Source organism: Calliphora vicina, chromosome 4 (assembly GCF_958450345.1).
Source record: "Calliphora vicina chromosome 4, idCalVici1.1, whole genome shotgun sequence".
Taxonomy (NCBI): domain Eukaryota; kingdom Metazoa; phylum Arthropoda; class Insecta; order Diptera; family Calliphoridae; genus Calliphora; species Calliphora vicina.
Genome location: NC_088783.1, coordinates 69,744,722 through 69,853,894, shown reverse-complemented (window position 1 = coordinate 69,853,894; position 109,173 = coordinate 69,744,722). Strand labels below are relative to the sequence as shown.

At 31.6% G+C, this 109,173-nt stretch overlaps 1 protein-coding gene across 5 annotated transcripts; it reads left to right on the top strand.

Annotated features, from left to right (window-relative positions):
- The first annotated feature begins 1,776 nt into the window (after positions 1–1,776).
- LOC135957257 (uncharacterized) lies at positions 1,777–101,386 on the top strand. 5 transcript variants are annotated; one of them, XM_065507973.1, is made up of 8 exons: positions 1,777–1,932; positions 39,813–39,901; positions 89,588–91,161; positions 93,493–93,668; positions 94,218–94,337; positions 94,441–95,221; positions 95,680–96,920; positions 97,335–101,386. In XM_065507973.1, the coding sequence occupies exons 4-8, from the start codon at positions 93,495–93,497 to the stop codon at positions 100,308–100,310; spliced, it is 5,292 nt and encodes a 1,763-aa protein (XP_065364045.1). In that variant the 5' UTR covers positions 1,777–1,932; positions 39,813–39,901; positions 89,588–91,161; positions 93,493–93,494; the 3' UTR covers positions 100,311–101,386. The 5 variants fall into 5 exon arrangements, with proteins under 5 accessions (XP_065364045.1, XP_065364046.1, XP_065364048.1 ...); XM_065507974.1 differs by lacking the exon at positions 1,777–1,932 and adding an exon at positions 18,342–18,490; XM_065507972.1 differs by lacking the exons at positions 1,777–1,932; positions 39,813–39,901 and adding exons at positions 77,661–77,977; positions 78,264–78,512.
- The last annotated feature ends 7,787 nt before the right edge of the window (positions 101,387–109,173 follow it).

Below are 109,173 nucleotides of genomic sequence, written 5' to 3'. Positions count from 1 at the left end.
CAAGGTAAACTGATTGAAAACTCTCCCTAATAATTGTACCTGGTTGATTCTGCCATGGTACCAAATATATACATACATTTTTAGTTATTTTGTTGGTTTTGGGTTGTTTGTGTATATGATAAAAATAAAGTGGTGAACAACAACACACTTATCTAATTCAACAACCATCGTAAAAAACTAAAAAAAATCACATTGCCTACTTTTAGGATGACAATTTGTAATGACCTTGAAAATTTTGACATAATGGTATTTTGTGGTGAATTTCTAAAAAATTCATCACGATTTTTTTATTCACCACAAACTTTATTTACCACCGAGCGTTTATTTATGCGAACTTTAAAAAAAATTGGAATTCGTTCGTTCGTAATTTTTTTTGTGTCACCCTATTTATTTATTCCAGCAGTTTTTTTCGTACTAACAAAAATTTGTTTCAAAATATATCTGGCAACACTGAACATATTATAAGGAGTACGAATTATTTCAACTCTGTGAATCGACATTTACAGTGTTTCTATAAAATCTAGCGATTTTTATGTGAATGTTGGAATTTTTAAAATAATGTATTAATTAAATTTTGTTTTTTTAAGTCAAAAAAAAATATGAAAAAAATGTATTATTGAAAAATTCATATCAATTTCATTGTTTATAACAAAAAATAATTGAAATTATATACAAAAAATTCCACATAAAATCACTAATTTGATGGAAAAAACGTTCTTATTTTTTTTTAAAAAAATAAATTTATATCGATTATAAAAATAATAAAGACTTTTTTAACAGCGTTTTTTATTAAATATGTTATTATATTAGTTTATATTAAGACTAATTTAATATTGAAAACAATAAAAAAAATCATATTTATATTTATTTGTTGTTTTCAATATAAATAAAATAAGAAAGAAATAATGTTCGTTCGCATTTAGTGATCCATGCCCTAAATATATTATATAGAGATAAGATTTATTTATTTTAACATTTTTTTAATTAAGTTTTTAAAAATGTTGTTTATTCGCGTACTTTTTGTTTTGATTTTTTTTTTAAAAAATTGATTATTATTTTGTAATTTTTACTCGAAAAGTACGTAAGCAAAAAACTAAACTTTGGTTATGTGTGTTAAATATCAGATTTACTTACAGCTGATTAGTGAATGGTATTTCTATTTTTATAGTCGATTAATCGAACCCAATAATTGATTTAGGAACTATAGCAAATACGCTATAATTACGGATTAAAATCATATTTTGAAAGAGTATTATAAATGACTCCTTTGTATTGAGATGCTCATTGTAAAACCGTAACGGCAACAATATTATGGAAAAAATGTCTTTGTATAAAAGCCAAAGACAAAAATCGGAGTATATAATCGATCGATCACGAAAAAATCGTTTTTAGACCCTGAAAATTGATTTTCGACCATAATCGTAGTAATCGATTTACCATTCACTACAGCTGATGGATGATTTACATACATTGAAAAATGTTCCTGTCAAAACAAGCAAATATTAAAAACTAAACAACCACCAAAAAAATTTGATTTGACGATGTAAAAGCAGAATAACAAAAAAATACACAAACAAAAATATTAGTAGGTATTTATTTATTGATTGACTGTATGTTTTTAAACAATCAAAATTCTTTTAACGGGTATTTTAATAATAATAACGTCAAAAATCTTACCAGACTCGTTATTTCCTGCAACGTTGCAAATTGACCTCACAAACCAATCTGGCCACATTCAACTTTTTTCTCGTTCTCTTTCTTATCGGCAGTTCGTTAGAAAAAAAACAGACAGAAAATATACAAAAAAAAGTTTGTTATTTCCAATTCGACTCATTCGTTATAATTTGCTCGACTGCCATGTTTTACAATCGCGATTCAGTGAAATCAATCGCGTATAATTAAAGAAAACTTTTAATTTTTTTTGTTTAAAAGGTAATTATTAATTTGAAAACTCTAATAAAATGTGAAAATTTAAATGACTGTCAATAGATGTAACCAATAATTTAAATAAATATGAAAATAATTTGCAAGAAAAACAACGAAAATGAAAGCAAGGTTTCTGTGGTATGTGAAAAAATTAGGTGGAAAAAAATTTTCACCTTTTTGTATTGTACGTACAAAAAAATGTACAACATGCATACACATACAGAGTTTTTTTTGCAAGTTTGTGATGAAGTTTTAGAATAGAAAAAAATGTGAAAGAAGTATAAAGTAACAAATTAAAATGGAAAATATGGTGTTTAGTGTTATAATAAATTAATTTGTATAAGATTTATTTGTTTATGAAGTTGTATATTTTGCTTATTTTTGGTATTTTTTTGTGTGTTATAAGTACAAGGTTATTGCACGGTGGCCGCTTTTGTATTTTTTTCTCTCTGGCTCTCTCGGTGTTTTTGGGTGTTATTCGTTGCTCTCTCTCAAAGAAGAGCGAGTACAAAATGAATAAAGTCAAACAAGCGATTTGCGATAAAAACCAACAAATATTCAAAAAGCACTAAAACAGTTCTTAAAGCACTGCGTTGTCAATATACAGTTTTCTGCATTATGTTTTGGTACCCTCTTCGTACAAAGTTGTATTTTGTACTGCTTTTCCACGACTGGAAGAGTGAATCGGACGCGCAAGGAAATTCATGTTTGATCAAACACCCCTATCTAAATTACATGGCGTGTTTGACAAACACTATTAAGCAGGGATTTTTACTCGTCGGACAGGTAAGGATTACACATGACTCGTTGTTCGACGGTTTGAAGATGTTTTCTGCGACAGAATTTGTTTCACAAAAATCAAAAAAAGCAGCGAAACGCCTCTTTAATAAAAAAGAGGATGAAGAAGATAAAACAAAAAATTGAAATAGAAAATGAAATGAAGTTATATTTGAAATATGCAAAGTGTGGAAAAAAACAAATGAAAATAAACTTTAATTAAATATTTTAATAAATTTGAAAAATAAGTTCAAATATAAATTTATGTATTTAATTTTGTTGGTTTGCTCTTTGTATTAAAAAAAGCTTTTTTATTATATTTTAAAGGTGTCTCTTGTTGATATTTAATGATGATGATGATGTTTGTGGTATGTTTGGAATTTCATGAAATTCCATTAAAAAGTCGTCAGCTGCATTAGCAATAAAATATTTCAAGCTTCTTTTTATGTTGTTGCTTTCGTGTGCGTGCCCATTTGACCGCCTCCCTCCCCCCGTTCGCCGATAAACCCTTCCATCGAAATAGTTGAAATTTATTAAAACGTCTGATTTGCTGTCATCTTTTATTAAAAACTAGTTTTTTTTAAGCAAATCATTAAAAAATCTTGAATTTTTAAAGATTTCTTTTAAATAAATATTAACAATATATTTATACACACACAGTGATACAAGAATAATGTTTTGGAAGAGTGGAAGTTATGACAGGTTGGCAGTATTGCATATTAAGGTTTTAAGATTCGATTTTTAAATGTATTATATAGAATATAGTAACCTAAAAATTGCCCATAATACCAATATTCCTTTTTAGGATTTAGTTTCTTTTTAATATAAGTTCTTTGGGTTTGTATGGCAAGACAAAATCTTAAAATTTATAATCCATTTCAGAACATACGTCTACCAAATTTCATAGTTAAAAATAGTATTTAACCCGCCAGATTCAAATTACGTTGATCATATTATTGAAGACATTTGGTCAATTCACAAGGTCTCCTATCATGTCATACTTCAAAGTAGTTTTAAATACCTTTCAAGCAAAAAATGTCCTAAAATAATATTACTCTGTATGATATGTTTATTGTGTTATCGTAATCAACCAGCAGAGACCGAGCTGTGCCGCCGAGTCTTGAAATAATAGGATATTATGTCAGTATGACTGATAGGAGACCTTGTGAATTGACCAATTATGTCTTAAAAAATTATAGATTTCCTGAAAATGAATCTCTGTCCTGCTTTGGTTTAATTAACCAATTTCTTATCAGCCTCCTCCTAGAATTGTTCTGTGAATTGTAAAAACATGTTCTGAAAAATATTAGGAAGATAGGATTAACTGGCGCCGTAACTTGAAAAAAATATTTTTTTTTAAATTTACCTTAAATGATTATTTTTACATTTTTACATAAAAGACAATCATTTCAAAATAGGGAAAATTACACTCTGATTTTTTTACATTTTAAAAAACAAACAAGAAAAAAAATTCAAAAAAAAGTTGTATTTTTTTGTGGAATTTTGTTCATGTTTTTGTTGTGTAAAAGTGTAAAAAAATCAGAGTGTAATTTTCCTTTTTTTTGAAATGAATAACCATAGAGAAAACACATAGAGCTGAAACTCTCCTGTCAAAGGCCTAACTCAGTTGTCAAAAACCTAAGTGGTTAGAATGTATTAGTAAAAAAACTATGTGAAAACAAAAACAACACTCGTATTTGTAACTTTTTTGAGTAATTTGTTTGTTTGATTTTTTTTCGAGTTTCCGCTCTATGTTCTCTATATGAATAACCTTAATAATAATTTATTAAAAACTTTCAAAGTTATTTCAGACCATAAACCCCAATAAGCATTTTTACTGAAATTCAAGTATAAAACAAGTGTAATTCCAGCCTTGAGAAAAGTGTCAAGAAATTGAATTAATACCATCCTCCAGTGAAAAGGAAACAAAAAATATATTTTTTAAAATATGTATGTTTCAAGTTTAAAACGTAATTGCACTTGTATTCAGGGAAAATTCCAATATAATATTCAAGCGCTTGAATTTTTAGGTCTTTAATGCTTATTGGGACTGGTCTCAGACCACTTAAATAAGAAATTTATGAACAAAATTAACAAATTTTGAGAAATATACTAACTAATGTATATTTTTACTTAAATATATCCGTAATTACTGGAATATGACAAAAGTCTTCATTGGATAACTTTAACCTATTCGCAGATACTCAATAAGCATTTCTACTGGAATTCAAGTTGAAAACAAGTGTAATTCAAGTCTTGAATTACAGTATCAAGCAATTGAATTAAAGTTGTATTACCCTTTGTAGGTATCAATAGTATTCTTCAGTAAAAAGGTAATATAAATTCAAGCCATATGTTTTTGTTTGAAAAATATTTAATTTTTTCAAATATTTTTCAAGTTTAAAACAAGATTACATTTGCATTCAATTCAAATTCCAACAAAATGTTCAAGTGCTTGATTTTTTGGGGGTTTGGTGCTTATTCTGATGTTTTTTGTTTGAAAAATATTTAATTTCATTCATGTCAAATTCCAAAAAAAATTTCAAGTGCATGCATTTTTGTGGCATTGCTGCTTATTGGATTCAAATTCCTTTAACCCCAATAAGCATTTTGGCTGATCTTAGTTAAAAACAAGTGTAATTCCCGCCTTGAGAACAGTGTCAAGCAATTGAATTATAGTTGTATTAAACTTTATATCAATAGTATTCTCCAGTGAAAAGGAAACACAAAATCAAGCGACATGTTTTTTGTTTGAAAAATATAAATTTTTTAAAAATTTTTTCGCGTTTAAAACGTAATTTCACTTGTATTCAGGGAAAATTCCACCATAATTACTGGAATATGATAAAAGTCTTCATTGGATAACTTTAACCTATTCGCAGATATGCTCAAACGATTTTTCAACATATTCAAAATTCTAATTTTAAAAATTTGTTAAACAAAGTTGAAATTTCGCAGCTGTCTAAAAATTTGAGTGATCGTGTAGTTTGATAAAAAGAACCATAATTGATCAAAAACTATAATAGTAGATGCCTATAATAATATTTATTGAGAAAGGAACATTAGGTAAATAGCTTTCATATTTTGAATTCTGATGAATGAAATTTATGTTTCCATGAAATACTCATTTCGGTCGAAGGGAAAATTGCTATCGTGATATTCCCATGATATTTTCATTCACAATAGTTGATTTTGGTCGTAACAGCTGTTTATTGTTTACAAAATTCCATCTAAAAATTGCAAAACATGGGGAATTTTATCACATGAACAAAGTGCATGAACGAAAAATGCGAAAAGGGAACATATTCCATGTGAAATATTGATTCGCGATAGTGGTGAATATTTTGATATATGTATTTATCCTATTTTAATACAAATGCCGTTTTAAGACTGACCTACACTGAGTAAATGAGCAAAACTATTTTTCTTTTAAAATTTAAAAAAAAAAAATAATTTTCGTGAGTGATTTTCGGCCCATATATGGGAGCTATGAGCAATTATGGATCCATCGCCATGAGATTAGGCCATGTGATTTATTTCTATATAAAACTTATTATTGTTAAATTATATTTGGATTCCAACATATTTAAGAGATTTATGTTCGTTAAAGTGATTTTAGGAAGTCGGCTTTATATGGGATCTATGCCATTTTTGGGCGTTACAAAGATCAGCACATCAAACAATCGTTCGTGTTATCAGCCGTCTTGACGATGTCAATTGGCTGCCTCGGAGCTGCGATTTGACCCCCGATGCTAGCCAATAATCCCTTAAGGCTAATATCGTCCAAGCCATTCTTGCGATAGAATCAGAAAAGTCTTGGAAAATTGGACTGGCAGTAGAGTATTCAAAACCGAAACTGAAAACCGGTCAACCGGTTTTTTCATCTTTGTAAACTCCACCGGTTTCGGTTTTTTTAACTTATCGATTTTTTGACAAATCGGTTTTTGTAAGACGGTTAACCGGTTTTAATGAAATATATTTTCTAAAACATATTTATGAAAAACTTTGATACCATTTTTAAAAATATTGATTTATTTTATAGAAAATTCTACCATTTGACAAAATTTCGTAATATACGCTAAAAACGATAAATTTCCATTAAATAAAAATTTAATATAAACACGTTAACCGGCTTTTTTGAAGACAAAAACCGAAACCGCTTAACTGGTTTTTTTAAAAGACAATGATCGAAACCGGTTTTTTTAAAAACATACTATTTCGGTTAAACCGGAAACCGGTTTTTTTAAATTTGACGGTTTTTTTGGACACTCTAACTGGCAGGCAAAGCTACTGTATGCTTTATGCAATATTCGGTCAAAGTATTCTTTAAGATAAATATTTAAAAAAATTATACTTCAAAATAAAAATTTTAAATATTTTTAGGGAAACAAAATTAATTTTCTTTTATCCAGTTGTTTTTTCCATTTTTAGGAAAAAAATTTTTTTTTTCGAATTGTTTTTTAAAACTTTTTTTTTAAATTTTTAATTTTTTTCTTTTTTAAATTTGAAATTTTTTTTTTTTTAATAGGTTTTTAGCGAAAAAAACTTGGTAAAAAAAATCGGTTTGAAAAATTTCGATTTTGACCCATTGTCCAATTTACTATGGTCTTATATACGTCGTTGGAAAGATTTTTGAAATGTCTATCACTAGATATCAATATTGTTTATGCCAAAGTAATCAAGATATAGATACAAATTGAGTTAGTTATGATTATATCTCAGTCATTTGCGAGCCGATTTTAAAAATCATCTAGGTGATATATTGATGTACCAATCATGTATGTAAGTTATTTGGGGTCATCGGAAAGTTGATTTCAATAGACAGACTGACCTGGCTATATCCACTCCGCTATCTATAACGATCCAGAAAATATAGGTATATAGGGTAATTACATTTTTAATTCGACCCAGGTTGAATTTTTTCCAACCTTAATTTTATTTAAATTCAAGGTATACTACATTATAATCATAAATGCGGATTTTATGGCTTATAAACCAGACCCATATCGTATATGATTCATATTTTAAAGACCTCTAAACTTGGACATCTCCGAAATTTTTTTTGAAAAATTAGCAATGTTCAGGTTAGATTTAACTTTGGATCGCGTCATTCGAATTTAACGAATTTTGTGTATATGCTACACACAGGCTAAACTTAAGACTCATACTCAACTCAGATACTTCTTAACAGCAGATCCCTTAAATGTACAAAGCACCTTAACAATTACTCGAAATTTATTAATTTTATTACCCATTTAAAATTACTCTTAGTACCTATTTTAGTTACAAATATTAATCAATGGTAAAAATATTTCTTTACTTTGATTGCGATTGGCATACTTCCCCTATTATTATAACAACTTCTTTCAAGTAATAATTTTAACCCAATTTTCTGCTATTCTCTCTCATTCTTAATTCTTATACATAATTTATACTTTCATGATTTTTTGGGTTTATTATTTGATTGTGTATATTTGTACATGCACACATAAATTTTGTTTCTTGCTTAATTCGCTATTATCTTTTATGTTTTTATTTTGTTGACATTTCTAAAATTCCTTTCAAGGTCTTTTACCTCTTATGCTATTTTGTCTTTTAGCTATTTGTGTTCTTCTTTTTCGTAATTTTCATCTTTCTTTTACAACTAATCCGAAATTAATATTAGAAACAAAAACTCTCTCTTCATGCATTTTCCTTTTTTTTACATACAATCGGTTTGAGTGTGTGTTCGTTCAGTGATCTGACATCTGGATTTTCCCTTTTGATGCATTCTTTTTGTTATTGTTTTGGATTTGTTTTGTTGTTGTTTTTTTTTGGCACACGTCATTATGCTATTAAAATAGGAAATTTATACTTTTTGGCAGATGTCATCATCATCTTGTATGTTGTTGTTGTCACTTTTTACAGTTTTCTTGTAAGTACCATGTTGTTTTTCTAAACACACAAGTAAGCAAAGACACCTTATAGCGCCTGTGTTTTCTATGTATTTTTTATTTTTGTAATTTTTGTCACTAATCGGGTTTACAAGACAAAATGTTACGCTTGTGAGCTCTAATTTCAGGGGACATGCCTTCGTGATTAAGAATTGCATTTTATGGCATAATAAATATTATTTTTTGTGTGTAAAATTATATGTATTGGCATTTTCTAATTTGCATTTGCAAAGTACCTATAAGTAGACTCGTTCTATATATTTTATTTAGAAATTTGTTTTAATGAATCGTTTTTGTATTATTTTATTGAGTGTATGACTTAAAAATGCGGGATTTTATCAAATTTTGAAACATTTGTACAATATAAATTTATTGAAAGTATTGGCCATGAGCTTTTCCCATTTTTCTGGCAACATTTGGATTCCGCGCCAAAATAGCTGCTCATCTTTTGAGGCTAATAACGAATCAAACAAATTTCGGATACTCAGTTCTCAAGTAACGCGTATCCGGGAGAGAGTGTTCTGCAAGGTCTTGACTATAAGGCGTGTGAAACTAAATTTTCCAACCACTTTTTTCTAAATAGTTTTTAACAGGTATTGCAACATGTGACCGAGCGTTGTCATGATATATTACGATTTCATGTCTGGCCGCATATTCTGGGCCGATACAGGGGGTTACTGCGTAACTCAATCCGAAAACGGAAATGTTTGAAATTGTGTACTAAATACATTGTAATTCGAAACAATTTCCTTTCGAATCGAATTAGGGAGTAACCCTCCAGGTTTCCTGTAATTTTCTGACCAGATTTTAGCAACTTATAATAGATAGTCCCTCTTTGGTCCCACCAAATAGAGAGCATTACCTTAGCGCCATGCATATTTGACTTTGGTGTCGATTCGGCCGGGCTTCTTGCTATTTTTGAGATAAAAACTAGGTAAATCTGGCGCTTTTGTTCCTGCCAGTCCAAAAATCCCGGCTTTTCTGTAGGTTTGAATGTCACGTCATCTCATTAAGACACAGTCGGCTTTCATGAACCAATCTAGATGTCGAGTATACACCAGAAAGAGATTTAATCGCAAGTTTACTGTCGGTAGATATCCTGATATTCTCACCGCATATCCTGCAGTACCTCAGCCAGTAGAGGAATACTGAGTCCCACTTATTCTGTCATTGTCCGGCCTGGGCCAACATGAGACAGTGTAAACTTGAAACCCCTTCCTTTCATGCCTAGATGAGCTGTCGAGGGCGAATCTTAGATACATTAATTCGTTTATCAGATATTCTGATTGGTTTAATAAGGAAACAACGAGTGTATATTGAGAGATCTGATGTTTACTTAGTGGGTATCATAATGGGATTTTGGGTGGACATACGTGAGCTGTTTGAAGATTGGTTGCCCGTGGAACCTCACCTAACCTAGATCCAGCTGTAGAGATCTGGAGCTCCTATCACCTATCCGACTGTGCCCGATAAAGAAAATCTCCTGCATTGGGTGTGATTTGTCTGTGCAGTAATCAATATTCACAGAAATGTTAGTGACACACTCAAAATGATCGGATGGCAAGTATCCTGTCGTATAGTTATTTTGTGTTCCTTGTGTTAATATTCCAGGTCCTGCCTATTGTCCTTCTTTATGCTGCCTTTGGTGTATTCGCTTGGTTGTATGGGATTTACGACTGTTTCGAGACCAGAAAACTTCTATCCTCTGAGTTTCATCCATTAACATGTACTTTTTAAAGACTTCACACAAAGAAAATTGGAAACAGGCACAGCAATATTATACCCTTACGCAACAGTTTTACACATCCAGAATCAAATTCCACAAGCAAGAAACGGCATGGTGCCAAAGGAGTGGCCATCGAACCTCTCTTTGCGAAGTGCCTCGATTCGATGCTCTTATGGGGGCTTCTACTCTTAAAAGAGCCCACATAAAACTTAGGTGGCGGATTTTCATGCATTTATTATTGGAAATATGCGCCTAAAATATGCTTCAAAAAAATCAGAATATGACCTAAAAATTTAAAAAATATGCACTTATATTTTTGTGCAGAAACATATAATAATTAAGTATGGATTTCGAAATGTCCAAAAAATACACAACACTGTTGCCAGCAGTTAGAAGTCTTTAAATTATACCAGGAATTAAACAATTAAAGTTTTAAAACTATTTTTAAAATAACTTTTCTTCTGAAAAAACGATTTATATTTATATTAATTGTAATATCTTGGTATGCATACTTGTTTAAAGCCATAGCTTCTATATTGTGACTTTCCTTTTACAATCATCAATATTTTGATCGTACTGTAAAGTAGCATCCAACCTTAATTTTTATCTCGTAATAAAACAGCAATTAAGCAATTAGTAAATGTATCCCTTATAGACGGAAATTGTTAATAATGTCTGATCACTTGGCTGACTCCAATTTATATATTTTGGGTCATTTGACGTGCTATTTGTAATGCAGAGAGAAGTCAATTGGTTACTTTATACATCCCATGTAATCTAGCATTAAGACAATTGTCACTTAAGTGTCTCTATGTAATCTATAGTGTAGGGACTTTAAACGTTAATTGTGTAGTGCATTTGTCTCTAAGTTATCCAAAATCACTAGTTTACGACAGTATCGTAGAACTGCTTGGAAATGACTGTCAGGAGCGTTTACTGTGTGAAGTTACAAAATCTTTCGATAACGAAATCTCTTATAAATCGAATTATAATAAACAGTATCGTAGAACTGCTTGGAAATGACTGTCAGGAGCGTTTACTGTGTGAAGTTACAAAATCTTTCGATAACGAAATCTCTTATAAATCGAATTTGCAATGAAAACAAATATGAATGTTTTCGACACTTTTAATGAATTTTTGATACTTAAAAAACTAAACTTTTTTGAAGAAAAATGTTTTGAAATTATAATTTTCAATTACTGATAGATAAATGAAGAACTTAATGCCAGTTTCTCGATGTCGAAAGAAGTTAGTCGATAAAATTTACTGCTATTTCTATAACAAATTCGACAAAAAAAATTTTGTCGAACAATGTATTGCCCATTAACGACAAAAAAAATTATATTTTTATTAAAAATTGGCATAATATGCATATAAATATGCATTTTCAAATAAAATATAACAAAATATGCATTATCAATAAAATATGCAAAAACATGCACTAACAAATCGATGCCATTTTGCAGCAAAATGTGCGATTCGGATAGATAATTAGTCTACACTGTATTTGGACGTTCGAGAAAAAACATGCATTTTCATATAAATCCGCCCCTAGTAATGGCTCTATTCGTCAAAAGTCTCTCTAACCTCCATTAACACGAAGTCTGGTTATGCCTTAACTAATAGTTATGTCGGTTAAAATTATTTTTTATGAAAACTGTTAGTTAAAACATAAGCATACTTCGTGTTACTGGGGGTAAGAAGTTAACGATTGACTGGTTAATATACAGTATCTACAAAACCATAAAGATTGGCCTTGAATTCATGCCCTCTGTGCTCAAATGAATTTTCCACGTATCATATAAGCGAATGTAGCGCAGTCTCAACTGATTTTACCCAAACAATTCTATAACTTTAAACATCATGTTTTCGATTTTTTTTTAAATAATTGGACTGCTGCCAATTAATTTATTTAATTTACATCGAGTAACAGTTCTAATATCAGATGTCGTAATTTAGACATATGTAGGGTGGCTTACGTACTATGCAACTGATAATCCGGAGTATATCCCATATGTATCAAGGTTGCTGGTAGTATTAACCTGGCACTGGGCGTTAGGTAAGCATGCGAATCTCCTGGGACTCCCTTTTAACGACCATTGCCGTAGCTGTAAGTATATGGGAAAAAGGGGAAACGATTTTCCACATTCTCTGTGAATGCCCAGCCCTGAGTACAACTACATATTGACCAACATTGGTGAGGTAGCCGTGTCTAAACTTAATGACCTACTGAGATATCTCACGGCTACATGTTGGGTCTAGCAAACTCAACATCGTTTACGATGAAAACGACATTACATCTTACGAGTGGTGTGGTCTTGTCAAAACGGATTCCCTCTACTTGATTGTTCGCACGCAGTGAACTACCATGTAAACCAACAAACCAATCAGTTCGATGATATAGTTGTAATATTTACACAGCAGTCAACAGTTCTTTCACGGGAAAACAAATTTCGATTGATACCGATGTCGCTGTGTATATCCAGTTGTTGTGGGAACTAGGACCAGTTCGTAGAGCCCGACGCAATATTCTGTTTCGAAACCGACTACACCTCGACTACATTTCTACGATCTGTATAAACGAGTTAACCCTAATGTTCATCTACATATGTTTATCTTTGAAACAACCCTCGTAATTTCACCGTTTAATAATTTTCTTTCTCAATATTTTGATTTGAAAACAAAACCTACTCTCTCTTCCTACAGAATGCTGTGAATGTTGTTGTAATCATTAATATTTTTTTTTTCAAATTACCATAAACTAATAATACAGGTGTAGTTGATAATTTTGTATCCCCTCTTTACTACAATTTCACAATACAAGACAAACTTTAATAAGAAAAAATTGAAAAACAACACTAAATTTACTATTATACCAAAGATTACAGATATGTTGATAGTTCATCATGGTGGAGAAGATGAATCAGAAGAAGAAAAAGACAAAATAAAAAATAGTTACAACAAATATCTACTATATAAATTAAATTTGTATTTGTAGGTTTAACTTTATATGAAGTTTTGAGTTGTTGTTATCTTAGCATGTTTTCTCTTCCCAAAAAAACAAAAACAATAAACTACAATTATTCAGCAACAACGACGAGTACTTCCTATAGACGACACAGCCAACCATCACATCAATATTTGTGAACGGAGCGATTGTATGTGATGATAAATGTGGCGGTCTTTTGTTTTGGTATCATTTTATAATTTTACTTTTTTTTAGTGCGCTTTGATTTTATTCTTCTTCCAACCATGTTTTTTATACTCTTGGTCTTCTTCTTTTCACCTACTTCGTTCGTGTATTGGTTGTTGGGTCGGTCGTTCGTCTTGGTTTCTGATTACTTTTGTATGTGGTAAGAAGAAGAAGAAGCAAAGATACTTCTCTTTTATTACGGTTTGTTTTGATTTTTGTTTTTGTGGAGATGTGCAATATTGCGCGCGCATTTTTGTTGTGTTGTTTTATCTCAGCACAAAGAAATGTGGACACGGAGAGACCACAAGAAGAAGTAAAATAAAAAAAAACATGTAGGATGATGTATAAATATTTAAGTACGTGTACATACTCGTATATTTACTATATTGCAGGCAGAGTAATTTAATAATTTAACTGCACATGTAAATATGAACAGTGCATACATTTTTTAGGGTTAGTAGAGTGGCCATATACTGTAGTAGGAACAGAGATCTAGGGTTGTTATTAGAATTTAGTTTGTGTCAAAACAGATTCAAATTGTTAAAAGAAATATAAAAACTAAATGTTCCTCAACAAGCTAATAAAAAGGTTAGGTTAACAATATGAACGTAAAATGAAGAAATATTTACACAATTTTCTTTATTCCTTAGCTATTCCTCATCATTAAAGATTCTACTTTTTCCATCTCTTGAGTTTTTTTTATCTAAATTCCTTTGCACATTACTGGCAACTTTTTGCAATACTACTAATATTTTTCACAGTTTTGAAATATTTTGTCTTGTGTTTGCAATTTTTTTTTATATTTTCGCTTTCGACTTTATGATGCAACTTGTAAAGAAAAAATAAAACATTCATGTAAAATATGACTACTACTGGTAGTAGTAGTTGGCAGTCAAACAACTGACAAGGCAAGTGAGTCTCTCTCTTGTTGCACTGCTCCCTTGTTATTTGCAAACAAACTCGTGTACATTTGCTTCCTCTAAAAAAATGTGATTTTGAAAATATTTATGATTTTTTTTGTTGTTTGTTTTTCATTGCAAACTCATAGATAAATGTGACATCTTAGAGATTGCATGCATTTTCATTTTGCTCTTCTCTTACTTCCATGTTAATGCTCGTATAAAGATGCCAGACTCGTGTAATTTGTGGTTTTAAAGGGATGTGGATTACAAGTTGTAACAAAATCCTCAAAAAATTTTGCAATTTAAATTTAGTTGCTAGAACTTTTTCAACTTCAGCAATTGGGAGCCTGCAAACCATTTTTTTTGGGTTATTAATAAAATAGGGAAAGGCTGAATTTATGACTTACCATTAGTTCCCTACTTTATATTTACATTTAGTCGGTAAGGTTTAATTTGCAGCCGTCGAAGCATAGCTCTTTAGGGTCCAATCATAGGTCCTGTTGTGATACGTTGTGTCCAGCGCTCCAATTTTCTAATGTTTCATGGTCGCCCACATTCTCTAGCGATACAGTCATTCTGATAAAAGTGTGTTTCTAATCTTAATCACCAATAGACAAGAAGAGAGAACATATATTTCCCCATCATTACAGCTTCTACAGAAGTCGTAAGGGATTCTCAATATTTTTGAGCATGTAAACGTAGAAGCCAGTAATAAAGTTTCTTAGACACTAGGCAGATTTATCGCAAATCGTGTCCTCTTTATATCCATAATGGACCAGATTTGTCTGATATTGCAATTGCGCTTGTGTGTAATCAGTTGTTATTACCTCAAGAGAGGAATGTCAATTTCACGTCTGAATTCGTTTGAATTTATGAAATTTACGAAAGTAACCTATTAACGTATCGCTATCTCCTCTAGGGTCATTCGGCATTCATGTACAATTTTCGGTGTAATGTACACATTCTCTAGGGATCAAGTGATCGCTTTGATATCGGTAAATATCTGGATATCCCCGTTTAATGTCCTTTTCATGTAAAGTATTAGCATAAAATATCTTCATCAAAAATGCTCAAATATAGATTCTCACTACAAATAAATAAAAAAAATCGCAAAATTGCCACCTGGCGAACCTGGTGTGGGTTGTCGTCCCATATACCACAATGTTGCTTGTTAAAATAGTCATTCATCCAAAAATGTGCCTCGCTAAAAATGCAAAATGCAGGCAACGTTTCGTTTAACTTGAAGCCGTGATTTTGACAGTGACTGAACATTGTCGCCACAGGCTGTCAAAACAGCCTTTTATTGGTAAACCCTTTATAAACTTTGGATTTGTAGTGGTCTCCAAAATTTATCTTAAACACCAGGATAAATAATGAAGTATAGGAATTCATTTAAATAAAACAGTTATTTGCAGATCGTTTAAATGCGGCAGTAACGCGATGTTCCTTAGGTTAGGTTGTCAGGCAGCCGCATAGTGGAGACAGGAAAGAGAGCAGATTACCTGAAATTGTGCACATGAGAATATTAAACACCAGTCAATTGATGTATATTAGGTCTCTCCGTGGAGATTTCCGTGTCTGGCCTGATTAGCCAATTGCTATTCCTGATAAAGGGTCCCTTTGTGTTACCTGAAATTGTGCAGAGGAGAATATTAACCACTAATTGATCGATATTATGTCTCTCCGTGGAGATTCCAGTGTCTGGCTTGATTAGCCAATTGCTATTCCTGATAAAGGGACCCTTTGTGTCACCTGAAAATGTGGAGAGGAGAATATTAAGCACCAGTCAATTGAGGGTTATTAGGTCTCTCCGTGGAGATTTCCGTGTCTGGCCTGATTAGCCAATTGCTATTCCTGATAAAGGGTCCCTTTGTGTTACCTGAAATTGTGCAGAGAATATTAACCACTAGTCAATTGATCGATATTATGTCTCTCCGTGGAGATTCCAGTGTCTGGCTTGATTAGCCAATTGCTATTCCTGATAAAGGGACCCTTTGTGTCACCTGAAAATGTGGAGAGGAGAATATTAAGCACCAGTCAATTGAGGGTTATTAGGTTTCTCCGTGGAGATTCCCGTGGCTGGCCTGATTGAAAATTGCTATTCCTGATAAAGGGTCCCTTTGTGTTACCTGAAATTGTGCAGAGGAGAATATTAAACTCTAGACAATTGACGGATATTAGGTCTCTCCGTGAAGATTCCCGTGGCTGGCCTGATTAGGCAATTGCTATTTCTGATAAAGGGACCCTTTTTGTCACCTGAAAATGTGGAGATGAGAATATTAAGCACCAGTCAATTGACGGATATTAGGTATCTCAGTGCTGGAGATTCCCGTGGCTGGCCTGTTTAGACAATTGCTATTCCTGATAAAGGCATTGATGTACTCTAACTTCATGTCCGAAAACTCAGAAAGACTATTTAGGGAACGATGTCCTACAAACCTTGTGCGTAGATCTCCTAATGCCGGAAATGACAAAGAAGATGAAAAATGGTCTCTTCCTCCTTTTCATCTTGATAACTTCTACAGAAGTCGTTATAGTGCAAGCCAAGCCACCTCGCTTGGTTGCCAAATGTGCAGTGTCCGGTTATCACCGCCACTACATAACTGAATTGTGAACGTGACAGGCCAAGAAGATAGTATGTTGCCCGCCCACGGTTTAGTCGGGGCCATATCATTCTGGTTATCGTACAGGTGTGTTCACATCCTCATGTTGTTTGCTGAAGCTCATAATAAAAGTTACTAATTTATAGTTTGCAATTAGATAACGGAAACCCGCATTGGAAGTCTATATCTCCGTCAGGTATCATGGCGGCTTTTTCGCCAAAACATAAGCAACACAGTTTTCCGTAATATCTCCGTGTCACCATCCTGTTTAAGGATGCCCGGCATTCCTAGACTAAGTTTGATGTTGTGCACACACCTGTCAGAGATTTTATTGCGGTCTGACTGTTAGTATATATACGAATATCCCTGCCTGATATCCTGTTATAACAGAGCAAGTTAGGCGCCCCTTTAATGGCCCATATTTAAGCTTGAATAATGCTACATTCATTCGGAATTCTAAAAGATAGCTTGATTTCGAATTCCTGAAAATAGACATCGACGTCTCGATCTCCCTTCCCTAATTTAAAATCCCTATTTTCTAGCACAAGAACATTAATAAGTTACAGTTATTGGTACTTTATTGTCACTAATATAAATATGTAAATATAAACAAGGTATTCCAAATAATTTACCCTCATAGAATCGGCGAAATATTTTAAAATATCGCCAAGAAAAATCCATGTCCCCAAACGCCTCAAAAAACTTATTAAATTTCCAACTTTGGGGACAAATCCCCAAGTCTGGCAATTCTCAAACACACAAACTGCACTCTCTTTCTCACACTCAAAACTAAACGGCCTTTATTAGAGCAGCAACAATCGCTACTAACACCCAGTAAACAACACAAAACGAAAACTACCGACCGACCGAGCAACCAACCAACCCACTGTACTCGTTGTTGTATGTTGGCCTTTGAATTTTGTTGTTGTCTTTATGATTTTTGTTGCATCGTTGATGGTGTTTCCTTTCTTCTGCTACAACTCGGTGTCGCCGACAACAACAGGGACTTTCCAGTTTTGAGCAAAAGTTTTGATTTTTTACTCATGATGTTGTGTTATTTTTTCCTCTTTAGCTTTTAATTTTTTGCATTGTATCTTTATTATTGTTTTCTGTTGTTGTTGGCAAAATTCGTGCGTTGTTGTATTGTTTTTGTTTTTTGTTTTATTTTACGAGGGATTTAAAGTTTCTCTTATTTGTGTATTTTGTTTTTAAATTTCATTAAATCGCAGTTGTGTTAAGACGTTGTCAAATGCTTAAAAATAAATAACAAGAAATAAACAATAATAAATAATTTGCAAATTGTGTAGTGATTAACATTTTATTTTAGCAAACAACGTTTAAATAAACAAATATTTAAATAAAATAACTATTTTTCTAAAATCTACCTATAAAAAACAAACTACTATTTTTCTCCTTCAGTTACCAAAAAGGTGAAAATTTAAATAAAATAAATAAATTAATAAATTATGTATCTATTTACATTTTTTAATTATTTACTAAACTCTTGGAATTTTTGTGTGATTATTTACGTTTTGTTTGTTTATTTTATTTTCAACAGCAGTTTTTTATTTTTTGCAAAAAAAATTGTGAAATTAATTTCATTCATGGCCAGTTAAATTGCTTTGTTTATGTCGTTGTTTTTGTGTCATATGTTTTGGTTTTTGTTTTTTTTGTTTGTGTACATATTACTAATTTTTCTATTTTGTTTATTACATTTCAAATATTTGCGTTGTTTATATATTTGTTTTGCAAAATATATAAGTTTTGTTTCCATTTAGTTGAAAAATAAATAAAGAAAGAAAGAAATAAATGCAAGAAATACGCAGCAACAACAAAATAAGTTGCCAGATTTACATAAGAAGTATTTAGAGAAAAACGGATGATAGGAAAATTATTAAATAAAAGGTTTAATATGGATGTTGTTTAACATCAAGATGGAAATTGAATAATATACGGGTTTCAAATAATGCTCTCAGTTAGCGAAAATCATCAAATACATTGTATATTGTGTGTATGACTTAAAAATGTATGATTTTTTCAAATTTTTGGCTTTTATTTTGAAACATTTCTGCAATATAAATTTATTCACAGCATTGGCCATTGTTAGCTAAGAAAGATGGGAATCGTTCTGGCAATATATGGATTCCGCGTCAAAAGAACTGCTCGTTTTTGAAGACCAAGAACGAATCGAGCCAATTTCGGATACTCTCATCTAGTGAGAGATCGTTCTGCATCGATTGAAACGTATAGAAGTCGAGCGGGACACGGTCTGGACTATAAAGCGGATGAGGCAAAACTTCCCAACCACTTCATTCTAAATACTTTTTAACAGGTATTGCAACATGTGGCTGAGCGTTGTCATAATGGAATAATACAGTTTCATTACTGGCCTCTTTCGGTCAATGTTCGCTTTAAACAGATCAGTTGCGTTCGGTACAGGATTCAAAATAGATAGGACCGCTTTTGCTCCCACCAAATACAGAGAATTACCTTAGCGCCATGGATATTTGACTTTGGTCGGGCTTCACATACGATCTCTTACGCTTTGGGTTATTGTAATGAATCCATTTTTATCGCAAGTAATGCTTCGGTGTAAAAATGATTTTCTTTTATAGCGTACAAGCATTATTTCGGACATGCAAACTCGTCTTTCAAGGTATCTCGGCTTCAATTCGTGTGGTATCCAATTTCCATGCCTTTGGATGAATGCTGGTCGCAAATATTTGGAAATTGCTGCTTGAGTAGCTTCCAATGATTTTGCAAGCTCTTGTTTAGTTTTACAACAATCTTCATGAAGTATTGCCTCCAATTCTTTGTCTTTTATACTTTTTTGGCTGGCCTAGTATCAAAATCACCACTTCTGAATTACACAAACCATCTCTCGTACGTTGAAATCGATGGAACACGTTCACCATAAGCTTTGGTGTGCAATCGGTGTCCTTTTTCGGCACTTTTTTTTTTCAAATTAAAGAAGTAAAGTAAAACTTCTCGCATATGACGATTCGTTGGTACAAAATTCCACATTTTTGAAGCAAAAAATAAAACGTTTACACTAGTTTCAATAACTAATGGAGAATAAATGACAAAGGAGTTAGGACTATTAATCCTTCGGCAAAAAATCCACACCAAACATAACGTCCTGCTGAAACTAAATGTCTTCTGCGACAATATCGTTCAATTCTGGTCAGAAGAAATTAGTTCATATCTTTAAGGGGCAGAAAATTCAGTGTACTTTAATTTGCGAAGCTACTGACCGTTCATGACCGTAAGTCTCACAAACGTGTTTATAGTGTACGTCGCGCATCCAGCATTTTGTAGCCTAAGCACAGGTGCATTAGAATTGGAAAAATGTCCGTAACTGCTTTCTGTTGGAAGTAGGTCGAAACATCGGACCCTATACATTTGATAACCCTCATTGGGGTCATGTAGAGCAAGGCTGGAGGAGACATAGATGTCTTCTTAACCCAGATATGCCGACGGCTTGAGCTTGATGATTTTAAAAGTACTTTTATATTATTTTGGAAGTAAATGAGAAATAAAAAACAGTACAATTAAAGTTTTTTAAAAATTTATTGAAAAAAGTGTTTTTTTAAGTCGTCCTATATATAGGACTTTGGGGTCACAACAAAAAAACTAAAACGCAATAATGAAACATTCATGCATATAACAATCAAGCTACTCTTCATAAATATAAATTCCAAAAAAATATAGTATTTATTAAATTGTAAATGTACAAAATTTTGATAAACGTGACGTATCCTGTAAACAAGAACAGTCGGCATATCTGGGTTAAGCTTTGTGTAAACAACTTGTTGAGGTGAACTGAAGGGCTGCACAAAATATCCTTCGGGTAACGCTGTTTTTTTTTTATTTTCGAATAATTTGATAACCTTTAAAGTTGTACGGAATATAATGGGAAGAAGCACAGACCTCTACTTGTTAATAATGGCTATATTTTGTTTTTAAACACTTTTCATGAAATTTAATACACTTTTGTATTCCTTTGAAATTTTTTTTTATGAAAAATCCTCTTTTGTAGGTGTGAAAAACTATTGAGTTGAATAGTAGGAATGATATAAAGTCATTGTGTGATGTTTATGTTGTCTTTGGAGTCTTCAAAAAGTCACTTCCTTGTGCCGATATATGAGAGCTCGCATTATCGAATAATTTTATTTTAAGCTTCAACTTCTGCTGCTAAACAATTGTAAGTAATCTGAATAATATCTTAATGTTAAGTGTTCACACAATGTTCGATCTGCTCTGATAATATCAGGCATCTCTGTATGCAATATAGAGACATTCGGTTTCAGGACACTACTGTGTGACAATATACCATGGTGTACCTGCTAACTGTATTTCAAATTCATTGTCCGTGTTCAGACGGATATGGACCAACTAATCGAAGTACCGCCCTCACATTGTAAGCCTAGGATTCACAGGAGAGTCTAACGGTTTCAGGACCCTTCAGGGTGTAAATGTACAATGGTATACCCTGTAACTGTATTGCGGAATCATTGGCTATGAGGGAAATTGTGTGCTCAGATCGATATCGAACTAGTAATCCAAGTATAGCTTTTATTTTTTTTAAGCTAAGAATGTGTCATAATCAAGATACCACTGTATTGCGGGAGCTAAAAGAGAAATTCTGCACTCATCGATCAATACCTCTCTAATTTTGCAAGCTAAGCGTGGATTATACTTCAATTTCTGGTGCCTGTGAAACTGGTATTTCAATCAGATACGGAATTTGGTAATAGCATGCACGGATATTAAATGTTCTCCTAAATATTTCTAGAAGTTGTAACAATAACGAAGAAAGGATAAGGGATGATCTAATACTTTTATTTATTTTACTAACATGTGGAAATAGTGAGATAGGGATTCTCTTTTATGAAACTTTTTCAGGTTTCACAAACCTGGACTTTAGATGATGGAGTTCGTTGTTCAACGAACTGGGGAATCAATTAGTGATATAACTAAAAACTATTTTTATTTATTTAACTACGTTGTGCATTCGTTCAGAGTTCTAAACGTTCAGGAAAAATAGTGAAACATGGTTTCTCTTTGTATTCATTTTCAGATTTCACAAACCTGGTCTTTAGATGGTGGACCAATGTGTGGCGTCAATAGGCAGTAAATGTCTGTCAATACTGCTAAATGACTCAATTTTCAATATTTCTTGAGGCCAATGAACGTAAGTCTGTCAAATTATGCGTTATTCGACACTAATAAATCGTTCAATCCAGTGCCCAAACCTTCCTGAATTTGAGGATAAGTGATCGTGCAACAACAATAGATTTTCAACGAAGTTCATATTTATAAACGAAACCAAAACTTCGAAACCGTTTTTGATCAATCTCCTTTTATACTCTGTACAGAATAGATGGTCGCAGACTGAACATTCAGTTCAACCTCTTCAGAGTTTTTGGCGCAGATCCAAAATTCCAAGATCGCACTAGAAGGGATTTTCGGTCTATCCTTTAATCCACATCTGGCAGCTTTCTGAATTTCTCTTTGTTGTGAGGCGTTTGTTGTGATTTGTCCAATTTTCATTGTTTTTGTTGTTGTTTGTGCCTTTCCTTCTGTTTTTTTCTTCTTTCAATTGGTTGTTTTCTTTCTGGCACATCTAGCCGATCTAGCCAACCATTACTTATTTATCTGAGCAATATATTTTGCAATGAATTGCGCTGCTGTACCGCCAAGATGCTGGTTTGTGATGACGATGATGTTGTTGATGATTTTCAACTCGACTCTATGTTTATTTTCAACAATTTCGCGGTCATTGTCCTGTTGTGGCGATGATGGTTGATTGGTTTGATCATGTATAAAAGGCTCGTGCTAAAAAGAGATCTTTTTTTTTTTGCAAATTGTTTGTAGCTATTTTTTTTAGGAGATATCTTCTTGTTTCGTTATTTAGTGGAGAGTGAGTGGTTGGCTAGCTGACTGTATGTATGTGCATGAATGAATGCATTAATTTCAATTGCGTCTGGTTTTTTTGCTTGTAAATTTCTGTGTCTACTGGTCTGGTTTTTCTATTTTTTTCTGCTTCTTTCTGACTTTATTTTTAATTTAGTTAACATTTTTAGCTTTTTTAATGCTATTTTTATGGCAAAATAGAAAGAAAGAAATAAATAAAAACTAAAGAAATTTATTTTTAGGTTTTTCTTGTTTCTTTAAAAGCAGCAGGTGAGCTTAGTTTTCATACTCTTGCAAATTTTTGTTGTTGATAAATTGAACTAACTCTCTTTTTGTGTGTGTTTGTAATAATTTTTTTTCTAGCCAACACTGTTGTTGTTTGACGTTTCTCCATAAATGTCGTATTATTTGGTTTCTTCTTCTTTTTCTTGTATTGCATCTCCTGTGAGTGTTTGTTGTGAGAGTGAGTGACTGAGTGAGTGTTTGGGTGTTAGTATGTATTAGGGATGCCAATCCCGAAATCCCGATCCCGAAAATCCCGGGATTTTTCGGGATCGGGATTTCCCGAATCCCGGGATTTGTGAAAAAGAATCCCGGGATTTTTCGGGATTAACAAATCCCGAAATATTATGAGATTTTTGATATTTTAGGAAGATTTTTGAAGCACCCAAAATACTTAGAAAGCTAAATTTCAGCATATTTTTTATAATACTAATCTCGCTTCAAATCCAAACGCAGCCAGATTTTTTCATTTGAATCAGGGAGCAGCACGTCTCCCTTGCATTGACAGGCTTTTACACAATTTACAATTTTACGAAATTTATGTTGAAGTTATTTTCTGAAGGGGACTAGGGGCAAATGTAGCCCGATTTCCGCAGTACTCTACAGTATAATTTCAGAGTACTTACAACTTATTTTGTGCTAAATTTTATGAGGATTGCCGCATAATCAAGATATTTATGACTGCTCAAACAGTACTCCGGGGGACAATTGTATGGAGCTAGGGGAAATCATGGACCATTTTATTTTAATTTAATGCATTAGTTTTTGATTTGTTATATTTTTACTTAAATATATTAATGAAATTAATAGTTTTTATTGTTGAATTTGATGTTTTTGACGTTTAACTAAAATCCCGAAGTCCCGAAAAATCCCGAAATCCCGAAAAATCCCGGGATCCCGAAAAATCCCGGGGTCCCGAAAAATCCCGGGGTCCCGGGATTTACATTTCTAAAATCCCGAATCCCGGGATTTGTAAAACCCAGTCCCGTTTGGCATCCCTAGTATGTATATTCCTACGTTTTGTTATGCATACGACCTTGTCGGGGGTTAAAAACCTTTAATAATACAAATCGAGTGTATAAATTTTATATTTTTTGCTTAATAAACCAACAGCGCAACAGTTCTTGGTATAAATATGGACATGCAGTAAAAAAAACACTTAAATGATTTATTGAATTGTACAGAAATGTGTGTAGTATTATTTTATTCATTTATTTATGGAAAGCTGTATTGTGTGATGTCATTTAAATACTTTTAATTACAGTACAATATTAATTGCACGAAATATACAAATTTTTTTAAGTGTTCGCATAGCTAATTAAAAATGTTATCGTTGTTGAGTTCTACACTTGGAAAATAGGAGATTTTCTAGTTATGTTTTGAGAAAAAAAATGGTTTTTGTCCTGGAAATTCATTGAGGAAAAACTCCATCAACGTAGCCAACCTATTGGCCTCATGCTAATCTTGAAGAAGCTTGGCGTAGGTGTAGTTGAGTTCCTTGTTTATAACTAGATGATAGACAGGCTAGAATATGCATTTAAGAGCAAATGGAACTCCCAATAAATTCTGGATATCACTAAATATCTCAACCCATACTCAGTAGGCCAGCCACTATATAAAATCAGGATTTGTGGATACGTATTAATTAAGTTCCTTTATATATTAATGTACGATCGCGCAAATTGCATTGGAAGATCCGCAAACACTTGTAGACGACAAATTGAGAACTAGTTGCAGAATCGTGATGTAACCTGGAATGAGTTGCAACTGATGGATATTGATACATTAAAATTGAAAAGATTTTCTGTTACACGAGGAATTAAAGGACTAAACATATGTAATATAAGCAGCTTAATTTTAGCAACTCCTAGATAAATAGTAGAGTCATTCCGGTATTAAAAACTGGGATAGCCAGGGAAATATTCCTCTTGTTATTAATAGCGGAAACTCGAGATCTTTCTCCACGATTTTAATCATTCACTCAACAACTCAGATCTAACACGACATAAACTACAGATATCTTGTGTAAGAATGGAACTTTTGTCTTCTACCGAATACTCTAAGGACTAAGCTAAGGACACGTAAAAGGACGTTCCTCGCGACGTTAGGATCTTTCGAAAGTCTTAAACAATGTTAGTCATGCCACACTCTTTCAGGAGATCCTACAGTTCTCAATGCTAAGTAGTCGTTCTTATATTTTGTAAAAGTCTAATTCCCAATTGTAAATTTCCCAAAAACTTGGGAGATCCCTTTTATCACTACAGATTATGCTACCGATACAGGATGATTGCTCGAACAGTGATCAATTGCGCTACTCCAGATTGAAGCTAAAATATGACTGAATAATCCTCTATGAATGAAGTTAAAATATGACGGTATAAAGACCTACGATTGCTGCTTAAACTCGAAAGTGTAAAGACCCACGACTGTAGCTTAAATAAGAATGTGTACAGACTCACTATTGAAGCTAAAATATGACTGCATAAACTCCAAGGATTGGATCTAAAATATGACTGTACCAACGATTGAGGCTTAAATAAAACTGTGTAAAGACCAACGATTGAAGCTTAAAAATTACTGTGTAAAGACCCACGATTGAGACTAAAATATGACAACAGAAACCCCAACGATTAAAGCTAAAATATGACTATATAAACCTCATCGATTAAAGTAAAGCATGACTGTATAAACTCCAACGAGGCTTAAATATGACAAAATAAAGAGCTACGATTGTAGATTAAATAAAACAGTAGTAGTCTCCTTCGAGTCTTGTCAGGAAGAATCTTTGCATAAATAAAAACTTACAGAGGTATGTGCTAAATATATTGGATAGCATTATGTGTATAAGGCGCTATCAATTTCTCGGTGCAAGATACCGCACTATTGTCGTACTTGGAAGTCACTCAAACAGGAGTAGTTGTGGTACAACTGAGTTTGGCAGGCTTAATGTCTACTGGTCCTTCATAAACGGTGTTTTCCCCAATTTAGGATATCCAGGATAGGCTACACTCACATATTCGACAGACTAGCAGATACTATTTAACTCCCTTCAATAGATTCATGGACAAATCCAGTTTAAATAGCGCAATTCGTTTGCCTTAACCTTAATGCTGACCCCCACGATAAACACAGTAACTGAGTAAATTCCCCCAGTGATAGACGTTTAAAACGGGAGATTAAATATACGTAATTGTAGCTAAACCCAGGCTGTACTGCTTGTGTGCTTAAAAATCATCTTGTTTGAACAGACCTATGAAAGCCAACTTTGTTCAGGAGATTCCTGTTTTGCAATAGCTTTTCCTTATGTCCCCAAATACTCCTGGAAGGAACCATTTAGGTGACTGCTGTAAAATTTATGGATCATATGGAAAGATCTCGCTGTCTGCAATGATCTCCATATCGAAGCAACTCAAAGACATCTTTCTCTACACATTTGGACGACCTTTACGAAATTCTTCCTGTAATGAACAAAAATAATTGATTTCGGAAAACCAGCGAAACGTGGTAGAGCGGAATTGAAATAGGCAGGTTGTTGTCTACATAGACAACTGTAAAACAATTCATTGCACAACAATTTTCAAATTGTTTCATAAATGCAAGGAAAAATGGAGGAGGGGGATGTCACAAACTAAATTTCGATTGACAAGTGACTTCATACTTACTTTCATCGAAATAATGAACAATATCTTTACTAAATCTCCGCATATTTTATTTTAAATACATAGAGTTGGTCAGTGTGTTGTTTTGGATTCAATTGCTCATTTACATTTACTTGATCGATTTTAAAATAGTTACGATTTTAATATAAGAAACTGTCATGAAGAGCTCCTGTTTCCACATTTTTCCTTTCACATAATTCCTTACCACTTTTTTCCATTTAGTAAACAATTCCTAATTAACCAATTTTACAGTGAGGGCAATTTTGAGGTTACAAAGTAAATTACAAATTCAATTTTGTTGATACCAATCAAAACATAAATAAGGGAAATGGAATATAATGTCATGCAGATGTCCGCTCTTTTCACAAAATTGTCAAACACATTTTGTAAAAACGATTCGTTTATCTCCTCAACTGGGTCTTTCAAATTACCCCAAAGGAAACTTGTCCAGCGGAGTTAAATCACATGAACGAGGAGGCCAATTGACATATACAAATCGAGAGAATAAGCTACTAGGAAATTGCTCATGCAATAACTGAATTGTTTGGCCGGCTTTGAGGTTCATATCGATTGTTTTCGTTTATCTCCTCAACTCGGTCTTTCAAATGGCCACAAAGTAAATTGTCCAGCGGAGTTAAATCACAAGAAGAAGGAGGCCAATTGACATCTACAAATCGAGAGATTATGCGACCAGGAAATTGCTCATGCAAACAAGTGAATTGTTTGGCCGGCTTTGTGGTTCATGGCGATGACTTGCTGAAACCAAAGATCACTAATGTCAACATTAGTATGCACCGCATAATTGAAAATGGGACGTGCTTTTCGTTCAGCTTTTCAAAAAGCCTATTCACAATTAAAATTTCCCAAATTTGTGCTAAATAAATGTCAAAGAATGACAGTTCTAGTTTTGACATTTCACCATTTGACAGGCAATTTAGTTTATAACTTCAAATTTGATCATCCTTTAATAATTCGCAATTTTATCCATAAATCTTTTACTTTTAAATTTATATATTTTTTTTTTAACTTACCACTGACTTCCTACACATCTTCCTATATCCTTGTCTTAAATTCAATTTATAAGACTAATGAACTTCTTTAACAAAAGGAGCAATGTCTTCTTATTATCATTATCTTAAAGAAACCTGCAAAAGTCTTTGTTTTCGCTCTATCTAAATCCTAAATGTATGAGTGCTTGAACTTTAAATCATCTAAAAAACTTTTCCTTTTTATGACTTCTATTTCAAAATGAGTTTAGTGAACCTACTAAGTTGAGTGTGGATGGATGGTGATGGAAGTCAGTGAACTTATTGTGTTTTTTTCCATTCATTCTGCTCTTTTTTTCGGTACGTTTAAGTATGTTACAACAATATTTCCATTCATTTCGTAATTTTTGGCGTTCCGTTTTTTTTTTCTTTTTCAATATTTACACTTTTACTAAGCAAGAAGTAACAGCAAGTACAATCAACCCGACAGACTTTCAATAATAAAACAAAAATAAAAATAAAAGAGCACAAAAATTCACCCATTTCCGAAATTTAATTTCGTTATTTTTTTTTTTTGTTAAGTGTATGTTTTTTTTTTTGCCCATCATAGCCAATGACCTTTTTTTGGGTGTTTCAGCGTTTGTCTGGCTCGTTGATGCCTGCTTGGCTGTATCTACCCAACTCTACAATATATAAATTCATTTTACATTTAGTAGGAAGGTGTAAAGAATGTATGAGTCTGAATGTTGTTTTTTTTTTCTTCTTTCAGTTTTGTTTGATTTTTAATGTGGTTACATGAATGAGGTTTTTTGTTTGTTGTTATTTTCTTTATTGTGTGGGAATTTTTGTGGCAGGTTCTTTTGATTATAGAGAGTGGAGTGTGGATAATGATTTATAACATACAGAAATATGTATGTAGCTATAAATAATCATAAGTTTATTTTTATATAAAAGTAAAAGTTTCTTGTTATAACTCTTTAGCTTCAACTGGTGGTTTCGTTTTCATTCGATTCCGTTGTAAGATCAGACAAATTTACATTCCATTTAAACATTTGAAGTTTAGGCTTGGAACTCCAGTCAAATTGAGTTGAGCAATTCGGGTGGTTGGTTGTGCCATGTCTATAACAACAAACTGTCCGACTGATATTTTTGCTAATACTGCAAGTGGGGGAATTGAATTGGTTATTTTATCCCCTCTAAAAGAGTTTTACACCTTCTAAGAGATCTAGAACAATATATCTATATTAAGAATTGTAGGATGCGAATTACTATGCATTGTTATGTCCCACTGCGCTTCAAGAAATTCTTTCCTGTTAAACATATTAGTCTCCTGACAATGTTGAGTATCATTCGTAGAAAATACACTCAAAATTATAAATGTACACTTTGATCATTCTCCAAATGAACAACTAAATATGTAACTCGCGGATATCGTTCATGCAATGAGTTACTAAGTGATCGCCATGCAGCTTAATAGCTTAAAGTTTTGTAAATAATATCAATAATCTTCATGGAAAACTTGAATGGCAAGTTGGGAAAAGATAACAGCTCGTACGAATTTATGCAACCGAATTTGTTGCCAATCGAATGATTCTGTCTTAGTGACCGAATTTTACAGTTGTGGCTACAATATTTTGGAAGGGGCAACCAAAGTTTGGTTGCCTCAACTGAAATTCATCTTTATCAACTGACTTTCTGTTGTTAGAACTGAAAAATTCTATGTGTGCAACCGAATCATTCGATTGGCAACAAATTCGGTTGCTATCACGAATCTGTTTTCTCTGTGTAGTCATGATATACGAGAAAGCGGAGCTTTTATTTTAGAAACATGTTGCCGATATCGATTCGTAGTAGGAGGAACTCTCTTTAAATATACAGTCAATAAACGACACATGGGTATCTTCAAATAGGAGGACTGAAAATCAGATAGACCATTTCTGCATTAGCCGTAAATAGAAGTATAACCTCTGCGATTTTGGAGTAAAACGTAGGGCTGATATTGAATCTAACCATCATCTGGTTCTCGCAGTCTTGCACATGTAAGTCTGTGCCTGGTCTCCCAAACTTTGATTTTGAATAGAATAAAAACGAATTTTGAAAACATCAAAGAATAATGACAAATCTATTAGAAATAAAGAATAAGTAGGAGTATTTACTGATGCAAGTCAGGCAAATGTTTCCGATAGCAAAAATTGATAATGTTTGAGATAAGGAGAAGACTTTCGGGTAAACATAAACCACCTGGCTGACTCATGAAATCCAAGTTTAAGGAAACTGCAATAAACAAGATATGTTTGTACTCCATCTGAAATTCTCAAATGATGTCCACGTAAGATAGCAAAGAAAGAATAATAAGAAAGAATATAAAAATAGCAAAAATTCAATGTAAGAAATTTCGGAGAATCTCACTTCTCTCTGCAGAATAACCAAATGGCTTTTAATAATGTAGACTTTTGCACAACAATCATTCCTTCCGAAAACTTGTGTGGGGAGGGGTTACTATTGCCTCCATTACATTTTTCTGCTTGTTATATAATATGTTCTAGGCAATACGTTCGCTGATAAACGACGTAGTATTCCAGGGCTTAGATTAGGTTAGGTTCCGTGCGTAGCCACTCTTCAAGCACCTTACTTGGGTTTATTTTTGTTTATAGATAAAAATTATTTTAATTCTGTAACTTTCATTGGTAATAGGATATGTGGGAGAAGAAAAGATGGTGAAAGAAAAGTAAGTAGGCGCATTATTTTAAAGCTAGTTTTATAGCCGTTATATATTTATAATACTGATGTTTCAATGCTACACTACCGAAGTAGGGCGCTGTGATAAATATTAGATATGTTAGAAACTAATAATTATCAGAAACTGTTGTTGATTATCATCGACAGTGAATCGAATCCGGGCCACAAATACCAACTCATGATTAATCATCAAACGCTCTAAGCAATTAAGCTACAGGACCCTCAAATCTCTTATTTGACATGAATGTTGGTTATGTTTCAGATTCATCCTCGCAAACTCGTCTAAGTTCGAGAAGAAAGGGATTCCAAGTGTACGTTCACTCATGCAGGACTGAGCCGTGCAATAACATAATAGGTGGGGCACAATCTCCTCATCTTCCTCGTTGTGAAAACCTTTGCAGTTATTGTTAAACCGTAGGTTTAGTGTGTTTCAATTACGTGACGGAATCCTGTAAGTAGACTCATCCTGTCAGCATCAAGTCGACCTCGCAATAACACAAGTGGATTCTTTGGTTCTTGTGCAGTCTACTACAGTTTCAGCTGGACAATCGTCTTGCAATTTGCAAGATAAATATCAGAAAAGGAGTCAATCGCCTCTTTATCCACCATCGCACCTCTTCTGACCTATTCACCGGCTATACAGTTACTCTGATTACACTAGTTTACAAATCAAACATTTTTGTTTGCTCATGGAATGAAACTTATATTTTTGAGAAGAGCTAGGGACGCTAGTTAATTGACCATTTTTTGTTCCCCACCTATACGTCAAAATTTTGAGATATATGGGTTTTTATTTTTCACCTGCCCTGAGTACTACTAATGCATACTGTAGTATACCGAATTGTGGTAATTAAGTATTTACATCATTTCTGGGTACTCAACACTCTGGCGAAGCTACTAGATACTTTCAGAGTTGTATTTTTTCACTAATTCCAAAAAAAAATTAACGGGAAAAAAATAAATACTGTTTAAAAGTACGTCTTGCCTGTAGATAAACGCTAATAAATTGCTATTAAATACAAAACTCTAAAGTAAAAACTATTTTAAAATGTCTTCTAGAAAGTGTAAAATAAACCCAAACCATTTTTGTTATATTTGCGGAAAAATTATTCAGTCAAATGGAGGTTTTCCTATAACACAAACACTGGAAAATCCTTATTTACATTAACAAATTTCGTAAAAGCTTTAGATAAGACAAAGCCAGCATTTCAATATTTATGCAGCGTCCCGAGTCTTTCTGATGCTAAATTAAAAGAAGGGATATTTGTGGGTCCTCAAATAAGAAAAAATTTTGGTGATATCAAATTTGAGTGTATATTAACCGATGTTGAAAATGCAGCATGGAATTCTTTTAAACTTGTTGTTCAAGAATTTTTGGGGAATAAGAAAAGTCAAAATTACAGAGACATTGTTGCGAATTTATTGCATAATTTAGAACTGATGGGTGAAAATATATCGCTCAAAATTCACTTTTTACATTCTCATGTGGATTTTTTCCCGGAAAACGTCGGACACATGATTGACGAACCTGGAGAGCGTTTCCATCAAGATTTGAAGTTTTTCGAGAGGAATTATCAAGGTTTTTGGAATCAGAATATGCTAGGAGACTACTGTTGGAGTGTCGTGAGGGAGACAAATGAAAATAATTATAAAAAGAGGACTAAAACACTTCACTTTTAATTTCTTTGTCCTAATTTAATATACATTTTTATATATATCGTGTTTAATAAATATCTCAAAAGTTTGACGTCCAGGATTTCTTTTAATATTTTTTCCGAAGGTAGAAGACCTAAATACACAAATCCCCATATGTTTCAATTCATGAGCAAAAACCTTGTAAACTAGTGTTATCACCCATATAAGCGTTATCCTAGAATGTCTCGCTATGTCATTCTACGGTTAACCTAGATCTCGTCCCCAGATATTCGATAATACCTAAGCCAGTTGGATGCCAGTTTTATGGCGGAAATTTTGATCTGAAGAGCAGTTCAGAAATTAAGTAGCTTAAAGTATCAACCATCACCCTCATGGAGCTGTCAGTGTATAACCTCGCAACACCCACAGGGGGTAGAGTCCGTTCAGTCCCATATCCCAATATGTCAAAGAATGGTTTTGCAATGCAGTAATCGAAATTGATATGAATATTCCCATAGTATTCCAATATTTTGGAGTGTCCTATGTTCTTACTAGACTACGAATTTTCAGCGTTCAGCCTCACAACAGAGTTGATAGCCATTTAAATCTCCATCAAGTCAACCGATAACCAGTTTAGTATTGTGAATAGAGCTTTTGACGAAGTAGATCTTACCGCACCTGATCAGAATTGAAATAGTCCTTCACGTTCAATGTCCTTCCGGAGAGAACCATTGTACATGGCATATCACCATGCCATTAGGGCTTAGATTAGGCTGGCGACATCTGTTTGCTGTCTGCTTAGCATTCGGATATGCAATCGAAACTCTTGTCCAAACTTAGTTTTCCATTCAGAAAATATAGGTTTAGTACCGATTACAGAATTGGTAAGCCAAACAGTACGTTCTTTTAGCTGTGAAATATTTTTAAATAAACCATTATTTCATTCAAATTTAATTTTCTCAAGTATTAAAATATATTCTTCACATCTTCTCACAGACTTAAATAGACATTTGTTAAATAAAATCATTTAATTTTTCCATCTTACCAAAGCACATGCTCACGAAGTTTGTTTTTACTTAAGTCATTAAGGAAAATGTTGATGAATAAAATACCTTGTAAGTTGATCCATACAATTTTTAAACATTGCGTTAATGACAGATTTTCAAACACAACATTCTAAAGCTAAATCAATCACAAGCATTTCAAAATCTACAAAATTTAAAGTACAGTAGACTCAAAGACTACTGAAGATCATACTTACGTGTGTGACCGTATAATCCCCCTCCCTCTATCTTAGTGATCTTAAAACATTAGCTTGTCTCCAAATCCCTGGTGGGTTTATATTTAGAATTTGTTACTGTACTTTTATATAAGTTTTAATTGTAATCTAGTATTTTGTGTGTGTGTGTTTGTTTAATTAACGTGTAACACGTGTGGAAATTTTTGTTATAAAACACCAAGTACATTGAACTGCCTCGAAATAGGATGCTGCTCTACTTTAAAAATCCTTAAATAAACTAATTAATTTGAACACACACACACACCCCGCCAGTCAACCTTTCCCCCCCTTCAGCAGCTCAACCACCTTAAGTGATCATACTGCTTTTGTTTATATTGTTTTCCTGCCTACTACTCCACCATTCTTCATTCATGTTTGAAATGATAGAATCACAAATGTGCCGTGTACCCACTTCCGCTCAATGTAAGAAAACGATATTCAGTAGTTGAGAAATGTGTTTATCAAACAATTTTTTTTTATGACGCGCTTAGATTTTTCAGCTCTGAGTAATAAATAATAGATGGTTGTTGGTTGAAAATAATGTATGATTCCATTGCTCCCTGTTGCTTTTGTTTGTTAAATCGAGATCGTGTTGATGAATAAAGTAACAAATGTTGCCACGTGTAATCAAATATACTTACAATAAAAGTATACGATCGACAGCAGCAGCAGCAAGAAACAGAAGGAGGAGGCTGTGACTCAATTTGTGATATTATTGACACCATGTTGATTGGCTGTATGGAAGGAGAGATTATTGGTGTGGCAGCAGTAGAAGCGGAAAATGTTTTTGTTTTGTTCTTGTTGTTGTTGTTTATATCTTGTTGAGTGCTACTGAGATCTTTTTCAGTTTGTTCTTTTTTGTGTGTATTTTCTGCGATCACTTTTGCTATTGATAAATATGGAGGCGGACTGTAAAGTTTTTTTTAGGAAACTGTAGAAATACTTAATTTTGTTTATATCAAATATATAATTTGTAAAATTCGTAATCATAAAATGTATTAAAATCTTTTTAAATTGAACGAACCACAAGAAATTTCTTTCAAAATGTTGCATGTCTGAGCTGTATTAATTTTAGACCCCACAGCGCCACTCTGGAGGGGTCAGAGTCGATACCCTATTTGAAACTATTTTGATTCTGGCCCCCTTTATTAATATCTTCGATTTTGGAAGAGCCACAAACAATTTGCTTTTTTAAATTTTGTATTTCTAAGCGGCCCTACTTTGAGATCTCACAGCTTAAAACCTGTTGGGTCTATGGAGTCCGTCATCAAAACTTAAACTTGTTTAGTCCTTTGCTACGCCTATGTGATCTTACATGTCAATCGGCTCAGCCATTTCAAAATTGAAGATTTGTTTCTTAACACCTGGGGGTATATGGGGGTATAGTCCTCTGCTACGTCATGTGATCCTACATGTCAATTCTCTTAGCCATTTAGAAATGGCAGATTTATTTCCAAAATATTTTGATTCTTGCTGATTAAAGTTAAGTGTCTCGGTAGAGCCTTAATGGATCCTTTGATGAGTTTGATCTGTCCCCAAATAGGATAATTTGCTCCACATGAAGACTGAACCTGTTTTCAAGTTAAAGGATCCCTTGAAATTGACGCCTTGTAGTGGTTTTGAGTGGACTTAATGGCTTTTTGTGAATGATACGTGGATTCGAAACGTCCTAGCGTGAGCATAGTATAGACTTCAGAACAAAACTGACAGTTGCTGTCATTTGCAAAAGCTTAGTATTTTTCATTTAGTAATAATCATTTTTGGGGCACTTTGTATTTCATTCGAATAATTTATGTTCAAATAGTTATGCAATAATTTTGAACAACATTAAACTGTAATCAATTCAGCGCAGAATTGTGTTAGAAACATTTTGCAATTTCGATGACTTTATGATTCTGTCACTTATTTGTAACAGACATTTTAATATTTAGCAAATATAATTCGTCCTATGGATTCTAGTTTGCCCCAATCGGACATCCCGGACAAATAATGTTAAACTGTATTTCTTTAATTATAAACATTGTTTAATCATGATGTAGAGTTGCTAAAAGCTTTATCTAACAAAGATATAGTTAATATGGAGGTTGCATTTTAAATGATCATAGAACACAAAAATAACAAATCCCAAGAAAAACTGTATTTGTTCCTATTTAAATAGTTCTAGAACGCATGCATATCGGCAGTACTCATTCTAGTTCTACGGAAATGTTTCGTAACTCTTCCAGTTCCCATTCCTTAAAATGGTTTGAAACCAAAGCCCCCAAATAACTTACATACACGATTAATACATCAATATCTCCAGAATTCTTCCGGCTTGGTTGCTATATAAAATTGAGAAAATCGGTCCACAAATGGCTGAGATATAAGGAAAAAACCAGGACAACCTCGATTTTTGACCTACATCTGGATTACTAAGTCATTAATATAGACAATATGGATATCTAATAGGGTATTCAATTAATCGGGTATCTGGTTTAATCGGTTAATCGAGCAAATAATTAATCGGGAGGTTAATTTTAAATTATTCGATTAACCGAATTATTTCTATTTTAATTTTAAATTGAAAATAAAAACACGAATTTTATATACTTATATAAGCAAAACATAACCATTAAACAAAACAATAAATATATACACATGAGAGGTTTTTTAGGATTTTAGGGAGATCTTGTGAAACAATCTTTTCAAAAACGAATATAATTCAAATGCTTTCCTTTTAAATGGATTTTTTTAGTTTTAATAAAACTTTACTCTTACTGATTGTAGATGTTGGAGAAATCGAAAGTAATTTCTCAGTTTTTTTCTAAGCATATAAAATCCTCCATCATACCATTGGAGTCCTTTTTGGATTTTTTTAGATTTTGAATACTTTAATAGTTTCGTTAAGTTTGGATAAAAGACTCGTTTCAGTTATGTCTTCAGTTTCGTCTATTACCATGTCGACCTTTCTCTCATTAGGACAAAGTTCATTATAGAACGTTCTAGAAAAAGGTCATTTCCAAATTCCTTAGTTTCAGTTTTCGTACTATACTTCAAAAAACTATAGCTAGATGGGAATGTTCACGAGTTAAGAAATAAAATTTGTGTGTTTAAAACTATATTTCTACATAAGGTTGAAAAAAAAGAAATTTCGGTTAATCGACACAAATTATTCGGTTTATTTGTTATTTGAAAATCGTCAATTTTAAATTATTCGAACAATTAACCGACGAAAATTAATCGGTTAATCGATTGAATACCCTAATATCTAATGATAGATATTTCAGAGACCTTTGCAACGACCATAGTTGGACCTACAATGGGTCAAAATCGGAAAAAAATTTAACCCGAATTTTTTTTCATCAAAAGTTTTTTTTTGCTAAAAATTAAAAAAAAAAATTTTAAAATTTAAAAAAAAATTTTAAATTTTTAATTCGTAATTTTTTTTTCCAAAAAATTAAAAAAAAATAAATTTTGTTTACCTAAAAATAAGTTTAAACCGAATTTTTTTTTCACCAAAAGTTTTATTTTAGCGAAAAATTTAAAGTTTTAAAATTTAAGAAAAAATTTTTAAATTTTAAAAAACAATTCGAAAAATTTTTTTCCAAAAAATTAACAAACAAAAAAATTAATTTTTCCTAAAAATATTTAAAATTTTTATTTTGAAGTATAATTTGGTGAAGGATATAGAAGATTCGGCACAGCCGAATATAGCTCTCTTACTTGTTTTTTGTTCCAAATGTTTACACTTGGAACTAGTTCCGAGAAGCAGTTAATGCAAGTTTATCATTTCCTTCATTATATTACATAAAAAGTTTTAAAGATTAATATTTACTGGAAAACACAGATCCATTATCAAGGATTCTCGAAAACACGATAGGCTCCAAAGATGGCTGAAATTGTCCTCAAATACTCTGTTGATAAGGTTTGTTTGTTATTGAAAATGGGCAATATCGGTCTATGATTTCACCTAGCACCCATATAAATGTTCCCCCGAAATACTATTTGAGCAGCCATAAATATGTTGATTATGAGACAATCCTGTTAAAATTTTTTTCAAATTAGTTCTAAGTAGTCGAAAATTATACTAGTATGGAGAAAATTGGGCAACATTTGTCTCTAGTCCCCATACAAGGTCGCCATCAGAAAATAAATTGAACATTCATAATTGTCTTATAATAATATCGTTATAAAATTGAACATAATTAAGTTTAATATGATCCTAAATCATTCTACCAACTTTTGTGAGGATCGGTCCATAATTGAACCTATAAAGTCGTGCAAGAGCTAGTGATTGTGGGTTTTGGCTTTTTCAGAGTTTATGCTTTATTCGATCAATATTTCTGATGTCCATTGGTAGATCATACTTAAACTTGTTATTTTAAAACTACGATCAGCATCTCTTAAATCTTAAAGAACTTTTCAACATGACCCCATAAATACCTTTATTATTATGTGTATATTACACGCATGCCGCTAGCTCATTTGACAAGTTTTTGTGTTTCTTTTTTTCTCTCCTCTCATTTCAATCGGTTGTATTTATTGATTTGCTCTTTTGTTCTTACATATTCCTAAAATAAATCTGGTGTATAGTTAGTTCTCTTTTGTTGTACTGTTTTTTATCAATTCACATGGCAAATTCGATATTCATATATCGGCCTTTTGTTACTGTTTGTACATATACACATTTTTAGCGATCCTTAGCCTCTATTGTTTGTTTATATTATTCTAAAGAATTTCATTATTAGGGAGGGAAAAGTCGTCGTCATATCAGCTTTGTAACTTATTACTTTTTATCGCAAATAGAAAAGGCTTGTAAATCTACAGGCACATTCTTTGCATTAATTGGTGGTAATTTTAGATTTAAAAAAATAGATTTAAGTATTTTTAGGGTATTGTTATGAAAGAAATCAATACGGAGTCCAGTGTCTTATTAACAGTTTTTTTAGAAGATAGATATGGGAAATTCAAATAGTTATTTTTAGCAATTACAGCCAAAAGTGTTTGAAATATCTGTCTCCTCTTTTTAATCCCTTTTAGTTTAGTTATATTCATTTTGATTCACATCTTAAAGCTGTTAATTATGTGTATTGATTGATCTTTTTTACCCCCCCCCTCCCTTCAGATTATCATTGGATCATTATTTGTGCAAAGGAATCTCTTTATTTTTCAATTTCCAGTTTTTCTTTACAAATTCAATTTTAATCAAAAAGGTTGTCTCGCTTTGAACTCTGCTCTGCGTTCTCTATAAATAATCTGTAACAAATTCTAAAAATTACATGCTTTGATAAGAATTATATTGTAGAAACTTACGCCAACAGACGTGAGCAAACTAATAGAAAAAACATTTATTTATAATTTATAATTTAAAATTCTAAAAAACTATAAAATAAAATTGAAAATTCCTTTACAATGGTAAAGCTATTATTCATAATGAAATTATTATTTTTATCAAATGATTTTAAATTATAAAGCAAACTTAACTTAAAACAAGTAAGAGAGCTATATTCGGCTGTGCCGAATCTTATATACCCTTCACCAAATTATACTTAAAAATAAGTTTTTTAAATATTTTTAAGTAAACAAAATATTATTTTTTTTTTTCAAAATTGATTTTTAATTTTTTTTTCAAAATTGTTTTTAATTTTTTTTAAAAAAATTTTCTACAATTTTTTTTTTTAATTTTTAAAAAAATGTTTTTTTTGATGAAAAAAAATTCGGGTTAAAAAAATATTTTTCCCGATTTTGACCCATTGTAGGTCCAACTTACTATAGCCTTATATACATCGTTGCAATGGACTTTGAAATATCTATCATTAGATATCCATATTGTCTATATTAATGACTTAGTAATCCAGATATAGATGAAAAATAGGCCAAAAATAGAGGTTGTCCCGGTTGTTTCCTTATATCTCTGCCATTTGTGGGCCGGGCCGGAAGAATTACCGATATATTGATGTATGAATCACGTATGTAAGTTATTTGGGGGCTACGGAAAGTTGATTTCAACATACAGACGGACATAGCTATATCAACTTCGTATCTATAACGATCCAGAATATACTTATATACTTTGTGGGGTCGCAAATGAATGACAAAAGGAATGACAAACTTATATACACCCTTGCCACTCATGGTGAAGGGTATAAAAACAATAAATGGTAAAATATTTAAGCATTGTTGACAATTTTAAAAATATATTTAATTTTTACTACTAATTTAAACCGAAAATCTAAAACTCTAATCCTAATACCTTTATTTTATTATTTCTTTGCAGCACTATTTCTGAACCCGGGTAATTGGCTACATTGCTAGGCGTGATATCTAACTTATATCGTTGGGTTTTGTAAAAAACCATCACATGATGTAAGTATTAAATGCCAACAAAAATATTTCCATACAATTTGTGTTTCTATTATTTTGTGCCTGGATGTATAAGTTTTTATGAGTTGGTTTTTCCATCTTGTAAAAATAACAACAACTAAATTAATGTGCAGTAATTTTTAATGTGCAAAAATTAAGCCCTATTCTGGAAAAAAAATAGGAATTATAGAATCTGTACAAAAAGAGGCTTAATGGTTTTTTATTAGCTAAACAATTTCTTTCGGTTTTTTTTGGAAAATGGTTATTGATTAATATAGGGGACAATTTTATTGAAAAACTAATCTAGGCACGTTGATGAACTTAGATCAAAAATGTCAATCAATAGATCAATATAAATCAAATCGATCTGAATTATAAACAAAGAAATAAATTATATTTTCCAGAGGAAGTGATCTGTGGATAAATTTCTAGATCTTGGAAGGGTTGATGGTATAAAGAAAAATTAGTAGGATGTTTCATACTCTAAACATTTTGTAAAGAATCAGCTAGATATATGTACACTTTGACCGCCAATATCTCGCGCATCGGACAGGACATCAATCAACACAAAAGTCTATGTCAATGTTCAAATGAGAGATAGTGAACTCTCATTTTATAGTAATTTATTTCTCCTTATTTCATTGATTGTGGCTTTCACCGAATGATGATTTGATGTTTCTTTCTTCAGAAGCTGGCTTGACAGATTTGGGGATTTGTCCCCAGAGTTGGGTATTGTAAATGATTTTTGGGGACAGAAAATTTCGACTGGCAATAGGGGATTGTTTAAGGATATTAAAAAAATTTTCGGATATTGTATGCGGTTAAAGTATTTAGAATATTATTGATAAAATACTAAAATCAAAACCTAATTTTTTCATATTCTTTGGATATATCATAGAGTCTTTGAATGAGATTGAAAATACTTTTTATTACTGCTGTATTTCCAAGACGTCAATGATAATGCAACAAGTTTTTAAGTCGTATTTTATGTAGATATCAAGGTGTGCTTCGTTTATTTCGTGAATGTCATCAATTCTGTTGTTTCTGTAAATAATTAATAAAATTAATGGACGGCATTATTGATTCAGAGTATTTGCTTTGTAACCTGGAATATATAACTCCAAATCGAAGTAAAATAAGAAATTTCTTATCTGACATCTAAATTCCGATGTCAATCGGTTGTAGGCTCCTCGAGAAATACCAGACACGACATGCATGTTTATGAGGAGAGCATTCAGATGATGTGTGTAGGATTTATTTGATCGTAGCTCATACTTATCGTGATTCATAGATTACATTAATTACAGAAATGCCAATCAGTTGGTGGATTTCCCTTGATATGCCAGACAGAACCTACGTGCGCTGAGGACATTCAGAGGTTTGTACAGGATCAATTTAATCGTAGCTCGTACTACACAGTTTTGAACGACATTCATAGAGACGATATCAATTACGCAGTTTTGTGAATGACCTGCCTCAACAACATACACCCTTCTTGTTGGCTATCCATAAAACGATTGGTCAGTCATTGATCAGTTGCATTGATCGGGTACAGTGAATTTCATTGAGTGATACCCGCTGAAGTTACAAATATTCAAAGCTGTCTGGACGCAGTCTTAACAATCTTCAGAAACTTCCTTCAAATAATCAATGAACGCTATCATTAGTAGGAAACAAAGGTTGTACCGTGAGAACAATGCCACGTTCGAGTCATACAAACTTCGATATCACACAGTTAGAGGCTGTCCCGAGACTTGTCAGACCGAACCAATGTACACACGAGGAAATCATACATAGGTATATAAAGGATCCATTTGATTTCAGTTCGTACTTGAAAGCTTTTAACGAAAAATAAAAATTGTAGCATTGAACGACTTTAAGATTAATATAAGAAGCATACATTTCTATCATTTAACCCGAGTTCCTATGTTCATGATCAGCGTGTGATGAAATGAAAATTATGGTGTGACGATTTCCTAGGATTTGTTTATCGTGGATATAGGATAGTCTAATGGATAATTTGACAATAGTTTCTCTTCGTACATACTTGGTTGTACGATACCTTGTGAATGTCGTACTTGGATTGTCGCCTATAACAGATGCCAATAAGGGAGCCCTCAACTTATGTTTAAAGCCTTCAACTTATGTTTAGCATTTGCTCTGGATATCGAGGATGATATCGACACATAGTTTACGGAATCATTTAATTGCAGAACCATGTAGAACCCAGGTGGAGAAATTGTCATTGGGTGAATGAATTGGATTTCTCTATTTGTTCATTCCCAGCTAGCATTTGCTCAACATTTCAATCAAATTCAAGTAATTGTTGATACTTCAGCGCGATTAAAAAGCTGGAATATGAGTTAATTTTCTGATCGTAAATGATACTTTTGTCGATCGAAAAAGATATCCTATCCGCGACTCGTGTAAATAAGTCTGATCTTCTAATCAGTTTCCGCTCATTTTTGAATAATTTTTGAGTCAAATTGCTCTTAAATTTGGAGTCATTTTTGAGAATTGCTGTTCATTTTCGAATCATATTTTAGTAATTTTTGAGTCTTTATGTCTTTTACAATCAAAAACAATAATTCAGGAAACAATTTTTGGTCTTCCAACTGCATGAAATATAATTACAAAATATATTTGTAAACAATCATATTTAGAATACCTGTATGATCTATTTATGATTGATGTACATTTTGTTAATGTTTTTCAAATGAATCACTTTTTTTCAATCATTAATGGGAATAATTTTCGAATCATTTTTTAAGCGTACAACTTATTAATCAGTTTTTGATCAACCAAAAGTTCTCAAAAAAGACTCGCTTTGGTGATTTTTGAAAAAAAAGCAGAACATGGAAACTTTTCCACATTCAAAGAGAAACAAGAAGTATCAGGTCTGTAGTAATGAGAGCATCATAAATGTCGTAAGCCCCTGTATAAGGGTTTCACATACTAAAATCTTTTCAAAATTGAAATAAAATTTCTCATCAATCCATTGATATTTTGCTCAAAAACATGGGTAATGAGTTATCAGTCGACTTTTCGATGTCAACTGGCCCTCTCGGAGCTGCGTTTGCCAACATGTAAACATTTCCACATTCAAAGAGAAACCAAATCTATCAGGCCAGCAGTAAAGAGGCCCCTGCATAAGGGGTTCACATAAATGAATTTTTTCAAAATTAAAATAAAATGTCCCATCAATCCATTGATCTTTGGTTCACAAAGTTAGGTCGAGTTATCAGTCGACTTTTCGATGTAAACTGACCTTCTCAGTGCTGCGTTTTCCACCTACGATCCATTAAGGATCAAATCTATGCGGAAAATCCAGACACATTCAATTCCTAAAGACGGTCGGTATAATATTCATGAACTCGCTTCCAAAATAACTTTATACAAATTGAATGACATTAAATATCCGATGAGCGACGTTTAGAGATAGGTGCTTTGAGATTAGTCCCGAAACGATTCAGATTATTAAGGCGATATAATTAATATAATTCCATGTCTTTTAATTGCAAAATTTATTGAAAATATGAAACTCTTCAACGAACTTGCAAAATATTTATAACTTTATACAAATGTCTGAATGACATTCTATTTCTGTATTAGGGCTGATTTGCATAATACTCGCAGTAGCTTCTCTTCGCATTGTTAATTTTTGTGACAGTCCGCACCAGTCTACCATTGAACAAAACAGCAACAATAATAAAAAAATAAAAAATTACAACAGCAATAACAACAACAACAAAACATCATTGTCATTACATTCATTAAGTGTTTTGAATTCATTTTATTGATATTTCCCGTTAAAATGGAAATGGAAATAATAGCGTTTGTTTTTGCTGCTACTGCGGCCGCTGTTATTATTATTCTGTTGTTACTGACATTCTATGTAAAGCGATTTCGTTTTGATGTGGTCGAGAAAAATATTTAACCTCTAAACAAGGTTTTAAATGGCAGCCACCAGCCAACCTAACCAACCAGCCAGTCAAGTCAGCCTATAGATTTGAAAGAACATCACTTGAACACAATAAAATTTACAACAAAATCAATGTGGCAAAAAAAAAATCATTTAATTGCAGATTCTCTTTTACGATTTTCATTTTTTAAATGTATAAAATAAACAAGTTCATTTTACCTACATTGTTCTTGTTATTGTGTGTTTGTAAGAATTGTTAAGAATTTTTTTTAATAAATTATCATCATGTCTTGACATGTGTTGAAAGAAAATTAATTCCTCAACAAGTGAGTAAATGTATGAGATTGTCAGCACAATTGTCTTTTTGACTGTCTGCACAGGATCGTCATGATATTGTCACTACTGTATCATTATTACTATATTGGCAAGCCGCCAATTTTGACAGCAGCAACCATTAATTGCCAAACAATTTAGTGCTAGTGCAGATAATTTTCAATTAAATGCTTTTTTAATATTTTTTGCTGGATTAATGTGTGTATGCTGGGAAGTGTTGTGTTTATAGTTTTTCAATAGCCGGGGAATTTTGAAATTTTTTCCATGGAATGTTTTTTTTAAAATTAAAGTAAAATTTAGTGATATTTAATGAAAGAGTTTTCAATAGACATTTTAATAGTTTTTAGTCTTTATAGTTTCCAGATTATTCGCATAGTTTCGATCTTTAATTACATCCCAATTATCTCAATAGGTTCAAAACACTGCTCCGAGGCGGGAAATTGACATCAGAAAATCAAGCTGATAACTTTGTCAGAAAAAGATCAATAAATAGATGTGACATTTTTTCAGTTTTGAAGAGAGTTTTGACTTGTATGTGGACCTCCCATCATACAGCCCTTTCTAAGTACAATCGTATGTAACTTTGTTATCCTGTATTTATGGATTCTAAGAATGAAGAAATAGAGAAATCCAATACAATAAAATTCAATTTAATTCTCCCAATGACAATTTCTTCAACATAAAAAGAAGAAATTAATTCATTTCAACTAAATGAGTCCATACAAAGGGTATCATGGGATTCCTGAACAAATTCTAGACATAAGATGGGGACATCAATGTTTACGCCGGACCAGAAGTTATATATCCTGTTGCTCCATTCTGAAATAAGTTATGCCACAACGATTTCGTACTCAGAGTCTGTTATAGGCGATAGTGCAAGTACGAAATTCACACGGTATCCTACAACCAAGTAATTGATTTCATCTCTATGGATGTCATTTCAAACTGCCGAGTACATCGAGAAACTATTGTCAAAACATGCTATATATCTACGTATTCTTTTATAAAATCCTTCACGAATCTTAAGAAATCGCCGCACTATAATATTTTTTTTTTCAACTCTCACTGATCATTAACATAGGAACTTCGGTGTAATAATATATGAAAGGTTATTTTCCGATTCGGAATTTCAATCTTTAATGGATGAAGTTTGGTTAAATGAACTCCTTGAATACTTCATTGATAGAACATTTGAAAAATAAATGATCTGTCTTGTGACCATGATCTTGATTATTCACTTAGAGTGATTTCGGAATTTATGACGTCCCTATGAAAGTAAAATATAAATTAACTGAAAAACAAACAACATAATTAATTATATTCTGAAAAAAGGGAACAAAATTAAAAATTTTCTCTATTTCGCTACTGACAAAACAATGGAAACTTTTAAACTTCTGCAAGAAAGAAAGAAGTGTAAAACGAAAATAATATTTAAAATAACGATGTAAGCATCCTGTTTACAGTTATTTTATTTTTAAATTCTGGTAATTTTTCACAATTTCTTTTTCTAAGTTTTTCGCGTAATTGCTGTTTTTCAAAGTTAACGAAAATGGCTAAAGTTAAGATTTGTGAAGACTTAAAAAATAAAATAATTAACGATTTTAAAGCTGGTTTAAAACAAAAAAGTATCTGTGACAAATATTCAATAATTAAATCAGCAGTTTCAAAAATTATAAAGAAATTCCGCGAGACTGTATAAACTCAACATTTAAGTGGAAGACCTCGTAAGACTACTCCTAGACAAGATAATTTAATAGCGAGAGAGTTCAAGAAATTCCCAAAAATAACTCCTTGAGAGGTTGTTAATAGCCTAAAATTAGAAATAAGTACCCGAACAGTTAGTCGCAAGGCAAATGTGGCTGGTCTGGTCTTGGTTGCTATCGTCCTGTGAAAAAACCACTAATTTCTAAAAAGAACCGTTCTGCTCGTCTACAATTTGCCAGGGATCATTTAAACTAATCGATACAGAAATGGAATACTGTCCTCATTTCCGACGAATCCAAATAAAATTTAAGAGGCAGTGATGGGAAAACATTTGTAAGACGACCAAAGGGAAAAAGATTAGATCCAAAGTACACAAATAAGACTGTAATGTTTGGCGGTGGCAATATTATGGTATGGGGATGTTTTTCAGGGCAAGGTATGGGCCCAATTCATATTATAAAAGATACCAGGACAGGTATAGGATACATACGCTGAGGAAAATGTGCCCCTAGTTTGGAGATTCCAACACGACAACGACCCGAAACACACCTCTAGGATTGTAACCGAGTGGTTACAATCCAACGAGGTACGTGTTTTGAAGTGGCCTGCCCAATCGCTAGATCTCAATCCCATAGAAAATCTATGGGAAATTGTAGATCGTAAAATAAGGACCCAAAATTACACCAGGGGGGTTACTCTCTATTGCGATGCGCAAGCAAGTTCGATGCGAAAGGTAAATGCGATAAGAATACATTTTAGTACTCTGTGTCGTATATGCAAACGCTTTCGCAAAATAAGTTGAAAAATAAGCAACACTGGTACCACAAAATAAACAATAGCGAAATGAAATGTCAAAACTTGTAAATAAAAACATTTTAAACACATTTTTTTGCGATGCGAAAACGTAGTAAAGGGTACCAATTATTCCGTTTTTCTTTCGCATCGCAATAGAGAGTAACCCCCCAGGAAGGAAGATTTATCGGAGGCGGTTATTAGGGAATGGCAAAATATTTCAAAGGAGACCATTGACTCTTTAATTGGTTCAATGCATCGTCGTTGTGTAGCAGTTATAAAAAATAAGGGATACCCAACAAAATATTGAGTTATTGCAAAGTTTAGACCATATTTGTTAAAATAATACCTAAGTTTCCATTGTTTTGTCAATGCCGTAATAAAGAAATCTTTTAATTTTGTTTTCTCATATTTAGAATTTAATTAATTATGTCCTTTGTTTTTTGTTAAATTAAGTTAATAAAAGAATACAAATAAAACACTACAAAAATGTTAACATTTTTTCAAAAATTATTTCAGATTTTAGCCACTAAAGAAATATTTGCAAAAGTTTCCATTGTTTTGTCAACTACTGTATATCCAGATCTAAAGATCAATAACTTTAGTATTACAATGTAGACTACCGATTCAAAAAGGTTAAAAAGTAACGGTAATTTGGATTATTTCGTTAACGGTAATTGCAGTTATTTCGGTAACCGTATTTTTTGCATCATTCTGAATTAAAATGATTTTGTCGCCGATTTTAATTATATTCGATACCCTGATTCCGACTGTATACTTATTTTTCAATGCTATGTGTAAATTATTTTACAGGTTAGAAGCTTATTTTTTTAGATTTTCTACGATGTAGGTCCTTAGGACACTCGCGTGTGACACTCCAACAGTAATCTACCATCATATGTTCATCCCAGATACCTTTGTATCTATCTTAAATCACTTTTAAATCTTGATAGAAACGTTCTCCAGTCTTATTAGAAGAAAGGCAAAAATTAAAAATAAGTTGACAAAGGTGGTTTTTCATTATGTAGATTTCATTATTAGCGGTATTCACAATGTAGAGTATTTGGCCTGGTATTGTAGTAAAAGATCACAATATCAAAAAACTAAAAAAAAATACATTAGAAATTTAAATGTTTGTCAATAAATAGCTCTTCTGCTTTTTTAATAGGCCTACATTGTGAATATAGCTATTATTTTCATAATTTAAATTATAGAATATCTTTAACGGTATTTTAGCGGTAACGATAATTACAATTGTTTCGGTAATGTAGCTTAACGCTAACTGTAGTTGAGTTGAAAGGGTATTTGGTTTAGTTAAAATTTGGACTGGTCAGTTACGGGGAATTATTTTCCAACTTACCCTTTTCTAACCAGGTTACTCTCAGAAGCTGTCTGCCTGTTTAACCTAACCCAATTCACATACATAATTGGATATTTATGAAAGGAGCGGGCTTATTAGTTAGACCTCTACTGTTTCAAAAATAAAACTTCGTTGTAGACCAAATTCACAAACAATTTTTGTTTTTTTTTTTATTTCTGTCTTCAAAGTTCATTGAGTTTAAATTTTAAACACACAGCTTTTTATATTTAATTGTTTATTTCAATAATCCAAACAACAAATGTTATTATCTACTTGGTGTGTTACTCTCTACATACTAGTCCCCTGTATACAAATAAATCGTATATTGTATCTAATTAACAGTCTGGAAACATTTGTTTTTTTAATTTTTGTACTATTTTTTATTTTTTTTTTAATAACAATATTTATTTTTATTGAAAATAAACCAAATATGTATGCATATATTATAAATTTATGATAAATTTTTTATTATTATAATTTTTTTACCTATAAACGCATAAAAAAATACAAACAAATATTGTTTATTTTATTAGACAGACTCTTTTGGCTTAATAAACTTTTTGCAGTTTGCTACACTCTCTCTCTCTTTGATAAAATACTCCCGCTCTTTAGTGTGGCCAACTAGCTAGTGGCAAAGCAAAATAAGATTAGAAAGAGGCTTAAATAATAACTAATAACGTTATATGTAAATAGTTTATTTGTTTAATGGTTTATAAGCAGTTATAAAGAAATTAGAGCAATTTATAGTTAATATTGTATATCTTTTTCCGATAATTTCAAATTTAGTAGAAATTAGAAAAAAAGCTTTTTTTAAAGCTTTAAATATAGTGGAAAAAGCACTCAGTAGTCATTACTTTACGCTCTAATGTTTCTTCTTGACTCTTTGTTTGATTTTGGATGTGTTTTTTTTTTCTATTATAGAAGTATTAAATCGCTGGAAATGAAAAATTTCAACAGTACTAATAACGTCTTGAATCTTAGCACTGGGTTTTGAATACAATAAATATAAAGAAAAAAAGTTTTAAATTTGTTTTTTTCACACATCAAAAAAACTCAAATATTTCCAAAAATAATGGTAAATTTGTTTAATTTAATTTAAATATAAATAAATGTTTGTATTTCTTTTTTTAAAATTTGCTTAAAACAAGTCATCCTAAATAGGCAGAGCTGCTTGTTGTTGTTTTTGTTGGTTAAGATGGAATTGAAACTGGTGTTAAGTGTACTCAATATTCATTTCGCATTTACGCGTTTTTTCGGATTGTTTTGTTTATTTGTACTCCATCATATGAATTATAAGTGATTCATGTAATTCTTTCTTTGTTGTTTGTTTGAATTGTTATTGTTGCGTTTCGTTGCCGTTTTTGTTTATTTTATTGTTTGTTATACTCAGCAAAAGTCAAGGACCTTTTTTTATTTCGTTGCTGTAAGTAAACTTTTGTATGTAAAATGATGATAAAAAAAATTAAAAAATACTCAAATATAGCTACATTTTACTTATATCCATATAAAATACATGCATAAATAAGTCTATCTTTATACAGAATATCTGTCCGTCCCTCCATCCGTCCGTCTGTCTGTCCATACATCAAAAATATCGCTATACAAATAGTAGTAAAGTGAGTCTGTGTACAAAGAAAACATTTTTTGTTTTTTTTTTTATTATTTTCAATACTTTTTTCTCTTTTTGAAGAAAAGCAAAAAACAAAAAAAAAAAACGAGGAAAAAAAACAAAACAAAACTTAATTGTTTATTTCTTTTATTAATTTAATAATATACACAAAGCCATAATAATATACAATACATACAACAACAATAACAAAATATTCACTTTTTTTGTATTTCTTCGCAGACTTGTGTTTTATTTTGTGGGCGTTGCCACATGTTTAAAATATTATAATTATTAGGTGATTTCTAGGAATTTTTAAATAATTGTTTGTGTTAAGGGTTTTTATATTTTAGATACAGTGGTTGACAATACAATGGAAACTTTTTAACGTGGCGGAACTAGTTCGAATTAGTTAGCCACTGAGAACTACTACTAGTGAATTTTCAAGCCACGCGTAAAGTTATTGACTGGGGAATTTAACATGGGGATGTCATTCCAGGTGGCCGATTGGTATACTCTACATAACACTTCACTATTAAATTCAATAGTACTAATACTCCAGCATTTGAGAAAAAAAGATGAAATTAATTTTTCTGAGAGCCATGGGCGAGGATTTTTAGTTTATATATTGGTACAGGTAACAGATAGAGCAAATATGTCTGTTTTATAAAAGACAATTGGGGCAACAATAATGTAGTTGAGTGCAAGTTTCTATCTGTTCCCACTTGTTGCCAACGAGGCTCCGAATTTGTCCAAACAATAAACTTTATGCCTAGGGCTCCTACGGGATAGAAATAGGACCTGAGAGTTAATTATGTTTTGGATTCAGCCTTTATCTATCAGAAAATAAAATGAATAAGTTTTCGTAAACTCTAATCTGCCTTCAGCTAATCAAATTACGTTTGGCAATTATGTTTGGCTATGGGTTAAACCGAAAATTAATATTCCTTATAACCTCTACAACAAGAACCTCTAATTTGAAATTAAAGTTCTAGCTTTTGAGTGAAAAGTGAAAGAAATGAGTATTTAAGTTTAAAATGAGTAGATCAGCCCGATATCGTTTATTTTTCCTTTGCACACAGCAAATCCAACACATTTTACTTTGCGACTCCAGTGATAATGACGAAGAAGCTGTTAATATATATATGCTTTGAAAAAGAGCGTATGTTCACTCTGATCGTGGCTGAGTTTATATGGGTATTATCATACGAATGAGCTCAGATCGCAGGTGTCATGTCTCGTCTCAAATTTGAGGAAATAACAGCTAATCTTCACTTTTGCGACAACAATAAGTAAGATGTTAGTGACCGTGGCTATAAAATCCAGCCAATTTTATATCACATTAACAAGGCTATGTCAGGAGCATATACATACGTATTCAAAAAAGAAAGTTTAAATGACACAATGCCATGAAACAATACATTAAGGATAAACCTATTTCATGGGGATTCAAAACTTGTGTGTCAGAAACTGGGTACCTACTCGTATAATAATGACATTTACACCGGAAAAAAACCATTCGTTGAAAACGGTCTAGGTGAGGCTGTTGTCTTGCAGTTATGTGAGCCTCTGGCAAAATAAGGGGTTGAAGTTTACTTCGACAATTTTTTACGAGCCTGAAATTAATGCATATTCTTCAGGAAAATGCCAAAGAATTTTCCGGAGGATAAACATATGAAGCTGGGACATCAGCTTCATATCGGATAGCATTTAATTATAGCTTGAAATTTTTTTGACCCAACAGAACTACTCAAGGTCATGCGACGTGTAGCTAGGCAAGCTGCTAAAATATATATTGATTGCCCCCTAATTAAACAGAATAGGAGGAGTTGATTTAATAGATCAAAAAAAGTGTATTATGAGTACGATCGTAGAAGTAAATGGCGTGTTGGTTCTTCGACCTTTACGAGTTATGTATGTTTTAATAATGAAGGTGGAAAACGTTGTTCTAATTGTGTTTTCAATAATAAGTATAGTCGCACAAATATTTTTTGCGTTCCCTTGCTTCACATCGTCCCGTGATTGCTTTGGAATATATCATGAACAACATTAATAAAATTATATTTTTGTGATCTATTGTATTTTACTGTATATTTACAATAAAAACTGTTATTTAATTCTTTTCTGCAATTAAAAAATTTCCTTTTAACCCATAGGCAACTACATATGTTTGCCAAGCGAAATGGTGGACTAAAAGGGTACCCAGGGGTGCAGATTTGTTTCAGAACTACTATAAGGCCATAGATTGCAAAAATAAACAAAAAATAAATCGCTTCAGCAGAAAATGTTTGGTCGTCAAAGGGTTAATAGTAATTTTTTTGTTCCTCGATTTCAAAGATTTTTTTTGGAAAGCGCTAGGTCTTGTAAAACCATGCTTGCGTGTGCTTATCTCTTATAATTTCCGAGTAATAGGCATATGAAAATTGAAATTTAAAAATTTTGCAATACCCTGGTCTGCTTTTTTTTAAATATAGGGGGTACATTTGGACCAAATGGACTCGAATTTCTTTTGTTAGTTAGACAACTAAATTACCAATAATATACAAATGATTTCAGAGCAATATCAATTATGGATCCAAAAAATAGTAGATTTTTACTGATTTTTGGGCGAAAAGGTGGCTTAACTCTTTTTTATTAAAAAAGAAACTTTCTTTAAGAACATGTAACATTTATCAAAATTTCAAGTTTGGGCCACATGTTCTAAAATCTTAAAGCTGGGATCAGAAAACGGAAAGCAGCTTTGGAAACCTTGATGTGTTTCCTATTTATCCTCAAACATATTTAACATATGAGCAAAATTGTAAAAATATCATTTTTGGAATTTTCGGATTTTAGGAATTGCGGGATTCCCTTTGACCCTCTGAAAGTTTCTAAAACTCAAATTTGTATAAAAATGTTAATAGGATTGCAAATATTTGGAACAATTTGATCCACATTTATTCCAAACTAATTTGTTTTGTTTAATAAGTTAATTTTTGGTCTTATAAAAAGAAATTCCAATATTCCTTGCCTACGCTCATGTAAAATTGTATCCCGATCGGTCCAGCCGTTTAGAAATGCCGATTTATTTCCAAATTTTGATTCAGACCCACTGTGCATCAGTGAGTACCAAAATGCCAACGGCCACATTCAGCGTTAGAAGTGGTCATCGAAGTGCCTACGGCCGTCTTACAAATGTTCTCACATCATTGCCTCATTAATTGTATTTGGAATCATCCCAGAACAGAACAGTATTACATTTCTGTGTCGACCGGATTTTTCAGTTTGAATGGTTTATTTAGAAATAATTTTTTAGCCAGAAGCCGAAAAGAACCTAATATTTTGCCGAAATTCCATTATTCGAAACAAATCGAAACTTTGGAAATGTACTCTTAATTTAAGAGCAAGTTTCAGCCTAATCTGAAACTGAATATTCAGCAGTTATTCTGCGGGGCGATAGCAACCAAGATCAGCCTAATTTGTCCTGCGGTTAACAGTCCGAGAACTAATGTCTAATTTTAGATTATTGAGAACCTCCCGGGGAGTCATTTTTGGGAAATCTTCTTTCAAACATTTACTATTTCTAATATGGCTGAATCTGGAATTTTCATTATTCTTTTAATATGGCAACATTAAAAAACTAGTTCTTCTTTTATCCGGTGTGTTGATGTCAGATCATGTCGTACATTTCACCATTGTTGTTGTTGGGTGTATTATAATTTTCAATTTTGTGGTTATTTTTAGCAAAAGTTTGTACGTGTTTTTTTTTTTTTTTTTTGCAAACATTTAGATTTATTTGTTTTAATTAATATTGAAGTATAATAAGTTTATTTTTAAGAAATATATGACTAAAACGACCCAGTAGTTAAGTAAGTAGTCAATGTATCCCTTGTAGACAGTAATTGTCACTAATGTCTGATCACTTGACTGACTCTAATTTATATATTTTGGGTCATTTGACACGTATATGACTCAGTGTAGAGTGGAGTCAATTGGTTACTTTATACATCACAGGTAATGTAGAGTGAAGACAATTGCCACTTAAGTGTTTCTAAGTAATCTACAAACAGTTTATTTTCTTTTTTGCTTAAGTTTACAGACATCCCATGTAGCCTAGCGTGAAGTCAACTGTCACTTTAGTGTCTCTAAGTAACCAATAGTGTAGTCACTTTAAATATTTATTTTAAACTGCACGTTAGAAAGTATTTATTTTACCCACCAGAAGTAATATATTGAATAGTTTTCGGAGGCTGGTTTGTTTGCAAGCAATCGGTTATTGGGCTGTCTGTGTGATGTCTTTTTAACTGACTATTTGAGGAAAATTACCCCCCTATATGCTAAAATAACTAGTTATGTAGCTGTTAAAGTAACAAGATAGGTAACTAACTCTATGTAACCGTTATGTGAATTGAATGCTTTGACTGTTTTGGACCAGCTATCGGACACTCTCTCTATAATCCAAAAGGGTTAACTGACCTCCTATAAAATAACTAGTTCGAGACAGTCTCCTAGAACAGCTGGGGAATTATACAGGATCACTACTAGAAATAAATTTTTAAAAAAATCGAATTTATCAATGAAAATAAAGACATGCACACCCGAATTGATGTTTTGAAAATACTTAAAGATTTTACTGATAAAACAGTATATGACTAAACCTTTTTCCATTTATTCATATTTGGAAATTGAAAATAACAATAGGTTAGGTTGGGTTATGAAGGCAGCTAGTTATCAGCCAGCTCACTTGGGTCCATGAAATTGGTCCCTTTGTGTTACCCTAAAGATCATGCTCAGGACCTCAAGAGATTCTTCACATGTCAGAACTGGGTTCAATGCCGAACCAACCTGACGCACGAATGAACGAATCCATCCTCCTGATATCCAGAGTAGATAGATCCGCTAGGCCGTGCAAAAATGGACTACCTATTGTCGCAGTCCGCACCCCTGCTAAGGCAGGGCAAAGACAGAGGAGATGTTCAATCGTCTCATTCATCATGGCAACTTCTACAGAAGTCATTGTATGGAGTATTCATTCTCTTAGCATGCTCACCTATCAAGCAATGCCCCGTGAGCACTGACATCAGAGCTCGAAGCCTAGCCCGAGGTAGCCCCGTCAGGGACATTGACCTACGATGGTCATAAACGGGCCAGGTGAGTCTCGATATCGTGCAGTTTGTCGAGTTAGACCATCTAAGTTGAGCAGACTCAAATAATTTACGCTGTATGATTGACTTACAGCAAGACAGCGGTGAACCGACCAAGTTATCGATCTCGTCAATTTGTAGACGAGAGCCTCTTTTGGCCAGTTCATCCGCAATAGCATTGCCAGGTACACCGGAGTGACCAGGCACCCAGAATAACTCCAGGTTAGAATGTCTCGCCATCTCATTAAGAGATACCCGGCATTCATATACCAATCTGGATGTCGAGTAGACGCCAGATAGGGATTTAATTGCAGGCTTACTGTCGGTACAGATTCGGATATTCACACCAAATAGCCTATAGTACTTCATCCAGTGTACCGCCCTTTTGATCGCTGAAATCTCAGCTTGAATTACACTACATTGATCATGTAGCCTGAAACACACCCTCTTCTGAAGATGGGGAATATAGAAGCCTCCACCCACCCCATCCGCAGACTTAGAGCTATCTGTGTATATGACAAACGTGTCCATGGAAGAATGAGACCCACCCGTCAATGACACAGAGAAGCGTCTGTCAATAAAGGGTAAGGGAGTGCAGTAGTCAATATTAGCAGGGAGATAAGATATACTGCCCAAAATAGACGCATGGCCAGTACAACTAGACCTCCATGCTGGTGGATTTCGGACTCTGTATGGGAAAGGGACAGAGGACCCAAAGGGTCCAGAAAAGCGGACATATACTGTCAAGAAGGCCCCAATCTCATTGAAAGGGAAAACCTTCTGACAGTACCGTCAAGTAGCCGCCCATAGGGATATACAGACGCTACTTGACAAGGGGAAGGGTAGTTCTTAGTTCGTGCTCACCATGAGCCCCTCTGGTATGGTTGTACCTGCCAGCACGGCCCCATGGCTCCTTGCACTTAAGCCTCTGCATCGCGTCAAGATGACTACCCATCGCAGAGGCGATGGGTAGTCATCTTGACGCGATCATGATGTAACAAATGTATTTGTTATCATGATGTAACAAATGTATTTGTTATTTTAGGCCGTCTAATTTCGGAGAAAATATTGAAAAAAATGTGGGCGTGGCACCTCCAAATAAAACCTTATTTATGTCAAAACATAGAATCTAATCATTGTCGGAATCGGTTTTGATAAAGACAATCGATAAATAAATTCTAGATCGAATATAAAACCGATAATTTTCGATTTCATGAGACCAATGTACTTTTTCAGTCGTTTTCAAAACCGATTACGACAATGATTGGATTCTATGACAACCCCGATTATAACTTTTTAAAGTGTATAAGGTACAGTGACCTCCAACTTTAAGTTCTTTATATATTTATTTTTAAATCTTTAGTTTAAAACCCACTTTTGAATAAAAAAAAAAAAAATAAAAAACTAAATATAAATTGCGTAGGTATACCTGAAGGATATTTTTAACTTATACTGATTTTTTTTTTCATTGTTTTAAATTCTCAGTTTTCAATTTATTTTTTTTAAACCTATATTTTCCGCTCGTGTTATTTTCAATTGAGTTCAACTCAATTAGTATGTGTTTAGTTTATTTTTTTATATGTATGTATGCATTTGGTTTATATCATTTTGAATACAATACTAGAATACTCATGACTAAATCTTGGAAATATAAATAAATATAAATGCCACAAATAACCTTGAATTTTGTTGCCATTTTTCAATGGAAGTATGTATCTACAATACTACGAGTATTACAAATACGATACTAATTAATTTAGCAAAACAATATTACTTTTCATGCTTACTTTATAATTTCATTTAGATTTTCTTTTTTTTTTTCACTTTACATATTTCATTTACTGATAGTTTTTGTGTTTTATTTTTATATTTTCATTCCCAATTCATATTTGCCTATTAATTGCTTTATTAGAGAGATAAGACTGACTGAACACAATATATTTGTGGTTGTGGAAGGGCCTACCCCTACCTACCTCTACTACAACTTGTTGTTAGTGAGTTTTTAATATAAAGATAGCATTTGTTGAATGTGTGTGTTGTTGGGATTTCAAATAAGAGGGATTTCCCTAACAATGAAGCAAATGAAATTTAAATGTGGGTGATTCCCCTTAAACTGTTGGAGTAACGAAATTACTTTATGTTTATTATTAGGGAAGATTTTTCTACATTGTTTAGCTTCTATTTTGGGAAAATTTCCAAAATATGTTAGAAAATGGTACCGTGAAATAGCTCCCAAATGAAATAACTCCCAATGAAATAATTGCCAAACTTGAAAAATGAAATAACTACCAAAGGGTAAAATTAAATTACTCCCAATAATCGGCGGTTTCATAATATTAAAAATATTAGTCACAAAAGAAGGGAAATAAATCCCAATAGAAATGAAATAATTCCCAATTCGAAGCAATTTATTTATGTAATCTAACTCCCCTCCTCTGGGGTGTATCAAAACCTGGCTTCGCTCAGAAAATTTGTTTTGCATTGCAGGCCTTTGGCCGGGCGCTAAGGTTTTCTCCTCTGGGGTGTATCAAGATCTGGCTTCGCTCTTTCTCTTTCATTGCAGATAGGTTTTATAATATTTCAGAAGGCCGATTTTCGTTTCGCACCTTATTAAGAAATCATTGCGTCCTGACAAAGGCCGACAATGTAAAAATAATCTTTTCTGGGCGAAACCGGTTTTTGATACAACCCAGAGGAGAAAATCTTAGCGCCCGGCCGTAGGCCGCCAATGCAAAACAAATTTTCTGTGCGAAGAAGAACCCAACATAAATGAAATAACTACGAATACAGTGAAATAACTCCTAATTCCCGAAATAAACTGAAATAAAACCCAACAAAAATTGCATTGGGAGTTTCATATCATAAAATATATAGAGTCTTTCATTAAGCGATTCATATCTTTGAATTTAAATAAAGCAAAGTGTGTGTGTTAGATATCATTTTTATTCGTTTGAAATGCATATCGATGTCCACAATCGAAATGTCCAATTTTCATTGACTCTGGCTTATAAATCGGGCTGAATTTGACCAATGACATGGGTTGTGTTTTATTTGAAGGCCTTTGTGGTTTGTGTCTTATTCACATAAAACTAACACTTAAGAAAACTCCACAAGAAAAAGTGTAACGGGGTCAAATGGCACGATCTCGGTGGCCAGTTCACTTCACCTCCACGTGAGATGACCTGGCCCTCAAATCGCTCGTGCAGAATATCCAATGGGACATGAGTTTTGCGGTACGTAGTGGCGCCCTGTTGAAACCACGTGTCATTGGTGTGCATATCATCCAATTCAGGTCAAAAGATGTGAATTATCATCGACCTATAGAGCTCGCCGTTGACGGTGATGGTCTGGCCAATGCAGATCTCAAAGAAATATGGACCGATGACTCACCAAAAAGTGACTCTTACGATGTTACTTCAACAATATGGCCACTATCAACTGTCAAAGTTCGGAAGTCCCTATTCGAAGACTTCAATTGGATATAGACATATTATAAACTTAAGTATCCATACGCTCAGCAAATTATGCCCCTAGTTTGGAGATTTAGCACGACAATTCGAGTGGTTACAATCCTATGATATACGTGTTTTGAAGTGAAATCTCCAATTTTTTAAGCACTTTGTTCAACGTTTCTCCAATTTTGTTATCCCTTCCAAAATCAAAATAAGTCTTTTTTCGTTGGGGACAAATTTTATTCCGCCGAGATATTTCTTTAGGTTTGGAAACAAGAAATATTCACTGCGGTAAATATGGCGGATGAGGGTGCAATTCGTAGCCTAATTCATGGATTTCAGCCATTAAAACTGCACATGTGTGTAGCCGAATGTGAACAAACTCGGTAGCCATCATGCGGAAAGGTTTATCATACACACGTGATCATTCAAAATTGAAACCAATGATCCATATGAGATGCTTTCAATCTCCGATCGGCCAACACCATATCGTAAATTCTTTCAATTGTTTCGGGTGCAAATACCTCAACTGGGAAACTCAGTAAACCACTTTTTTACCTTTGAAATTGATGGTTCATAGTTCTCATAGTATTTATCAAGATTAGCCTGTTTATGCTTAATGAACAGACGAAATTTTTCCAATTTCTCCTCAAGTCACGAGGCTGCCTGCTATCAATGGCTGTCAAACACAAACTAAATGGCGCAACTTGTTCAAATTTTGACAAAAGTCATCTCACAGATGTCTGTTGACAGGAGCAGTGTTGTGCTTTCAGTTAAAAGCCGGGGAATTCAAAAAGTCACGGACTTATTGTACAGATTTGGAAGATATCTTCGTTTTTTCGGCCCAAGGACGAATCCTAGGCAAAATTTTTGAAATCGGTCCATTATTTCACCTAGCCCCCATACAAATGTCTTCCCGAAATAAGACTATCGGTCACAAATGTCTTGATTTATATAGGTATCCACATAGATTTTATCACAAATAAGTTTTATATTGGGTGTATGACTTAAAAATGCTAGATTTACATTATTTGTGCGGTTCAGAAGTGGTGATTTTGACACTGAAGTCAAAGATCGGCCAGGACAGCCAAAAAAGTTTAAAGACCAAGAATTGTAGTCATTGCTCCTTGAAGATTATTGTAAAACTCAACAAAAGCTTGCAAAATCATTGGGAGCTACTCAATCAGCAATTTCAAAACGTTTTTGAGCAGCAGGATTCATCCTAAAACAGGGAAATTGTGTACCATACGAATTGAAGCGAGAAACCTTGAAAAACTATTTTCCATGTCCGAAATTATGCTTTTGAAAATAATTTTTGCATCAAATCATTACTTGCGATAAAAAATGATTTCATGGTACAATAACCTGAAGCGTAAGTGATCGTATCTGAAGCCCGGCCAACCAGCGGAATCGCAAATGTGCTTTTCAAATCTGACTAGACAGACCATCACAGGAAACATAAATCTCATAAAATGTCGGTATTCAAAAGAAAAATTTCGCATGGAAAGAACTTGTTGCATAATTGATCATAGCTCCCATATAAGGCCCACTCACTAAGAAATATTATTGTTCGGGCTTGGCCGACTATTCTTTCTTAATAGTTATTGATTGTTTTCTACTTTTTTAAGATACCATTACACATGGCAAATATTTAATCAAAAAAACATAACCACGACTTTTTGGAAATAAAACAAACTATCTACTGAGATTTGTTCTTAGCAAAACGGAAGTATTATTTTATTTAGTGGTTACTTCTTTTTCGACAAATTATTAATAATTAAAAGTAAATTAGCATTGGCACTTGAAATACATACCTCATTAAGTTTTATGATTCTTAGGTAAATTTGTTAACCTTTTCTCAGGTACTTATGTATAAGTGGGAATTTCCTCGAATTCATTTTCTGTATTGTTTTTACTTTCATTTGAGGAAATAGGATTAATAGCAGATAGTATAGAGTTTAGCAGTGGTATTAAATGATAATGCAGCTGCTAAATGTAACCAGGTGTATCACAAATCACGGACTGTAAGTTTTTTTTCGATTTGGACAGGAACTGTAACTATTTATAATGATGTTTATTAAAAAAATTGAATACTTTAACCCCATTATCGCGATGTCTGGTCATTTGGGTGGGCCTTAATAAACGAAAGTTGGATTTTGGTCATTCTCACCCCCCAGTTTGGTGAACATTAGTAAAAAAATCATCATGAACAAATTTAAGGAAAATCGGTTGGGGTTAAGACGTGCCGCAAGCCCTCTGAAGTTTTGAAATGCATTTACAAGGGGCAAAAATCATTTTTTTTCAGTTTTTATAAAAATTTTGCCATTAAAAAGTTAATTTTGCAATTTAATTTAAAAGAATAGGAATGTGTACGTAATTGTCGTTCTAATGAGACATAAAAAACAGAAATTGGTCAAAAAATGTTAAAGTTATTAAAAATTCGCCAGGTCATTAACGTGTCTCAGGCCACTAGAACAAGAAATGTAGGAACAAAATTAACATATTTTGAGAAATATTAAAATAAAAGCTTATTTTTACTTAAAATATATCCATATTTACTTGTATATGAGTTTTTGTCTTCGTAGGATATCGTTAACCTATTCGTATGTATGACCAAAACAATAAAAAAAATTTAACGTCAGTTTCAAAACTCCATTTTTAAATTTTTAAAAATTTTGTTAAAAAAATTTCAGAATTTTTTGATCATCTCATTTGGATTTATTGTTAATATAATAGGGTTTTTGTAGTACTTTCTATCACTTTGTTCTAACTGGCGCTTTTTTGTGCTTTTCAATTCTCTTTTAAAAAGAGCCCAATATCTCTCCACTGGCCTTAGCTCCAGGCAGTTTGGAGGATTTGTGTCTGTTGGTACAAATACCACATTATTGTTCTTGTACCACTCAAGACCTTTCTTACCATAGTGACAGCATGCCAAATCAGGCCAAAAATAAATGGACACATTAAGAAGTCATGAATGGAAGCATCATATTTCGTAAACATTCCTTGATGTAAATTTCGGTATTTATTGAGTCCTTTGTAACAAATGTCTGGCTTCTTTTGTCGCAACTGCATATTGCTTGCCATACCAAGAACATTTTGGGATAATTTTCTGCTTTTGGGTGCTAAACTTTTCTACAACATTCCTTCGATTTTTAACGTTGTTCCTGGAAGCTGCGAAAAATTGCCCAGAACATACGTTTCGTCATCCATTGTGAAGCGGGTATATTTTTTGTATAAAATTTGACTTCAATTTCCGAGCTCTGTCTTAGGCCTCTAAATTTTTAGCAGAGTTCCTGCCAGGAAAGGCCCAAAAAGCCTTTTAATCTTTTTAAATCGGCATTGCCTTTAACTTTTTGTACCAAATAGTCCGAGTACCGAGCTACTGCTTTCCTACCGGATGTGTTGGCAACTCTTTTAAAAATGCTTTCTATTTATTGGCTTTAGAAACATCATGTGGACCATTCCTTCTATTTGATCCAGGTTTTCTATCAACAGACAAGTTCTCCCGATACTGTTTAATAACATTGGAATCAGTTTGACGGCAGATATTTGATTGTTTGGCCAACTTTTTGTAGGACCGTGTAGGGTTTTGTTGAAAATCTTTTAGTACGCACTTTCTTCTCGTCTTTCATTTTAATCAGATTAACAACAAATGAACATAATTGACATTAAACTTAATAACTGACATATTTTCCAAAGGTAAACTTGATAAAAAAAAAAAAAAATTAAATAATAATTGGGTTAAAAGTTTTAAGGAAAAACCTGTGTTAAGGTTTTTTCGATCTCACTCCTTATATGAAAACTTTTAGTATAACTTTTGGCTAAAACATAACTATATATTGAGGTAATGGGGGTAAATGTATTTTTTTTGGACAAAATTTATGTAATTAAATATTCATTAACAGTTTTCAATAAAAATTTTATATACATATTTCATTATTTGAATTTTCTCTTCTTTTATATTATTTATTATCTATTGTCTATTTCTCCTAATGATTTCGAAGATAGTGTCAACCAATATAAGTTAATTTTCGTTATCCAATATCTCTAATATGTCTTAACTGACAGACACTTTCAAAATCTAATGCATAAATAACAATTCAAAAAAAAATAAATCCACGTGTTTTTCCAAAACCGTTTATCCATGCATTCTTGTTTACAAAACAAAAACAAAATTTCTAAATGTTTTTTTTTTTTTTGTAAACGTGTTAAAAACGCTTAATAAGGCGTCTTAAAACTGGCAAACAATTTCCACAATAACAACAATGAAATACTCTAAACATATTTAGATGGAAGTACCTACTAAATCATAAAACTGTTGATAACGAATAGAAGTTGTTGTGGAAAACCAAATTATCATTAGCTACATACTACATATGTATGTATTTATGTATGAATGTAGGTATGTTTAATCATAATGATATTCATAGTTTTTCCTCATTTAACTCTCTCGCCGCACTCTCTATTGTGGTCTCTTATAGTAAAGCATAGAATGGGAGGAGAGGTAGAATAAAAAAAATAACAAAACAATACAATACAACGTCCTTGAAGAGTCGAGTTTTAGTCGTTAGTTAATAACTAACTGGCTGACTAACTAACTAAAAAACAAAATATGTATGTACAATAGTTTTATTATGTTTGAGTTTCTGAATAGTTAGTAAAAAAAACATGCTTGCAATAGTTATAGTAGAAATACTAATAAAATACTTTTTTGTTAGTACATGCATACATATGTACAATATATTGAGTGAGTACCAGTTAATAGTAAATGTAGTGGTGTGGTAGTTAGGTACTTGCCAGAGATGTGTGGGAAGAAACTATAAATTGTACTTAAAACTGTACGTTGGTACCAAATGGCTTCAATTATAATAAAAAATCAAGTTATTTTTGACAAATTTGGATTTCTGTTCGTTTTGTTTTCGAGTCGAAATTTTTAGGATATTTCAATCAAATTCTCACCATACAAATTTCCTCCTAAAATAAGATTTTTTGTCATATATATTTGATTTATATAGGTATTAGGGTATTCATTCGACTAATGATCGTTCGATTAATCGAATAATTTCTTACGAATAATTATTCGAACAATTTGAAAATGGCCATTTTCGAACAACGAATAACTCGAACAATTTTATGTAGAATAATCGAATAAAACGAATAAATGTTCATATATATTTAAATTTATTAAATTGCTTAAAATTTTTCATAATTTCAAATTTAAATAGGTAATAATGACTACAAAAAATGTATTGTTTATGAAATTCGACAAATAACTAAAGACAAAGGGACTTTCGATCACTGTAAATGAGTGTTCCGATATCTCCATCTATAAATATATAAATATTACTGCAAGAAGTTACAATTCTACAAACAAATCTTTGAAAATTTTTAACTTAGGACTTGAACCAATGAAAATAAAAGGTACGGAATAAAATATTTGTTATTTAGCTGGCGAAATATTAGAAGAAGCGCAATTAATAATCAAAATTTTAACTTAGATTTAAGTGGAGTTGAATGTGATGGAGAATGTGATTTTGATACGGTCATCGAAAGTGATATTGAGGATGACATTTATAATGATTACATTGATATAGATGAATATAAGTGATGTGTATATAAGTGATGTTATTAACCGCGTACGAAAGTGTTGCAAAATATTTAATAAATCGAATGATAAACACAAATATTGCAAACTAACGTTTTGTTGCAAGAAAAGCATGGAGTTCGTCTTATTCATGATTTTGAACATCGTTGAACATCTTTGTCTAACATGGTAATAAACTTTTTGTAAATGCGTCAATCACGCACTGCCTGACTTCAAATTAGCCACGTTCACTGACAATGATATCAAACTTCGGACAGATTCCCTTTATTGTGTAATTCACCAAGACCCCTTTATTAAGCAATGATTCGGCAACGTTGATAGAGCTTGATGTATAATACAATTTGTTATAAATAATTTATAAATAGCGAATAATTACTTTACTAAAGAATTAGTTACTCAATTTAAAACCCGAACTAATGAACGACAGAAAAGTTCTTAATACGTTTATATTGTATTTGAATTCAGGATCATGTCCAACTAGCTCAAATTTATTAAAGCATAGCTCCAAAACGGAAACTATAGGGTGTGCTAGTCAATTGTTTTGTAGATTGTTCGGGAGTTAATCTGATCATAATATTTCTGTTGAAAATTTAATGTTGGACTTTGTTTTCGAATGTTTTTAACATTATGAATACTTGAATTGTTAACTTTAACGTTATGTTTTGTTTTTCTTTAACAATAAAATATTAAAAAACCGACATCAAAACTTCATTCTTTACTTTTTTAAAAAAATGGAAATTATTCGAATAATTCGATTAATTTTAAACGTATGATCGAATTATTCGAACAAGTTAGAATCTCTTATTCGAATTATTCGTTTTATTCGAACAAGAGAAAAATCGAATAATTCGAATACCCTAATAGGTATCCAACGGAGATTGAAATAAAATGTTTGTTCGACATCAAATGGGATTAAAATAGAAATTTTTTATATAAAAAAATGTCAAGAAAAATAGTTATACAGGCAATTTTTCATAGAAGAAACTGTTGTACAGATAATTTTCTATAAGAAAACTGTTATACACAACATTTTCTATGGAAAAAAAAATGGTATATACAAAATTTTTTGTAGAAAAATAGTTATACAGTCAATTTGTCATAGACGAAACTTTTATACATACAATTCTCTATAAGAAAACTGTTATATGCAACATTTTCACAAAAACTGTTATACACAATTTTTTTTATATAAAAAGCAGGTTTTTATATAAAGAAACGGGTTTTTATAAAAAAAACTTTTGTTATTCTAGAAATAACTTGTGAATTGTCAATAGAATAACTATACAATACTCTATAAAAAAATTCAGTAGTTAGAAATTTGTGCTCCAAATTTTAAATATAAAGAACTGTTATACAGTCAATTTGATATAAAAAATAGTTTTTCAAACAATTTTCTATAGAAAATACTTTTGCTTTTAATACTGTTATACACATCGATACAAAAAAACTGATATATAAAAAATGTTCAAAAGAAATAACTGTTATAAAGTTCCATAGAAGAAACTGTTATACATATAATTTTCTATAAAAATTAACTGTTATACACAACATTTTCTATATCTAAAATAGTTATACACTAAATGTTCGATACAAAGAACTTTTTTATAATAAATTGCCTATAGAAATAATGATTATACATAAATTTGTTCATAGAATAAACTGTTATACATACAAAATTCTGTTTTTGTAAAAAGAAATTTGTACATAAAATTTTCGATAGAAAAAAACTATTGAATATATAATTTTCTATTGGAAGAACTGAGATCGGAAAAATCGTTTTTAAATATTATTAAATATTTTCAACAAAACCCAACTTGGTCCTACAAAAAGTTGGCAAAACAATCAAAGGTCTGCCGTCAAACTGATTCCAAAGTTATTAATCAGTATCGGAAGAACTTGTCCGTTGATAGAAAACCTGGTACAGGTAGAAGGAATGATCCATATGATGTTTCTAAAGCCAAAAAATAGAAAGCATTTTCAAGAGGTTTAAAAACATATAAAGCTCAAACAATTCTTGACAGGAACTCCGCTAAAAATTTAGATGCCAATGACAGAGCAATTAAATTGAAGTCAAATTTTATAAAAAAATATGTTCTGTTCTGGAACATTTTTCGCATCTTCCGGGTCAATATTTTTATGTTGCTGATGCTCGAGGGAATGTTGTAGAAAAGTTTAGGACCCAAAATCAGAAAATGTTCCCAAAAAGTTGCGGCAAAAGAATCCAAACATTTGTTACAAAGTGCTCTATAAATATCGAAATTTACATCAAGGAATGTTAACAAAAGAGTATGCTTCCATTCATAAGACTTCTTAATGTGTCCACTTATTTTTGGTCTTATCCTTGAAGGGTTTCCGGAGAAGGTTCATAAATTCATCGCTATTGATTAGAACTATAAAAATAATATTCTTTGTAAGTTGTAATAATAATTTCAATTAAAACTGTAACTTTAGTGGTTTCATTTTTATTAACATCTAGATTTTTTCGATCTCAGTCCTTATACAGAAATCTCTCCATCTAATTTCATAACGATAAGCTGTACATAATTGATCACAGCTTCCATATAAGTTCCAATTCCGAAAATAACTGTACACCCCTATCGCGAATCAATAATTCACATGAAATATTTTCCCTTTTCCTTTTTTCGTTCATCAACTTTGTTCACGTGAAAAAATTCCCCTTCCTGTGAAATTTTTAGATGGAATTTTGTAAACAATAAACAGCTGTTACGAAGAAAATTAACTATTGTGAATGTAAAGTTCATCGTGATATTCCCGATAGCAATTTTCCCTTCGAGGGAAATGAATATTTCATGGGAACAAAATTTCACATGTTATTGCTGATAGGGGTGGTAATGATCACAAATCTCTTAACAATTTTCATTCCATTAAATAATTTATTACGAATTAATTCATAGGTTTAATTCTTTAGAACTTCAAACATAATGAATTCATTCCTTTCTGTGTACATTCTGTTTTGTAATTCGATTCATTGTTTTGTAATGCGATTCGAAAGAAAGCATTTTGGAATTACAAAGGATAATGCAATTACAGAATAACCCCTCTTAAAGTATGAACCTAAGTCTATACTTTAAGAATTTAATGTTTCCGAGTATATGATGAGTTCTTAAAGTGTAAAAACTCTAATAAGTTCTAAAACCCATGACACAAACAAAACTCGTCGAATATTACTGATTAATAAATCTTGTCAATCAATAAGTAATTGAAATATCTATGATAAAACTCTTTTAATTAGAATTGTATCAAAAAAAACGTACGTTAGTACCAAATTGTTCAACCCTGGTACTTTATGCATACGAGTAAATAGTCACATTTATACACGTACTTTTCGAATAGTGTGGTGTTGGTGGAATCGGTGGTGATAATAATAATACTAATCATGTTTATTTTCTGTTGTTGTACATTTTCGTTCTAAATTTTGTAGTGTTTTTTTTTTACTACACAGACTTTATACTTTAGTTAGAGTTCGGACTAGACAACGCATTCTGTTTTTTGTTTTAATTTTATTTGCCCAGAAATGTATCTACTAGACATTATTTAAGAAGCATATGATTTAATGCAATTTGTTATTTTATTTTTTGTTGTTTTTTGTGAGTGTTATTATGGTGTTTGTTTTTTTTTTACATTTCGTTTTTATTTTTATATTCTAAAACGAGAGTGAGAGAACAGCAATTGTTCAAGTATTTGATTTGGGTGTTAAAGAGAGTAAGAAATAATTCTGAGCAGGGTTGCCGGATGGTAATTTTGAGAGAAAATGGAAAATTTTGATGATTTTTAAAAAAAATCGTTAAACTTTTGTTAAATGGACACATTATTTTCACATTTGTAGATCAATATGTGTTAAGAAAATATATATAACACTTCTTGGATGAAAATAAATTATTAGTTTCCAAATTATAGCTATACCAAGGCATATTTTGGAAGATTTAGGGTCAAATTCAATCAATTTCACACGATTTCATTATTTTATTATATATTAAGTTAAAATTCAAACGTTCGGGCGAAATTATTTTTGTATGAGGAGTTTGACATTTCAAAATACAAATTCTATATCAGCTGAATTACTCTTGACATCTTAATAAATGCGCCTTGGGTTAAATTTTTAGCCAAACAAATTTGTTAACTTTTCCTGTTTACTCCGTTTTCTGTTTTTGGGAGGTCTTCAAAAATAAGTTTTTAATTAAATTATATATTTTTTTTCTAAATTTTATTTATAATTTCCTCATTTACAAATGGAAAATCTTATTTTTAATTGTTATATTCTTGGAAAATTTAAATTTCATATTCTATTTCAAATAAAAAATCTGAATTTCCAATTATTCTTTTCTGAAATAAAACTGAAATATCTCATTTTGAATTATTCTTTTCTGAATTATAAATGGAGGATCTAATTTTCATTTGGCCTTTTCTAAAATTCTATAGGAAAATCTTATTTCCAAGTGTTTTTTTTCTGAATTTTAAGTGGAAAATCTTGTTCTTTTCTGAAATTGATCTAGAATATTTCACTTTCATTTGTTAGTTTCTGAATATAAAATGGATCATTTTCATTATACCCTACATTACCATAGTGGGTAGAGTATATCAATCTGCTTAGGATCATTTTCTTCAGATCGAAATTTTGAAGATACAGGTTAGGTTAGGTTTAGAAGGGTGTACACAAAGTGTACTTCCACCCAGAGACCTTGAGGTCCATTGTGATTCCCTTCGATAGAGATAGAAGAAGATAAAGATAATAGCATTAGAATAAGCAAAAAAGAAGTCCAAAATTCCGTCTGATAAAAAGAAGAAGAAAGAAAGGAAAGATTAGTCTTTTCACGGATTTGGACCTGCCGTAGAACGTCCCTTAAATAGCCACCCTATTCCCTTAATGAAACCTAGTATGTTGCTTAGTTTGCAGCCAGCAACATTACCAAGTTCATCCAGAAATCTATTTCCTAGCCATTTAAGTCTATGACCCTGTAGCATAGGGCAGTTGCACATAATGTGCTCTACTGTCTCTATCTCCTCTGCATCCCCACATACTCTACAGAAGTCCTGTGTGTCAGTGTCCCACTTTCCCTTAAAGGCTCCAATTGAGCAGTGACCGGTTATCACTCCTACTAGAATCCTGAGATTGTACCTATCCAACTCTAACAGTGTCCCAGTCGCGTTCGCATTCAGTCTTGGCCATAAGGCCCTGGACACTTTGCAATCTGTTCTACTGCACCAGGATCGATTCGTGCAGTCCCGGAATCTTTCGTAGATTACCCTGTAGTAGTGACAAATGGGTGGTCTAACAGCCCGTTCCCTAGTGTCATGGTCCAAATCGGAACCATGTTTAGCAAGTTCATCTGCTACCTCGTTACCCTGTATATCACAGTGCCCCGGCACCCAACACAATCTCACTGAGTAATGTGCCAATAGCTCCTCCAGAGCTCTCCTACAGTCCTCTACTAGGTTGGAGTGTATTAAATGACATTCCAAGGCCTTCAGTGCTGCCTGACTGTCTACATATATTGTCACTGAAGACCCCCTATTTATGTGTGTCCCTATCAACTCTGTGGCTTTCCAGATCGCGAAGATCTCTGCCTGGAAGACGCTACACTCGTTAGGGAGTCTATATGAGCGCTTAATGTCTTGGTCGACCAAATATACCCCGGCCCCCGTACCAGAATCCATTTTGGAACCGTCTGTGAAAACTGCGCACCCATCAAACAGTTGATCGGATCCAGCCCACTTATCCCTAGTGGGGAATTCTACTGGGGGTGAAGCACCAAAGCTGAAGGTTGCGACCTTATAGTCAGAGATTCCAGATGGAGTAATGCCCTGACTAACAAGACCTGCTTCATACAGTATCATAGTGTGTCCCATCCGCAAGGATTTCACTAAGGAAGACTCAGATAGTCTGAGTAAGTTCCTTGCTGCCACACTTTCAACATATATCTCAATGGGTAGTAGATTCAGGATTATATCCAACGCCGCCTGCGGGGTGCTGCCTAGGGCACCTGTGATACCCAGACATGCACATCTTTGAGCCTTGTTGAGTATAGCCCTGTAGCTACGTTTCCTCATTGCCTCCCACCACACTGTGCAGCCATAAGTAATAATAGGTCTAACAACAGAAGTGTAGATCCAATTAACCATACTCGGTCGCAAGCCCCAGTTTTTGCCAATTGAGTTCCTACATGTATAGTAGGCATTAAGGCCCCTTTTCAATCTTTCCTGCGTATTTATTTTCCATGACAGTTTATTGTCAAGGAAGGTTCCTAAATACTTGGCTCCCCCTGATAAACTCAGCTCGACGCCGTCTAGTTTCGGCAATTTGAAGTTCTCTAGCTTATACTTCCTAGTAAACAACACCAATTCTGTCTTTGATGGGTTTACACCCAGCCCGTTAGTCTTTGCCCAGGATGAGAGATCGCTAAGCGACTCCTGCATGATGTCACTGATAGTTGAGAGAAATTTTCCCTTAATCAGGATCACCACGTCATCCGCATAGGCGACTATCTTCCTACCCTTAGATTCGAAGGTCCTGAGAATAGGATTAACCGCCAGTAACCACAGTAGAGGAGAAAGAACTCCACCTTGTGGTGTACCTCTGGTAACCCGTCTTCTGATCACATCGTCCCCTAGGGTTGAATTGATAATCCTGCTTTCCAGCATTAAGATTATCCAACTCACTAGAAAGTCGTCGACCCCAAGTTCTACTAACGAGTTCCTAATTGCCTCTGTCCTGATGTTGTTAAAGGCACCTTCTATATCAAGAAACGCAGCCAAAGTATATTCCCTATGCTTCAGACTGTGCTCTATACAACCGACCACTTCATGAAGCGCACTCTCAACGGATTTACCCTTGAGGTAAGCATGTTGAGCGTTGCTAATGAGATGGGTATCTATATTGCTCCTTAGATGTAGATCTATCAGTCGTTCTAATGTCTTCAAAAGAAAAGACGATAGGCTAATAGGTCTAAAATCCTTTGGTTTCGAGTGGCTGGCCTTACCGGCCTTTGGTATGAAAACAACCTTGACCTCTCTCCACCCACGCGGCAGATACCTTCTACTGAGACAGGCCTTGAAGATATCCGCCAAGAGGAATAATGCCGTATCCGGGATATTACACAGCATCGCCGGAAATACTCCATCCGGACCCGGTGATTTATACGGGTCAAAAGATTTTACCGCCCAGGCTAGTTTTTCCCTAGTGACTATTCCCTCAATTTGTCTAGAGTCATGACTAGTTCCCTCAGGCATGTTAGCCCCCTGATCGTCAGCCCTAGTGCCTATACTTTCACAACCAGGAAAGTGTGTTTCCATAAGCAGGGAGAGTGTTTCCGAGCTAGATTCCGTCCATGAGTTATCAGCTCTTTGAATATACCCTATGACCTTTGGGTCTTTGGATAAAATTCTCCGAAATCTTGACATCTCATTGACGCTATCAACGGATTCACAAAAATTTCTCCATGAAGTCCGCTTCGCTCTTTTCAGATCTCCCTTGTATTTATTGAAGCACACCTTGTAGTTGTTCCAGTCTCCTTGTAATCCAGTGAGCTTTGCCCTATTAAAAGATTTCCTAACCGTCGACCTTTGAACTTGAAGTTCCTTAGTCCACCATTTTGGCTGTTTACGCCTGCCGGGAAATTTCATTGGGCATGATGACTCATAGCTCTCATTTAATAAACGCGTGAAATTGTTCACCGTTATTTCCAAATTGGGTGGTATCAGTTCACATAAATTAAACTGCTCAAACCCAGTACGTACCTTATCATAAAAGGTTCCCCAATTTGTCCGCCTAGGATCCCTAAATGGTACCCTTAAGGACGAGTTAAAATTCAAAGTGAAGGTGATCCTACTATGATCCGAAAAGGAACAGTCCGTGGATACCCTCCAATCTCTAACGAAATTATCATCTTGGTTCGTCAAGGTCATGTCTATAACCGCCTGCCTATCTTTGTTCCTAAACGTGGGCATATTGCCCTTGTTACAGATAACTAGATTATTGACAGTTATGAAATCATAGACGCACTCACCTCTTTTATTGATATCAGCACTGCCCCATTGGCTGTGATGAGCATTTGCATCACATCCCATAACCAGGATAGCACCTCTCCTTTTTGTATACGCCGTTAGCTCCTGCACCTCATTGCCTGGTGGATCCACTGCATCATACGGCATATACACCGAAGCCAAAGTCAGCGTCCGCTCACCCCTGGTTTCCCTATTCACAACAGTGATGTCACCGCCCCTAAAAGAATGAGAAATTATTAGTTTGAGTTCTCTCCTTGCCAGGATACACGTTCTTACCTTGTCCTCAGTGGACGGGATAAATAACGTGTATCCCGCTATCCCTAACCCGCAAACCTTATTTTGGTTAATCCAAGGTTCTTGGATCAGGGCCACATCGGTCTGGGATTTGGTGAGAAAGTTTGCCAATTCTGTTGAGGCCGCTTCACAATGATGCAGGTTTATCTGCACCACCAGCAGCCTCTTTGGTAGTGTCATGTTTCGAATACCGAAACCTGACAGTGCCAAAACCAAAATTGACAACCCCTTTCACCTTGTCCAAAATCTCGAGGGATTTACGATCCACTGCGAACCGGAAATCCCTCCCGTTGTTCTCCTTACACACCATGGAGGCTACCGCCTTCCATTGGTCTATAGGGAGATCAACATTCTGTTTTTTCAACAGTGCCAATATGGTTTCCACCGGTCTTACGGGTGGAGGAATCCATACTGTCACTATTGACCTTAATGGTAACTCTGAAGCGCGTATCACTTCAAGTTTTAAGGCTGGATTAAGGTCGCCAAGTTTCCCAACTACGGTCCTTAAAAATTCAAATGAATTTTTATTTCCGCAGTTTATGACCTTGACTCCCTTAGCCCAGTCAGCACCTTTAAAAGATACGTCTTCAGAGCTACCACTATGGAAAGCCATCTCATCCAAGAGTCTAGCCTCAAGCAGCTGCCATTGATCGGTACTGATCTTCCCATCCGGATCATTCCGATCAATAATCGCTGCCTGAAGATATACGTCCTGACTCAGGGACTTCTTTAGCTTCTTTGTTGACGAGGAAGGCTGGTCGTCCCCAGATCTAGCCCTCTTAATGGTCTCCTTTTGGTTACCCTTAAGAGTGCTAGATGGGGTTACACCAGCATTCCCCGAAGCCTTGCTGCATCCTGGTGCCTTCGATGACGAGGTTTGAGGACCACCGGATCCGTTTCCCTTAATGTTACCCATACGGGCACCCTTAAGAGAATCGGCCGGAGGATTCTTCATTCCCTTCGCACCTGACCCCATTATGGGAGGCTTCTTGTTACCATCCACAGTTCTAGCCGAAGCACCGATTTGTAGGATGGTAGAAGAGCCCCCCTCCTTAGTTGTTACCGCACTGCTAGTGGTTGGAGCTGTCGACCTTATACCCTTTTGGGTGTCAGCCAGATCGACAGCAGCTACCACTTGCTGCTCAACAGGAGAAGACTCTCCCAAGAGTACACTAACAGGGCCGTAGATTCTTTCAAATCTAGCGACGTCCTGTCTGTGCTTCTTGAGAAGGTACTTCTCCTTTGCAGTTAATGACCCAGGATCTCTCTTTCCCATCTTTGCCAGAAAGGCTAGAGATTTCCTAGTGCCATTTTTTGCCCTATCCTCTTTCGTTCGGCCTGGCTTATCAGTGTCTCGTGGAGTGGCATTAGGCAACTCCTCCACGGCGGCCTGCCGAACAAGATTGGCGACCTTAGCGCCATGTGGATCATCTTCTGCCGAACGGCTCCTTTGGTTATCCTTGTCACTAGCAGTGGGAGGGGATGTTTCCGTTATCTGATTCTGAGCAGCAATCATAGTGATCTCATGCTCATCATCAGATAACAGAGCCAACTCCTCCAACCTCTGAGTGGCACTAGTTTCCCCAAAGGAGTCTTTCGACAGTCCCAAAAGACCATCCACATCCAGTTCACTCACCTGTCCTTCATGCTCTAGAATCCGAGCATGTACGTCTGTCAGGGTTAATTCACCCTCTAGGGTGCTGTCCGAAACCCCCCCTTCCGATTCCCTAGTTTCCCTGAAATCGGAAGTCTCCTCTGTAGTTGTTGTATTTGAATTTTTAGGATCTATTTTGTTCCCACGAGTAGGCACGTAAAGACGGACCATCCACGCAGTGACGGCGTGCGTGGACTGGGCAACTACATTACAACAGCGTATTACCCTGACGCTGAGGGGAGCTGTTAGCGGTTAGTTTCTTTATACACTAACTAACCATCCAGGTCCTCGGCACTGCTACCACTCACCTTGACCTTAAGAGTGTATATGTTTCGTGACTCCCAGGTAAAGCCTCTACTATACAAGTGGCGAACTCAAGCGTGGATATCACGAGACGATATATGTCATAATAATTGACGCGACAGCTACTGGACACACTATCGCCCCAATATCTTGACAAGATGAGTAACCTTTGGTTAATACGCTCCTTTGAAGTCGCGACCTCCTTTGCGAAAGTGCCAGGAAAACATGCTCAATCGCAGAGGAGGTCTAGACCACAGAGTGTATATAAGCCCTCGCATCGCTTCAAGATCGTTACCCAGGCGAAGGTAAGATACAAATACGATGAAATTTGGCTCACACTTCTTCATTGTACTAAGGAGTGAGATCGAAAAATCTTAACATACATAAATGTTAATAAAAAAGAAACCACTAAACCTACAGTTTTGATTTTTTTATTTGGTTGAAATTATTATTACAATTCACACTTCCATTAAGGTTTTTATAGAACTTTCTGTCACTGTGTTTGAACAGGTCCATTTCCGTTTAAAATCTACCACACTTTTGGACACCTTTTTGTGCTCATCAATTCTCTTTTAACAAGATCTCTCCACTGGCCTTGACTCCAGGCAGTTTGAAGGATTTACCTCTTTTGATACAAATACCACATTATTGTTCTTGTACCACTCAAGACATCGTGACAGGATGCCAAATCAGGCCAAAAATATGTGGAAACATTAAGAAGTCTTATGAATGAAAGCTTCCTCTTTTGTAAACATTCCTTGATTTCAATATTTATAGAGCGCTTTGTAACAAATGTTTGCCATACCAAGAACGTTTTGGGAATTTTTTTTATACCCTACACCACCATAGTGGGGAGGGTATTATGCGTTTGTGCAGATGTTTGTAACGCCCAAAAATATTAGTGTAACACCCACCTTAAAGTATACCGATCGACTTAGAATCACATGTCCGTCCGTCCGTCCGTCTGGTTGGCTGGCTGGCTGGCTGTCCATGTAAACCTTGTGCGCAGAGTATAGGTCGCAATTTTGAAGATATTTCGATTAAATTTGGTACATATTATTTTTTCGGCTCAAGGTCCAAGCCTATTGAAACTGGCTGAAATCGGTCCACTATTTCACCTAGCCCCATACGAATGTCCTCCCGAAATTGGACTTTATCGGTCATAAATGTTTAATTTATATATGTATCTCCATAAATTCCGCTCCAGATAAGTTTTATATACACAAAATTCATGTCACCAAATTTTGTTACGATCGGTCCATAATTAGTCATAGCTCCCATATAGACCCGCTTCCGAAAATCACTTTAACGTGCATAAATCGCTTAAAAATGTTGGTAAACACACAAAATTCAACATAGTTAACTTTAATATAGACATAAATCACATGACCTAATTTCATGGTGATTGGTCCATAATTGGTCATAGCCCCCATATAAGACCCACTTCCGAAAATCACTCAAAAATATAAATTATTGAAATTTTAAAAGAAAAATTATTTTGCTCTTTTACTTAGTGTAGGGTATTATATGGTCGGGCTTGACCGACCATACTTTCTTACTTGTTTATTTTTGGGTCCCTCCATCAGCAACATAAAAATATTGACCCGGAAGCTGCGAAAAATTTTCCACATACGTTTCGTCATCCATTATGCAAAAGGTATATTTTTATACCCTTCACCTTCGTGAGAAGGGTATATATAAGTTTGTCATTCCGTTTGTAATTTCCACAATATAATTTTCCGACCCTGTAAAGTAAACATATATTCTGAATCATTATAGATAGCGGAGTCGAAGTCGATGACCTTCTGTCTGTCTGCCCGTCTGTCTGTTGAAATCAATTTTCTGAAGACCCCAGATATCTTCGGGATCCAAATCTTCAATAATTCTTTCAGACATGCTTTCGAGAAGTTTCCTATTTAAAATCAGCAAAATCGGTCCACAAAATGCTAAGATATGAGAAAAAAACCAGAACAACCTTGATTTTTGACCTATTTTTTACCTATATCTGGATTACTAAGACGTTAATATAGACAATATGGATATCTAATGATAGATATTACAACGACCTTTGCAACGACGTATATAAGACCATAGAAGTTGGATTTACAATGGGTCAAAATCGGAAAACATATTTTTTAACCCGAATTTTTTTTTAGCAAAACAAATTTTTTTTGAAATTTAAAAAAAATTCAAAATTTAAAGACAAAAAATTTAAATAACAATTCGAAAAAAAATTGTTTACCTAAAAATATTAAAATTTTTATTTTAAAGTATAATTTGGTGAAGGGTATATAAGATTAGGCACAGCCGAATATAGCTCTCTTACTTGTTTTTATAAAATTTGATTTCAATTTTCGTGCTCTGTCTTTGGCATCTACATTTTTAGCAGCATTCCTGTCGGTAACTTCTTGAGCCTTGTATTTTTTAAGCCAGCATTAGCTTTAACTTTTCGTACCAAATAGTCCGAGCACTGAGCTAACCGGGCTGTTTTCCTACCGGATGCTCTTTTGAAAATTGGGAGCTCTTTTGAAAATGCTTTCTATTTATTGGCTTTAGAAGCATCATGTGGACCATTCCTTCTACCTGAACCAGGTTTTTTATCCCGATACTGTTTAATGACATTAGCCAGTAGAGCGAGCTTTGGTTGTTTGGCCAACTTTTTCTAGGACCAAGTTGGGTTTTGTTTAAAATATTTAATAATTTGAGTACGCACTTTTTTCTCGTCACTCATATTAATCAGATTAAGAACATATGAACATAATTGACATTAAACATTATAACTGACATACTTTTCCAAGGTAACTTGATCAAAAAAAATATCAAATAATAATTGGGTTAAACGTTTTAAGGAAAAACGTATGTTAAGGATTTTTCGGTCTCACTCCTTGTATAAGATTTTCATTCCATTTCTAAATTCTGAATCCTATAAAGCGGAGTCGACTTACCGAGGTGCTTCAATTCATATATTGGTTGAAATCGGGATTTTTGAGCCCCTAGAAAACATAATGGTGAGATTTTTTAAAAAATAAATTATTTACCCCAAAGGGCAACATTTTTGCAAGGAAATAAACTGGCATAATTTTATATTCACCAAATTCATGAAGTGGAAACATTCTTAAAGATTTTACTATGAATTTTTGTATTTCCGAACAAAATTTGGGATTTCCTAAGCTGCCAAAAAAATATTAGTCGTTTTTAAATGCACATTCCATCATTATCTGGTTACACTGCATTGTGCTCAATTGATAAGGTGAGCGAGAGCGAGAGAGAGAGTGAGCAAGCATTCTACATTACGAAACAACATGCATAGAAAGAAAAAAACAATACACACACACAACAACAACAACAACAACAACAATAGCTACATCATCAGCACATCGTCATTACAATAACAACAAAATGTATAAAAGATACATAGATACATTCGATAGATATACGGTCTTGTAGATACGAATGAATACAAACAAAGCAACGAGTTTGAGAATTATTGTCTTTTTGGTGTTGTTGTTGTTGTAGTTATTGTATTTTGTGTTGAATGTGTTTTTCCGTTTGAATGTGTTTGTGTGTTTAAATTTTCTCGTGTATAATTTTCATAAGTTCATACTACTTGGTTTGACAAATGTTAATTTAGTTTAGTTGTGCTGCTATATTGCACTCACACTGCGCTGCGCTCGCTCACTTAATTTTTACTACTGCTCAAAACTCTATAATACACGCACCAATACCGCGCGGAGCTTAAAATTGAAAAAATAAAATAATAAATTAATGAAAAAAATAAAAAAAATTATTTAATAACAAAAAGAAAACGATTTTGATTTTTTGTTATACGTTCGCTCTTTTTATTGTTTTGTGTGTTGATATGTTTAAATACAAAAAAATATTATAATTTCCATATTAACTAAAAACGAGGTTTGACAACAAAGTTTTTTTTTCTATTTAATTTTTTAAAATAATATAAAAAGAAAATTTAAAAATGTACAATAGTTGGTTAGAAATTAAATACACTTGAAGAAAAAATAAATATTAAATGAGAAATGATGATGAAATATTAAAATAAAAAAAAGAAATGTTTAAAAAAAGTGACCGTGAAAATAAGAATGTGTGATTTTATTTTTTCCCTGAAGTTTTAATATCAAAACAATGTGTTTTTGTTTTATTTTTTTAATAATTTCTTTTTAATATTTTTCTTTTAAAGCTCAACGCAAAAAATCCATAAATCTAATTAAACAACAACAAGAAGAAGAAAAAAAGAAAAACTTTTATTTTTTCTTTAAAGTGCAAAAAAAAATTAAACGAATATTTTAAAACGAACTACGAAAATACTTATAAAAAAGTACGACTTTTTACGAAAATTTACATGAAATCTTAAATCTAGCAAGTGATTTTGATTTTGTATAGGCCTTTTTGAAACGAAAACCTAAATAAGATTTATTTTGTTTGGAATGTAGGTTTTTAAAAAAAATCTTTTAATTATCTTTATAATTTACCCACTACATACATATTTCTTTATACATATTTACCTATATTCTACTATTAAAATTTTCATTCATATTTGTTTGCCCTTTTATTCTAATTTAATTTTTATTTTCCCCCAAAATTATGTAATTATATGTTTGTTTAGTTGTTTGTTCTTCTATATTCCTACACTACACGTAAATACATTTCTATATGGTTTAATCATTTCGTCTAAAATAAATAGAATAATAGAAAGAAAAATGATTTTCGTACTCATTGCTCGATCCCAATCATCAGTGCTCTCATTTCTATATAGTTTTTGTGTTCTCTTTCTCTCTCTCTCTCTACCACCTCCAATTTTACTTAAATTCATTCATTCTGTGTTCTGTTGCTCTTTGATTTGTATTAAAAATGAAAACAAGAACAAAATTACACTGTTGCTTTACTCACTCTCCCTTTCGTCACTCTTCGCCGCCGCCGTTCTTGATCAAATTGTTTGACGTGTGTAAAGAAGTGCTGCCACATGATTTTGATGACAAATCTTCGTCATCAAAAAAATATTTTTTTTTTTTAAAACTAAATAATTGTAATTATTGTTAAAGATTTATTTTAATAAATGATGAATGTTATTGTTTAAGAGGTTGCAAATTGAGTTTTGCCTTAAGCTTATTCAGTATGAGAAAATCTAGAAAAGATCATGAAGAAAAGCATCTCCATCCTACACGATTTGTTCAATTGTTTTCGCGTCTTCCCATGTAAGATTGCACTGTCCTAGTTCTTGGAGTATATGGAGTGCATCTTCATATATTCTTTGGCTGATCACGGCTTCTTGAACCTTGAGGGTTCCACTGTAGCACAATCCTTGTTATACTGTCAGAATTCTTTGTGATAGTATTTCCGATCCACCTCTATTTCCTACCTTTTATTTGCGTTAGGAAATGGAGGTTCATTGGAGATTCATGTTGCTGATGTTTTTAGGCCCGAATATTCTGCATACGATTCTGGGGCACTTGTTGATGAATACTTGTAGCTTTTGGGTGATGGTGTTCGATATTATTTCTTTAAAGAACCGAAAAACCTCTTTTCGCCACACTTTTGCTTTATCAATTGTTATAAATTGTTTGGTTCAATGATCTTATATCTTTGACTTTACAAAAAACCGCATGTCATGACACGTTTTCTTCATTATCAATTGCATAAAACATTTATAATGCTTGATCAGATCTATAGTCATAACACTTCCAAATGATTTTAGACTGTTTGGCTATTAGTTAAGATGTGTTGAGGTCTAATCCTTTATGTTTCATATTGAAAATAAAATAAGAAGAATAAGAACTTGATGATTCTTAATTCTAAACATATCCGGATCTATATTCAGTAATTCCAAGTGCTTCTATCCTTAACAGATACCTCAAAACTTAAAAAGTTCTTCGGCCTTTCTTTCGCTTTAATATCGATTCGAACAACTCATAACAATGATCCAAATGTCTCAAAAGCGTCAATTTTATTTAATAAAATCGGATAAAGCCTAGTCCAAAGACAATCGATGTTAATTGCTGTTCAGAGAGGAAGGATCATTTCTTATTAGGTCTGGGTATATCCCATTTCTTTAGTCTCGGCTTAATAGTTTTTTCCTTCAAAAAATAAAATCAGAAGAAACCTCGTCCAAAGACAATCGTAGTTAATTAATTGCTTCAAAACAGGATAAATGAACTAATGTTGTTTGATCAGGGATAAATCCTTATTCTTATTATGTCTGGTTATAACAGAATTTAACTGATGTTGTTTCATCAGGGAAGTATCCTTTTTCTTATTATTATTACAATTATTCTGGTATCTCCCACATCTAGCCGAAAGACAATCGTAGTTAATTACTGTTCCAAAAGGGGATGAATGAACTGATGTTGTTTGATCCGGGATGAATCCTTATTAGGTTGGGTATATACCACATCTTTAGACTCGATTTAACAGTTTTTTCTTTTAAAATAAAATCAGAAGAAGCCTCCTCGTCCAAAGAAAATCGTAGTTAATTGCTGAAAAGAGGATATATGAACTGTGTTGTTTGATCAGGGATGAATTCTTATTAGGTCTGGGTATATCTCAGAACTTTAATCTCGGCTTAACAGGTTTTTCTTTAACGTAAAATCAGAATGACCCTAAATAATATCGCGTCTGACCCAAATGACGTATATGCGGTGATGTTGTTTGATCAAGGAAGAATCCATTTTCTTATTAACTTTATTTTAAAATCAGAGTGTGCCCAGTTCAAAGAATATCATGGTTAATTGCTGTTCCAAAAGAGAATACTTCTCGCTCGGTTTAATCGTTTTTAACCGATCTTGTATTCTTGATTAGTTCGGAAGTAATCTTAACCGACTGTTTTCCAGAGATTTCCTTAAAACTTCTTTTAAGGATTTTGTTTTCTTTTAGAAAGTCGTTTGAAACTTTAGCATTATTCTGCTTAATCTGCTGTTAAAACCGAAATAACGATCCTCAGCCTTTTTCCACAGATTTCCTTAAAATTTTCTTCACCTATACTGGGGTTTTGGGAATTTTTTTTTTGTTCGATTTCTTTGAAATAAACTAAATCGTTTTCCTTAAAACTTCCTTTGATCTATTCTGGGCTTTGGGAATTTGGTTTTCTTTAAGAAAGTAGCGATTTTGTATTCTTGTTATCTTTAGAAATAACATAAATCGAATATCCGCTCCGCCTTTATCCACAGATTTCCTTAAAACTTCACCTGTTATGGGATTTAGGAAATAGTTTTTGTTTTATAACAGTAGTGCCTTTAATCTGCTCCTAAAATAAAAGATAGCGTCCAAATCTATAAGAAATGTAGGATTTTTGATTTATTGGTTTATAATCTGTTTAAGGAATATGAATATTTCAAAACATGGTTAGCGGTTTATTAACTCTTGCTTAATATTCTTATTTTTTAAGTTTGTAACAAACATTTCATTTATTTCCTCCCTCCTTCTCTCCTCTATTTAATGGAAAATTTTACAATTACAAATATTGGAAAATTTTAAGACATATTTACATTTACCATATTTTCTTGAGGAACTTATGGTTCATTATTAAACATGTGTTTTGTTCTTTATTTACTACCTGTATGTCATGTTTGTATTTTGTTTTTTTTAATTTCTATCTATATTCTATGTTTTGTGTTTATTTTTATTTATTTAATGTTTTCTTTTTTTTGTATAATTATTTTTTTTAATAAGAACCTGTATTGAAAACAACAACCACGAAATAAACTAAACAAGAACATTTTTTTTATTAGTTCAAAATATGCAACGTCACACGGTAGTACAAGTTTTGTGCTAAAAAAAATCATTACGATGACAAATTCAAATGACAACAACAACAACATCAACAACACTATTGAATTGACATCATTATGTTTGTTGTTGGTTGTGTGTATGTTATCAATTCACAGTGGATAATTGGGAAATTACTGTAAATTTATTGTATAGAGTTACCAGCTGGGTTAGAAATGTTAGAAACTAAAGGTAGTTTTTCTGTTTAATATTTGAATATATTTTTACAAATTCAAGGCCAAGTTTGTTAGTTTTTAATCCGTTTAAAGAAAAAAAACCAACAACTAAATTATTGATTTATATTTTTAATAATACAAATAATGTTTAAGAATTGTGTTTGTGTTTAACTTTAAAGGATTCTTTTGTTTGCAATAATTTTGTTTTTTTTAGATAGCTATTGTGTCATAAAGAATATACTGTATTCTTTTTTTAATTTTAGACGTTATATTTTTATTTTGGTGCAGATATTTATGCAATAATCGTATATAATTTAAAATTCTCTAGAATTTCGGAATTCGTTTTAGTTTGGTTTTAATGAACATATGTTGGTTCAAAGTTCATAGTTTTTAATAGATGTGTGCAAAATACCTAAATACAAAATGATAATAACTCTTCAAATACATATATCCCTAAATTTTAATTATCTCGAGAAACATCCATGGTCCCATTCTCAATTTTATATGTTTTTAATCAAAGAAAATGTAAGATATCCTTTGTTCAAGGACGATTTTCTATGCTATATCCTGTTTTTATGAGAAAAACTTTAAAATATACAATTCTGTGCTGTTTGGAAAAACTAAGTAACTCCATTTTTTGAAAACATGAGAAAAACACATTTAAAATTTTAAATATATTTCACTAATTATTTAATATGAATTTATGTTATCATGAATGCGCATTAAACAATACATAATTTTAAATAATGTTGAAGATTTCTGGTTCCATTAAACTAATTTTTGGACATTAGAACCGAAAATCGATGTCAGTTATCTTGTTTTTTTTTCGAAAAATGGAGTTACCTACTTTTTTCAAAAAATATTTTTTCCTTTTATTCTTATAGGTATACATATCAAAAATAAACCGACATGAAAGTAACTGAAATACATGAAACTATATAAAAATTTCGATCTGACAGAGTGATAGTAAATAAAATGTACTTTCTATACCTATTTGGTGTTATCTCAATTTTCGAAAAAAATGGAGTTACCTAGTTTTTCCAAACGACCACAGAATTCATTAGTGATCAAAAATTATAGAATCTGTCTAACAGTTCTAAAGTTATTATTATTTAATAAAAAAGTCTATGTTTTTTTTTTGTGTAAATTTTTGATTTTTTTTTAAGAAAATCGGCAATAATTTAGCGCCAAATTCAAACCCCACCCCTTTAGACCAACATTTTTTTCTTTCTCTTCTTTGTTTAATGTGAAATTTTGGTTTAATTTTTTTTTTGCGTCACTTCTTTCTCATTTCATTTTCAATAATATTCTGTTAATTTCTTTTTTAAATATGTTATATCAATGTATTTTTAAGCATTTTTCATAACTATGTATGTTGTTGTTTTTGCTTACTACAAGTATTTTAAATTTCACTAATAATTTACTCACTCACCTTAATGAAAAATATAAAAAAATATGTACATTTACATATAAATATGTAAACTTTTGTGTGTCTATATATTTTTTGCAATTATTATGTAGTTAAGTATGTGTATGTGAGTAAATCTACCGTTTTTTGTTTTATAATTTTCTTATTGTTTTATATTTTATTGTAAATTATACTTTATATATGATATTTTTCATACATAGATACATTTTAGTGAAGAAAGATAGAAAAAGAAAACCAACAACATGCATTACAAATGCCACAAAACAACATTGGGAAATTGCAAATTATACTAGATACGTATATAAATAATGTAAAATAAACAACAACAAAACATATAATATACATTTGTAATACGTTGTTGTTGTTATAGTAGTATGTTAAATTTAACTGCACATGTGCTGCAACTACTCGTATCATGGTCTGATAGTAAATAAAAGAAAAACAATACAGCAAAAATAAACTATACATACTAATTTTACTTTTCTTTTTCTAATACTCTTCTCTCTTTACTTCACCTGCTGTTTGTTTTTAATTCTCTTCCTCTTTTTATTTACCGTTTTTTTTAGCATTTTGATTTTTATTGTTATTATTTTTTTTTGTGATTTTTTTTTGAAAACGTAAGACAGAAAATTAGCAACTGCAAAAAAGCAGCTGATTTTTCTTTTTTCAAACAATCCGTTGCATAGTTTATTATTATTATTATTAGTGTTGTTGTTAATTTAGTATAACAATAGCTACAACTAATGCAATTTACAAGTACAAAAGGCAAAACAAACGCAATATGGTTTGTTGTAGAAATCTAACCTAATGTTTTCTTTCCCACCTCTCTTTCTCTGCCTCTTATTCTCTACCCTTAAATAGTAAACCCAGTATGTAGTTGTTGTTTTTGTCATTATTGTCATTGTCGCTGTTTGTTGCTTTTTGCCTACAATAATAATAGTTAACAGTAGTTGTTGTAGTACAAAGATGACCTAAATTTTTCCTTTAACCATCCTACTGCTATTTTGGGGTTTATTGTTAGTAGATTTTATGCAAAACCAATAACAAAAACAATATTAACAACTATATAGTATATGTTGTTATTGTTGTTGCAAAAGATGAAAAAAATGGCTTGTCTAATATAATAGTGACCTAATTGTAAAAATATGGCTTCTTACAAAAATTAAAAACATTCATTTCCAAAAAAAATAATAAATAAGGCATCAAAGAAATACATATTTAAAAGAAACACAAGATTAAATATTTTTTTTGGAAAGGATCAGACAAAATAGTGCACATACAGTGTTTTGAAAAATAATGAAGAGTTCATAAAAAAGGTTACAAGCAAGCAAACAATATTGGAAAAACCTCCCGTGGTTCGATAAGATTCCATGTGCAGCAATTTCCATTAGAATAGAGGATAGAATTTCAAGTTTGTATTCAATCACAATACACAACGCCCAGTTAAAAAAATTAATTTAACTAAACACATGCCCCAAAAAGATTTTCAAACTGTTTATGGTTTAAGAATATTTTTCTCCAAGTGTTTGGATTGGAAATAAAATAACTCTGATATCGAAGATATTTCTCAAAGGATTCTGAATTTGGAAGAATGGTATCTTTTCATTAAAATACAAAATTGTTCTTTTATTTTATTAGCACAAATCACAATCCACATTTGAAATACATCTAAGAATACTTAGCAACATTTTTATGAAGGCTTTGACTATAAACAGTAATATTTTGAAGGCTTTGACTATAAATTGCAACATTTTGAAGACCTTCATTGTAAATAGCAAAAAAACTTAAAAATTCCGCTATAAAAATCAACATTTCACTATTAATAGCAAAATTTTAGACTTTTTTTAAAACAATTTTATAAATCTTGCAAATTTTTAGTATAAATAGCAACATTTTGAAGTACTTTGAAAGCTTTTACTGTAAACAGCAACATTTTTAATACATTGACTATAAACAGCTACACTATGAAGGCTTTGACTATAAATATCAACATTTTGAAGACTTTCATTATAAATAGCAAAAAAAAAAATAAAAATTCCACTATAAATACCAACATTTAAAAGACTGTCGCTATAAATACCAAAATCTTGAAGACTTTTAATTTAAATAGTTAAATTTTCAAAACTTTCAGTATAAATAGCAACATTTTGAATGCTGTCACAATACATAAATAGCATATTTATTTAAAACTATCATCATTCACTTAAAATAGCAGTATTTTTAAAGCTCTCACTGTAAACAGCTATATATTTGAAGATATACTATAAATAACAACATTTTGAAGGCTTTGGCTATAAATAGCAACATTTTGAAGGCTTTGGCCATAAATAGCAACACTTTAAAGACTCTCAATATATATAAATAGCTTAACTTTGAAAAATTCACTTCAATACTAACAAAATTGTGAAAATTGTTCTATAAATAGCTTAATTTTGAAAATTTCACTATAAATAGCACAAGTTTGAAAATTCCACTATTAATGTGCATCTAAATAAAGGGTTTGAGAATAATGAGAAAATAAAGGTGCCAGTATTTCTCAACTTTATAATATGCTCCCCTTTCTTGTTGAAGAGACTACATTGGAGATAGGATCCGATTTCAAATCATTCTCAGTTTGATATTAAGCCTGAATGTTTGTTGATTTATTCCGTTACTTGGTCTTTCAGCTGTCAATTCCTAATTATTATAACTAGGAAGAACAAAATAAAAGAAATGATTTAATAGAATTCTTAAAAAACTATATAATAATGTCATTGTATTGAAAAATTTGCTTCCATTTTTCACAGCAGCTTTTTTTTTAAAAAAAAAAAAAAACTAACCAGTATTTAAAAATCCCACCAACCAACCAACCCATTTAATAAAATATTAGCTTATGACAACAAATTCCGTTGATTACAAATTGTATTTTGTATTTTTCCCAATACCTGTTGCTTTTTATAATCATTTTGCTATGTGCTGCTGTTGCTGCTTTTAAATCTATAGATTATTTATCTCACTCTCACATGTATTAACGACGACACCTCCTCGTCATCTTGTGTATGTTTTGTGGTCAATTTCTATGGGGGTTTGTCATATAATAAACCTTCTAATCTATAAAATAAATATGTATTGTATTATATGCTTTAAAAAAAAATTTATACTCGTACTACTACCATACTTTTTCATTTATTTATAAAGTAATCTCTGTGGTCGGTCTTATTTGTTTTAGAAAAATGATTCATTTATGAATACGTTTAACAATTGGGGGAAGGATGCTGCTGAGCAGAAGAGTATTAAAGAAATGAAATATGAAAAAGTTAAACTGATGGAAATTGTAGTTTTTTGAGTTCATTACAATTACAAGAGACTTTTTTACTAAATCTAATTTGAAAGCAACAGGTTGTTGTCAACAGTTCTATCTACTCGTTTCCATACTATAATAATATTTTATAATATCCCACTAAGCATTTTTACTGGAATTCAAGTTGAAAGCAAGTGTAATTCAAGCTTTGAATTATAGTTGTATTACACTTTATTTTAAATGCATTCTCCAGTAAAAATATTTAATTTTTCCAAATATTTTTCAAGTTTAAAACAAAATTACATTTGCATTCAAGTCAAATTTCAACATAATGTTCAAGTGCTTGAATTTTTTGGTGCTTTTTGGTATGTTTTTTAAAAGACTTAATTATTAGTTATAAATTGTTTAAAACATTTTCATAAAAAGCCTTTGAAATTTAAGATTTGCTTTTTGTATGAAACCTAAATATTTCTGGAAGTTTAATTTAATTTGTTTTTGCCATAACCTGTTGGGAATCTTTCCCTTTCTGCTTGTATTATTTAGATTTAATTAAATTTTTCTGATGACCAAACAACATCTTCTTGTTTATAATCATCATTTATTTATTTCCAATTCGTTTGTTGTTTATTTACAATATATATAAATCTATTATTATAACCCCTATTATTACTATTAATATTTTTACTTAACAATAATTGACCTCCATATTTCTAAATATTACAAATGACTAAAAAGAAAAATAAACTCTCTTTGTTAAATTGCTTAAAAAAAACTTATGATTGTGAATAGAGCTAAGAAGATGATGAAGAAGTTTATACCTCAACTTTGTATTTGAAAATTAATTAAATTCATAAATCTGTAGTTTCAGTTACTGCTGCTTTAACAGCGTTAACGCCCTTTTTAAATCACATTGAAAAACACACATTATTTGTTTGATAAGATTGCAGTTTTTTTTTTTGTTTGTTTTCGTTTGATAATAGAAATTCTTTTGAAAGGGCTGTTTTTTTGCTTGGAGATATAATTATTATTTGAAAATAAAGGCATATTGTTAGTTTGGCAAAACAAAATTAGTATTAGAAATTCTTAAGTGAAGTAAAGTCAAGAAAATTATTGAATTAGTTTAGAAAACAGAGTAATTTCACCCCTGTTTTGTAAATCGAATCTGAGTAACGTTCGATTTTAAAACGAAAAATGAAGTGATGGATTGGACTACACAAAGTCCAAGGTTTACCAACAAACACCAAGTCAAATGTTTAACAAAAATATGCTATTTATATTTGATATTAAATCTACTTCTTAAATGGTTCTCTAACCTCAGCTCAATTATTTGAATTTCAAATTTGAAATGATATTTTGATTTGATATATACTTCTCAACTAAACTCAATCATTTGAATTTAAAATTAAATTTTAGGTTGATTTAACAAAGCAATTGCAAAATAGTATCTTCTTCATTTGATATCAAATGTTATTCTCAATTTATCAAATTATTGAATACCACAAATTTAAAATAATAAAAAAATTACTTTTGAAGTCTTTCCTTAATAAATAGCAACATTTTGAACATTTTCAGTATAAATAGCAACATTTTGAAAACTTTCATTAAAATTAGCAACATTTTGAATGCTTTGACTATAAATAGCTACGTTTTGAAGGCTTTTTACTAAAAATAGTAAAATTTTCAAGACTTTCAATAAAAATAGTTAAATTTACAAGATAATAAAAAGAAAATAAATAACTTTTGAAGTCTTTCCTTATACATAGCAACATTTTGAAGTTTTTTTTTACTATAAATAGCAACATTTTCAAAACATTCATTAAACTCAAAACATTCTTCAGAACTCTTACTATAAATGGCAACATTTTGACGGATTTGGCTATAAATAGCTACGTTTTAAAGAATTTCATTAAAAATAGCTACATTTTGAAGACTTCTAACAAAAATAGTTAAATTTACAAGAGTTTCAGTACAAATAAAAAAGTAAATAAATAACTTTTGAAGACTTTCCTTATACATGGCAAAATTTTGAAGTTTTTTTTTACTAAAATAGCAACATTTTCAAAACATTCATTAAACATAGCAATATTCTAAAAACTTTGACTATAAATAGCAGTATTATGGAGACATCCACAATAATTAGCAGCATTTTGAAGATATTTACTATAAATAGCAATACTTTGAAGACTATAAACATTTACAAAATCGATTTGCGATTTGCAGAACATAAATTTGTCAATTATTCGTTTTTGAAAACCTCTCGTTTTTGAAATCACTAAATTTACTGAACAAGGGCGTTTATTTAGAACTAAGCCTGACAAGATACTTGTTAAAGATGTTTGCAATTCAAAATATCTAACTTTACCTTAAAGTCAACTCCATGTTTAAGACCTATTTATATTATATGTGAACGTACTGTTCAAATTTTAATTTTTTCAAATCTTTATAAAGCTAAAATATATATTTAATATTATGGAATTGTGCACGTTCGTGGACAGTCTTTGAATTGACGATAATACTTCACTGAAACAGGCGTCATATTGATGATGTAAAACAATTAGGTTTTATCACTTTCGGTATTTTCGATAAGATTGCAGGAATTATGCAATTTTCAGCAGTTTTTTTAATCAATAGTTTATAAAATATTTATTAAATGAAATTAATATGAATTAATTAAACTTATTAGCTGACATATATTAAAAATATTAAAAAACCTATTTTGTTTTAATGTAATTGCTTTTCAATGTACCTAATTTTGTGTTTATTTATATTACTAAATACTAGCTATTTTTAAGTATCATTTTTATTTCCTCAAAAACTTTACTTATTTTCATTTCTCTTTTTTTTTATTATCTTTGCAGAAATCTAAAAGAATTATAACTCTAACTAAGAGTAGAATTATACCTTGGAAACTTCAGTTTTCTAATGCTGACTAGAAATCAATCAAGCTAAACCAGAAACAACTACAAGAAACAAGGCAATATAAAATCTAACGAATTAAGAGAAGAAGGAAAAACAAAACCCCTTAAAAACAAACCAAAAAAAAAAAAAAAAAAACAACGGGCAAATATGAAGAAATATTAAAAAAGGAGCAGTAAAACAAACATCCAACTAAACAACTAAAACGAATTAAACATCATCCATTTGCTACTACAAAAGAGGATAAAATTAGAATTCTCAATAACTTCTTAACAACACTTCTACGATTTTTTTGTTTGTTTTTTTTTATATATAAATTTTTAAAACTACAACCGCCCGTTAAGCGGGAAATTATACTAAATTCTTACAACCAACACTTAGGAGCAAGAATTGCTGACAAAATACTTTTTTTAAAGGAATAAAAAAGTCAAGCAATGCTTAATATTACATATATTAAATCTACAATAACATAACGTTAAATGTTTTCTTAATTTATTTTTGTTTTTTTGTTCAAATTTGTTTTCCTTGTTTTGTTAACAACAATTTTTATTTGCTTAACAACTACAACTAAATACAACAACAACAACCACTTAATAATGAAGCCACTTTATTAGAAGAAAACAAAGCAAAAAAAAGTAACAAAAATCAACCATTCTCACTTCCCTTAAACTAAACTAAATTTTGAATGCGTTAGAGAGACAAACAACACCACAATTTCCCAAATAACGTTTTGTTTAACCCAACAACAACAACTAAAACTAAAACTAGTTACACAGCACAGAAGGAAGTGAATTGTTAGAAATTTACCAAAGAATAATTGCGCAAACTTTGTTGTCTATGAATCCAACAAACAATGTTGTCTTTACATCTAAGAGAATTTGAGGAAAATGATTTGCTAAACATGCAATCTTTATTAAGCAACAACGGCGCTTCTTTCCCAGCTGCCCCTAAGACCGCTGCACCAGGAGTACATTTGCCAACAACCAACGTTACAAGTGCAGCTTTTAATGGTGTTGTAGCTCATCACTTGGCTGAAACAGCTCAATACGAGGAATAAATCAAATTGAAACGAAACAAAAAAACCCATTACGAAAAACCAACAAAATTTAAAGTAACAACAATTACAAAAAAGCCATCTAAACTAAACAAAAAGATAAGAAAAACAACAACAACACACGTTGAAAGAAAACAACAAAATCTAACGTTCTAGCATAATTTAAAAGTAAAGAAAAAAAAAACAAACATCATTTTTACACAAAATCACCACTTACACAACAATTAAGCATCCTTTACTTCGAAAAAAAGAAGGTTAATCTAAGTAGCTAAGCCATTGAACCAGGAGTTATAATAATCAACAACTTTAGAATTGTTTTAAATTATCAAACAACATTTTTCAAAAGTTTCTCTCACCAACGTCAACACAACAACTAAGTAACAACAACATTAACAAGATTTGTGTCAGTCATTTCTTCTATGAACGAGCAAAGTTTAGATTCTAATTTTTTTTAAAGAAACGGTAAGTTTTTTTATTTTATTTCTATTTTCAAACAAAACTATATTTATCCCCAAAAAAAAAAAAAAAAAAACACTTAAGGTCCTGTTTGCCATTTGTTGTTTCAAAATTTTGCAAAAAACTAACTACAATTTCCAAAAATTAAATTACAAACAATTAGATTATGGCTTTTTTATTCAAAATTTTATAATATTAAAGCCTAAATTCTTTAAAAAAAATTGTTATAGTTCATTTAATTTTAAGTTTTATTAGTTTAATTTCCATATTTTTGGTTCGTTTTGTTTGATTTGACTTTTGGCTATTGTAAGTTGAGAGATTTTTCTATGGTTGTGTTGAAAAAAAAAACACAAAATATTTGGCTTATTTGACTGAAAAAAAAATATATAAAACTTTTAAAAATTGCAACGGACCTCAAGGTTTATAACACAATTATTACAATATTATAATTATTTTCCAAATTTTATCTGTGTTTTCTGTATTCTTTTCGTTTGTATTTATGTTAAAAATATTTACTGTTCTATGCAAAGAAACAACGTTAATAAAATGTGTTAGTTTTTGTTAAAGTTTTTCAAAATTTAAATTTCATACAAAAGTTTCTGCACCTACTAGTTTGACTGCAGTATCATAAAAAAGAAACCAAAATTTAATTATTTGTTTTGTATAAAAGAATATGCCTTTTCATCAAGCTTTAGATAGCTTTATAGAGTTCTTGAGCTTTAGATTTCTATCTTGAGCTATCTTTCTTTTTAGGAAGTCTTGAGTTTTTTAGGTTTCTTTTTAAGAATCCTTTAGCTTTTGAGGATTATATTTCGGTTTTTAGAAAACCTTAAGCTTTCTAGCTTTATATTTCTTTTTAAATTCAATACTTTTAATTAAATAATTTATTTAGGTTCAGTTTTCTTCACATTTTCTTAACTTGAAGTCAATCCTTAGCAAATTGCTCAACAAAAGCAGAACTAATGAACTTGTTGAAGAGGTTTGCGATTAAGGATTTGCTAAATATCACTAATTCTTTAAGAATCGATGTATTCTTCTTTTAAAATCCTAAATTTTTTTGACACACAGTGATTGTAACATACCCCAAACTAATTCATTAAAAATCTATATATTATTCTTTTAAAGTCTACATTTTTTATTATAAATTATATAAATTATATTCTGGATCTTTATAGATAAAGGAATCGATATAGCCATGTCCGTCTGTATAGTCCTGGTTCAGTCGCTCTATAAATTGGGGAAAATCGACCCACAAATTGCTGAGATATAACCAAAAAACCGCGACATCGGTCTATCCGTTTGTATGTTGAAATCAACTTTCCGAATTCCCAAAAAACATACATACTTGATTGATACTTTAATATATCCGCTTAGGTTGCTATTTATCGGGAAAATCGGCCTACAAATGGCTGAGATATAAGCAAAATAACACGACTATCTAGATTTTTACCTATATCTGGATAACAAAGTTATTAACATAGGCAATATGGATATCTAATGATAGACATTTGAAAAATCATTCCAAAGAGGTAGAAATTTTAACCGACGGGATCAAAATCGTTAAAAATATTTGTTTACCCGATTTTTTTTAACAATTTTTTTCAACAAAAATTGTTATACATCTTTTATTTGTTGAAGGGCTCTCTTACTTGTTTAAAGTCAGTCCACTGTCCTTTTAAACACGTTCATTCTTTACTCTCCATGATTGTTACAACTCCTGAATATCATAATTAAATATAGAAGATTATTGAATTGGTTTACCAAACAAAATAAAATGAAATATGTTCCCTTTTCCCATTTTTCGTTCATAAACTTTGTTCACGTGAAAAAATTCCCCATGTTGTGAAATTTTTAGATGGAATTTTGTAAACAATAAACAGCTGTTACTAACAAAATCAACTATTGTGAATGAAAAGTTTAGGGGAATATCACGATAGCAATTTTCCCTTCGAGGGAAATGGATATTTCATGGGAACATAAGTTTCACATGTTTTTTCAGGATTTATCAGGATTTATCTAATATAATGAAGACAACTCCCTGCTCATGAGTTAATTTTTTCTCAAAATTATGTGAATTTCAAAGGCTAAACAATTTTGTTTTAAATATTTTTCTTACAATTCGGCCAGCATCATCATTTATAATTAAACATGTTTCTATAACATTGCAACTAAAACTATTCACTTACTTAACGTTGTTTCTTTACTTGTACCATTTTTCATATCCTGTACAAAATTATCATTGTGAAATTAAAACATTTGTTATATTTTTCTCTTACAATATATTTTTATTTATATAAAAAAAAAAATACAAACAAAATGAAATGGAAAAACCAAAAGGTATGAAGTATCCTCAACTAGTATCGCCTCGAGCCGTGAACGCCATCTCTGATTGGTTAGTGTCACGTTTGGAGCAATTAGGCGTTGAATCACCACAGATCTATACAAGACTTCTGCTATCTCTCTTACAATCGTCAGTTCAAGTAAACGATCCAATTGAATTCAGCAACTTGGAAGTAAATCAATATTTATACATATAGTTCCACTAAAAGTTTTAGTATAATTCAGGTCGGATTTTTGTCTTGAAGATCAAATGCCAATTAATAGTATGATTAGTTTATCTAATAACCTAATTTAACTTTGATGTTTTTGGGTTCCAGTTTAAATTTTGTAGTATTGCCATGCACAGCGTCAGAAAATATAAAATTTTGTTATCAAAACAGTGAGTAATTTGTGAATAAAAAGAAGAGAATTGAAGCTGGCTGCATGTGTTGGGAAAATAAATTGAAAAAATTTCGAAAAATCAAATTAAAACAAAAAATCAATCATTCAATTAAAATATTTTCAAGTCTCTTAAATGTTAATTGGCACTGTAATGACACAGAATATCCCGAAAATATTTGTAGATTAAACTTAATTTTATCTCCAATCTTCAAGTCAAAAATCCGGTTTAAGCAATCTGCTAATTTAATTTGTTTTTCTTAAAGTAAACTTTAAATTTTTCTTTGTTTTCTTAAAAAATAATTAACCCATATTAATAGTTATACATATTTTAAACCTTTTAGGCATTTTTCGCCAATCGCAAGGGAGGTCACAAACGTTTTCATTTGCCCTCTGATACTGAGACGTTAAAAAAACTAAATGCTGTACAGTGTTTAAGAGAAATTGTATCTAATGAACAGGAGGTAGGAATTTAACTTTAATTTCTTTATTATACTTTGAGTTTTTTTTTTATACAAAAAAAAAACTAATTCTTTTAAAACCATTGTTTTATTTTTTAACAAAAAGACTGCTACCATTGAACAACTGGTTGATGAATTGTGTGAAAAATTAAAGGATATTGAAAGACAAACACAAAATTTAAGCGATGAAGAACGTTTTCTAATTGAGACTCATCTCAATACTGATTCACTTTTGCAAACACAAACGAATACAACACAATTACAACATCCCAGCAGTAGCAACAGCAATAATCACATACGTCATAATCATCATTCTCATCCACAACAAATTTCGCAAATTCATAGCAATTCTCACAACACTGCTTTAAATAACGATTCAAAACGTCATCATCATGTGGTTGCAACAACATCGGATGCTTTAAATGATTTAGATAACGATCCGAAAAAGCGTTATTTTCGCGCCTTTCCAGCCTTGTCAAAGGAAATGGAAGATTCTTTTCGCATCTGGCGTCGTAATGCAAAATCTTTAACTTGGCCCGTTGTAGGACGTTCAATTGTTGGTGATAATAATTGTAATAACAATAATAATAATAATTCCTCTGCATCGTTGTCATCAAGTAGTGCTAGTTCAATAATATCGTCTTCAAATTTTGGTGCAAATAGTAGTGTATCAGTGGATAAAAGTGTAGTAGACAAGAAATTGAAGGGTGTAGAACTGGGTGGTGGTCATTATCAGCATCATCAGCAGTTGGAAAATAAAGTGAGTGCAACAGATATTTCTGGTAGTGGTAATATTGGTGGTAGCGACGTAAAACAACAACAACATCAAGGAGCAGTAGCAGCAGCAGCAAGTGTTAAAAAGAAATCTAAACGTCGCCGTAATCAAGGTGGGTTTAAGAAATTTAATACTAAATAAAGTTGATAAATAGGAGTCCGTCTGTCTTTTGAAATCAACTTTCCGAAGTACTGAAATAACTTATATACATGATTGAGACATCAATATATCCGCTATAGTCCTGGTCGGGAAAATCGTCTTAAAAATGGCTGAGATATAAGTAAAAAACCACGTCTAGATCGATTTTTGACCTATTAGTTATGTTCATCAGCAATAGTCCTGGTTCGGTTACTATTTAAACTCGTTAACATAGACAATATGGATATCTAATGATAGACATTTCAAAGACCTTTCCAATGACATATGAAACACCATAGAAATTCGGACGACAAAACTTTAACTTAAAGTATAAGCCAAATATAGCTCTCTCTCTTACTTGTTTTTAATTAAAATATCTTTTTCTAAGTTATTATTAATATTTACTTACATATTTTTTTCTTAATTTTCCAGCTCTGTGCAAAGGTAAAACTATACAAAACATACGCAAACTATCCGTTGGTACTACATCTAATTCAGTTGGTGGTAATAAATATCATCACTACGCCCATCATCGTAACTCCTCGCCCGCTTGGGATACAGATTTTAAAGGTTGCTGGGAAATGGGTCCCGATTTAATTAAAGAGTTTTTGAGTCGTCAGAACGGCGGCAGCAAACGTAATCGTTGCAGTTCCGATACTATGGATCACGAAGAGCATAACGTAGCAAACATTCTGAATGAAATTCCGCCACAGGAAGATGATAATAAAACCATAATGCAACGTTACATAGATTTGTCGTTCTGTTGTGATGATGATGAAGACGACATCGACGATAATGATGATGAGACTCATCATCAGTACACCGAAGAGGGTGTAGACTATGTTGATGAAGATTATGATGACACAACATTGGCCTCGGTATCCGAATTGGCTATGGACAGTCTGAATCCAAATCCAAGACGTTTGTATCAACGTGAGGGGCATACACAAAAATCATTGTTGACCTTTAGTAATATTGATTTGGAAAATACATCCGATTCTGTGGATCCCTTAGATTTTCAACAACTTAAAGCCAAATTCAATAGCAGTGTAGAGGCTTTGTGGAAAAATACCGAGCCCACAACCACCCAAAGAACTCAGCAACAGCCTTCGACCAACCAATTAGCGGATAACTCATTGAAACAAGACAATGATGCTCTAGGTGGCGTTATATCATCAGCCTTCTATGCCACAACATCGCTTAATGCTTTGGCTCCATTCAAAAAGGACTTGTGGAATTTCTGGTCCAACATCAATCAGCAACAACACTGCGATCAGATGAATAATAATAAATTATCAACTACGGCTTCAACATCATCCATGATTACGACAACACGTTTAGATGATAGTAGCGCTAGCTCTGGCGCTGGCGCCGATATTGCTAATTCAAGTGATTATTTCTCAATGCCCAGTAATTTGGATGATTTTGATAAGTCTGTGGGTGGTGTACGTCGTACAAATGAAGCTGGTGCTTCGCTGGGAGCACACACTCCCTCGATCAATGTGTTTTTACAGAATTCCATATGGTCAACATCGCGTGATTGTGTTGATGCCATTGGTACAACATCGGCTGCGGCTGTGGCCGACACTGACGAAAGCTTTCTATTTAAAGTATGGCAATCGAATAAGAAATTAAGTCAACTCGATGTAGGCAATACATCAAATGGTGAAAAGGTAAGCTATTTAGATATCTTTGGTAAACAGAATTTGTAGCATTAAATATCAATACATATTCAAATTTTGTTACAATTACAAAATACTTAATTGCTACTATTTTTATATAATATAAATCATTAAAATTTAAGATGATTATCTTAACGAATTGAAAGTTCTGAAATCGGCCCGCAAATGGCTGAAATCACAAAAATATCTGTTGAAATCAACTTTCCGAAGCCCTCAAATGTAAGCAAAAAATATTCTTTTCATCGAAATTTGTTTTGACCAAAAAATGTTTTCAATATTTAACTTAAAATAAAAAGAATATAAGATTCGGCATAGCCGAATATTTTTTTTTCAAAAATCTTTATTTTTGAATTGACTACTTAAATCTTTATATTTCCTGCAATAACCTTTATGTGTTTCTTGCAGATTCCCACCTTAGTGGCCGATAATGACGTTGGCATTGTCAACAATGAATTCATAAATTCTCAAGAGTCTTCTACTTCGATGAATAATCCAAATTTAGGTGCTAATCTACAATTTCCACCCTTCCAAAGTTTAAAATGGTCGGAAGGCATTAATGCCGGTCCCGCCTACACTAGTCTACTACCACATGCCAACAATGAAATCGATAACACGCCCTCTCTAAGGGCTGATAATAATTTGGCTGGCTTCACTTCGTTGGCCAACATTAGTGGTGCCACTTGGGAAGCTCCCGCTTATGGACAGAATGCACAACCAGATTTAAAGTCGTGGTGTGCTTCCAATCCCATGTCTCTCACTGAAATGTATGGCAATGATGTGTGCGACAGCATTGTGAATCAAGCGTCCGCAGATGGCCATGAACTGGGACAATCTGAAGTGGCCATGGGACCAGCTGTAACTTTAGCCAATCATTGTGCTAGTACTAGTGGCTTTGTGGCCTACAGTCGCATTAAACAATGCGGCCTAGTGCAACCCCAAACCAAACCCTTGCAAAGTGCAAACGCCACACGTTTACCAAAGGATTACTTTAGAGGTGGCGAGGAGGAGAATCTCTTGAACTCAGAACGTACCCACTTTCATCCAATTGAAAGCTTTGGCGATGGTCATACTTTTAATATAAGCAATGCTTTGGATGCCATTGAATTTGAACGTACTGAAAGTGGTTTAATGCGTTACGATTCCGAGGAATATTTAGAGTATACTCGCAATGATACCTACATTGCTGACGAAGAAGTGGCCACTAGTTCCACAAATCTATTGAAATATGGCCTGATGGAAAATGAGGAGAAGGAGGAAGATTTTGTTATTAAATTCCGTGTAAAACGTACAGGTGAAATAGCTTGCCAAACAGAGGAGCAAGATTTCCAATTGGCGGCCGCCAAAATGGCTGAATTGCCAACAACTTCGGCACTCAGTGATGATGGCCCGGTGGATTTTCCATCTTCGTTGGAGGTAACCAATATGTTTAATAATACATTTTCTTTAAGCCGCCAGGCTAACAATGAAGCCATTATGGAAGCTGTTACCAAAGCCGTGGCAGCTGCAGCCAAAGCAGCTGCCGAAAATCATTTAAATGCCGGCCATTTCTGTTGGTTGCCCAACACAAATCTGAATACTGTTACCGCAGCCACCAGCACTAATAGCATGGAAACTAATCCAATTTGGTTGCCGGAATTAGATAATTCCATTTGCGATGAAGTAGATTTTTGTAAAATAGACACTGCTGTAAGAGGACAAAAGCAGCCACAATTGGCCCAAAACTGGTCTATGCAGGAGGTAGAAAAACAATGCCATCAAAGACGTTGTTTGCCCCAGCAACAGCAACAACAACAGCAGCAGCAAGAAATTAAGGGCAAATTCCCATCTTCTATAGATATAGACAGAAGTGAAGAAAACTCTCTGGATAACACCTCCTTGCACACTTTGTGGGGCATGTGTGCTGTTTGCAATAGCTGCGAATATGGCAAGTCTATGCCAGCCAATCGTCTCCTAAGGGATGAGCTGCAATTAGAAGCTGATGAAATTATGAGCGATCTACGTTACATGCAAGATTTATATATAGGCGAATCTGATATTTTAACTGAAACAATTGGGGATACTGAGGATACATTGTATGGTGGTAATATTAACAAGGCAATTAATATAAACTCAATGAAAAATCCCTGGAATATGGATATAAAGGAGAGTGACGGTCCGCAACAACAGGATCCCGAACAAGTTTCAATGCTGCAAAAAGTCAATCAATTAATAGAGGACTTATTAAAGCCCGAAAATACAGCAAAACTACCAAAAGAAACTGTTGAATACGATAATATCATTAAGGCATCGGAATTGGGTAATACTTGGAATTTGCCAGCAGAACACAGCCCAAGCCACACAAAAAACCTCTGGCAATTTAGCGAAGATGAAGATAACAATATTTGGCAACATAAACCCGTAATAGAAACCTTTGAGGGCTATGCAAAGGAAAAAGATGAAACATTTATGAAGCCCATGAAACTATTAAAACAGGTGGGCGGATCTTTAAGTGAAGACGCTGAATATATGGAAACTTTAAATTGGGAACACGATAATTTGGCAAAAATATGGCGACAAACCACGATACCCACTGCCGCGCAAATAGAGGAAGCTTTTATGAAGAGTAAACAAAATGAAATGGCAAATAATATTATTAATGAAAATTTGCTAAAAGAGCAGCAGCAAGAGTATTCTTTGGAAGGTAGCCAAAAACTAGTAGAGGAAAAAAATCTAAAAAACTTGCAAAATACCAGTGCAGTGACGCCACCCTCCACACTAACCGGTAACACATACAAAAGGGTGCAGCAGTTTTTGAATAATACAGCAGCGGCCAAATTAAAATTAGCCGCCAATCGCAAAAGACGTCATTCAGCTTCGCAAAATTTCTATCAGCAACAGCATTTGCAATACAGCGGCGGTAACAACAACAATAATAATAACAACAACAATAACAATGATAATATAACCGATTTAAATGCCTATAAGCTAAAATTAAATGATACACTCAAACAAGCTAAGGAACAACAGCAGCAGCAGGAAGTTTTACCGTATAACAACAGCAACACCACCACCACCAACAACACGATAACCAGCAATGTGAACTTGGATGAACAGCCTACAAAGCAGACCATTATCACCTGTAAATATTGGACCACAGCCACCAATGGTACACAATCCTCTTTGGATTCAGCCGCAGCCGCCATGATGCTACTGGCAGCCGCCACAAATGCCAACAATGCTAATGAAATGTTAACAAACGCCACGGCCACGGCCAACACCTACGACCAAGAAGATGTTATGCTAGAAGAGAATATATTTGGTAATACCTTTTCTTGTCTTATCGATAAAAATGCCTCCATTTTGAAACATGTGACCATGATGACACGACCTCTAACACGTTGAAAACACTTTACACACTCATATAACAACACGCAAATGAAATGAATAATATAAAAATAAATTAAAAAAAAAATCCAAAAAAAAATAATAATAATAAAAGGAAACACACAAATCCTTTTCAAATGGTGAGAATATTTCAAAAATTTCCAATTCTTAAATAAATCACAAAACAAATTCAAAAATTTATATTCTTCTAATAACTAAACTTTACACAGTTAAACATAAAATGAAAAGATGAAACAAAGAAAAAAAACCCAGAAAAAATAAAAAAAAACATTTTTGAGTATAAATTGTTTTGAAAAATCAAAACCCTTGAAACCAATTCCCAAGACCAGCCTTGTTATATACATACATACAAAACAAACAAACAATTTATACAAAAAGATAAACAACTCAACTCCCTTAATTTAATTTAATTCAATTTAGTTTTCTATCAATTTAGTCTTTTGTTTTTTGTTTCTTATTATTCCTTGCAAATATATATATTGTTATCAAATAATTTATCATTCATTTTATATCTCTACGTTCTATAACTTTAGTTTAACAACATTAATTTGTTTTTATTATTTTAATTTTTTTCTTTATTTTTTTTTTTGCTATAATTTTTTTTTTCACTTTGTTAATTTAAACGACAAATTTTTCAATTTTCAAAATTTGTTACATAATTTTTTTTCTGTATAGTTTTTTATATTTTGAAAATCTACACCTAGATAAACTAAAATAACATTTAAAATTTATTTCAACACAAAAAATGTTTAAAAAAAATTACAAAAAAAAATATATTATATAAAACAAAAATATATATTTGTTTAAACTAAAAAATCTTCAGAAAAAAACACAAAAAAAATTAATTAAATTAAATTACATTAAATTACATCAGTTCTGTTCATATATTTTCATTCAATAGAAAAAATTAAATCACCAAACAAACAAAAAAAGAAGTGTAAAGTTTATTACTTAAATATTAAACAAGAAACTTTAAAATGAAAAAAAATAATAATAATAATGATTAAAGATTAATAATATCCTTCAAATAAACAGCATAAATAAAGGATTAATTAGAAAAACAAACAACAAAACTATATTTCAAATAATTCTTTTTTTCTTTCTTTCTTTTTTTAAGTTCGTTAGTATTTTTTTTGTAGGTTTCTTGGAGAACTGAAAATTTTATTTTTTTTTAAATTTAGCATTTAATAGAAATTAATTATCATTAAAGAGTTTGTCTGCATAAAGTATTTTTTTATAATTTACTCTTTGTTTACAGCTCTTAAGTTTGGTTTTGTTTAGTATTATATTATTTCGATCAACAAAAAAACTCTTTAATTTAATAGAAGAATTATAATTTTAAGTAAAACTTCTAGATATGTCTAAAATATTTAATTATATATATTATTTTGTAGTCTTGTTTGAATCTATAATGCTTTTTAATAAACAAAAATCATTTTGCTGTCTTTAAACCCAAAATAAACATTTATTTAACAACTTTTTGATCTATGGAAAATGTTAAAAATTTTCTTTATTTCTAATAGTTTGAGAAAATAAAGACCTTTATATGAAAATTTTTAGTTTTATTTTCAAATCTGCAAACATTTATATTTAATTTATTGGTATTTTATTTTAAACTTCTAGAAATTTGGAAAATATTTAACATTTTCCATTAAAAAAAATAAAGAAAATATTTTTGAAAGGGTTTTTTAACATGGCATGCAAAAAATATTCCAATTTTTCTTAATAGAATTGAAAACAAAGGCAAAATTATGAAGCTAGTTTATACTTAAGAGTTATATTTTGAATAAATATTTAAAATAAACTATATATAAAAGGATTGTAAACAAAAACAGCAACTGAGAGTAAAATTTGACCAAAAAGCATTTCAAAAAAGAGATTTGTTAAGGCTATTGTCCTCAGATAAAGAAGTTTAGGCAGAGTAAAACTCAGCAGCAAAGATTCAAATATGCAGTATCTATACAATAAGCATCTAAAGACCTAAAAATTCAAGTACTTGAATATTTTGTTGGAATTTCACTTGAATACAAGTATAATTATGTTTGAAACTTGAAAAAAAATAATATTTTTCAAACAAAATACATGTAAATTGAATTTATGTTTCTTTTATACTTTAAACTGTAATATAACAATTATTCAATTGCTTGACACTGGCCTTAAGACTTGAATTACACTTGTTTTCAACTTGAATTCCAGCAGAAATGCTTATTGGTTAGATTTTCTTAAATTCAGTCAGGTTTATAATATGTTTAAGAAAGTTATTAAGATGTTTTGGAATTTGGCAAGCCTACAGCAATATACAGATAAGTAATAAAACTTTTAATACAAATTCTAAAACAAATTGTTGTCTCTTTCAAATCACTGTAAACAAAATTGGCATTAAATAAACACAGCTACAAATTTGTTTAAATGTTCTAACAATTACTAATTATAATATATAAATATTTATAAATTTAGCTATTTTTACTACTTTCAAACTAATTTTTAAGCACTTTAAATAATTAATTAGAAATATTTATTCAATGACACCTAAATTTTTAGAAATTAGTCTTTTCTGCAAGACTTTCAATAGTTTTAGAGAAGCTATTTCAAAGAATTTATTCATGAATTTTATTTAAAAAGAAGTTTGAAAAAGTTTTCTATATAATTCTTGATAAATTCTATAGGCAACTATTAAATGTGTGCTTTTCAAAGTAATTTTTCTTTAAGACTTGTTTGCAATACTTAAATATAGTTAGTCAAACTGATCTTCAAATAGCTGTCATATGCATGCCAGCTTTACACCTAATAAATCATAGAATAAATTTCTGTCGATCCAACTTTACTGCACGTCAAATATTAGTCTATGAATTGCTATGTCAAGTTTTTCTTGAACTCACACATTTATTTTCTCTTAAAGACTGACAAGTCATTGTCCGGTCTCTTTGAATTGTGGTCTGTTTTATAGCATTTATTTCTAAACCTTTAAATTTTATTTAGAAAGAAAACAAAAAGGAAATGCACTTTAAAAAAACAACTGCTTAGCAACAATGGCACTTGAATATAGTTGAATACTTTAAAAATAAAAATTGAAATGTTTAATCAATGACTGATTAGTCAGCTGCAATGTTTGTTATATAATTTTGTTAATTATTTTCATTATCTTAAAAGATTAATCACATACAAGGCATTCGCTTCAATTGCCACTGATAGCTGCTGTTAAATACATGGATTTATAGATAAAGTTATCCAAACACTACAGCTTACTGCAGCTCAAATTAGAAAAGTTGTGATATTTTTTATATTTGAAGTATTTAAATGTATGTGGTAAATAGCTATTGTTGATTGTGGCACTGACTGAATTACATTATAGCTGTCACTTAAACAAATTGTCTCTAGTGTCATTTGTTAATGAATGGGGAAAATGTCAAATTGAAAACAAAAATAGGTGGAAACCTATTTGCACTTTGTGTGTGCTTTTCGAAAACTATGATAAAGTGGCCTTTTTGTGTACTTTTCTGAAAATGCATTTTTCCATTTTTTTTCTTAAGTTAGTTTCTGAGAAACAGTGGGGAGTGTGTAAAGGTAACGCGTTTTTGTTTCTTTGAAAGCTATTACCCTTGTTGCGTTTTTATGCTCTTCTGGAAAATGGCTGACCGGGTAATATTTTGTACAACTTTTCAAATTGCGATAATGTTGCCTTTTTGTGTACTTTTTTTTAAGGTAAAAAATGTTGCCTTTTTCCCACTTTTAAATTATTTTCTGAGAAAAATAAAGCATTGTGAACAGGGTAACTTGTTCTTCTTTGAAACTCATAACCATTGTTGCCTTTTTACGGTCTATTAAAAAAAAATTATGCAAAGATGTTGTCTTTTTTGTCTATAAAATGTGAAAACTGATGGGGCAATATGTTTGTTGCACTGTGAACCGGGTAACTTGTTCTTCTTTGAAACTCAAAACCCTTGTAGCCTTTTTATGCTCTTTTAAACAAATTTTGGGCAAAGATATTGATTCTTTTCTGTAAAATGTGAATGGGGCAATTTTTCTAGCTATAAATCAAAAAATTGTTTTAATTTTTGTTTGCCTCTCAGTTGTAGATTTATTAAAGAAACAATGTTTAATTTTTGTGGTTTAAAATTAGTTAAATAAAGGCAAATTTATAACAGCTATAAACTTTTAAAATGTGCTTAAGTTAACAATTTACATTTGAAAGGGGCAACATTTTTTAAAAATTAAATTCATGAGAATGTTCTAGGTGAGATATGAGTATTTTTTTTTCAATTCTATGCCTATATATTTAGTTTGTGCTTAAACAACTGTCTTAACAAATCCAAACAAATTGTTAGAAATTAATATTTACTACAAAACTAAAACTCTAGTCAAAATGATAAATAAATAACCCTACATTAAATGTTTAATAAAATTTTCAGTTCTCCTCAGCAAAATTTCGTAAAAAAAGAGCTTGTCAAGGCAATAAGCTAATTCACCTCACTGTTTTTAACTCTGGCGAAAATGAGAATTTTCCCACAATCACAACAAACTTACGTATTATAAATGTTGCTGTTGGGATTATGGAAAAGTTGGCATTTTCTTAAGAATAAATTGAAGCTAATGTGAATTAGCTTTTTTCTTTACTTTTTTCTGTATAATAAATATTTCTAATATTTAATAAAACTCCTGGGTAGTTTCATTTATTACATTTATAATTTTATGCAAATTTAAATACATTTATTATACCTACCTAAACTGTTTAGAAACTTAAAGAAATTATATATATTAATAATTAACAAACTACAACTTTAAAAAACAAAAGAAGATTAACAGCCAACATATTTATTAAGCATCCTCAGCTTTTTAGTTATTTTCTGTTATTTCTTAAAAAAAACAAAACTATTTTTGTTAAAATTTTATGTTATTTCTATAGAAAACATATTTTCTTTGTTATGTGTATTATTAAAATGTACATATTATTACAATATTTAGTTTTTGTTTAGTTTATTATTAAAATTTCATAATTTTTTTTTTTCTGTTGAAATAGTCTCCTATGTAAAATATACAACATATTATTTTCATTTAAAACTTTTAATACAACAACAACAATTTAAATATATTACAAATCTTAAACATTAACAAAAAAAACAAAATATTAACAGTAAAAAAAACTATAAAACTATTTCCAAATAAGAAAAAGATTAATATTTAAATATACACCAGCAACAAATTATAGTAGTAAAAGTATTTTGTAAGTAACTACTATAATTTAAACATACTTTTACAAACAAAAAAATTATATATTATTATTATTAAAAAAACAAACTTTTTTCAAAATTTTTTTGGTTTTTTATAACAAAATTTTTGTTTTTATTAATAAAAATATTAAAGCTTTTGCTAAAATTAAATATGTAAAAGCAAAAGTAATTTTCTTTAAATGGATATATTTAAAAAAAACAAGAAATTTAAATAATTTGGTTGATTTTAATTTGTAAAGAAAAAACTATATTTACGTAAAAAAAAAATTCAAAATTCAAGCTTTTTATATTAAAAAAAAACAAGAATTATATATATAGATATATATACAACATATATATGAAATTATATTATAGAAATTGTAAATAAATTTTATTAATATTCAGTACATGACAAAACAAAAATACCAACTATCTACAAATATTGAAATTGGTTTTAATTTCTTGTTGAACAATCTTGTCATTCAGTATTTCCAGATATGTTATGTATTAAATTTTAATAAAATTCATTTATATTATCCATAAACAAATTTTGTTAGGAAAGTGTAAATTTTATAGAGAAATTTAACTAAAGTATATTTTCCTCTTTATAACATTTAACATAAAAACAACAAGAAATTTTAAAACAAAATTAAACAATTTAATTAATTAAAAATTAAATTGATAATTTAGTTTAGCAAGCATATAAAAATCTTGATAAAAAAAAGAAACTTTTTAGTTCTTTAGTTTAACAAACAAAATTGCCCTTAAAAGCTGTAAAATAAAATGAAACAGTTTTGGTTTCACACAATATTTTTCTTTAAGAAGTTTGTTGATTTTCCTGCAAATGGATTAAAACAAATAAAATCTTGATAAGAAAAGAAAGATTTTACAAGTTTAGTTTAAAATTGAATGTCAAATAAAAGAAAACTGAATTAAGTCAAGCTAAAATTGTCCCTTTACTAAATTTATTAGCTGATTTTGTATTTACTGAATATTTTTCTTTAAGAAGTTTATTTATTTAGTTCTAATGTCAAGTAAAATCTGTTAAAAATGCCTTAAAATGTATTCCAAATACACACTTGTTTATAAAATTTGTACAACCGTCTGGCATAGTCTGTAATATGAACAAAGAGTCGATTTAAACAAGTACTTTTCCGGCCTTTTGTATGTTTTTTTTTTTAAATGAACGTAAGACTTGTTATAAAGTCAATAAAAAAAAACATACATTAGTATGAGTTTCTTTCGTTTGGAATACTTTTTTCAGCAGCATTTGTTTCAAATTCAGTAATTTTGTGAATTAAAAAGTTATTTTCATTTTATTTTACAGCTTTATTTAAATGGCAACATTCTATAAAAACATTTTCAAAGCATTAATTAAACACAAATCATTATTAAAAAGAAAATGTATTAAAAATGTTGCTTTAAGAGGGACTCAATCACATTTAAAATAATTATTTAGGTATAAAGATATAAAATACAACTTGTATGATTAAAAAAATGTTGCCTTTGTCTTTTTAAAATGCATTATGATGCAAGAAATTGCAACATTTTGAGAATGTTGACTTTTTAATTTGAAAATTTTGAATATATTTTAGTTTCTGCTTAAACAAAACCAATAAGCAATTATTAAGAATTTCCGACTAACATTTGTTCGAACCTTTGCTCTTTTAAATTGCATTCTGTTGTAAGAGACTGCAAAATTGTGAACAGGTAACATGTTACTCATGCTACCAGTTGAGAATATTGCCTTTTTAATAGATGAATCTTGCAATTTATTTGCTATCTGGTCTTTTGTTATGTTTAAAGAAAATGTTGGAGCATATTTTTGTTAAAATCTGAAATTAAAAAGTTGACATTTTAATAATAAGAGAATAATAACATTTTCTAACAAAAATACCCTACAAAAAGGCAACATTTTAAATACATTTTAGTTTCTGATTAAAACAAATATGAAGAATTTTAGATATTTGTAAATCTGAAATAAACAGAAACTTCTTACAAGTTGTTTTTAACTATGCCTAAATTTTATTTAAAAAAAAGTGCCAATACAAAAACTTTGTATTTATCTAAGAAAATTTTCTAACTTTTTTTTTAAATTGTATTGGTAAATTCATTTTCATTTTCTTTTTCTGTCTCTCTTTAACTTAAAATAATTAAAATATTATTTTGTATATAGAACTAGTTTTATAATTTAAAAAATATACTACTTGTACTCCTCCCATACAACCCATAGAAAAGAACCACCATTTCCTCTATCCCCCTTCCGTTTTAACTAATAACTGAAATAAATAAATTAATAAATACAAAACTAAACTAAAAATTAAAAAAGTAAATAGCAAAGTTAAATAAAAATAATGTAAATTTAAAAAATTAAATTAAACAAAACAAATTCACACTTAATTTAAAAGAAAAAGAAAACTGAATGAAAAAAAAAATTGGTTTTGTTTAAGGAAATAAACAATAAATTGTAAAGAAAACTAAAAGAATTATAAACAAATGTTATAAATTACAATTTATAAAAGAAATTCGTTTACTAGGAATCTAAAATATTCACATTTATTTGGATTATATATCTTAATTTGAAACTGTTGTCTTGGAATCTAGTTATACAGATTTGATAGAGATAATATTCGAATTTGTAAGAATGGAGGTAATTCTTTGGTAATTTGATTTGTTAAATATAGCTTCATTTAAATTTTGTTATAATTTGTTGCTTATTTAATATTTTTCTTAACAATTGTTTTAGTTTTTGTGTCTAAAATGTCCCTTAATAGCAACCATTTGCAGAAGATAAGTTTTAGTTTTCTCATTCATGCTTGCTTGCTTAACTGGAACATTTTCAATTAAATTTTAAAACAACATATAAGTTTTTCTTTTACTAATGATTCTAAATGTTCTCTTGCAATTAAGTTTTTTTTTTTTGAAAAAGAAAATATTCGAATTTGTAAGAATTATAGAAGTTCATTGTAATTTGATTTGTTAATCATGTGTTTTTTATAGAAAACTTTATTTCAATTTTGTTATAATTTGTTGCTTATTTAATATTTTTCTTTACAATTGGGTTGCGTTCGTAAATGCAGTAAAGTTGTGCATTACAGATGCAACAGTAAAAAAATCTCTGCCAAAAATTTGCATTAAAAAAAAACGTTTGACATAAAGCAATGATGGCAAATATGCTTTTTCGAACCTTGAAAGTTTTATTATGCTGCAGTGATGCATGGTACTAAATTTACGAATACAGCTTTGCTTTATTTTTTGTATCTAAAATGTCCCATAACAGCAAGATAAGTTTAGGTTTACAAATTGCTGTTTTCCAATACATGCTTTCTTGACTTGCACGTTTTCAATAAAATTTCAAAACTACAGACAAGTTGTTTTATAATTTTAAAAGTATTTACATCGTTTTGTAATCTTTTTTGAATACTTAGTTATTTTTACAGTTTTTAGTACCTCTAAACTAAAATTAACTTAGACTATTACAACAAACTATTTATCATGTTAATAGAAATTTATTTTCAATTGCTTAGAAATAAAATTTAACATTTATTTTACCCTAGTACTAGATACAAATTTAAAACATACAAAATTTATTTAAATTTGAAATCTAAAATACAAACTATTTGTCCTAATTTAACATTTTGTTAGTAATTAAC

Excerpts from the sequence above, each read along its gene's own strand:
- LOC135957257 (XM_065507973.1), top strand. The coding sequence starts at position 93,495 with ATGAAGTATCCTCAACTAGTATCGCCTCGAGCCGTGAACGCCATCTCT. Across the intron at positions 95,222-95,679 it reads TAAACGTCGCCGTAATCAAG|CTCTGTGCAAAGGTAAAACT; the intron begins GTGGGTTTAAGA and ends TTAATTTTCCAG. Across the intron at positions 96,921-97,334 it reads ATACATCAAATGGTGAAAAG|ATTCCCACCTTAGTGGCCGA; the intron begins GTAAGCTATTTA and ends TGTTTCTTGCAG.